We start from the raw sequence: 144,179 nt of genomic DNA on the forward strand, positions 1-144,179 counted from the left end.
TGAGATTCCGTTAGCTGGGGAAAGAAGTCATACTGCAGACGCTTATTTAACCGGGAAAGCAGAAGGACTGGATGATGGTGACATAGCAGGCCAAGCAATAGCAACCAAAACAGTCCAAGGTGATGAGAGAACTTATTTAACTGGAGAAGAGCTCAAGAGAAATGTAGAATTTTGTGAGGCAGTAGATTGCAATCCGCACGATCCCGCGGTTGATATGGAACCAGCTGTTTATGACATACATGTTGTCGATGATAAAGTAGACATTCTGAAGGAGGAGAATACAAAAGAAAGTAAATTACCATCTGGTTCCGCTTTAAATCACAAAACTTTGCTATATGACTCGAGGAGGAGTTTTTCTGCAGTCGGTACTGAAATGTTGGAGATTGGTGCTGAAATCAAATGCCTTAGAGAAAGGCTGCAAATCGTACGAGGAGAAAAAGTGAAGCTGAGTTTCTCATCGGATCAGAGGAAAAGGATAGATACCCATTTGAAACTCATCGAGGAGCTGGTGAACCAACTTCGAGAATTTCAGCAGCTAAAGGAGCCCGTTCGGCAGACTTCTTTACCTCCTTTACCTTCACCTTTCAAGGTGTGTCACTAGTCGATTTTTCTGCCTTTAATTTTATAAACCTGCATGCTTGTTTATCTAGCTTCATGCTGTTATTTTTCTGCAAATGTCCATTTTCGGGTACTTTAAAGGATGAATGAGGTGAATGTCCACTGCGTTTACGTAGTGTGCACATGAAGCAAACCCGTAATGTGCCCCACAAATTGCATAATACTGCTGTATGCGTGTTATTACTTCCTTAGTAAGCAATCTTCGAAGGTGCTTTCTTGAGCCGAAGTAAAAAAGATACTCATGATTCCATATAGAGACTTCTCCCTTAGTTGCCGGTTAATCATGCCGATCTTGTTAACAGTTAAGGTGCCTATACACCATTCCTTAGAGCTTTCAGTACTGCTTTTTGGATGTGTCATTTTAGGGTCATCATCCATACCATAGGAAACTTCTTTTGCAAGTAATTTAACATCCTATGCATCAAAATAGCTTGAAAGTCGTCTAAATCATGTGTCGTCTAAATCATGTGCCGATTTTTCCATTTAAAAGCTGTTGGAATGGTAATCCCTCCATTAATGTTTCCTTTTTCCCTTCCATGAATTTTGTGATGACTACAGTCACGTATCCGTTCTCGACATCTCGTCCGTTAATGTTTCTTTCATGTTAACTGAAAAAGCGATAATCCCTCCATTTTCAGGTAAACTCCAACCGGAGACGCTGCCGGAGCGTATCGGATGGAATCGAAGATAGTGCGTAAGCAATGTAAGCAATGTACAGAATAAGCTATGGAATCGGCTGTTTCTTAGGTTTTCTTTTTTTCAGATAAGAAGTTGATAAAATATCTGTGAAGTCCATAAATACATAAATATTTAAGTTTAATTGTTAATGTGTTTATATTTTTTTCGTTAAATTTATTATTGTGATATTTTGAAAAAAAAAAACTCATTTAGTAGTCCTATAACTAGAAAAATAATGTTATAATGGATCTGCATTTAACAAAATAGTTTCTAAGAGTGTAACAATTAGACCTAAATTTAGAAATTTAAAAAGTAGAGAGACTAAATCTTAGAAAAAAAAAGTACAAGGATTAAATTTCAAATTTACAAAGAGTAGAGAGACTTATATCATATTTGAACCAAAATAAAAATATACTTATAGTGATATTTGTCATTTTTAAAAATAATAAGTTGTTAAATCTTTTATTGGTTGAGCCAGTGTTTAGTTAACTCGTAATATTAACTCAATGTTAAGCGTTGATATGTAATTTTTTATATAACTGTTGCGACATAAAAATTTCACTTTGGTCGCTAGTTGAGGCGATTATTTGAAAATTTGAAAACGGGATTTTGGTTCTAAAGAGAAAGGGAGTCGCCACCGATCTCTTTTCTAAGTGTGATCGGACACCTAATAAATTCTCTTTTTTCTTTTGAAAGAAAATTTATTTTTGAACAAAAATGAAGGCCGAATTTGGGGCTACGTGAAAATCCAGAGAAAAATAGGGTTCAGGGGTCAGTTACGCACGAGGAAGGTATTAGCACCATCGCGACGCCCAAAATTGGTATCTTGTTAAACACGCGTTGTCTTAATTCTCAAAAATACAAGTTTAATTTAATATTTAATCGCTAACCGATTGAAATATGAGAATCTGAAATTTTTTGTTTTTTTAGAAGGACGTCTCGTTTTCAACACGAGCCAATGATATTCACCCAACATAGCGATGAAATCAGCGACTTAGTGTTGAAATCGGTACGTTACCTTATTTATTGAAATTAATTGAAAACATAAAATGATAATATCATTTGCAATAGGAGTTTGTAAATAATGCAAACGATGATACAATTAATGAAAAACTATTAAAATACAATATTAGAATAAAAATAACAATAACATTCACAATAAAGAAAATAAAAATAAAGAATATTCTAATAATATAATAAAAGAAATAATATATTCGTAATAATAGTAGAAAATACTAATATGAACATGAAAAATACACGTGTGTATATATATGTTAATAATGATGATAATGATAATATGAAAAATGTAACAATAGTAATGATATTAATACCTAAATATAAACATAGATGTAGTACCTAAAATATAATAATAATGAAAATATAAATAGATAAGAAATATAATAGAGGAGTAATAAGAAAATAAACATAGATGAAAATATAATAGTCATAATACAATAGTAATAGTAATTGTAATAATAATAATAATAATAATAATAATAATAAAACATAATAGTAATAATAATGATAATAAATATTAGCGGTAAAAATGATAAAAATAATAATGATAATAATAATATATAAAATAATAATAATAGTAAAAAAGATAATAAGAATATGATAAAAATAATGATGATAATAATATATAAAATAATAAGAATAGTAAAAAAGATAATAAGAATAGTAACAATAATAATGGTAATAACGATAATAAATAATAGGAGTAAATAATAAAAATAATAATAGTAATAATGAGAAGATTAATAATAGTAATAATAATGATAATAGTAATAGAAAATAAAAAAATAAAAAAATATAATAATAGCAATAGCAATAAAAATAAAAATAATAGTAATAATAAGGGTAATAGTAATAATAACAATAATGTAAATAATAATATACATATGAATAATAATAATAATAAAGTAATTATAATTAATAGTAATAATAAACAACAGAAAATAATAATAAAAATAATTAATTTGAAAGTAAAACAGCAAAATAACACAAAAAGGACTAAATCAAACTTAAAGTGAAATTTTGGGGCGAAATCAAAATGAAAAAGGAGAGGGAGGACCAGATTGTAACGCACGCACAACGTGGAGGGACGAAAAAAGAAAATATCCCCGCCCCTTTAAGTGCAGCGTTTTGCGCGAGACTTGGCAGCGAATCGATTTCTTCTTCCATTGCTATCTGTTTTTGATTTGTTTTTGTATTTGAACACCTATTGTTTGTATTAATAGTTCTCTCTTTTTTTCAAAAAAAAAACCCTCTTTACATTCAGTTTTAGTATGGCTTTTATAGCCATTTTACAATGCCCTAATCCTATTACTTGCGTGTTTGCTTGATTTTGTAGGTTAGTTGATGGCAGTGGAGCAGGTGTGGTGGCAAACGGTGGACGTGACAGGCATGGGGCGATGGGACAGGGGCAGAGGCGGTGGCAGCTTAGGATTTTTTTTTTGTTTTGTTTGCTGATAACTGTATTGGGCTAGGTTTAGGTTGAAATTGGGTTTGGGTTAGTGGTTAGGTGAGCTGAAATTTTAGGCTTCGAGTTTTAATGGGCCTTTGTATTGGGTTTTCATGTAATGGGTTAAATGAGTGTAAATTGTGTGTGGTTTTATGCATATGAGGTCAAAATTGGCCTATAACAATAACAATTTTAAGCTTCGACTTATTAGATTTTCATATTATCTTAATTGTGAATAATATTTAAAAAATTTTACATCATCACTTTAATAGGCAGCTAAAAATGTTATTAATTTAAACATTATAAAGTTGATAAATTAATTCATACCAAACTATAATTTTAAGTATTTGACAAAAAATACTAATAACAACAATATATAAACATAGTACAAATGGTCAAATTTTGCTGCTAGTTCATGTGTTATGAGTAACTTGTAGATCTAATCTGTAACACCGTATCTCCAACTCGATCGTCCGGTCCCAGCTATAGGATGACATATTCATTGTCAGAGCAACTACGATCAAATATAATTAATTTATACCATTATACGGTTAAATTGAACAATAGATGAATATGATACAATATAAAATCATTTTAAAGTTAAATATTTTCGAGCAATATAATTAATTTATACCATTATACAATCATTTTAGCAATATTATTATTGAACTTTATTGTTAACTCAATATCGAATTAGGACCAAATTGTAAATATTTTAAAATATCAAGTTGACTTGCAACTTTAGGAGTTCCTCATCGCGATACAACATCCTGATCTTGTCATGGTGTGACCCCTGTTTTACAACAAAGCCCAATTTGATACCTATTCTACTAATTAACACAATTCAAACATACTTAATACCAAATATCAAAACCATTGGTGCTATTTCCAACATACAATTTCAACCTATCTTACCATATATGTAATATCCTGATTTTGGACCTAGTCGGAATAGTGGTTTCGTGACCACAAAATCTGAGATAGAAATAATGATTTTATGATTATTTTGAGGTCTATGATATGATTGCATGATTGTGTGAAAATTTCGTCAAGAAATTTTATGCATAAAGTGCTTAAATTGAAATTAGGGACTAAATCGAATAATTTGTAAAACTTGCATTCTAGAAGTTTCTAATATGAAATTGTTTTGAAATATTACTTAGGAGGTCTTAAATAGAAATTTTACCAATTTCTAAGTCTATGGACAAAAATTGGACATGGATGAAATTTTTGGAAAGTTTAGTAGTAAGGGCATTTTGGTCATTTAGGGGTAAAATGAATTAAAATACAAAATTAAAAGCCAATTTTGCTCATCTTCAACCCCATGGCCGAATATAGCAAGGAGAAACCATGGCTAGGGTTTTTCAAGCTTCCAAGCTCGATTGTAAGTCCGTTCTAGCCTCGTTTTTAATGATTTTTACGTTTTTAGAATCTCGGTAGCTCGATTAAGCTTATGCTAGCAATAATTCAACCTAGGGTTCATATTTGGAAAAATACCCATAGGTGAAATTTGTGTATTTTGGTGTTTTATGTTAGAATATGAGGTTTTAAATTATGTTAGACAACTTGTACTACTCGGTTTTAAGTGAAAACTAGCAAAAGGGCTTAATCAGTAAAAATACCTAATAGTCATAAGTACATGTTAGAGTGAGAATTTTGTAACACCCCTTAACCCCGAACCGTCACCGGAACAGAATTACGAGGCATCACCGGACGTATCGAACGATTTACAACAATTCTTAAATAAATAACCAATATATTAAAATAATTCATAAAATTTATTAGTTTGTTTACCAAATGACTTCATTTTTTTTTATAAAAATTTCGGCAGCATTTCTGCTTATTTTTACATAAAACCCCCTGTAAATTAAAACCATATAGTTCCCAAATATCACCAATTCAACCAATTCATTTCACATTCACATTTTCTATTCTAAATACTTCTAATCAAACTCAATCTACACAATATCAATTTAAAATTTAACAATGTACTAATTAGATAAAATAGATAGACTTCTTTCATTAAAATCCATAAACTTTTAATACTAACATTTTTAACCATTATATAATAAAACATAATAACCTTTATACACAATCTATGTACATGCCACCTTTACCAAAGGAAAAATACATCACCAAGTTTTGCTGAAGCCGGGATTAATCTGGATGCTGAACCGGGACCTTTGACTTCTATTGACCTGCGCACGGAAACAACCGTACGCTGAGTAATTCATACTCAGTGGTATTACCATAATTCAAATTATAACAATAATGTACATGTAATGCATAAATCGTATATACAATTTAAATTAAATATTTCAACAATAGCAATTCATCAACCAATATCGTATATCCACAATTTGAGTTTGAATAATTCACGAACCTTAGGTTCATTTCTCAATCTCATTTCACATTTCAATTCACAATTCAACTTTTTCATATCATTTCAATAGCTCGTTTGACCAACTCGTTCGGTTTATCATTTCATCATTTACCCTATTAACAAAACTTGGACTTTGGCGGATACACGGATCCAACCAAACACACCAGAATGGCACCCAGTGCCTCATCGGATAGTTCGAAGCAATAGTTGACACCCAGTGTCTCATCGGCAAAGCCGAAGAAAGTTGGTACCCAGTACCTCATCGAATCTATCCGAAGAAATATAATGACACCCAGTGTCTCATCGACTCGAGGTCGAAGTATCCCTGAACTCTTCCAATCCTATGGCATGCCAACTATATCCGACTCAGCCCGACTAGTTAATAGGGTATTTAAATCACATATATTCTCAATTCAATTACAATTTTTCACATTTTCAATTCAATCATTTTTCCACCTTTCAATCAATAATTATTTCACAACTTCACACATTTTCACAACTCAATACATTTCCATACAATTTAATACCATTCACAATTCGATTCAAATTCATTTCCCGCTTTCAATCAACAAACAATTCAAATATTATTTCATATCAACTATTCAATTTAATTCCCACTCATAATAATAATAATAATAATACTAATAATAATACTAATACTAATATTAATACTTACCTCACATTTCATTTACTAGACACATAAATTAAAATTTAACATTTAAAAATAAATAATTTGAATTATAGTAATACAAACCGTTATTCTCCCGTTTTAGTCCTCGATAACTTTCTCCTTTCCTTTTGACGCCGATGCCTCGGGTTCTTTGTTAGCTACGAAAATAATAATTTGTAATATTAATTACAACACTAATTATAATAAATAATTGAATTTCTATTCAATTTCTTCCTAATTCTCAATTTAATCCTAACTAAATTCACTTACTTTCCTAATTCAATTCACACTCTATTTCTATTCAAATTTCATCCAAACTAAAATTTAACTATCAAAATTTCAGCATATTTTGCTAATTTCGAATTTCCCTCAATTTAATCCCTAAAACATAAAACTTATAGTTTCTTTTACAATTTAATCCCTTTTTCAATTCTAACTTAAAATTCCTTCAAGTTAATCCCTAATTCATCTCTTTTGTTCAACATAAACTATACTTGAAAACCTATGAACTTACAAAATATCAACTTAATTCCATCAAAACTTTGTTTTAAAGCTTTTAGAACATTAGAATTAAGAGAAAAGGGCTAATTTGACTTACCAATTTAAATTTCAAGCTTCAAAAACCCTATTTTCCCTTTTTTCTTCTTTTTCTTCTTTCTCCCCTGTTTCTCCCCTGTTTCGTCTCTTCTATTCTGTTTCTTTCCTTTCTTTTGCTTTGTTTTTATTTCTTTTTATTTCATTTACTTTATATTATATTAATTAATTATAAGTATTACAAATGTATGTATTTTATTAGTACTCTTGCATTAATTCATCACCATACACTTGTCTCAATCTAACTAATTTATCAATAAAAATCTCATAATATTATTATTTAATTAACAATTATCTTTTACTTAATTTTCAAGTAAATAAATAAATGTAATACACTTGTATTTTATTTTTACCACACACTTGGCAAAATCATAATTTATTATTACCCAAAAATCTTATACTAATTATTTAATTATTAAATATCTTTTAATTTAATAATAACTAATAACTAATAATAAATAATAAATATCTTATACTAATTAATAAGCAAATTAAATCTATAAACTACAAATATATACATACTTTAATTACACATGTATTACTTTATCATGTCTTTATTTTAATTTATTTAATAATAATAGTAATAATATATTTAATATTTTATAATTAATTGTCATAAAAATCTAAGATTTTTATGCACATTTGCCGCCTCATGTAATAAAATAGGCTTAATTACCTATTTGGTCCCTTATGATTTCTTTTAATCTATAATTATGCTTTCACTCTTTATTCAATTTAATCCTTTTTACTAATTACTCATAATTAAACTAAATTCACCTATATAAAACTTAATTAAACACACAACTAGTCTCGTAAATATTTCTAATAATTATTTTCGGACTCAATTTACTAGGACGGAGGCCCAATATTATACTTTTCCGATGCCCATGAATTTTGGGTCATTACAAATTTGATGTTTCCATAGAAGGTAAAAATGATCAGCATGTCATAAAACATAAGAAAATAGGCTGAAGTTTAATTTACGAGCTTTGGGGCAAAAGTGTAAATATGCAAAAGTTTAAGGGTAAAACTGTAATTTTTCCAAAATATGATTTTGGGTCAATTTGAATAATGTGAGTCCTAATTAGACTATATTTCAAATGATAGAGCAAGGAAAACTGAAATTCGGGCTAAAATGGGGAAAATGCCAAGTTGTGGACGAAATGGTAAAAGTAGCCATTTTCGCATACGAGGTAAGTTCATGTGTAAATAATGTAGCATAATTGTTATTTTTAAGTTATTGATGTTAATTATATGATACGCTGATTTTTAATCGTGAAATATTATGCTTTGTGGTTAATGTTGAGTAATATGCAAATTATGTTCGGTAACTCCTCAAGCTCGACTCCGGCGACGGTTTCGGGCGTGGGGGTGTTACAATATATATGTATACATTACTTAAACATACATGCCTAACTTAAGCACTTATGCCATTCACCATTCATTTACCAAGTTGGCATATGTATATATATACACATTCACATTTAAGTCTCAAATACGACAATACAATTCACCAAGGAACCAAATTACCAAATTCACATATGCAAACCAATCATTTGGCCATTTCCATGTTACCATTTCAAGCTTCAAATATAAACACGATCACTTATTATGTCAAAATCGACTCAACCTAAGTACATGTCATAAATTTAACAAAATGAAACTATATAAACATTGTTGAGTCGGGGATCTCCTCTTAGATCCTTGAACCACCTTTAGGAACCTCGAAATGTGCCTATACTTGTGCACGAGAAAACAAACCATATGTTAAGCGATAATGCTCAATGGTAATTTCCATAATTCAAGTCAATGCAATATAAACTTATATCAAATTCTATTTTCAACTAATTCATATACCATTATTGAAAATTCTTATTCAACACATCAACCATTACATGCAATGCCATTTATATCTTATGATCAAACCATACATAGTTCAATTAACCAATCTAATGAGCATATCATATTAACATGCTAGTGTTAATGTTTACAACCATATTCAATTTAAGATATTTGAGCATAACAATATATATATATATCATTTCCAAATCGAATTGATTGATTCATCAAATTCCATTTCGGCTCTCCAGGCTCGTATAATGATTAGCATGATCTTTCACATGCTATTGATATTCATATATCGAAATTCACATTTGAATCATCAAATCATGATATCAATCCCATTCATATGTTATTTAATTTATTCACATTTTATAACTATATTAACCTGACTCGGAATCAAGATGGATACATGGATTAACCAACCTCTATCCCCATCTAACATCGTAGTGCATCATCGAATAAACCGAAGGACATACACTAGTACACATAGTTCATCATTGGACAAGTTGAAGCAATTGTACTGGCAAACGAGCTGCATCATCTGACGAACCGAAGCAAATGTACCGGTACATAAGTGCATAACTGAATAAACCAAAGCAAATATATTGACACATAAGTGTATCATCAGCTAAACCGAAGTAAATATACTAGTACATAAGTGCATCATCGGTTAAACCAAAGCAAATATACTGGCACATAAGTGCATTATCGATTAAACCGAAGTATAAACCTATACACAATCTAATCCTATAGCATGCCAACTATATCCAACTCTGCCCGAACAATTAATAGGGTAACCAATTTTAGTTCGATTCACATTCTATCATTCTCAATTCATTATAAATTCACCATTTCAGCACATCATATAACATTTTTCAACTCAATTTCATACCAATTATTACATATCAATTAAATCATCTTACTTTATAATTTATTCACTTTAGTCCTCTTTCTTGATATACCATATAAATCACCACAACTTAGTTCATACAACCAGTATATAATTACCTCATTATTAAATCTTACAATTTAACATGGATATGTAATAATTAGATTCATCCCAAATAATAGAAATACAAATTAAAAGCTTACGTCATTCGTCGTCAACTTTTGCTTTTCCTTACCCTCTTGACTACTCAACCTTATTTTTAATTGAATTTGATAGTTGAATATCCAAAGGTTTTCAAGCTTTCTTCCTTTTTTTTTTCCTTTGATTTTCACGGGTTAAAGATGAAAAATGATAACATTTCTCTTTCTTTCCATTATGTTTATTATTTATACCTAAATTACCATATTTTAACCTTAATTAATTAACATAATTCTTTAATTAGTTTAAGTTAATGCAATCCACCATAAAATCTCACTATGTATATTTTAATTTAATTTAATTATTTATTTATTATTTTAATTCTTTGGATAGTCTCCATCTAAGTACTCAAGCTTTTTCTTAATTAAAAATCTATAATGATTAAAATTTTACAATTTAGTTCCTAGACCTTAATTAACCACAATTTCGGCTAAATTACTTAATTGAATTTCAAATCATTTATACACTAACTCCATAAATATCTCTATTTAATATTTACTGGCTCGGTTTACAAAAACAAAGGCTCAAAACCATAATTTCCAATACCACTGAATTCTAGGTCGTTAAAATCTTTGTACTTTAATTTGATTAATTTTTTATAATTTAATTTGATTAATTTTAATCCTTGAATTGGTTAGTTTCAATGCTTGTACTTTACAAATCCAAAGTTTCATCCCCAACTAAACTCATTTGATCAAAATTTTGCTATTAGTCTTTGTACTTTGCGAAAATTATAAATTTAGTCATTATACTTTAATTTGGTAAATTTTAATTCCTATACTTTTCAAATTTTGAAATTTTAGTCTTAACCCAAACAATAGCAGTTAAATTTATTTAGTTAAAATCAATTACTAGTCGTGTACTGCACGTATAGTTTTAGATTCAACCAGTATTTTCCAATTAGATCTTTCCAAGTCTCTATACTTTTCAAAATTTGAAATTTCAGTCTAGACACACATGACAGTTGTTAATCCATTAACTAGATTTCTACTAAGTAATATGTGGAAATAACAAGTTAACATAGTATTACAAATATGATAATATATTTATTGTATCAAATTTTGAAAATAGTAGAACTTAATAAATTTAGCAGTTATCATGGTGAGCATTGAAATTTTAAAATTTGAAAAATACAAAGACTAAAAATGACCAATTTAAAGTATAGGGACTAAATCTATAACTTTCTTAAAGTATAGGAACTAATAGTAAAATTTAATGATTTTATTATAAGTGTTGTAGTATGCATAAAATTATTAATTTAATCCAAAACAAATTGGTTTTTTTTTAAATAGAATTTTATGCTCTACTGAGAAGCTTTGCATTCCAGTGAAACAGACTTTCACAATTTTACCCTTTATTTTACTTTTCCTTTCACAAATATGGTTTTAAAAAGATTAAAGATAGTTTAAAAAAAACTTATAAATTATTATTAAATGAAATAAATCTATAAAAAATTATTTTATATAATATTATTATAAAATTAATACGAATCATTACAAATAAATATACATATAAAATAAAAATATTCTTCATTAATAAAATTATTATTTAAAACAAATATATTTTTAATTAATTATTATTTTTATAATATCAAATAAATCTGAATTTTCATTATATAAACTGAATTTTCATTAATATCCTTAATAGTTTGGCTTATTTCATTATATACAATTATTTAATCTAATAAAACTATAATTTGTTGTAATTTTCATAAATTAATACTTGTATTAAGTACAATTTTCAATCTACGATTCTTAATAGTAATTTTTCATTCTTACTTCATTGCTATAAATGCGTTTGAATTTAAATACATATCTCATCAATAATTTTTTTTGAACAATTTCATTATAAAAACTAATCATATCTGTTTTTTTTTTACAAAATATTTAGAACTACCCATAGTCCCTCTCCGGCCCATAAATAGGATAATGTGCTTCAGCACACTCGAACACACGTTCTCTTGTATTGATAACAATATCCATGTCAATTGAGATAAGATTGTTATATTAAATCTCATCACTACAATAACTAATTTAACTGGCACTACTACTTTTAATTTCACTGAAATTAATCTTACCGCCCTTCCAAAGAGAGCCTTAATTCCTATAGTTTTTCAAAAATTTGAAATTCCAATCTTAACATAGAAGATGATCATTAAATCCATTAATTGACTTTTTTTGTAAGTAATATATTAAAAATAAAAAACTAATATGATAATATACATTTGATAGTGTATTTTTCGTATAAAATTTTAGAGATAACAAAACTGAATAAATTTAACTTGGATTAAATCTTGGAAATTAAGAACCCCATGCAATGGTCTGATGATCAGAATGTTAACCGTCCCAGGTGTAGCCTGGATTCGAATCGCGCTATTCGTGTTTATTGTATGGGATTTACCCTATTCTTATATTTCAAAAAAAATAGTGGAAATTGAAATTAATAGAATTTAAGCCAATGAAATCAACACCTACATTGTGATCAAAATTGTAATTTCAAAATCGAAAAAAATATAGAAATACATGAAATTTCAAAATTCCGTAGTGGTTAAAGGGTCACAGCCGGGTCCGGGGAGCCCATTTGAGTAGTTGGGTTGGGCCTGATTTCAAGTACAGATCCAGAACAAAATTTTCGGGTTCGAGTCCATAAAATATTTTTAAAACGGAAACTTAAAAAATGAAAAACATATTTGCCACCTAGCTCCACCGCCGCCACCACCGTCATCCTTCCCTCGCGCCGCCCCCCAAACCTTAATAATCAAAATTTAAAGCCCCCAATTCAAAAAGACCACTTTGAATTTTGAACCTCCAAGGCCTAAACTATGTCTTATGATCCATCGCCGGCGGCTAAGAAACCCCAACCACTTCCTTGGACTCACCCAGAGACTCTCAACCTAATCCAAGCCTACCAAGAAAAATGGTACTCTCTCCAGCGCGGCCAACTCAAAGCCAACCAATGGGAGGAGGTAGCCGTAACCGTCGCCACTCGTTGCGGCCTCTTCGATGATTCCGCCGCCAAAACCGCCCTCCAGTGCCGTCACAAGATGGAGAAACTCCGCCGTCGCTACCGCTCCGAACGCCAAAACCTCGGCTCTGCTTCCCCTTGGCCTTACTACGACGCCATGGAATCTCTGGAGCAAGGGCCTTTGCCTATCTCGGCTCGACCATTGGCTTCCATTGTTCCAAACGGACATGAAGCTGGGAACTACTACCATAACGACGACGAAAACAACCCAATCGAGGAAGAAGAAGAAGATGACGAAGAACATGAAGGAGGAAACCGGTTCAGCAAAAGCCGCAGCATCAATTACATATTGCGGCGGCCGAGTGTTGTGAACCGGTTTTCTGGGCTAATGAAGAAAAGGGTTAGAACAGAAGAGGAAGGGGATGGTGATGGTGACGCAGCAATAACGGGAAAGGGGGAAGAAGACAAAGGGGTGGAACTAGCAATGGAAATTAGGAGATTTGCAGAAAGGGTTATGAGGTTAGAAAGGAAAAAAATGGAGATAATGCATGAAACTGAAAGGTTGAGAATGGAAATGGAAAACAAAAGGATTGAGATGATATTGGACTCGGAGAAGAAAATTGTGGATGCCATATCAACCAGTTTGGGGTCAAAAACAAAGGAGTGAAGGTAGAGCAAGATTTGGGTTCTTCAAGAAACTTTCTTCTATTGGAGCTTTAGGTTGTATAGACTAAATAGTGATGGAACTGAACATAATTTTTGAGCTGCAATTGTTGAGATTTTGCATTTCTGCTCTCTCTGGTGCCTAACTCTTTTGAACAGTATTTCTAATCTGATCACATGATTAAGCTTTGAAACTGTTTTTATCTAGCAATTGTTCTAGTGGGTTTTTTTCTTCTATCTTTGGCTTTCATTGATGAATAATGAGCTTAAGGTCATCCACAGTATGTCTAGGTTTCTCAATGTACTTTTTTTTGTCGAAACCATAGAGTCCACTGTGAATGATTAATTCCCTTGTCTTAGATGCTTTCTAAAAAAAGTAAACGATTGGCTATTAAATATACTCTATTTTCATGGGTAAAGATTAAATGTCTGGCTTCATTATTAAATGACGGGTAAGGATTGAAATCCAGTTCTCATTATTAAAGGATAAGGGTGAATAATCATCACATTATATCTCATAGTTCAATTTTTCAATGCATGTATATATATTTCAAGAATCTTTGAATGATCATATTCTCAGACGAACATCTCTCTCCGCGAGATACTTAAACTTACTAGGAACTAGGAATTTTTCTATGTATTTACACTTTTAACTTGAAACCTGAAGGTCACTATTTATATAATGCCCAGAAATTCTTTGAAACATATTACTGCTTGGAGGTTTCTAACAAACTACAGTATACGTTTGATCCTTAGGTGCTAATTTGAAGCACTGGTTAATTTTATATCGGTAGAATCTGAAAATGTATAACAAGTATGGTCTTTGTGTACTTCAAACACTTGGATGGCTAATGTATGGAGAATATTGTAGGAAAAATGAGGGAAGGAATATACTAGAGTTGATAACTCAAAAGTTATGCATATAATAAAATTGATAACTCAAAAAGTTATGCATCTGATTGTTTATTGCAGTTTAGTTCAAATTAGATAAAAATTACAAAAGGGCCAAGCAAAGAGCTTTCCGTACCGCATTTCAGGTCTCTTAAAAATTTTGGATATAGTTTTTTTTCCAGTCAAAAAAGGGAAGAGACACTCATTGCAGATGCCAATGAACTAACCAAATAGAACTAAATTCTCAAGTTTCATAAGCAAGAAACATAAGGGCTTATGGTAGACCCAGAAGGAATAGGGAATGGAAAGGGTATGCACCAATTAAAGGATTTTTGTATTATGAGAATCTGATGACTGTTTACAAATTACAAATAAATGCTTGGGTGGGAATGGCCATGGCCATGGCTATGGCAGTGACGGCTGCTGGTCGTTCTAATAGCAGTGACCAGTTTCTACACCACAACAAACCTTAATATTCACAAAATTCCCCAAAGGCTTTTTGCCCATAACAATGATTGCTAGATACCCACTAGACCTCAAAGGGTAATAAATACATGCACTGACCTACTGGGCCAAAAAGAAAGAAGCCATGGAAAAGGGAGATGTGACCTATGTACAAATGCCACTATATCTGTCTCCACTTCCCTATAAGTGGTTATATACATGATGCCCTAAAAAACAAAAAGTAGAAACCCCAAAAAATGTCCAATACTTTCCGTGTATTTCTAACCTGCAAATAGCAGCAACCTCTTTCCACATTGCAATGCCAATATGATATTACCAGCTTCATCTGCGTTAAAACCACAGCCTGATTAGTCTCCACTCTCCATTCAAGTTTAATAAAATTTAAATACCAAAGAAATAAACAAAAAGGAAAAGAAAAAGACAACAAATTTATACAAATCATATAGTATACATGGATAAGCACCCACAGACAGCTAGAGTTAAAAAATAGCTATCCATAAATAATTGTCAGAAGTTTTAACAAACCAATAATGCAACAAAGTGGCAGAGAGCGGATATAATTCATCTCATTCCAATATTACAACATGATAATAATTCTAAATGTTCTAATGCTTCCTAGTAAGCGAACCTAACATATAACACCATATCAAACCTGCCTAAATCCGTAAAAGTTATTACCTGTACACTGCTGTTACATGGGCAAACAAACTCAATCATGCCAGGACCCATTGCTGTTGGAACTGCTCCAACCACTAATTGCTTCATTCCAGCTTAGAATTAGAAGGCCTGTGATACAAGCTGCCCTGTACTGCTTGTAGATGCAGAGTTTGCTGTTGCGACTGCTGTTGCAATGGCTGCTGTTGTGGCAGCAAACTATGCTGATTTTGTAACTGCTGGTAAGGCTGTTGAGATGGTGGCGATGTGGAAGATTGTTGTATCTGTGGCTGTTGTGGCCACTGTGACCCATCAGTACTCCCATTAGAGGGTAGACTACCTGATAATTGTCTCTTCCCTAACCCTTGGCTGACAGAAGGTAGCAAATCACTACGAGCAGAATTTGGATGAGGAGGGCTCACCATGGGTCCCACTTGAGTGGCCACATTTGGCAAACCCAGATCACACACTGATTCTGATGGTTTCCCCTGATGGCCAACAGAAGGAGAAACAACCGATACATTGTCAGCTGAATCAATAGCAGCCTGAGGCATTGCCATGCTTGTGGCTGTACCCATAAGTGAAGCATTACTCATGGGCTGTTGGTCAGCTTGGGCGGGCTCAGCTTGAGATTTGCTGGAAGGATCAGAATTCACTTGCTGATTCTGCTGAATCATCCTTTTAACAGTAGGCTGACTTTGATTAACCTGCTTTTTATGTGATTGTGACTGTAGCTGCAAGTGCTGGCGGTTTAGACCCATAGCCGCTGGCAGGACGGACTGATGCACAGCTGATTGTGTATGAACAGAAGGCGCTGTGGAAACCTGAACTTGAGAACTATTATCAGAATGTGCAGCCATCTGCTGGAGATGCTTTGTAGAAGGGGGTGCTGCCCCAGAAAGTAGCTTTTTCTGTGGCTGGGAATGATTCATGGACTGAGAAGAAACTGGAGGCTTAGATGGTTGGACAGGGCTCATAACAGACCCAGAATACAGGCCCTGACGTTGCATTAAGTGCATCATCTGCTCTCCTTTCTCAGCAGCTTGGTTGCTAGTGGCCATGCTAAGGCCATTCAGAGGAGAAGGATCAACAGAAAGGTTCTGATGCACCTGCATGTTCCCCCTCCCTGCTCCCTTCAAAAGTTTAGCTTGCTGCTGAGATTGTGTTTGTTGCCGTTGCTGAGGGTGGTACCTACCAGATTGTTGAAACTGCTGTTGTTGAAGCTGCCGCTGTTGTTGCTGGCCTATCTGATTGTTCAACCCACTAGCACCAGGTCGGGAACTCCTACCAAGCCCACGAGGCACCAAGTGGTTTTTTTGTTGCTGATGTAATGACATAGGAGTTATTGGCGTAGATGGCGTTAGAGGGGAAAGCGATAATGCCTGAGTTGAAGCTGGAGATTGAATCTGGGAACTACTCTGAAGAGAAGATACGGGAAGTTGAGTCTGAGGTCGGACATGTGGCTTCAAAGTATTAGATACAGCAAACTTTTGATGTTGCCGATGCATATGAGACTGCTGCTGCTGCTGCTGCTGCTGCTGCCTCTGCCTTTCTTTAGCAAGGCGCATGGCATATGCTTGCTGCTGTGACCCATTAGAACCCTGAAGAGAGTTGTTCAGCCCCTGGGACTTCTGGGGATGACCTGGATATGACTGAACAGGCGGTGGGGTTGATTGATTAGGGTAAGCAGAAGTCAACCCATTGAAAGCAGCAATTCCCCGGCTGTTCTCTTGAACGTGCAGTTGGTGCTCAGGTACCACCATTTGCCTCTGGTTCTCTGGACTGTGACCAGGCTATCAAACAAAAAGGAAAATCATCTTAGTTTGAAAGTCTGTTCTAGATCACCATAACGAGCAAAAATTAGAGTACCATTATCATTGATTATCCAGAAGTTCAATGTAATTTTTAAATAAACAAACATAAAAATGCTATATCAAACACATTTCAGTTCCTAGAGGAATACTCATCAAAATAAACACAACAAAGCGAGATTTACCAACTAGCTTTAAGGCATTGAGTTCAACAAACCCCCATTATCAAGCCTAAATTAAATTCCTCAATTGGAAGTCGTTACACATAAAGAAAGGAATTATCCAGATCTGCTTGCTACACAGAACCATAGGTAAAGGAAAATTTTGATGGAATTTTTTGCAGCAAGCAATCCTCTGAAAAGCCATACATATCTAGAACTGAAGTCCCCATTCTAGATTTAGATGGGTGCAGCAAGAGCTCAAGGGAAGGGGTTGATTGCAGTCAGTCTAAGATTAGCATGGAGTGCCTATCTTTGGATTGAGAGAATAGGAGAATTCATGGCAGCAAAACTAATTCTAATTCAGCACTTGTTAATTGAATTAAGGTTGTTGGATACAACATTCAAGGATTAAGGCGTACTGCAGATTGGCTGGCAAAATGCTTATTTTAACTGCTCTTCTTTTTTTCTTTTTTTGGCTGGTTTTAAAGTTGTAATACTGCAATATCCAGATTGTTCACTTTGTAGTAGATTGCTACTTATTTGGATGAATACAAATCACTGGGGGAAATATTAACTGATTTCTTCGTATATAACAATTATCGTTAATATGGGACAAAAGAACCCCAAACTGCAATAGCATGTTGAAGAACAGACTTGATCATACTGCTCCTTGAAAAGTAAATAACTTACTTGCATCATGTGAATGGTATCCCGAGGTCTCAATGTAGAGTTTCCTTGACCAGAACCTGGTCCAGAGTGCATATTTCCAGGGCTAGGCATTCCCACCAAATTAGAGGAGAGCATGCTGCCAGAATTTAGCATTGTTGATGATACCATTCCTTGAAAGCCTGGCCTTGACATTGGCATGTCTCTATTTATTCCACACATCATTCCCACACCATTTCCACCAGCCAGCATACGAACCCCACGATCTGACCCAGAAACAGCCCCAGGGAGAGTCAAGTTGGACTGCTGAACATTCCTGCCAGATAAGACTGGATTATGTTGTTGCACTCTATGCTGCTCATCAGCTGGCAAAGATGTTCTTGGAACACCAAATCTACCATCCCTGAGAGCAAGTATGACCACAATTTGTGCCATTGGTATATAATATATATTAAAAAACATGAATGAGGAGAAACTTCTGAACTAACTAAAAGTAGCCTTTGTTGTTTAATATATTTCTAAAAAACCATTGTAAATACTTCTGTATTATATGAATAAATTATCTAATTTATAAGAAGTTTGATTTTCATTAAAATACTTTTGTTAAATAGATTTATTAATAAAATCTATCCAAATTATGAGTAAGAAATTTAATTTAATTACTTAAGTAATAAATTTAAAAAATTAAAAATTATTGAATTGCTTTATCTTCAAGATTCTAAAATAAGAGGGTTAAAGTTCACATTAATTTTTGTTTATTTGTATAGAATTTAATTTACATTAACATTAAAACAAAAGACTTTATATTAATTAATATCAATATAATTTGCACATGGAACATCCATATGCTAAGGCAAATTTCAACTCTGTTTATTTATTTGTATAATGCTCAACTTATTCAAAAATAAATAAAATAGCAGATATTCACATGCAATGCATGTTAGAACAGATACTAATAATAGCATGTGATACTATGCACACAGAGAATGCAAGCTACAAATTAGCTTAATACCTCACAGAAGCATCGAGTGTAACAGAGGGTGATGATAAATTACTGCCAAGAACTGCATTAGAAGACCCCTGCAGCGACGAATTTGCTCCAGATGCAGGAAGCCTTGGTCCCACAGCTCCTTGATTCGATATTGCTAAACTACTAGCCTGATATCCTAGGGGAAGAACGTCTTTGCTTGATGCAGGGGCATCACAAAAATCAAGAGGCCTTTATCCAAATGATAGGAAATTATATTACAGTCCATTACAATCAAAATAAAACATAATACGAAGAACAATGAAAAACTAGAAAACATGAATGAATTAACAAGTTAAAACTTTAATAAAAATGGAAGCAGCAAAGCTTACGTTAGAACCCCTCCATTTAGGTTATTTGGGCAGACTTGTGAAAGAGACATAACATGAGAATTGTGGACCGGCACTATCTGCTTCAAATCCTGGTTATCATGCTTTACAATACACAAGAAGACAGAAGGGACAATTGAGAAAAGGCCGGAAGAACCAAAGTGAAGAAAAGGAGGAGAATTTAGGATGCTTTCAAGTATTAAGACTAGGTTTTCATCATATTTTTGCCACACCACTGAATGCTAACACCAGAGTTGTAAAGGGCTACAGGTGAACTTGAAATGCTAGGGCCCCTATATTGTCCAAGGAGCAAGGTGCAAAAAGAGCACTTACCTAAGTGGAATAAAGGCATATATATATATCAAAGAAATTTTATGAATTAATGCGTGAAATAACATGTATATCAAAAAACAAATATGAATTCATGTCATAAGCTAGACTTTAATTGATGTAGTTCATTTAATAACTCAATTGATTGTGTTAAGTCTAATCCATTCTCTAATAAAACTAATAAACTACAAGGGGAAAATGCTTCACTTATAAACTAAAACAAGAGAAGTTTAACAAGGTATATCTAGCATATTTTAATCAAGTCCCATGCACCTTAAGAAATTGAACTAACAGTGCATAAAAGTCTTCTTTAAATGCCCATAGTCAGATGTTGCATCAAACTCGTATAAAAAACTAAAAACTTGATTGCATTGAAGATGCCAAAAGGACTATCTTCAACTAGGTTAAACTAGTGGCTTATTCTTAAAACTACAAACATGCCATGACCTCTAGAGATAAAATAAATGCACTCTAAACTTCACTTATACCTGACTCCACCGGTAGTGCTGTTTCTTGCCAATAAGTATAATTTTTTCAAAATGAGACTTAAGAGTCTCCTCTTCTACTGGCCCTTGCAGACGTTGAAACAACTGTCTAGCACTTCCCTGCATGAAATACGGCAGTAGAAGCCAACCATAGAAGACAAAATTAGCTTCATGGAAAATATCCACCTTCAGTATATTAACAAAAATATGAATCTACTAGCTTTTGAGAAGAGAAGGGACCTTTGGAATGCCAGGTAATGTGGATGGACATGACTGAGAAGACATTAAATCATCAGCACTGTCAGCTCCATCTCCACTCCTATCCATTAAAATCTTGTAGCGTTCCTTACATTCTTTAGGCTTGTGAAATATGCACTTGACACATCGAGAAGTTAAAGAAATTATAGACATTTATAAGAACAAGTAGCAGTTTTAGAGCAATGGACGCATCATTGGTGATAATTTAGAGTTATTCTAGACATATTAAAAGGAAGCCATACATGACCTAATATGTTTGTATAGACATTTTACTCATGCACTAACCTTAAGTTGAAGGGTACCGTTGATGGCATCACTTACAAGATCCCAATTTGGACCCATGTCATGTACAAGGACAACAAGTGCCTGAGCATAAATACAGTAACATCTCATGGACATAGTTCAAATGCGAACAGGAATTGAAGATAATTTCACAAAAAAAGATAACAAAAGTTAACCTGATCTTCAAGTAATGACCATGGAGTACTAGAACCAGGCTGAGCAGCAGACATCTGGAGGAAGTTTACATTGTTTTAACAATTACACTGGAGCTAAGACGAACTCTGAAGCACATTATCAATCAGACAATCAACAAACAGGTAAAAGGAAAAAATACCTTAGGTGTTTTGGATTTTCTACTCTTGTCAGAACCATGAATTAATCTGATGATTTTGCTGGAGTTGGACATGTTACTCATCTGGGACCCTACTGGTGAAGGGATTGATCCATTTGAAGTGATGTCAAAAGTGTTATCTAGCTGTTGCTTCATTATCTTCAGCTTCTTGGCATTATGTTGCCCAAATAAACCTAATAAAAAGATAATTGACAGGATGAGGGTGAAGAACATGACATAAAATAGATATACCCAACCACGTAACCCGTGATTAAATCAAATATGATAAAAAAGCTTTACCGCTGGTTCCATTAGAATCAAAATGAGAACTCTCAGGTCTCTTTTTGGAATAATTCCCCTGCAAAATAAATGGAATCATCATAAAATAAAGTTCATCACAACTATCATGGGGAGCAGGAAGTCAACTTGATCCACCTACTACTTGATCTCATAAAATTTTGAAAATACTAAAATGACCTCAAAGCTTTAAAAGTTTCCTTAATCAAGAAACTGGACAAATCTGACTGAGGATATTCAGAAATCAACTTAAGAACCTATAATACCTTTGAAAATGAATCTCAAGCTAGGTAAAGTTACACAATTAAATTAACATAAACAAGGACCAAAAATGGTAATTAGACATCCAAGAAGAAAAAATTAAATTAAATTTCTTAATGATAAAATGACTGTACTGTTCCATTAAAGAGGAAGAAAACGATAAAGCAAAAGATCATTTACATCAAGCAACAGAGCTGAAGATGACAAATTACCAGTTCATTATGAGTAGATTCAAGTTGCCAACCCTCATCATATGCAGAACCCTACCAGAAACACGATTCATGACCTTAGAAACTAAGGCAAATAATGGAACTATACCATTCCATTATAAAAGAAAACCCAGTGTCAGTAAAACAGAAGAATCCCTACGTACAAGATTCTTGGTTTTTTTCTTCTTTTTAGCTTTTGTCGGTGGTTCTGCACGGTCATATTGTAGCTGCCTTTCAAAGTTCCCAACTGATTCAACCTCCGTGCTTTTCTCGATCTGGAATCCTCCATTCAAAGTACTCTGATCATCCTGAAAAGAATTATTATCTCCACTAGAAGCATCTGTTTTTGTTGGAGCTTGTAAACCCCCAGCAGCAGCTGCACAGCTAAAAGGACTTAAAACCCTCTGCCTGGGACCAGTGCGAACACGTTTCGATGGAATTGGACCAACATTTAGACCACTGGCAGGCCTTTTACCCATTAAGGTTGATTGTTGAGCACAGTTTCCATAAGGCAAATTGGAACCCATTTCATATGATCTTGCAGGAGGATATGATTTCATAATTTTCATTGTCCGCTTCTTCTGGTTTAGTTTTGACGATTTGCTACCTTGAAGGGCTCCAGGCAAATAATACATACTTGTTTCTCCTTCATCCTCATCATACACAAAGTTGCCATATGGAAACTCTGAATTTGAAGAAGTGGTAAGGAACATATAACTATTGAATAACAAAGATAATCAAAACAAAAAAGTGTCATGATTACCGGCTCCAGCATCATAAACAGATGTTTCAACCACCTCTTGCACGTTACTCTCAATTTTCTGGGGGAAAAATTAAAAAATAAGCAAGATTTCGGATGAATCATACAAGTCCAGCAATTTTTCTTCAGATTACTGTAAAAATATAGGGGGGACAAAAGAAAAAAGACAATGTATAAACTCATTAAAGAACCTACATTTACCTCAGCCTGTACCAAATAAAATTCAATAGATCTTCGGTAGGTTTCCATAGCACCTGAAGGAACTGCATAGATGAGGCTTTCCTGGAAATAAAGAACATAAAAAGTTTGAGCATAGGATGTACAAAGAATTTCCGCAAGATAAGAACTCCAGAGTCCAGAATGAGCATGCATGTTTAACAGATACAACTGGTTAAAACAGATGGATCAAAAAGCTATTTTCAAAAGCCAACAATAATGTGCTAATAAAACTGAAAATCTAAGAAAAAATAAGTCATACTTCAGTTAGGTGTTCATCCCAAGAGCTGTCCATAATGCTTGAGTCAAATATCCTGTCAGAAGTTGCTGCTGTATCAGCTTGACGTGATCGAACAGAGGAACTGCTATATTTTAAAAATCTAAGAGCATATGCCTGAATAGCAAGTTCATTGTCATTTCCAGGGTGCTGCTGCTGCTCCTTATTTGTATCCTTCTCCATAACATGTTGCACAAAAAGATGAGACATAAAGTAGAGTATTTCAAAGACCTGATACAACTAGAACATGAATATAAAATATTCAGCAATTTTGCAAGACAAAGTTACTGAAGACGAGGAAAACAAGACCAAACAGATCTATAGCTATCAATCAATTCCAAATACTTAATTGGATTTTCTTGATCTGAATTCCAAAGACCATATGCATTTAGATTTAAACTTTACATATGCATTTAGATTTAAATTTTAACTTATAATCCAGACCCTAGGAACTCAATCATCAAATAATCCAACCAACCCCAGAAAGCTAACACACTAAAAGAAAAATACGGAGACCACATTTCATATAAACTAAAATTAAAATCCAAAAAGGTTTTAATTAGAAAAAGACTAAAATCCATATAAATACCAAAGTTCTCAGTAACCACTTCTCTACATTTTTAAAGCAAGCCAGTTCTCCCATATCAAGTTTCCTACATAGCAACTAAGATAAACCATGTACCAAAGAACAGAACATATTAGTGGATAATCAATGTGCAAAAAATAAAAAAACAGTAACTGAATTTGAATATTTGAAAGAAACTACCACCAAGCTTTAATAAGAAAATTAAACATAAAAAATTATAATCATTAATGTCATCACATAGAAAGACATGCATAAATTGATTAACCTTAAAGACCAATAGAAGTCCATCAACATAATCAATACCATATCAAGTTCTGCATTGTTGTTCTTAAGAACTTCATCAGCCTGTGACCCCACTAGATCATAGCCACAGTTTTTTGGACCAAGACTTGCATCCCTACTATTTAGAAGCACCTGTGCTGAATGCCAAAAGTCCATGACAGCATTAGCTAGGATTAAAGCTACTTTTCTGAGTTTCGAATACTGATTCTTTTCTTCAAGTTGCAATCGCAAAGTAAAAGTAACACGTCTACATATTTGAGCAGCAGCAGTCATCTTCCAAAGACGCTCCTATAAGCACACAAAATTAATAAATAAATAAGAAAAACTCCAAGAAAATTTGCCAATTTTGTTATCTAGTCAACTTCAAATAGAAGCCCACTGATCAAGTAAAGCTAACAATAAAAAAAACTCTAGATAATAAAGGGAAAATAAAAGATCCCATAAGCTAAATCTAATCTATATTTTATAATAAATAGTACCTGAGCGAAATCATTTGCCAACCATGCCATTTCCTCAAGAACAAAGTCCCAGTGAGATTTTTGGCAGTTCTCCACAGATAAGCTAGCAACAGATAACTCTGCAATTCTTTTCCGCTTAGCCTGTTTACCATAATGCCAGACCATTTAAGATTTTAAAATACAAAATAAAATACATCTCAGTTAAGAAATCAGCAATAACTATGCATATATCCAGGAAAAGATACACCACCTCTATAATCCGTGCCTCTTCCATAATGGAATCTTCATGTGCCTTGTCCACCACTTTCACATGATTGTCCAAACTAGCTTGAGTGTCAGGAATAGCAATAGAGGTTATTCCTAACAAAGTTGTGCCAGGAATCTCACAAATAGTGTTGTCCATTTTACCTTGAGGCAAACTAGACGAAAAGTTTTCCTTGTAGGAATTAGAATTATCACCTGGCACAGTACTAACTTCCCTTTCAGCTTCTGATACAGCATGACTACTTCGTTGTGCCTCATCGTTGGATAGACAGCTCACCTCATTTTGCAATTCAGATCTAATTTCTTCCACCACTTTGACAGTAGAATCATTCAGAGAGTCATTTTGAATCACAGGTCTATAAGTATCAAGAACAACAGCACCATTATCAACAGCCTTAATCTCACTGTTTTGTTTTGCCATTTCACCAACAGCTAAGTTTAGTGACTCCTCTTTTTCTGATGTTTTCTCCACGAGCTTTCCATTAGAATCAACATTTTTTGGATTTATACATACATCTTTATCATTATTTACATCTAATCTTAAACTGTTTTGAGTGCAAGAGGACTCTGAATCTAATCCCTTCATCCCTATTGCCACACTGCTATTTTGCCCTTCAATTGGTTTTTTCTCATCTCTTTTGGCATCACCAAACCCATTTAGCTGGTTATAATCAGTTCCATTTTCAGCTTTTGTTGCACCTGTTGCAGGTGATTCTTCAAGACCAGTTGAAACTCCCTGCTCCTTCCCTGCAACAAGATAAGACTCTGCAGGAACCAATTTAACTGGAGATTTATCAGCCTCAACTTGAGCAGTTTCCTTATGCAGGTCATCGATCAAGCTTTTAGAAAATGTGACGTCAACCTTGCTTTCGGATATATCACCTTTTGATTGATCAGTTGTTTCTTCTGTAGCCTGACCACCATCAAACGCCATGTTGAACTGATTATCAGAAGTTATCATTTTTGAAGCCAAATCACCATCTGAAGTTGTCAATTTTGTGGCATCGACACAGTGTATGTTCTTTCCCTTTTGGTTATTTGTTTCAGAAGTCAAAGCCTTCACATCCTTCGATGCTACATGAGCAGGTAAACAAGGGCCATGACCACCTCGACCCTGAACAATATCTTTTGGACTAGATCGTGCTCCATCTCGATTTATTTTGGACCTGTTCCTTCGAGCATATGGGCGAAAAATAGCAGAATCTTCTGATTCCTTGGTATTTTGAGCTCCATCCATTCGAGAAGATTGCTCTGATGGAACAACAGTATTCCACTTACGAGATTTCATAGACTTCCTTTCACCTTCAGGCAACTCATTTTCACCAGAAAATAGTAAGAGACTGTCAGCACTACTGGGTTCACAAACTGCAGGAATCCCTGGTCTTCCACTACTCTCTACGGAATCACCATGAGGTGAGGCAGTGGGTGCAAAACTACCTTTTGCATCACTGCAACAATAGCGGACAGGGAAGCATCAGCTAGTTGCTGCAATACAATTCAGAATCATAGTATTGTAACACACAACAGTAAAAAGAACAAACCTGGTAACCAAATGTTCTGCTTGCTGATCAGTGAGAGAAGTAGACTGGACACTAACTGAAGCTGCATTGCCAAATTTGAAATCCAACGGATTGCCACCCTGACATCAACGTGTTTTATGGTGAAATTAATCTATAAGAAACTAGAATAACAAGAGAAGATAAAAGTGCATACTTTCTCAAGAAACTCTAGTTCCCTTCTCCTTTCCTCACGAACAACAAACTCCTGCCTGTTATATAGACAAATGTAAAAGATGATAGAAAATAAGTAGAGCTTGTATTTAGGGATGTGAACCAAGTGCATAATTTTAGAATGATAAAATAGTAAATAAAAGTGGAATGTAAGCATCACCTAAGCTCTGCTTGAGCCTTCTCAATAGCTGCTCTACGCAGAGAGGTCTTGACACCAATGTCAACTCCGCTGTCAACAACCCCTCCCATAGAATCAACCTCAGCATTTAATAACAATGCAGATCCCAAGCTGCATCCATGCATCCCTCCCTATAAATCTACAGGCTGGCCCCTCCCATTGATGCAAAAAAGAAGGTATTGGTAAACACCTACAATAGATATCTGGAAAAAGTATCAGAATCAACCAGACTACTAGAGTAAATAGAAACTAATACAAACAAAAAATTGAAAAGCAGCAAACTACTACGATAACTATCTCCCCTTCATTTCAATGCAAAAACCTTTGTAACTACATTAAAAATGATTTTATTATTCAATTAAGGTTTGAGCTTGTATCAGTTCAGGATCACGCAAGCTGATCACAAACAGATATCATCAAACTCACTCAAGATAATCCAAAAAATAGGGAGTTTTCTGGAAGCTCAAATATATGCAAAATCAACACCAAAAGAACAAGGTAGAAACTCCGAACAAATGGATGATAATACATGAAACAGAAGAACTATACATGAGTCTATACATTGTTTACCATAAAAAGGATCACTGTAGAAAGATTTTTCCTGGAAACGAACAAAATGCATGATACAAAGACTTGAACTGGATTAAGACCTACTAATATTATTCCAAACAAGCAACTTTCTGCCAAACTTAGGGTGCGATTGTTTCACTTATTTGTTTTCCAGAAAATAATTTCATCATTTTCCGACATTTGGTTGAGGAAATTAAGTTTGGTCAACACAAAACATTTTACAAGTCAACTAAAAAGAAAAGATAGCGTTTTTCCATAAAATGTCTTACGACTTTAAAATCCGGAAGACATTTTACGCAACTCAATCTCCTTTCTCTCTTTGACTCTCCCTTTCTCGTTTTCTTCTTCTTCGGTCCTCTCTTTGAGAAAAAAAACTCTAGAGGTTTTTAGAGAAATAATCGACAATGATGAGAAATTAACCAAAATGCAGGACCGATGAATTCCTTTCATATATATTAGAGAAAAAAAGAGATAGGAACAAAAGAACCATGGAGAGGCGAAAGGAGTGATGGGGGAAGGCCGAATTTGGGCCGTTGATTTCTCTGATAATTCCACTGCTTCATTGCATGACATCCCCAATCCTTTTGGTTTCACTCATCCTTCTACCAATCAGGTTCCCTTTCTTCTTCTATTTCTTATAATAAATAAATAAATTCACTTTCAATTTTGTTATTACATTAGGGCTTCAGCTTCGCATTTGTATTTTTTTCAAGAGAATTTAGTTCTAAGTCAGCAATAGAAGGATGCTGAAGCCAATTGGAAAACACAGGTACCTCTTTTCTTTTTTTCTCTATAGTTACTTTTTTGATACATTTACATTTGACTCTCACACACCCTTATAACTTACTTAATAACATAGGAAAGTAAGGATATGCTTTAAATTGATTTAATTTTGGATTTAAAATTTTGAAGTTATCAGCTTTGTAAGGATATAAATGCTTGAGATGAAAACTTGGGATTACTTTCTAATCAATTCAACTGCAGCACTACAATGACAAATCATTAGTAAAAATGTAATGAATCTATATGTATATCTATTCATCAAAGGATTGAATTTCAACATCTGAGTTGGAGTTTAGAGAAAAAGTAAAGGGGAAAGGGAAGGGGAAGAAGATATGTCTTTCCATGGTGCATGGTTGAGGCCTACTGATTGATTGTTGCATCATATTAACATAGTATTTGATTGCAAAATTGAAGTATATCATTGAAGTTTTTGCTGGTTTAGGTGTTCATTTAGGGTAGAGTTCCATTTTGTCACTTAAGGATGTCTTGAAGGGTTGGGAAGCGTAAGCTAAGCTATGATTATTGGTTTTTCTCTTATGTTGTATTGTTAGCTCAGGCATGTATTTACCATTTACCCTTTGCTTTTTGTTCTTCTTTTTTTTTTTTTTTTTTGTGCTCATAAAAGTAGGGAAACAATCATAAGAGGAAACATGCAAGAGTGCTAATTGTATGGGATAAAGGAGAGTTCTTGGCTAGTAAAAGTAGGACTAACAAGAATTTTGTGGTGGTTGAGGTAGAGTAAAAAAAACTTTGATGCTGCTATATGTAATGTGTAAGACACACAAGCAACCTGCTGCTCCTAAAATTCCACTAAAGGCTAGATTGTCTTTTAGTCAAATGTTATGGTTGTGCAATTTCTATTTCTAGGTTGGTTCATCAAAATATTTTGAGCCTTATATATATATTGGCATGTTTTTTAGCCTTATAAAGACAATAAAACATATCTTCTTGGACCTAATTGTCATGTTCTATCTTTTGTAGGTTACTAGTGTTCAAGAAATGCTTTCTCCAGAAGCATACATTTTTCTCTATGCTAGACGGAGTATAGTTTTCAATTGCAATAGAATTGTTGTCTTGTAAACAAGCGCTCTGATGTGGAGAGTATTTTCCTGTGTGCAATTGAAGCAGTTATTGCTAAATTCAAAGATCCAAACGTTGTGTATTTGGTTAGAGCATCAAATAGAGCTTCTTTAGATGTAGGTGAACCTGTCATTCTTCACATTTCAAAATTGGATAAAAGAAATAGAAATTGGAATTGGACAGCCATAACGTTTATAAAAAAAACTAAAACATTGTAATATATATACACAAAAACATTACAAAATGTAATTTTATAGCAGTAAAATAAACTCAATAAAAAAAACAAAAGATAAAAAGTCAAGAAAATATCTAACGTGTGTTTGTTTCACTGAAAACAACTTTTACAAAATGTTTTCAGGAAATTTGCCAAACATGTAAAATATTTTACCCAGAATCATCCAAACACCAGAAAATATTAGCTTTTTCAGAAAATCAAGTCATTTTCTAGAGATCAATTTCCAGAAGCTATTTTCAGCGAAACAAATGCATCCTAAGATTCTTAAAACCTTTTTATTCTTTCTTTTTCTGCAGAAGGGGAAAAAGGTGTAACAAAATATATAACACATTGATTGCATATTGCTCTTCATTAATTTCCCACTCCTGTACATAGTTTCACAGCAACTGAATATAACCAAATTCTCTCAAAATCAATTAAAGTTCACTCAACGCCTTACATACATGAAAATTTGAAAAATAAATTAAACTTGCTTGGGGAGAGAGTTGCCACTAAATTTTTGGCAGTTAAAAAGCCCAAAAAAGGAATATATACCTGCTACTAACTAGAACACCAAAATCAAAGCTGAATTATAGTAATGATTCTATCACAGACGCACAATAAGCATATGCGTACACAATTATACATAGAAGCAAATGATTGCACGTAAAGAGCTTAGCACAAGAGTTCTCTTCAAATTCCAGGAAAATAGCCACTATAGGTTGAAAAATAGAAACTGAACAACACAATGTAGAGCCTGATGAGCTTCCCGGGAATTTTAACTTAGAATTAGTGTATATATGCACATGAGAAGACCACTTACCGCGTAAATTCACTAGCATCCAATCGAAATGCGTATAGAATACCAAAAAGGAAACAAACGGAAACCCTAAACGTATTAAATTACGGACACTGCCCTAATTTGAAACATTATAAAATTCTAGGGTTTAGAAAACAAAAATTTAGCGCGAAAATAACCTGAATTTGGATACCGAGTCGAACAATTGGCAGCTAGGGCAAAGCACCGGGGAACACCTGAAACGTTCCCGCTCTTTTTTAGCACTCTCGTTACCTCTTTATCTCTCTTCTAGGGTTTTGAAGCTTCGGACCCTCCTTCAACGTCGTTGCCCTCACTCAAAACGACATGAACTAACCCTAAAATACAACAGCTCCCTGCAAATGCCAGCCATGAGCACGTTGTCGAGTCTCTCTCTATCAAGTCCTTTGTGTAAATTTATGCATTTCGCTCTTAAGAAAAAAAAAATGGCGACGATTTTTTAATTATTTTTGAGTTTTGTTCGGCCTGGCTGCTTTGAGAATTACTGAGCGACTCTTCTCTCAGTGATCAATGGGCTTGTCTTTTACATTAGGAAGACGACGATGATAAAAGGCCTTCTTTTTATTTTTCTGGTCCATTTGAGATTTTTAGTAATTTTGATAAATATGCATTTCCCATCTACGATCTAATAATTGGATATAATGGTAACTCATGTTACATCTTAAATAAAAAGTTTGAACTTTAAAAATAATATTATAAAAAGTAGTCATAATCCTAAATATAAACAGTAAATTAGAGATGTATTAAGAAAACACATAAACTTGAACTATTAATTTTTGTTAATTTGTTGTATATAAATTGTTGAACGATGACATTATTGGGAGGGACAGTTATAAATCCTTAAAAAGTTCGAACCTACATTGTAAAAATAGGTAGTCACGAACCCCATATATGAACAGTAAATTAGAGATGTATTAGTAAACACATAAACTTAAACTATTGATTTTTGTTAATTTGTTGTATATAAATTGTTAAACGATGACATTAGTAGGAGGAACAATTATAAATCTCAAATTTAGACCGTAAAACAGATATATATTAGTAAAATCATAAACTTAAACTATTAATTTTTATTAATTTATTATATATAAATTGTTAACATTTTTTTATAATTTCGTCCATTTAAATTGTTAACTCTTAATTTTCAAACTAAATGGAAAATTAAATCTATTAAATATAAACTATAGGAATTATTTTGAAGTTGCTAAGAATATTATAATTCATTTCTTGTATTGATCTACATTATTGTACTATAATAAAATAAGCCAAACTAACATGAAAATGGGAACTTTTTTTTTATTATTTAAAGTTTGACAATACCAACCCATTATTGGATATTCTATCAATACCTACCTCTCCAACCAAAAGCATGGATATATTGCTATACACCTAAATTGTCACATGATACATGCCATTAATTTTAATGATGGCTTAAAAATTATGATTATTTGGTTAATTGAGTTTTATCTCAGTTAGTATTAATATTGTTGTTATTACAGGAAGATGTAGGTTTGAGTGCACTAAAATGCATTATCTTCTTATTTAAGGATTGGGGAGGGACTACTGATAATTCTAGACATTTTATCATAAAACATTGATTAGGAATCATTATGCTACACTAATATGAAAGGAGTAAATAAAAAAATATGATTATTTTGCACATTTTTTTCATGTAATTTTGTGGTTAAGTCATTTTAAATCTTAGATTATTGTGAGATTACAATCCTATCATATTTTAATTATGTATTTTTTTATATTTTTTTTCAATTTTGAGTTATTATGTTTCATATTATTAATATTTTGTTATAATTATTTATTTTAGATTCTAATTTGTGTATTTATATTATTTGTGTTGTTGCATAAGAAGAGCAAGCTAGCGGTCTTGGCACCCTAAAATAGCAGATTTATCATTTTGTTGTTTTAAATTTTTATAAAATTACATATTAATTATAATAAAATTGTATTTTAATTTTTCAATAATTTATAATTTATCTCTAGCTCCCACCATAACTAGGAGAAATAGAAGAATAAAAGGGAAGAACTAGAAATTTGTTGCGAATTGCTTCGATATTGTTACATTTCTATTTATTTTTTTCTTTTAACAAATTCAATTATTTTCAAGGATGAAACCCAAAAAGTCTTTTTAATATTGTGAAGACTTTCTAAGTAGAATTCGTTCACACAAATTTCGAGTCATAAATTATATTTAAGTAACATATTTTTACTAATTATTTTAAATAAATTTAGATATGAGTTTTATTAATTTTGATATTTAATTATAAGTATAATAATTGTCCAATGATTTAGAGAATAAGTTAAATCGTAAGTCATATGAAAGACTAGGCACAGGAGCCCGAGTTGATGTACCGGAACTTTTAGAATTCAAGATATATATTTAAAAGATGAATTGGGATTAGATTTACTTTAAGGACTATGTGGAAGCTTCAAGCTTTATTTTTATTTTTTATTCTATCCTTTCATTTATTTTTAGGATTTTATTTTTACTAAAAAGGAGAGATAGGCTTTTTTGTTTTGAGTAGACTTACATAGTTTAAACTGTTAATTTAAGTCATGTCCTTGTAGTTGGTAAGGAGGGTTTTTTACTATAATAATATTAAAAAAACGAAAATAAGTTGTCTTCAAGATAATTTATCAAAATGGTATACTTCAAGTGATGGAGGGTGGTGTATAGGCGGCGCCATCCTAAATTTTCTAATAAACATAGTGAAAAAAATATAAAATAATGGGTAGAAAACAGTGAAAAAATAATAAAATAATGGGTCGAGGGCATCTCATAGGCGGCACCGGTTGTGGGATAGCCATAGGCGACACCAACGGTGGGCCTGTCAGAGGCGGCACCAGTGGTGCCTTTCTGACAGGCGTCACCCCTCCAGTATATCTCCACCCTGCTCCCCCCATTCGGCTCCTACCAGATTGGAAAAAAAAAATTACAGAAGAAGATAGGGAGAATAGAAGAGAATAAAGAAAGAAAGGAGAAGAAAAAAAAGAAAAGGTAATTTTTTTTATTGTTATTTTTTAAATAGAATAGATTATGATAAGAAAATTTATTTTGTTAGTATTCTATTGTTTGTTTAGTGTTATTTTTATGTTTTGTTTTAAAAGTTATTTTGTTTATTGTGATATGTTAGTAAGTTTTGTGTTTAGATTAATTATGTGTTTATTGTAAATGTTATGTTTTAAATTTTTTAAATATATTTGAAAGTTTTTATGTTAGTAAAATTATTATAAAGTAATTGTTAATTAGTGATAACAACTGAAAATATTTTTGTTATACATATTGTTAGAAATGATAACATATTTGGTATTGACTGATGAGATAATAACTTTAGCACAAAGAGAGAAAGTTGATAAGATGATGAGAGAAGTGCAAGATTACAGAATGAAACCAGAAGAAGACATTGTTCAACACCTTATTACCGTAAATCGAAAGATGCAAAAAGTGTTGTGGAAGGGTTATGAAATGATTAGAAACAATAAATTGCAATACTTAACCTTTAGAGGGACATTAATAGAACGGGAGCATCAAATCATTTTAGACGAACTTTGTAATACATCGATACCACGAACCTATTGGAATCTAGTTATAAACTTCGCGAAGTTTATAATCTCTTATGGAGCAAGCAAAATAGCGAGACAAAGTATCGGTTCACAAAAGTTAACTAGGAAGTAAAATGTGTTTGACAAACCATGGATGGATAAATTAGTTGTTAGAAAACTACCTAGAGAACTTGTATATTCAATGCCCGTTATAAAGATTGAAGAGCCAGAAGATCCTGAGGAATTTCCAAATTGGATTGTAGAAGATGAATATGAATAGAATCAACAATTTCTAAATTGGATTGTAGAGAATTTCCCAGATGAAGACACGGGATCAAAGATGGAAGAAAATGTAGAGCTGAATTTAAGTGGTTAAATGTAAAGATAAATGTTGTTCATGTACAAAATGAGAACTGAAAAAGTATGGGCTTATGAATAAAAAAATTGCATATTGATTAATTAATTTTGTATTTAAGTAATTTATTTGTTGTTCAAAATTGTTTTGAGAAATTTTGTTTATTAACAGATTGAGTATTGAAGATGGATAATCAGTTTTTCGTATGCGTTTATTTCGATGGAATCATCTTTGACAACAACCATTGGATGCATATTTGAATGTCGGCAACAAATAGCAATGAGATTTAATAGAAATGTCTCGTTGGATGATATGAAAGGAAGGATTAATGCAAAAATTGTTAGACGTTGCGAGAGAAGGATCTCGAAACTTTTCTACAAGTTTCCAGTTTCGACAGATCCCATCAAATTCACCGAAATGGAACTTGTAGACAACGAAGATGTGGAAACAATGATAGCTCTTTACTGTGGGAATGGGAGTGACAAAAAATGCACTAATTCATTTATTTGCAGAGTTAGCCGGTATGGAGCAAAATGAAGATCTCACTATATATGATGAAGAACATGGAGCTCAAGAACCGTACGTAGTGGCTCCAATATCGTACGTTGATAGTGAATTGACTATACGTGGGATCGGTATCAATCTTAATGTTACACCCTATATTGATGTGGTTGGTGATGATGGATACGATAGTGGTGATCATTGTAATCAAGAAGTTGATATTGATAGTGATAGTGATCCCAATGTGGACGATGTCCCCGATGATATTAACGATGAAGACATGAATGACAACAAAAATATTAACAACAAAAACATTAACGCGTATTCGGTGGGGAACCAGATGCGACGTATTATGATACACAATAATCCTGGGCCACACATGTCACTCATAGACCCCGACGCAGCGCATATAGTTGAGTTCCCGGAGTACCTTGAAATACTTCTTGCTTACCAGCTGGCCGTAAATTCCGAGCATGAGGAGTTGTTGGTAGGCCAGAGATTCGAAAGTAAAAAAGAGTGCGTATTTGCTATTAAGCGGTGTAGTATGAATATATCAGTGGATTACAAAGTTGCAGTGTCTAAACCGACATTATATATTAGAGATGTTGGAAGTCGGCAGAAGGCTACAATTGGCGGGTACGAGATGCATTTATTCAAAAATCGCAGATGTGGGAGATACGCAAATTTGTTGGGCCTCACACATGCACATCAACACGTATGACAGAAGACCATGGAAAACTTGATTCCAAAACTATCTGTACATTTATCATGCCAATGGTGAAGGACATGCTGACCATTAAAGTTTTGGTACTGATTGTCGAAATGCAGGTATGATTTCAGTATCGAGTATCATATCAAAAAGCGTGAATAACTAAACAGATGACAATAGAGCAATTGTATGGGGATTTTGATGCGTCGTATAACGAGCTACAATGATGGATAGCCGCTATGCGGTGGGGACTGTCATTGAGTTATAGACACGACCTTATTACGGCCCGGATGAGCAATTACAGCCAGAAAAATAATTTTTCATCAGATGTTCTGGACGTTTGATCCATGTGTGTGCGCATTTCCCCACTGCAAGCCGTTTGTGCAAGTAGATGAGACCTGGCTATATAGAAAATATATACAGATCTTACTTATTGCGGTTGCTCAAGATGGTATCAGGAACGTGCTATCGAAAGCATTTGCCATCATAGATAAGGAGAACATAGAATCGTGGGAATTCTTCCTTACAAACCTACGGAGGTATGTTATTAGCAACGATAATATTTACATCATCTCCGATAGAGGGAAAGGATTAATTGCTGCCATTAAGTGTTCTGGTGTACCATGGAGATCTATTTACTGTATCCGGTACATCGCGGCTAACTTTTATCGAGATTATAAGAATACAGACTGGAAAAGACAAGTTGTGAAAATGGGTAAATGATTACTTTATCTTTTCAACATATGTTTTAATGCTTTAGGGCAATACTGTAACTTATCTTTCCTTAATACATATACAGCGCACGAGCTAGAGCCATATATTTTCCGCCAAAGAATGACTCGACTTGAGAGTGACATGGAGGGTCAAATGAACATATCTTTCCGACAGTGGTTGGGTATTATGGAGCCGTGGAAATGGGCTCAAAGTTTTGACGATGGCTTTCGTTATGGTCAAATTACCACAAACTTAGTGGAGGGGGTCAACACTGTGTTGTTAAAAACACGACATCTTCTAATTTCATATGTCTTTTTGGCTATATTCTACAGGTTGGTTACCTTGATGCCAAGAATGGGTCTCATGACTCCATGAAACATTTCGTGTTACGGAGACGATCAGTCGTCAACCCGATATACCATCTAGGTCCTATGGAGTTGATCTCCGAAACAGACGGTGTAATTGCAGGAGGTTCCAAACATTTCATTATCCATGTGCACATGTCGTGGCAGCGTGTGCTAAGGTGAACCTTAATGTTGAATAATTTGTCGATGATTTGTACACACTCAAGCACACATTACGTGTCTGGGAAAATGAGTTCCCCGTCCTGCCTGACTTGTCTACGTGGGAGGTGCCTCCGATGACTTTCGAGCTTGTCCCAGACAGAGGGCTACACAGGAATCCAAGAGGTCGTCCGCAATCATCCAGAATCCGTAATGAGATAGACATTAGGGAAAAATCCGACGGTAAGCGTTATGGATTATGCAAGTTAGCTGGTCATAATCGGAGTAAATGCCCGCAGCGAAACTATCATGTTGGACAATCGTCACGATCGGGTAGGAATTGAGCCTATGTTGTAATGTATTTAATTTATATAAAAAAATTATATTGCAAAGTTTGTTCTAATTAGATTAATGTTGTAATGTATTTAATTTATATTACAATACTAAGTTTGTTAATTTTTAGTGTTTTAATATTCAAAATGTCCAAATTAATCTAATTTACGTTATGGTCAAAATTTGTTACAATTTTCAAAGTTCCAATTAATCTAATTAAATATATACAAAAAAATACAAACTTTTTAATATCAAAACCCAAGAAACCCCTAAAATTGATGGTTTGATGGTATGGTCCTAGGGGTATACTTATGCGGAGGTCGACGTTCACGTTATGGGTGATCACGACGACCAACATCCTCTTCAGTCGCAGGTGAGGGTGTCTGATACATAGAAGAAAAATCATATGGCTCGAATGGCATCAATGAACTTGAGCCGGGAGGAGTGTCATGTTGCAGTGGATATAACCCAGGACGAGTGGAGTTCTGCAGTGGATATGAGCCGGGGATGGTACTGTACTACGGTGGATACAAGCTGAGAGAAATGCTGTACTGCGGTGGCTACGACCCAAAAATATCAAAATCGTAATGGTATTCGCCCCTGACGAGCCCGAGAAATAGTCATTGCCCGTATCAGCCGAATGTGAATGCGATCGCTTGGACTCAGCCTCCGGTTGTGGCTCGGGCTAGAGATCTGGCTATGGATCGGGCTCTATATCGGCCACTGGCTTGTATACCCCAGGTCGCTACACGTGCAGGAGGACTACAGTCGATTGGCCACCAAGTAAATATGGCTTTCCCATACTAGAGTACAATTGTATGTACTCTAACGATGATTGCAAATCGGAAGACATATCCATCTGAGGTCTTCGACCCATCCGATTATCCCACACTGCAATATATCTCCGGTGCACAACCCCCCAATGCATTCCATGTTTCCCTCTCTTGTTGATACCGTGAACCTTCCCTACCTCCATTAGCGGATCCGGGATATATTGGATGCAACCAAACTATTGTAGTACTCGATCCCCGTGGTACCACTCGACTACATTGAAACTGATAATTGGTGTGTTAGTGTACCACAATTGAAAATGAATGTAGACAGACGAATGTATAATAGCCGCAATTTCTGGTCTACGATATAGTATCCAAATAAACTGCACGATTAATACCATGGTTAAAATTTAACGTGGTTTGAGTATGATAAATAAAGTAATTACATGTCACGAATATTGGAATAGCTTACCCCATCGTCGGTATGTTGTTCAATCATCAAACGATATATCGGGACAGTGTACGACCTCCCGATACCTGGATAAATACTCTATCTATAAAAACAAATTTCAAATAAATATAGTATCTTTAGAATAGTATCATTATAAAGAAACTGTCAATTGATAACAAGTTAAATTTTATCACCTGTTAACTAGTGGATATACGTATGGTTGGTGACTAACTGATGCCAAGAATGGCATCCGATAAAGAGCCCATGACTGCAACAATACAATGCATCCGCCTATGTCTACTGCATGAGGTTTTGTCGTCCAAAAAAGCTCACGATACAATATAGCCAGAATTGCGGAGCCCCAACTATACGAGCGAACATTATGCAAATCAACTAATAGAGGTAAATACTGGAGATAAACCCTGTTGTTGTTCATATCGGGCATCAATACACCCCCTATAATATGCATAATGTACGCTTGAGTTGCACACATCAACTCTTCTTCAATGGCATTAACTGATAAATGCTCAAAATTGGCTTTCAGCCATTTAAATTTCAAACCTGAAAATTTGGACTCATCATCGCCGGACGAGGCTCTTAATAGGCTATAACAAAGTATAGCCGGCTCAGTTATCGCACTTACGCCCGTTACGGCACTCCCATAGATTGGGAGTCCAAGTTGCAATGCAACATCCTCCAGAGCGACAGTGCACTCCCCACACAGCAAATGAAAAGTGTGGGTCTCCAGGCGCCAACGCTCGACCAATGCGGATATTAAATCGTATCGCAAATCAAATGTTCGGATAAATGTTGCTGACCTGAACCCAGCTAGCTCCAAGAAGGACATTAGTCGTGCATCCAGGGAATATCCTAAACCATTCACACGACCCCTTAATACGCGGTACGAGCCTTGACAATGTTAAATTGCAAAAAATAGTTATAATAACATAATTTATTTCCGTAAATTACGTAGATCTTTTTTTAATGGAACCCGTGAGTAACAAATAACAATATATTACCATATTATTAACTGTGTTAGCTACGTGAGGATCTTTCTTAATCAATGAAACCATTGCGATGCCTACAATTTTAAAATAAATTTCAGTTATTAATTTCAATGTTTGATGGATTTTAAATATTTATCAAAATAACTAAATTTTATATATTGCTTTTAATTACAAAAAAATACCAAACAGTTTTTTCAACCGCATATTTTTTGCCATACTACATTAAAAAAATAAATATATTCAATTACAAATATATTTATTGTTTTTTTAAAATGATAATAAGTAAAATATTTTGGTTTAAATTATAATATATATAATATACCCGACATGTAGTTCAATATATTTTGGTATTTATTTTATTTTCTGATTTTATTTTTTAAAATATACTATTTTTATATTATTTTTTATATTATTTTAGTGCATAATTTTTCAAATGTATTATTTTAGTATTTTTTATATTAATTTAGTAAAAAACTCTGATTTTGGCCCTTTTTTATTATTTATTTTATTTTTGGATTTTATTTATTAAAATATACTATTTTCGTATTTTATTTTTATATTATTTTAGTATATAATGTTTCAAATGTATTATTTTAGTGTTTTTTATATTAATTTAGTAAAAAACTCTGGTTTTGGCCCTTTTTTCTTATTTTATTTTTTAAAATAAATTATTTTGGTATTTTATTTTTATATTATTTTAGTAAAAAACCCGCCAACACCACTTTCCCCAAAAAAAAGTTATTATTTTCGTGTTTTATTTCTATCCGTATTTTATTTTTTCATTAATATATTCTTTTAATATTTTTTATACTATTTTTACAAAAAAAAATCTTATCACATAAAAAATAAAAAAAAATAATCAAAATATAACATGCCAAATAAATTTCATAAAAAAATATATCTAATTAACCTAAAACACATTTAACAAATAAATTACATAAAATAATAACAAAACATTTTTTGTAGATAACATACATAGGCTTTTTTACTTCAATAAAAATTAAAAATAAATTATGAATATATATAAAAAATAAAATAAATACAAACATAGGCTTTTTTACTTCAATATAAATTATGAATATATATAAAAAAATAAAATAAATACAAACATACCTTAATATCTCTTTTTAACTAAATTATACCTTGCAAAAAAATAAATTTAAAAATTAAATTAAAATCAAACAACAATAATAATAATAACAACTAAAATAAATAATTTATTTCCTTAAATTAACAACTAAAAATTATTTCCTTAAATAAATTAATTACTCAATTTATAAAAAAAATTACATTTTTTTCCTTCTTTTTCCTTCCCTCCCTCTTCTCCTCCTTCTCTTTTTCTTTTTCTTTTTTCTTCCCTCACCAATGCCGCCTCCTCCTTCTTCTTCTTCTTCTCTTCTCCTTCCCCCTTTCTTCTCTTTCAATCACGCACCAGCAGAAACAAATTGGGGACCACTATAAGGTCCCCAAACACATAAAAAAACAAAACATGGTAGCATTGAAACATCCCATCGGTGCAGGGTGCCGCATTTGACAGCCCAACCATTGGTGCCGCCTATGGCAGTCCCATAACCGGTGCCGCCTATGAGATGCCCTCGACTCATTATTTTATTATTATTTTCACTGTTTTCGACCCATTATTTTATAATTTTTTTCACTATGTTTGTCAGAAATTCAGGGTGCTGCCGCCTATGCACCACCCTCCATCACTTGAAGTATACCATTTTGGTAAATTATCTTGAAGGCAGCCTATTTTCGTTTTTTTTAATATTATTATAGTAAAAAACCCTCGTAAGGATGTTGAGGAATTATATCGTGGAAGCTAAAGTTAATTTCAAGATTATTTGCTTAGTAAAGATTAATTGTCGGGTTGTTCCTGCAATTAATTTTCATACGGAAGGGTTCATGGTTTAAAGATCACTATAATAGACTTATTAATTAAAGGAGAAAATCTATTCATTGGGATCAGTTCGAGAATGGAGTCAATGTCACGTCTGAGGCTAGACTTTTCATTTTGTTGGTTTATTCATATTTAGTTTTGATTTTATTTTTATTATTTACTTATATATAGATTTAATGTTCCTTTGTTTAGGATTAACTCTACATGTGTAGAATTTATTTTTGGTGGATTCGGTAACCATCATAAATTAACTTAAAAATTTTAGAATCAAGTTTTATTTATCAACTTTGAAAACAGTTACAATATTTGGATTTCTTTATTACAAAGAAAACTCTTTTGATTCTTCTCTCTGGTTTGACTTCTCTCCAGGGTTCATTTAAACTTAATATTGGAAGTATGCAGGTTGTTTCAGGTGTTGTGTTGGCTTGCTCTTGAAACGAGTTTGGATTTTATTTTTTCAGTTGAATTGGATGGAAAGACGATTTTTCTTCTGAATGGATATTCTGTTTGTTAGAATTTTTTCAAGTTCTTTAGTTTCTTCGTAGACTTTTCCAAATAACTTTTGGACTTATAAACTTATGAATGTATAGATTAACTTGAAGGTGGTTCCATTTTATAGTGTCAATTACTTAAATAAAAATATTTCTTTTACTTCTTCATTTGAATTTTCTACGCTTATTATTTAGTATTTATCTTTTATTAATTTAATTAATTAAAGATAAAATAGTCATTTAATATTATCACTTAATTTTTTTAATTAATTGATAATATATATATTATTTATATCTTAGTTAATTTAAATTCATAAGAGAAAATAATCATGACACAATATATGATATTACCATTTTAATCCACAGTAATCTCAACTTAACCTTCGGTAATTTTAATTTAGCACATGATGCTTTATAATTTATTTGAAAATTTCTTCATCTATAACGTCTTTTAAGAATACACTGTCATGAGGCTAGATATTTAGTCTGGGAAACACGCAGCCTTAGGCAATTTTTTGGGTTCAAATCCTACCTAAATCAATGTTGCAATTTTTTGGGTTCAAATCCTACCTAAATCAACTTACTCTCAAAAATTGAGAATTCTAGCAAAAATTCTCTAAGGCATCGAAGCAAAAACGAAAGCAAATTCAAAACGGAAGCGAAAGAGTAAGGAATGAATAGAAAAGCTAAAGAGAATTGTTGCACACCAAGTGTTTGAGTAAATACTCTCTGTGTAACTCAAGAATGGAATGATTATAAATGAGGGGAAGGCCTCTATTATAGTTGAGCTCTCTCAAAACCAACGGTACAGATCAAATTATAACAATGGCTAAGATTAGTTCCTATAAAAAAAGAAAGTCCTAAGGGATTCCAATTCTATACATGTTTATCATTTAGGATTTTACAATAATTACCCTGGTAAAATATAATGTTTACAATTTAGCCAAATTCAAGTAGATGGGTCTTGAATATCTTTCAAGCAGTGGACCAGTCCTGTTGGGTCGAATGACCCCCAATAAACAAGAGGGAACATTAGAGTGTACTTTGGTCTCGAGTTTTTTTGTGCGGCCTATGACACTAGATCAACACTGTAGACACTCAATTTTGCCCGGGCCCAGAAATAAGTCCAAAAACAAAAATAATAAACCCAAAAATAAAAACGAAGTCCAAGTTCAGCCCAGAATTACAAATATAATTTGGCCCGATCGGAATGGCCCATTACTTGAAAAGATTTAAGGTCCATCTACAAGCTTGACTCATATGGAAATATAATCTTTAATGATATGCAATATTAGATATGATACAATCTTAGATATGATTGCAATCTTAGATATGATATGCAATCTTAAAATATATGATTTTGTAATCTTAGAGATTTAATTTGTAGATACCTTTTAATCTTAACTGTTGATGTAATTGATCTGTACCGTTGGATTTGAGGAGGTTCAACTATAAATTGAGGCCTCTCCCTTCATTGTAAACACACTGGAGTTTTGAGAAATAATAAAATTTTTTGAGAGCTTTAACTCAAATTTCTCTCCCTCTTACGTTCTTATTTTCTACGGTTTGTTCTTATTTTATTCTTTGTTCATCTTCGTTTTTAAACCCTTTTTATTTTGATTTAATCCATGTTTCCCTGATTTTTTTTATATTTTTTAATTTTTAATAATTTTAGTATCATATCAAACTCTTTCATTTTTTAATATTTTTTTTAGTATTACTCTTAGTAAATTGTTTTTTAAATTTTACTAAAATCATTATTTTAAAAAATATATATTTCATTTAATTGTCATATTTTATCCAAAAGTTTTTCTAAAATGAGGCAATATTTTTTGTATTTAGGAATTCCAGAAATAGTGCCCTAACATGCTGGGTTGCGATTTTTCGTTTGTCTAAATGCCTAAAGTATCCTTCTAAATAGATTTTGTAAATCACGAGATGATTTCAGTTACGAGAGTTTAAGAATATCGTGTCCTATCATGCTGGATGTGATGTTTGTATTCTTTCGGAGCTAAGGAATCTCGATTTTTCAACTTAAATAATTTCGGTTTTAAAAAAGGGATCCTATTTTTAAATCTTTTCAAATTTTTGACATTAAAACAGAAAACTATTCAATTTGGTACCAATTTTGGGCGTTGCGAGGGTGCTAATCCTTCCTCGTACGTAACCGACTCTCGTGCTAATCCAATCACACCTAAAAAGGTTGGTGGCGACTCTCGTTTTTGTTTTTCAAAAGTCGATCCCCATTTTTCAAACATCCCTTTAAAAAATGGTTTCGACAAACACCTTAGTGACTACTTTATTTCTCCGCTTAATCATCCTTCCCCAAAATAGTAAGATGTTCTTTGGCATGGTTCCATCAAATCCTAGCATTAGCAATTCAGCTTGCCAACATGCTATCTTCAATTAAGAAACATGAAATTTTGAATGAATCTTAGAACTAGGTTGTAATTGTAATATATAGGCTAAATAAGGCCAATAGGTCGTTTTTTAAATTAATTATGCCTTTAGGCCATTTTTAAATTTGATTAAGGAAATAGGTCGATTTTATGAGAGAGAAATGGAAAGTGCGTCTAGCTAAGGGAGCTTTCTGCACAAGTGTCAAGAAACTGCACCTAGCTAGACGCGCTTTCCCTCAATGTTCAAAAAGCAATGGCCGCACCAATGGTTAAAAAAAAATTTAAGTTCCAATGGTAAGTTTTTTTACCTTATAAATGCCCCCCAAATTTTTATTTTTTTCATTCACATCCATCTTTCAACTCTCTCATTTTGATTGTATTCGATATTTTCATTTTAAAATAATATTTTATTAATTATCTCATATTGTATTTGTTTAAAATCAATTTTTCACGAATGACCGCATCTCTAATCCGCTTCGACGACAAGCATATTTTTGCCGCCCAAGTAGTAATGGTAAAACAAAAATTTAAATTTCGTTAATTTTAATAATGTTAAATTTATTTTTTAACTTATATTAGTTTTTATTGTGTAATTAGGCGAATGATCGTGTTCTAGAGGGTTCATTCATAATATGGGAAAGGCTGCGATCCCTAAAATTCGTAGCCACTTGCAAGTGACTGGATTCTTACATGTGTCTCGCATGTCCGGGGGTTGCAAACTCGATTTAGCACTAATTAGTGCATTGGTGGAAAGATGGAGGCTTGAACCACACACTTTCCACATTCTATGTAACGAGTGTATAATCACACTCGAGGATGTAGCACTACAACTCAGTCTACCAGTAGATGGACCAATCATCATGGGATCAGCGATCGTTCCAGGTAAAGTGGACCTCTATACAACACTGTTTGGGAAGGTCCTGGACAAGTTCAAAGGTGGTCGGATATCGATGAACTGGTTGAAGGATAATTTCGATGAGCTCCCTGAAGACTGAATGGAGGAGGTCATAGAATAATATGCCCGAGCATACATCATGAGGTTAATCGGAAGCATTTTAATGCTTGAAAAATCTCGAAATTTGGTGCACGTAAGGTGGCTACTACATCTAATGGATTTCAATAAGTGCGGAAAACTAAGTTGGAGATCTTTCGTATTGTCCACATTATACTGAGAGATAGTCACGGTATCGAGTGCAGCATCAATCGGTGGTTGCCTACTCCTGTTGCAGTCATGGGCCCGGTGGCAATTACTGTTTCTACGTCTTAAGGTGATCGATCCATACATGTTCCCGTTGGCGATGAAAAAAATATCATTTATTAACAAATATCTAGTATGTATAGTAATTTTTTTTATTATACGTTTCAACTAACATATCGCTTGTACAGGTGGAACTATGAGCCGAACTATGTGGGATTGCTTGAGGAGCTAAAATATATTAAACTATTGTTAGATCAACACTCAGAAGCTGAGGTTAGTTACTTATTCTTTCGAACCTATATTAATTACGTAATGATTTTCGAACCTATATTAATTACGTAATGATTCGTAAAAAAATTCATACATAACGATATTTACAATTTTTTTCCAGTTTTATTTGGATGTTGTACGCAGACAATGATTCCATATATTATATCCCGCCGAAAGTGTTGGACAATCAATAGATGTGGGACACCAATGTATCATTGGTAGTATACATGATGGTGGAAATGCACAAACTGGATCGGGTGTTGTGGCAGTTCACGTGGAGGTAATGAATTTCGCCACCACCGCAAGACCTGAATTTTGCACTAAGACAAAGAGACAACGTTGACCCCCATAGTAGATTAGGAGGGGATGAGATCGCATGACGGGTTCATTATCTACTCCGATAAAAGATACGCCGCCTATGGCTATGCAATATCCAGGTCAGTTCGCTCCACTTATTCTTGTTCAATTAAGTAACCCTATGTTTTTTTTCACAAGCAACACTGCACTATGAACCATTATCACACGTGGTCGGTTCTTCTTTTCTCGCAGATATATATTTCGTGGCACCAACGTCCCCTGCATAGTACACCGTCGTACAGATGTCGATGCTAAACCCCATGTCGAGATAGACATCGACGTATGAACCATTATCGATGACGTTATTGATGCAGACGTCCATGCAATAATCGATGACGATGTCGATGCTCGATGCCTTTCCGACATGTCTAGGATTTGGGGCACCTTATGGTTATACGCCTATAGTGACCCAAATATCGTGCGCATCACTATTTTACAGGGGTGGCTCATCGTTCTAACCACTGAACGTAGGAGTGGCGGATACATGATGGCAGGTGAGGACGATGCAACAATCAACTACAGAGAAAGATGATGACGCTGCAAATCCCAAAAAAACGATTGCCCAAGGGGTCATGCTAGATACATATTCAGGTGATGATGATAACGATGAGGAACTCTACAGGCTTGCACCTACGGTTGTACGACTGGTTGTATGTAGAAATCCTCCATACAACTGTCGTCCACCGCCTTGTGGTACACATTCTCCTTGATGACACGATTGAATGTATTTTTTCTTATAAATATTGTGATGTAAATATAGATATGTCATGAATAAAAAATTGAGGTTATCTATTTAAACAATACATTTGTCTTTATTGCTATCTATCATGAGTTATGCGTAAGTTAACAATAAATAACAAACTGAACCAATGGAAATATGCAAAACATGCTAACGAATATGAAATTTGGTAGAAAGTAATGTTATTGACGCTGAGGCCCCAACGTATCCCTGTACAAAGAACATATTGACTTCATATGCCCTGAGTTTCTACAATATCCGCATAATTTTTGTTAACAGTTTCTCTTCTGAATATCCACATTGTTCCTTATCCGGGTGGAATTCGGGCGACCTTTCGGGATGCGACGTAGGTCCTTGTTTGGTACCAACTCGAATGGTGCCCCGGACACAAGCGGCTACGTATTCTCATCTGAGACAAATAGGAATTCATGACTCCACACATTGTGAATGTGTTGCAGTCGTAGATGTCGTTGACATAAAGAGCATACTCAATCCGTATGTTCCCACATGCGGTAATTGCATGTGCGCATGAGAATCTAAGTACTTGGAATTTCCCACAATCGTAGGTTCTTTCCGTTAGGTTCACACGATATGATGCACTTAACATTTCCTAGTCGGACCTAACACGCTCCGTGACTCGAAAATCAAGGTTTCGATGCGAATGGCACATTATATACATAGTGTTCGCTCTTGCTGTACTTTGTTAAATCTTTTTCATCACGTCATCACAGAATGTACCACCGCCCGCTATCTCTCCAGCATACGCCAACTACCACTTAAGAAACAAGATGGTCAGTCAAAAGTATGCCTCTTTGACAACTGATGTTATCGACAAATGACACGCCTTATTTAGTATGAAATTGATGAACTCGACCAAGTTTAACGTCATGTGCCCGTACCGTAGACCCATGTCGTACAACCGCGTCCACTCTTCAAACGATATATTCGACACATACGCCACACCTTAAGCATTAACGGTGCTTAAGTTGTTCAACATTTCATTGAATCGATGTTGGACGAGCTCGTAACCTATCGAAAAATAACTACCGATTAGTGGAATTGTAATGGCGTAAATTCAATGTTATCGGAACAGTGGTTTCGTAACCACAAATCCTATTTAAAGAGAAATTTATTTCAATATTTTTGCTTGAAAATTTATATGATAGGAAAATCGTATGAAAATATTGATAGGAAAATTTTATCGATTTAGTGATTAGTTAGAAAAAGAAATTATTGAAGAATTTGGGTAAAATAAGGTATCGGGACCTCTATCTCGTAAAACTGAGTCGAAAATAATTTTATAAATATTTATGAGATGTTATTAATGTGGTATTAAAATTTCGTTAGGAAATTTTAATGTTTGGGTAGTCAATTAAATGAAAAGGACTAAATTGTAATAGGTGTAAAAGTTGCTAGAGTGATTAAATAGCTTAAGAGTCTAATGAGAAAGGATTTAAAAGGCAATTAGACCCAAAAGTTATTTGGGCTGGACGGCAAGGGTATGAAATCAGCAGAAAAATTGATAAATTAAGGGTAAAATTGGAATATTGCAAAATTAACTAAATAAAACTAGGACTAAATAGGAAATATCTAGATTTCTCTTCATTTCTCTTCAATTCCAGCAGCTAAAAATGCCATAGGAGGGTTCTCTAAGCTGGTATTTCATAATTTTTGCACCAAGTGAGTTAATCCTTGCCTTTTTCTTGTAGTTTTTGTGTTTCTAAGACTTTTACAACTAGATCCTACTATTAAATTCATTAGTTTTTGATTTCATGGATGAAATTTAAAGTCACCATGGTTGAGTGCTGTAAGTTTATAATGAAATAGAACGAAATTAAAGCTTTAATTTGTTTATGAGATGATTTTATTAGGCAATTTCAATGGAAATTGATTTTTAGGACCTAATTGTGAAAATGTTTGGAATTAAAGTCTATTGCTGAAATTATGATTCCTAAAGGTTGTAAACTAGTTTAAGGTGATAGAATAAAATGTTAATTGAGAAAAATCAGCTCAATTGAGAGGCTAATTGAGTAGGGACGAAATTATCATTTATTAAAAGCTTAGGGGAAAAATGGTAATAAACAGCTTGCACTAAAACAGTTTGGACAGCAGCAGTAGACTAATTTTGAAAAATCACCAAAAATTGTAGGAATCGAATTAGAAGATGAACAAAATATGGAATTAAATATTATTGAGTCTAGTTTCTCATAGAAGAAATAGTGTAAGCAATGGATTTGTAAATTTTGAGATATAATGAATTTTGTGAGACAAGGTCAGAATGAATTCGGGTTCCCCTGTTCTGTCTTTGAAAAATCATAAAAAATTTAAGAAAAACAAATATGGGCTTAAATTTATATTTCTAGAATCCTTGATGAGTCTATTTTTAATAGAAATAAACGAGAACATTATTTGAATTCTATATGAAGAGATAATTAATTTTTAGTGAAGAAGGGTCAGAACTGTCGACAGCAGAATAGGGGTGACTTTAAAGAATAAACTGTACTTATTGGCTAAACCAAAAATTCTGAAAATTTTATGGTAAAATTATATATGAGTCTAGTTTCAGTAAAAATTAACGGATCTTAATTTGGAGTTCCGTAGCTCAAGTTATAAATAATTTAGTGACTATAACTCAAGTAGACAGCTTTGAATGAACTATAAATAATAGTTGAATTATAGAGAATGTTGCATATGAACATGAAATGTATTAAATTGATAATTAAATTTATTTATTTAGATCCAGAAGATTCAAATACGAAGCTAGATCGAGGAAAGGAAAAAGTTCGGGATTAGTAGATTTTTACTGTTTACAAACAAGTATCAAGGTAAGTTCATGTAACTTGAATTATATTCTTAAATGCTTGAAATGCATGTTTTTGATATGAATATGATTTGAATGTTCATTGTATGAAAATTTATGAAACATTGATATATTTGATAAAATGGGAAGAAATCCCGTTTGAATGAAAGGAAAATTCGAAGGATTTCTGAAAAGGAATTGACGGTAAAAAGGATCTAGCCCGGATGGGTGATCCTATCCTGATATAGTCCTCCCGAAGAATATGTGTAAAATGGATTGAGCCCGGACGGGTAATCCGAATTAGGGTCTGAATTTAGCCTGGACTGGTAATTCAGATCCAAGCTCATTAGAGTAATTGTCGTTGCAGGGGATTTAGCCTGGACTGGTAATCCCGGCAATACTCTATGAGTTTATATTGCAGGGGATTTAGCCTGGACTGGTAATCCCGCTGCAAGGTTGAGGTTCGCGGGAGTGTGCTCTCTGAAATGGAAATGTGTGCACATGAATATGAATTGACGGACCCGGAATTGTACACTAAAAGTGTACCTCTGAAAATCCATCGAAAATTCCAAGAAATTCAACGGGATAATATGGAAAAATAACAAGGAAATGGAAATCATAGTATATATTATTGGTACATGGAAATTATTGTACTAACTTGAATGTTGAGTTTGTGCATATTAGGGTAATAATGCATGAATGGATATATGAATGTTTATTATATTGTATTGAAAATATTAGGTAAGTATAATTCTTGTTACATGAGCTTACTAAGCACAAAGTGCTTACCCCGTTTCCTTTTTCCCTGTTTTGTAGTGTTAAGAGCTCGGAGGTCGGATTTGGTCGGAGACACATCACACTGTCAACCTCAGGATTTCGGTATATAAAGAAACTTTATTTTGGAAATCAATGGCATGTATAAGCTAACAAAGTAAATGTTAACGTGAAATAAATGTAAAGTTAGCCATTAGTATGGTTAACAAACCTGGTTATAGATATGTGATGACGTTATCTTATATAAATGCATGAATCTATCATGAAAATATGTTGAATTGAAAAAAAAAATTAATTCGTAAACTCCGGTAATGCCTCGTACCCTATTCCGGCAATGAATACGGGTAGGGGTATTACAGGAATGAAATAACCTAGTATGAATATTCAATGTGTAGTGAATACATAGTTTGAACTACAAACTCATGTCGATGACTAGATCTCGCTCAGTTGCTAATGGATATTTTTTTATGGTAGTTGGATCCCATATGTCGTATGCAGTATCGATAATGAGTATGATCCCAAAGGGATCCGTGATAATCAATCACCAATAGTATTCCAGGTCCCCTGTCTATTATGACATATATGTCGGGCTACGGGAAAACGCGGTGGTGCAACCTGTTCAGGAAGAAATCCCAGTTATCTGTCGTTTCTCCGAGAGTTATTGTGAACATTATAGGCAGAATCTTCTGATTACCATCCTAAGCAACCCCAAGCAACAAACACTACTGATAGCTTTCGTACAGCTAGGTGCCGTCAATTTGGACCACAGGTTTGCAATGTTGAAATGCCTTTATGCATTTCTCAAGGTCTAAAAGAACTAGTGGAATACTTTTTTTCCCAGGGACCAACTAATCGTTGTAGTACGACACGTTTTTTAGACCGGTTACTGAACCTGGTATGTACTGATCCAGTAACTGACACCATTGTCATATATAGTTATACGAACCCTCCCACCCGTGATTATTCACAGGTCTTATTCACAGTCTGAAGGTAGTTCTTATCATCCGGACTTGGGGGTCAATGATTCTTTTCTGAGCTTGTCAGGCTATGCGTATCAATCGGAGATTCTCGGATCTAGTTCACATCAGCTGGATTCGAGATCATCCATAATGTTTGATACCTTCAGCTCATTATCACCCCTGTACTTAACCCATTATGGGCAAATATTTGGGACATACGATTTCTCGAGTATGTTTGACATATCTCAAGGTTCGCTGATGGGTGTTGTGAACGATATTTCAGGTGAGGGTAACAATGACCACCACAAATACCTTAACGTTAACGCCAAGCACCACAAAGTTTTACTCCTAGGATGGCACCATCAAATCATCAATTTTAGGGGTTTAACATTATATTTACTGCATTTTCAAGTTTGTATTAATTTAATTATAGTAAAATTTGGGCTTTTTTACTTATTTTTCAAGTTTATATCTATCATAAATATAGATATGATTTTCTGAAAACAATATATATGCCAAAATATAAATATAAAAATTCCATCACAATCATAATTTTTTTTTTACAAACGTGAAGATGAAGTACATTAATTCATAATTCTTTGGACAGGTAACTTTCTATTTAATTCGTCCAACTCTTCTATGTACTCCAGGATAAATCGAACTGTTTGTTCACCTGTACGTTGTTTCCCCTCATGCAAATAGATATTTCTACCCGTCGGTTCATATCCCCCAAAATTTTAAACAAATTTTTAATTCTTTTACCTATATAAATATCTATCAATAAAATAAATAAAATTACTATATATACATGAAATTAAAATTTGCATAATACGAATTATTTAAATAAATAAAAATTCCATCATATTTTATAATTTAATTTTATATTCATAATTTTATCTCTAATATTAATATTAATCTTCTACAACTTTTATGCATATAATATATTTGTAGCATATAATATATTTTTAAAGTATGACAAATATATTATATTTCAAACAGGGGCGAAGCCAAGGGGCTGGTGTGGGCCCCGACTCTCTTAAAATGTAAAATTATTTTTAGGCCTTTAAATTTTTTTTAAAAATTTTAAATTAGTAAATGTAAAATTACATTTTGGTCTCCCCTAAAATTATAAAAATTTGATTTAATCATTTACAAATTATAAATGTATAAACTATAAAAAATTAAAATTTCATCCGGCCCACTAAAAATTTTTTCTGGCTTCGCCCCTGATTTCAAATAATTTTATACGTATATTAAACCCGTACATATATTATAGCAAGATTCTTAAATATTTTTAAAAATTTCGAGTTCATGATGAATTTAAACGGTGACAAGTGGCATGCCTTATTGTTAGAAACATGTACATTAAAAAATATTTAAGAAAATTCATGTCAAATTTTAAATAAATCCTTTTAAATGTATGCTATTTACTGAATTTATGGAAACCTTTTGGGAATATATTTTTTGAAACAATTTATATGTAGATTGACTTTTATTTTTAATGAAATTATTTTATTTAGTAAAATAAAACAGCTTAAGATAACAATTAAACAAATTTTAATTAAATAATTTTACTTTTAAAACAAAATTAATCTTTATATACTCGTATTAGAAAATAAAAATTAATTTATTATTTTTGAACATCAGAGAGTTTCCTCTCAATTAGAAAATAATATGTTAGTTATTATAATATTTAGAGCTATTTACTGGTCGGGTCGGTCCATGCAAAGTATTTAGATCAATTTTTTAAGTTTGGATTTGACCTGGCTTGGCAAATAGGTTTAATTTTTTGCCAAATTCAAACTCAATTTAAGAAAGGTAAATGCAGATTCAACCCAGCCTACCCATGTTTGATTTTATTAGATTAATTTTTGTTTAAAATTATATTTTTAAAACATAATACACCAAATAAACTTAAAAATGCTAAAATAAAAGTTTTATGACACATTAAACATTATTTTATATTAAAAACACTACCATAACTATTGTCGAAACCATTTTTTTGAAAAACGGGGATCGACTTTAAAATGAAATATGGAGTCGCCACCGATCCTTTTTGTTTAGGTGTGATCGGATCACCTTGTAAAACATTTTGTTTTATTAAAACATCGATTTTGGCCTACGAAAATAAAAAAAACGAGTTCGGGAGTCTGTTACATACGAGAAAGGATTAGCACCCTCGCAACGCCTAAAATTGGTACCTAATTGATTAATTTATATCCCAATGTCGAAAATTTGGAAAGATTTTAAAATATAATTTCTTTTAAAAGCATTTGAAGAACTTGAATTGAATGCTAAGATTCTCTTGTCAAGGAAATAAAAATATCATATCCAGCACATTAGGATACGACATTTTGAACCCTCGGAATCAAGATCATCCTTTGATTTTGGAAACTCATGCGTTGAAAACTCAAAAGGTGTCTTTGGCCATTTGGTCAAACGAAAAATTGCAACCCAACACGTTAGGGCACGACTTCTCGAATTCCCAAACACGAAGTATTACTTTGTTTTGAAAGGTTTTAAATAGGAGCAATTATAAAAACGATGAAATACAATTATTCAGTTTGTTTGAAGTAAAGAAAATGAAATGAACAGTTTTAAGCAAATAAGTTAACAATCTCAATCATAATTCAATACACGGAACTAAAACAAAGCGACAATTATGGAAACATACATGATTAAAATATTATACAAACTATTGACAATAATATAAAGATACAAATATGCAAATCAAAACATACGCAATGATAATGCACTATTCAACATTTCTAAATAAGATTAACGAAATAATGAAAAATCGATTTAAAAAATGAAACAAAAACTTTAAACGGTAATAAACAAATGTTAAAACAGATAAACTTGAAATCGGCAATAAAAACAATTCAGAAATAAATTATATGTATATAAACAAATAATGCATGCAAAAATTTGAAATAGATTATAAAAATAAATAAAAATAAATAACACATAGAATATAAAATTTAACATATAAATGAATTTCAAAATAAGTATTATAAGATTAGCGCTAAACAAAACAATTTACAAATAAAATAATAATGTACATAGAATAACTAATTTTAATATAAACTATATATATAATAACATGTAAAGGTAATTAAATTAAATATTACACAACATTTTAACCATATGATATAAAAGAATATTTTAAAATAATAACTATATAATTAAACGGTAAAGAAACAAATGAAAGTAAAAAAAAAAATTAAAACAAGGCACAACCATTAAAATATTTCAAAATATATATTTAAATAATTAAAAAAAAGAATGTAAATAAATTAAAAACTAAAGAATTATACCTATTGAAATAAAACTTGATTGAAATAGATCCCAACTAAAAGGGATAATTTATAAAAAAAAAAAAAACAAACTATTAAATCAGAATCGTGAGCAGAATTAAAATGCGCACAAATATTCGAGGATTAACAAAACATTGCGTTTAGGCGAGGATTAAAATGAATACTGAAATAAATTGCAATGCACAAATTAAAATCAAAGGAAACTTGATTGTGAACTGATTTAAAAACGGAAGGACCGCGCGCGAAATTATCCCGATTAGCAGAACTACGCGAATCCTGATGCTTGTGGGTCGAGTCGAGCGGATCTGGCGCCTAAACGACGCCGTTTGGCGTTCAAAATTAAGGCACAAAAACGGTGTCATTTCGTAAGTGATATAACTATAATTCTTCTTACAAAATTCATTTGTTTTTTTTTTTCTAAAAAACAGAATGCTCCCTTCCTTTTGCTAAGGATTCGACCTAGCCTGGCGCCGCACCTGTGGGTCATCGGTGCCTTACACCTCCACCTTGGCCGACGGTTCATGGAGCGAAGTCAGGTAAGCCTTTCTCTTTCGGTTTTATTCAAAATCGATTTGTCAAAAACATGAAAGAAGAAAAAGAAATAAAGGAAACATGAATGAAGAGAAATTTTGAGAAAAAGAGTGAAAAACAACCTTTTAATCCTTGGATCCGACTTTTTGATTACTATTGATTGTTTTTCCGTATCCAGTATGCTATTGTATTCGTAAAAAAAGGATAAAAAAGATCTCTTTTACATTCGATTCCCTTTGGTCTTATAGTCGAGAGAAAAAGGAACAAAAAACAAAAAAATAAAACTTATTTGCCGTGCTGTCCCTCCTTTTGTGTTTGCTTGCAGGTACATGTGCGGGCATACCACTAACGTGGCATGGTGGAGCGGCGCACGACGCGGGGCGTGTGAAGGTTGTTCGGCAGCTGAGGGCTACGGCGCGAAGGAACTCTAGGATTCCTGAAAGAGTTTTGATTTTGGGCCGTTTGGGCCTGGTTTATCCTATCTAGGTATTGGGCCCTGTTGTAAATGGGTATTCGGGTTTGGGCCTATTGTAATTGGGTGTGGTATTTGGGTTTTGATTGGCTGTAAATGAACTTTATATTTTGGACTATCGTTTATTGGGCCCCGGGCTAAAATTGGGCCCTACAACTATAATGCATATTTTATTATATTAAAAACCACAAATAAATATAATAAATATTTTTATTGTATTAAATATAATTTTTAAAATTTTATACTTTGGGTTCGATTATTTATTGGATCAATTTTTTTAAGTTTTGGATAATCGATTTAATTGTTATTGGATTAATAATTTAATATATATAATTATTTAACATATATAATTAATATAATATTTTTTATAACATAATATATTCGGGCTAGGTTTGGGTCAAAAAAATCTTACCCAATGCTCGGCTCATATAAAAAATGGTCCCAAATTTTACAAAAAAATTATTTTTTAGATTTTGTATTTTATTCAAACCCTTTTATTTTTTAGGTAAATTTTCAAATTTATACCGATGACCCGATCCAAAAGCAATTCTAGTAAAATCCTATATTGTTTTAAACTCAGTAATATATTTCCATACATCAAAAGAGTGGGAGACCTGTGGAAAAGCACAATAATTAACTGTTGGCTTTCAATTTAGCTCTTTCACTTTCAACATATAATTTAAGTTGTGTGCAATTTTTCTTCTTAGTTCTTATTCCAATGTTGTATCTATTCTAAAATTAACAATATTCAAAAATGCTTATAAAGGGATTATTACTATCATTTGTTATAAATCCATATTATTCATATTAAATTATTTTTTATTATTTAATTTAATTTAATATTTCCTATAATTTTTTTTAAGAAAATTTTCTTGACAACTTTTCAATTCTCTATCGGCTTTTTTATAAAAATAACTCAAATTTTTTATTAATTACAAAATAATCCACTTTTTTATTATGTACGCAGATGACTTGAAATGAATAGTAAAAGTGAGCAGAGCCAAAATGAATAGCGTGACTCACTTACCACGTCAGCCAATCATTGGCTGTTAAAATTAAAAAAAAATAATTTTTTAGATGGAGCCAATCTATTTGATGTCAACTATATAAATATCACCTCCAATACCAATATTTTCGTGTATTTCATGAGGCATAAAATAAATTTTATGGAGAAGTCAATCCAATAATGATGGAGTCAAATAGATTGATGTCACTACTTTTATTGTATTAGACTTTTTTTTAAAACCCAAATTATATTTTTATTTGGTGGTGCAATAGAGAATGGCGTGACAACCATGCTGCTAGCATATTTTTTTTTAGTTTTTTTTAAATTATATTTTAATAGAAAAATGAATTTTTTTTATGATGTTATGGAAATGAAATTTGTAATTATGCTTGATACTTTGAAAATGAAATTATTTTCTTTAAGTTTAATTCAAAGCTATTAGTATTTAATTTTAGCTAAAGTCTTTAGTGTTAAGTTTTAATTTAAAATTAACTTACATTTTTAAATAAATATAAACGTATATATAACTTTTAATACTTTAAAATGATATTATAAGTTATAAAAAAAGTTCATTTTTTCTATTAAAAATATTTTTAAAAAAATTCAAAAAAAATGTTAACAATATGGTGGTCACGTCATTTTCTTTGGCACCACCAAATAAAAATATAATTTGAGTTTTAAAACAATAAAAATCACTTAAAAAAATTTGACATAACAAAAGTGGGGACACCAATAATTTGGCTCTACCATTATTCTACCATTGGTCACGCCAAATAGATTGGCTTTTCCACAAAGTTTATTTTATGCCTTACGAAATACACGAAAATATTGGTATTGGAGGTCATATTTATACAGATGACGCCAAGTAGATTGGCTCCATCCAAATTGATTTTTTAATTCTAGTAACCAATGATTAGTTGGCGTGACAAGTGGGGAACACCAATCTCTTTGGCACCATCCACTTTCACTATTCATTTCAAGTCATTTGCGTACACAATAAAAAGAATGAACATTTTTATATTTAATAAAAAATTTTGAGTTATTTTTTTAAAACAGCTCTTCTTTGTTACCAAAATATGAAATACTACATACCAAGACTTTGATCGGATTTAAAAAATGAATAAAAGCTTAGAAGAAAGTATAATAAATGAAAATAAATGAAAATGACAAAAGGAAATAAAATCTTTAAAAAAGCCCCAAATTTTTGTTAAACCAATTTTTTAAAAATATTTATCATTGTTATAAAATAAAGAGAGATGTGGAGAATGAAGAATAAGGAAAATATGAAAGCAATAGAAAATATATTTTATTCATCAAAATGGGTGATTACAATGCTTCATTAGGGTCTCTATTTATAGGCATAAGAAGTATAAAAGAACTAAAGATCTAATTCTAATAACTATTACAATTTAAAATACATTAAAATTTTATCTTAATCATGATGGACATCCACTTGATAAAATATTCATAACACTCCCCATTAGATATCTATTGATAGATAATGTGTCTTGTTAAAACCTTATTAGTAAAAACCAAATAGGATAAAAACTTAACGAAGGAAAAATAGTACATAATTTATAATACGCATAATATGCTGCCTCTTTAAAAACCTCACCAGGAAAACCCAATGGGATAAAACCTCAATTAATGAAAAAAGAGTACAACACGTATTTACTCCCCCTCATGAAAACATCATATATTTTCTCATATTCTAAGTATTCAATCTTGAATACTAGTTTTTCAAATGACTATTTGAATGTATTTGCTAAGCATTTTATATTACTATTCTTTTAAAAGTCACGAGTGATAGAATTTTTGGGGAAATATATTTTGATCTCTTCAGGAGATTCAACAATAATCATAACAAAATTTAATCATGATTCTTTTATAAAAACACAAATAGGTATTTTGGATCATTTTATGATCCTCATTCAACTATTATTCACTAAGTCAAATTTACCACATATGTTCAAATTATTTCAATTCATATAAATAAACAATTTCTCGGGAATTTCAATATGCTTCTAACATTCTAAATCATTCAAGGATTTTAATATAAACTTTAATATATAGTGATTCATAAAACGTTATAACAATAACCATTAGACGCAAGTTAAATCTTTTATGAATTGTCAATTTAATAATATATCTAAAGGTTATTGCATCCACCACAAAAAAACATTATATCTTTTCATAAACAATACCAGTACTTAGCGAAAAAAATTTGTATTTTTATTTCGCTTTTGCAAAACTACTTCATTTGCACCCTCATTGGCTTTATACCTTTAGATATTTGGACTACTGGTCCAAAAACTCCACGAATTTAATTGTATTTGAGTTGCGTCTTTCTATTTTGATCAATTTATTCCATATCTATATTTCTCAATAGATTTATTCAAGATCCTCCTTTTATTTCAGTATTTCAATAATAATATTGCATGCCAAATCATTGTCGATCACTTTAATTATTTGGTTCCACATTTTCTCGAATTACATAACTTATCGAGATATCTTATTTTCATTATTTTAAAATTCAGTTTCAAGTACTTGAATTTCTTCTAAAGTTTTACTTATTAGTTATATATTGGGTCTCTTCTGGAGCATCCGCCTCCACTATATGACTTTTTAGAAGAATTTTCATCTTTAGATCAGATCAATCTATTATTTATTCTAACTAATTGTCCTACTGAGATTTTGATTCAAATTAAAATATTAGATGATATATAACACTTGGTTATTCTCATTAAGTTTGTAAGTACACGTGACATTTAACTTGTAATGAGTTATCCTTAATGAACTTCTGGTTCAAATTACTCTCCTTCTAACTCATTACAAGTTATTATTTCTCTCCCCCTAATATCAAGAAAACTGACAACTCATGTCATAACTAAATATCGAATTAATAACTCAGAAATATTATAATGAGACTTATATAAATATACATTCCCAATCTCTTATTATAACTCATCTTTGTGCGTTATGGTGAAGCAGTTAGAACATATATCGCACATCCAAAAATTGTAAGATGGAAAATATTTGGCTCTTGACCAAAAATCAATTGTAATGGGGAGTATTTATAATTTATTGGCTTGATGCGACAACATATAAATCAATACAATCTCATGCTGAAATAGAAAGTTTTGTTCTATTAAGTAATGATTTAGCTATTAGTTGGAGGCATTTGATCAACAATTTAGCTAACTCATTTTTTGTGTGAACACGAGCTACAAGATGTTCAACTTTTATCCCAATTGACATGTAATAATCATTAAAAGTAAGATGAATTCTTTTAATTGCATAACCTGAAGTTAATAATTTAAACAAGCAATCTCGTAAACGACAGGTTGTGAGTTGATAACGCACGTGATTATGTTGTAGATACATCTACCAAAATCATATAATATCAAAACCATCCACATGATGGATGAATGGGCCCATATTCATTTAAAAAATACAAGACATTAAATCTCAACTTTAGCTAGTAAATTTCTAAAAATTAATTTTCATTAAAAACAAGCAACAAATGAGAATTCTTTAAATTAAAGAATCTTCTTGTTCTTTAATGAATGCCCATATGAATTCTCAATTAATTTTCGCATTCTATAAAATCCAGGATGGTCTAACTGGTCACGCCAAGTAATAAACATATTTGTATTAGTAAACATCTGGTTTACTTTAACATGTGTTTCAATTGTACTAAATTATAACAGATTGATAATTTTATTATCATTCCTTTTAATGTGTATCCACATATAAGAAATATTGTAACATTTACTATTGAAAATGTCTAAATCAATGTGAATTCTATAATGCCACCAAGTCAATAAATATAATTTCCAAATAATTATATGCAATATTCGCTTTAGAGAATATGTCAAAATCTTCAAATGCCCAAAAATCTATTAATAGCAAACTTTGAGAGCGGATCTTATTTTCCATGTGTATAACGGGTACATAACCAATGACTTTTCATACATAAGTTTTCTCCCTTGCAAGTTCTCATTATTAATATTTTACCACGTAATTTTAATTGAGAACTTATTCTGAATACTGTAGAGTTATACTCATAGTTTTTTTAAAAAAACTTGCAACTTTAAGTGCATCCAACCATAATAACCTTTAGATAGAATGGTCATATTCTATTGCTCATGAGTTGATATTTCACAATCAAATATTTTGCTTTCAACCCTTTAATAGGGATGATGAATGAAAGAATATCACTAAGATTGTAAATTAATAACCCAATCCCCTTTTTTTATTCATATGAAATATAATATTTTTCTCATTCACAATCTCAATATGAGATCCATTACAAATAACTTTTAAAAGTAATGTATTAACCATCACAAATTTTGTTCTTTTTAGATAGTGATTTATTAGCTCTTCTGGAGCTTTCGACTAATTTTGTACGATCAAATATTGGAATAATATTTGTTTGTTTTAGTACCAAATACTTTCTATCTATAATGATAGAATTTATTACTACATTCTCATATTCTTCCTCACAGAATATTAACAGAAACAAAATATTTAGGCATAAGTTATCTTTACCCTTTAAGAGTTATCTTGAGAACTTTCATTGTTCTCTTATTTATTACTATGTTTCCACTTTTAGTGGTCCATGATTATATCTTTTATTTTCTTTATGTTTACATTCACTTCGGGGAATGTAACAAATTTAGTAGGACAGACTTATAAATGTCCCAATAGATCCTTTTATTTCATAATCACCATCGCAAACATGCGCGAGATTTCAAATCAAAATCTATCTATGCATGTTGTCATGATTAGTTTCCAATTATAATAAATATGATATAATAAATAAAATATAGTTAAATATACCTGAAAATCTTTAACATCATCGTCGTCACCATGATCCATTATGAGATTGAATCTTTCAACATCCTGAATGTGAAGTTGTAAGGGTAAAAGTTTAAGATGAAAGAGGAACTGGATTTGGGAGACGACTTCAAAAGATTTTAAAAGAAAAAAAAATAAAGATTCATCTTGTTGATAATGTGTTATACAATAAAGAGAGATGGGGAGAATAAAGAACAAAAAAAATGAAAGCAATAGATAATGTACTTTATTGATCAAAATGGGTGATTACAATGCTTCATCAGAGTCCCTATTTATAGGCATAATAAGTATAAAAGAAATAGAGATCTAATTCAAATAACTATTAGAATTTAAAGTACATTAAAACATTATCGTAATCATGATGGACATCCACTTAATAATATATTCATAACAATCCGAATACTTTTTAGTTATACCACATTAGAAGTGTTTGTAGGCCGGGTTGAGTTCATGCAAAGTATCTAGATCAATATTTTAAGTTTGGGTTCAATTGACCCAAAACTAAACTTACTTTTTATCCAAACCGGTCCAATTTAAGAAAGATAAACTCAAGATTGACCCGACCCACCTATATTTGATTTTTTAAAATTAATTTTGATTTAAGAATAAATTTTTTTAAAATATAATATACTAAATGCACTAAAAAATACTAAAATAAAAGCATTCTAACACATTAAAATACATTAAAAATATTTATATTAAGAACACTACCATAAATGTAATAAATATTTTATTATATTAAAAAACACGAATAAATATAATAAATATTTCATTGTATTAAATATAATTTTTAAAATTTTATATTTTTGATTGAGTTATTTAGTTAGATAATTTTTTTTAAAGTTTTGAGTAATGTATTTAAGTGTTATTGGGTTAATGATCTGATATAAATATATATAATTATTTTTTACATACTTTTTTTCTAACACAAAATATTCGGGTCGAATGAGACTGGAATTGAGTCAAAAAATTCTTCCCAAAACTCGACTTATATAAAAAATAAATCTTTAATTTTACTCAAATTTATTTTTTGACCCTCGTATTTTTCAAGTGGACATATTTATACGGCGTTGGAATATGAAATAGTACAATTTTTCTAGAACCAAAGTTTGACCAAATAATAAAAAAGGGGTAAGAATGTAAAGTGGAACGTAAAAAAAAAAGGTTTAAAGGTTGTTTTCAAGCCAAATGGAAAAAAAATTAAAGAAAATAAATAAATATGGTAATTGAAAGGATGGATGGAAGGGAAAATTCCAAAATAAACCCCTCCATGTTTCTAACATTTCATGTATAGTGCTCCTTTTTTTAATTATTTAATTAGTCCTCATTTTTAAATTCTCTTCAAATCATTAGAAATTCAAATATAATATTAAATTTATTTTTATTAGGAGTTTTAAAAATTATTTTCAAATATAATTCACTATAATATTAAAAATATTAATATTTAAAAATAATTTAGCTACTATGAAATTCCTATGTCTAAATACTTCATCTATAATCTATAACTCATATATATAAGCATGCGTTTGAAAAAAAATTTGAACAGATAAAAATACCCTTTATTTGCTACTATATTATTAAACTGATATTTAAAAATTCTGATTTTTTTAATTTTATAAGTAATTTTTTTTATTTTTATATTTATTAATGTAATATAATAAATTTATAACTTAAATAGAATTTTAAGTATATAAATATCGATTGATTTTATGTTTTATTTATCACTTAATTAGTGTTGGAATTATATAACAATTAAAATTTAAGTTCAGATCTATAAATAACTTCCATTAGTAGCATCTAAAAAATCATCGATAAAAAGTATGACATTTGTTAGCACTAATAAGTTAAAAGTATCTCAAAAGGAAATATTCGAACGACAATGGCACCAAAGAGCACTAGAGAGATGTAAGACATGATATAATATTATGGTTTTTTTTTTGTAAGTTGTTAAAAGTATTTTAATAGGGCCCAAGTCATTTTTTTTAAAGGGGCCGAAATTAAATTATATTTTTTACGACAGTAAAAATGTCATTTTTAAATAATTAAATAAAAAATTTATCTTTTTTAGGGGCCAAAGTGCAATTTTACCTTTATTAATTTAAAATTTTAAAAATTTTAAAGGACCAAACTGAAAATTTTCCATTTAAGGAGGGGCCAGGGTCCCTATCAGCCCCCCTAAATTCGCCCTTGTATCTCAAAAAGATTTATTTATCACTCGATTAGTATTAGAGTTATATAATAATTAAAATTTAAGTTTAAATCTATAAATAACATCCGTTAATAGCATCTAAAAAATCATAATGAAATTTGTTAGTATTAATAAGTCAAAAGTATCTCAAAAAAATATTCGAACGACAATGGCATCAGAAAGTACCAAATAGATATGTAAGACATAATATAGTATTATGCTAGTTTTTTTTTATACATTTTTTTTAATAATTGAGGTGAGAAATGGGGTTGCTTGAAATTGAACCTAAGCTCTCGTGCCTACAACATAATACTCTTTTCATTGACCAATAATTATTTTTTAATCATTGTTATTAAATGTGTTTATTATTTTAATGTAAATATCTTTCCTATTTAATTAATTTAATGTAAATATCTTTCGAACTTATCATGAATCATTATTATAACTCATTCATGTTATTTTACCTTATTTATTTTATTTTAATATTATATTTACTGTCTAATATAATCCTAAATGTTTATATTATTTTCATCTTCTTTTATTTATATTATTTTAAATATTACTTACATTAAATATATTATATATTAAATGACTTTAAGTAAACCTTATTAAATTTTTTTTTATTAATATAACATAAATTAACATTGTTTTATACCTTTCTTATTAGTATAAGTTTTTTGAATTATATTTATATGTTAATTGATTTTTCAAAATATTTATTAGTTTATTTTTTTAATTTATCAATTTTATGATGCAATTTTTTTAAAAAATCATATTAAAATAAATAATAATATATTTTAATTGATAGGTACAGTTAAACTCATTCTTCGTATAAGATATGAAATTAATTTAATATATTGTAAACTCCTCACAATTCAATTTTTATTTTTTTAATAACGAATAATTTGACCATGATAGTTTTTAGATAATATATAAATATATAAATATAATATATTAGATTAGATTATAAAAAAAGTATTATTTATAAAATTATATATATGAAATCTAAAGTTACTAATTATGTAATTAACTAATAAAAATGGTTATCTAGAACTAAAGTAATATAATTTTTGTAAACTCTATGTGATAGCCTGATGGTCAAAGATGTTACTGCCCCAAGTGTAGTTTGGGTTCGAGTTGTGCTAGTTGGATTAGTTGTTTGGGTTTTGTCATGTTATTGTGATTCATAAAAAAAAGTAATAAAATTAATTCAAAATAAAATTTATTTATTTTATTATTATATAATTTTATTTAATAAAATTAATTTGTTTTATTTTATTTATAAATACAATAAATTTAAAAAATGTTTAAAAATGAAAAATCTAATAACATAATAAACAATAAAAATTATATCGATCCGTTGATAATTTTTTCTTCAAATTCTTACTTATTTATATTATAGATTTAAAGATAAAAGAAACATGCAAAGAATATATAAAAACAACTTCATAGTTGAAATTGAACAATTTGTTTAATAAAGTAGAATCATTTCTGGTAGAAAAAAACAATATTAAGCGATTACAATAAAAATAAATCAAACCTGTGTAAATGCATCGTTATTAGAAAGCAAAGCTTCTTGTACTAGAGATGAGGGTTCTTTAAACAACATCAAAATCGATGGACCTCTATTCACGCACTTAACTATTCAATTAATAACCGCATTCTGAATTCTTGGTACATGGTAAATTCTAATCTTCCAATCTTGTTTGAACAAACTACTGATTAATCGTATTTCAATCAAACTACCATTAACAATGCCATCCTTTAATAAGACTCCACTAAAGAGCAATGTAGAAGTTTATATATGCACATATACATATATGTATATGTGTTGGGCCAACACAATTACCATTCAACATGGTCAAGTGATATCAATAGATTAAAAAGATGGAAATGGAGACTTTCATTGAGTGAGGTTGTTGAATTGGATGGCCCAACTTCTAATCATTTCTCACATTGAATTTTGTCTATATTTATGCTTTTATATATTCACCTCATAATTTTATAAAATAGAATAAAGAAAATAAAACTATTTAATTTCCTTTTAAATAAAAAATTAATAATTTTGGATAAATTATTAAAATAGTCACTTTTGTTTGTCACATGTTACATTTTAGTTACTTATGTCTGAAATGTTAAATTTTAGTCACCTACGTTATCGTTTTGTAACATTTTAGTCACTGAGCATTAATTGTCATTAATGGTATAATGGTAAGTTGACCTGGCAGGTTAAATTATCATTTCAAACAAAAATTTTAGGTTAAATTATACAGTTGATCCCTATAGTCTTTTTTTTTTATTTTGAGTAATTTAATTTAATTTTTTTACATTAAAAGAGATGGAGAAGAGAGAAAAATAGAGAGAAAAGCATAAGAGAATAGAAAATAAAGAAAAAAAAGGTTAAAGGAACAGAAAAGAAAAAATCAAATTACTTAAAACGAAAAAAATATGGGAATCAATTGTATAATTTAACCTAAATTTTTTGTTTGAAATGATGATTTAACATGCCACGCCAGCTTATCGTTACACCGTTAATGGAATTAACGACTCAGTGACTAAAATGTTATAACACGTTAACTTAAGTAACTAAAATATAACATTTCAAATATAAGTAACTAAAATATAATCTGAGAGAGATTGACTATTTTAATAGTTTATTGACAAAAACATAAACTAATAAAAAAAATCAACCTCAAATTAGAAATTAGAAATTAGAAATTAGAAATTAGAAATTTTAAATAAAAAATAAGATTTAACTTTATTATTATAAAAATTGAACCTCAAATTGTCATAACCATAAACTAATATATTTTAAAAATTTAATAAAAATTAACCAAAGAAAGGAAAACGGCCACCTAAAATATTGATATAACATATAAACAAAGGAATTGGAAATAAAATAGCATAGTGTTCCAAACAAAAGGCCAAGCAAAAAACTTTGTAAAATACTAAAATTGTTGAAAGTGTGGTTGGTGAGTGATACAACCATCTCACCCTCACTCCTTCACCAACCCCCACAGATCCCATCAAAATTTCTTTCCATTGATGGCTCACATTTGACCTTACCAACCAAACCTACTCTTCTTTGGTTTCCCTTTATTTTTATTTGTTTGGTATTTTTAGGTTCAACCCCAGCACACAGAGTTTGTGGTTGGTTAGTGGCAACCACAAGACAACAATATTAAGTTTTGGGTTCAGTTTGATCAGCTATTCTGTGCTGCCCTTCTTCTTCTTCTTCAAACAAGCAGAAAAACAAGAGGAAAAAAATGGGTGGAGAAAGAAAGGTCTACACTTTGGCTGAGGTTTCTCAACACAACCATGCTAAAGACTGTTGGCTTGTCATTGAGGGCAAGGTGCAATTTCTTCTATTTTGTAGAAATATCATGGATAAGTATAACCCCAATCTTGGATTGTGTTTTTTTTCTTCTTCTTTGGGGTTGCCTAAAAATGGTTTCTTTTGTTTGTATTTTGTTTTTATTTTGAGAGTTCTTGGATCTGGCTAAGGGTGGGGTTTTTTTTTTAATAGGTGATTTTGTTGTTTGTTTGAAATTTATTTGGTTCTGATTATAAGAATATTCTGAATCCTAGTGGATGGATCTCTAGAAGCTTATAACACTTGAGACTCCATCTTTGTTCTTTCCTATATATAGGAAACTGCATATTGGTGGATTATTAGTCAGATTCAGAACTATCATCTTTAGTATAACTGGCAATCTTTTGCTTAGATCTTACAGTGTCATTGAATCCTTTTTGATTGCCAGAGCTGCATGCAAGAATAGGTCCTCTGCTATTCAAGTCCTTGAATGTGGTTAATTATTAGCTTAAACCCGAAATTGCTTAATTTTCACTTTTAATCATTTAATTTTACTCTGAATTGCACTATTTTTCTTTTTGATGAATTCTGCATGATGGATTTTGCACAATGCAGTCTATTGGTAGTTGGTAAAAGGTTTCATTGAGAGAGATCGGCCATTGTGTGCGTTTCCCCCAATTTGCAGAGTGCTTGCTGGTCCTTTCGGTTTGCTTAGTTATTAGCTTAGTCTAGAATGGTGGTTTTGGTCATTAATATGCCGCATCGCAGCCATTAGATTTAGTTTTGCCCTTAAATGCAATACTTTTAATGAAATCTTTATGACGGTCCTTGGACGATGTATTTCTCGTGGTGGACGGTAATAACTTTCATTAAGAGGTATCGGCTTTTGCGTATAATCCCACAATTTGCAGAGTACTTGTTCATCATTGGCACGCAAGAGTGTTTCATTGTTGATTTACTTCTTATACCAGTTCTTTTGGGAGTTATAAATGCCTACTGTGATATATGTTGCTGGCTTCTTTTCATTGATGATTAAATTGGGGAAATAACATATTCACGGCATTAGTAGATGTGTTTTGGATGAGAATGACTCGAGTATTTGTATGTATCTCTCCATTTAGTACTAACATTACCTATATAACTCTCCTAAATCTAATAAACGTAACTAGAAAGGTCATGAAAATGTGGTTAGGATTTCTTTTCCTTGATTTCAAGGGGCTGTTAGCAACAAACTTTTACGGGGTTGAACGTGAAGTCTGTTTGAACATGTGGTAACATGAAGCACGGTTCAGCATCAGATATCAATCTCACTGTTAGTTTCATTGCTAAATTCTATGCTAGAGCTAACTGTTGACGTTTATTTGCTTTGAGCATCTCGCTTTACATTGCATTTTGATTTCCTAAAAATTTCAAGCAGGTATTTGATGTGACTAAATTCTTGGAGGACCACCCTGGTGGTGATGATGTCTTGCTGTCTTCCACAGGTATGAAAAATATTGACAAATATTCTACTTATATTTTGTATAACCCAATGCTGTTTGGAGATGACCTTGGTTTGATGTATATGGTTGGCAGGGAAGGATGCAACTGATGATTTTGAAGATGTTGGTCATAGTAGCAGTGCTCGAGCAATGATGGATGAGTTTTATGTGGGTGACATCGATACATCGACCATTCCCTCTAAGAGGAAGTACACTCCTCCAAAGCAGCCTCACTATGAACAAGACAAGACCTCAGAATTTGTCATAAAGCTTCTCCAATTCCTTGTTCCTCTGCTAATCTTGGGATTGGCCTTCGGTATCCGCTCCTATACCAAAACACCAGCTTCATCTTAAGCATTGAGACTCCCAAGAGATAATTTGAGCAATCTTCACAATAAGATTATGCTAGTTTAAATTTCTTTGGAATTTTCACATACTGCAGGTTGGTAAATGGTTGGATATTTTTATTCAAACATTTGCTCCAATGCAGTTGAAAAAACTCAGATTCGCCTCCGATTGTGATAATTTGATAATTGTCTTTCCCAGTTTTCACCATGTGTTTGTTCAATGCTCCCTTTCATTTGATAAAAAAACTTGTTCATTTACTCATGCATGTGGTTCTTCTATGGATGTTCTTGTTATGATTTCTTCCTTAAAAGCCTAGGAACCCTAGCTTTTAAAATCTGCTAGTTCCACCATGTATTACAAAACTATAATTTCTGCCATTGATATGAGCTTTAGAATGCAGAAAGGAACTTAAGGGCTCATTGTAGAAAAAAAACAACGAAGTTGCTGAAAACTACTAGCATTGACAATGACTTTGGAAATATAACTAATAAAAGTATTGGCAATCTTTTTCTTCTTTTTAACCATTACACATATGGAGTGAAGAGGGTGACACAATATTCCAATCCTGATTAATGATGTCAGTGAATGGATGAATGCAATTTTAGGTACCTACTCAATGCTTGCACATGTTCTCTCAATCACCTTCGAATCTGCTCTGTAGGATTGCCTGGAGGGAGAACTTGATCCTCTCAAAGAACTATGTCTGAAGAAGCGTAGTTTAGCAATTTTCTTCGAGAAGGAACTCATAAATTTATGAGAATGAGACTTTGCCATATCTCTCTTCATACAAACATGTTCTTTCTCTAGATCATTTAGTCTCATCCGAAGACGAGCGAGCTCAAGTTTTAGCTCTCGGTTTTCTCGTCTCAAAGACGCATAGTTGTCTCTAGGAGACATGGCAGCACTGAGTCCACCACTGCTGGTCTGCCATGATTGGTGATGCACCAGCTTGTGGTTGCCATCGGTGTGAGAACAACAGAAAGCATTTCGTAGCCTTAACTGCTCGAAATAAAGGACTTGGACTACCGATTGGAGGGGGAGCCGTTCATTTAGTGCAGCATGTGCACCAGCCTCTTGTGAGAGCTTTTGGAAATCAATCAATTTGCATAGTTTCTTCTTGTCTGCATCCAGTATACCCTTATGAGTCTGAACATGCATTCATTACACAGTTAGACGGTTATAGATGCATGGATAACGAATAAAAAATATCAGCATACATACTTTCAGGTATATATCTATGGCTCGATATAAGCCATCATGGATGGTACGAGAATGTGCAGGTAAAGCCTCTGCAATTGCCATAAACTTTGAAAGCTTGAGGTTTACATCAAGAGCAATTTCTGCAAGATAGTCATCCACTAATTTCGAAACTTTGAGTAGTGCACTTTGGGATGGTGAATGAGGACTATCAGATGCAAAAATGGATACATCATCCATATCATATTCATCATCATCTTGCTGAGAAAAATTTACTACGATTCTATAAACCGTATCCACATCGAATAAGGTCTCACATCCATGTCGAAAAGACGGGATCAAAAGGTCATCAAGAGTTGCAATATCTAACTGGGATCCAATCCTACGCTCTAGATCAAGCCTACCAGCAATAGTGCAATCAAGCATCACTGCATTTCTAAGAAGTTCAAAAAGGAAACTTATAGGAACAGCAAGTCTCTCAACAGGTAAAAGGCTAATGATTGTCTCAACCACCAATTTTTGGTGTCCAGTTGATACCAAATCAACTTTCTTTGTCAGCACCTTTTGTGCATAATTCACAAGGGATGCTCCGATACTCTCAGGACGAACACCACGACATTTCATGGCAGTGATGACCCTTTGATACAAATCGATCCGAATAACTGAAAGATCTTCTATCCACCAATCCCCTTCACATTTGGCTTGCCTGATTGTATGAAGTCTACCTGAACTGCTGTACTCTAACCGGGAGAAGCTCAACGCAATTTGCTCGGCACAAGCCTTTGAGGCTACTGCATCTATGCAACGGCTAACTATATTCAACTCATTTGCATGAGGAAGTAGATTTTCACATTGTTGTAAAACTTCAACACACATCTCAAGGTTCTTATAAACAATGCTTTCAAGATATTGTTCAGCATGTAAGTGAAGATTATCCTTTGAAAACTCTTCTGTCATTTCGAGGTTATCCGAAACACAACAGAGCTGAGCCACATTTAAGGATGTAATCTCAAAGTTAATGCCATAACAGAATTTTGCTGCCAACTCAAATGACTCGGCACCACCAGGTAGATTCATAAGCTCCACCCTTGAGATATCTGAGTCCCTATGTTCCGCAACTAGCTTCCGGATTCGCCCACTTCGAGAGACAAGAGGAAACTGCATATAACAATTATGATTATAAGCATTAGAACATCCTAATATTAATCTGCACACGGAAAAAAACAAGCTATTTTACTTTAATGACAACTATAATCTAAGGTTATCATATAGAAGGACATATCAGGCAAAGGGATAAACATCTTATTTACAACTATTGCTTTCATTCTTATATTGGTTTCACAAATATTTACAACTAAGCCATGAAATGCTTACCAAGCAAGTCCTTTTTCAGCTATTTGCATACAAATTTCATTAAACAACCAAGAAAAATATTAAAGATCAAAAGAAGGCTAAGTACATTTGAAGACATTTATATTGTTCCTAATGCTTTAGTTACAACTATGGGAACAATTAAAGTGCTTAGCCGATTATAAAATCCATTAAACTGAACCAAAATTATATGAAAAAAATTCAGAAGAACCAAATTACCTTGTGCAGAGCAAATGTCCCTCCATTTACTTCTATTGTGATATCACTTGGAACATCCCTAAAAATCCTACAATAACAGAAGGATCACTTTGAATATTCAAGTGAAAAGATTAAAAGAACCTCCCCCCACCCCACAAAAAAAAAAAAAGAGACTCTGAAAGATACCTTAAAGAAAATAATGAACAAACATAGCTAGAAGATAAAATAATATAGTAATTCTCGACATAAAAAGGAGCAAAGCAAGATTTTGAGTTGCTGAGCATAGAACTTCAACCAAAAGGTGTGATATGGGAATTGGGATACAATTTTTGAGTAAATATCACACTTCTAAATGCAGAAAAACAATGGACAAAAACTACAAACTCAATAACTCAATGCATCAATCAGAAAACAATTAAAAGAGAAAAACGATGTTCATAAAATAGCAACAAAATTGGAACTTGAAGCAAATGATAACTTATAGCATATGCAGAATTTTTTTTCTTTGCATCACTAAGCAAGAATAACACTGGCAAAGCTGTAGGAACACATTAAAGAAACTATGCCTGGTATACACTGCTAGAATACAACTCTCCTACCATTCATTGCAACTTTGCCTGGAACTCTTTACCAAAGACAGCTGTTGCTGTTGCTTGTCCATTGACAGAGAGAGCCAGTAAACTCAGGAGAAAAAAAAAAAGAACAAAAGAGAAGAGAAGAGAAAAGTGTGGGGTTTCAGTGAGAGAGACAAAGACAAAGTCCTGCTTGAAGATGTATTTGGTTGCTTAACTTCTTTGCCCATTTTTGTCAAACTGCTGATCTGCAAAAGTTCAAACCATGGATTTGCTATTGTCCAAATCACCGGCCCTTCTTTGGTGGGTCATCCTTCAACACCTCCCTGTTCCTTTCTTCCTATGATTTTAACATTTTTGGACTGTTTAAATCCACTAGTATTAGTATTATTACCCTTCTCTTGATGTTTTTTCCTCTTTTTTTATGGCTTTGGTTTAATTATGTAAAACTAATGCAGACATATATAAAGGTTTTCCTATTAACACACATTATGTCTTATTTGGGCTTGAAAAGTCAATGTCTCTCACTGGAAAATAGGAACAAAGAGAAGAGAAAAAAAGAGGGAACAAAAGGAGCTGTAACCTGTGGACATTTTCTTACATGCTTTTGATCTTTGCTTTACTTTCCTGTTTCTCATCAAAAGCATCAAAAACAGCTAAACACCTCCCTCCCCATTTTTTCTTTTTCTTTCTTGCCTTTGCCAATTTCCCATCTTCTATTTTAGTTATAATTTATGTTTTTGAATATTAACTTTGCCATCTAGTAAGTTAATTTCAGTCTTAACAATGGGTTTGGAGATTGGCATGAAAAGGAATGGATTAAAAGACTAGAAGATTTTTTTTCAGGAAAGTGAGGTTTGAACTAGAGGTGTTGATGGGCTGGGTTACCCTGCCCGGCCCGAAGGTTCGCTCGAAATGTGGAAGAGTTTGAGTAAAAATATAGGCCCGAAAAATGAGTTTGGACAAAAAAATAAGTCCAATTTAAAAAATGAGCCGGGCCTCAGGTAATGTATTTTTAGCCCGGGCCCAGCCCGACCCTGCCCGAATTCACTAAAAGATAAAAAAATCTGCATTTTTTTTAAATTTTTGAATGTTATTTTCTTATTATTTTCTCCCTATTTTGCTACCATTTTACTATTATGTTACTACTATTTTATTGTTATTATTTAGATATTGTATAAAACTTATTTTATTGTTAATTTTATTATTATTTTAAAGGCATTTATTAAATTTTTTATTATTTTAGAGGTATTTGCTCGTTAAGTTGTATCTATCTTAGTATTATTTAAGTCTACATATTTTTTAAAATTTATTTTCAATGTGTTGGAAAATATTTATTTTATATTTTTAATGTATTATATATATTTAAAAATAATATAAAAAATTAATATGGCCAGGCCGGACCGGGCCTGGGTTTTAGTATTTTTATCTGGGTCAAGCTTGGGTAAAATTTTAATCCCATTTTTTAGGCTTGGCCCGAGCCCAATAAATAGGCATGATTTTTTAGTTAAACCCCACTCGAACCCGACCCAGCTTGGCCCGTGAACACCTCTAGTTTGAACTTATGTATTTAGGACAAGGTTTAGATTTGCAATAGTAAAGAGCAATTTGGAAATGTCCAGCCAATAATTAATCTAGCTTTTTATTACTGTACTATTTCACAATTGATTGATAGTTGATAGTTAATTATTGATTACAGTGATTAGTTTGATCAACTAATTCTATTAACTGATTTTATTAATTGTTTATTTAGAAGTATTTGTTAAAACTTAACTAATAACTGATATGTGTAAAATGACAAATAAAGAAATTACATATTTTATTATTAAATATTTATTTGTTTATAAACTTTAGTATTGAAATTATTGAAATAAAACATTATTATCAAAGAATTAAAACATCCATTATAAAAATTAATTACTAAATATTTAAAAAAAATTAAATAAATAAATTTCTTAAGTTTCTTATTCGCAAATATTAACCTTATGAAAATTGATAAATATTAATAGTGTATCAATATAATTGTAAACTATATTTTTAGTGATAATTATGTCACGTTCTTAGTATGTAAATTAGTGATAATTATGTTACGTTCTAAATAAATTTATCAAGTAGCATATTTCAATTAATATAAAATTATATAATAAATCATTTTACACAAGTAAATTGAAAACAAATTAAGAGTACATAAATATTCAAAGATGAATGGGCTCGATTGAAAACTTCTCGTGGCAATGTTGATTTTTGTAGATTCACGTTGGAGTTTTTTTTTTGTAAATTCACGGTGGAAATTTTTTTTTTGAGATTTATTTTGGATTTTAGAAATAAAAGTGAAAATGAGAGAATGAAAGCTATTAATATATTGGCACTCCTATTAGGTTTGAAAACATGTTATAAAAGAAGCAATTTTTGAGTAAACATCATCAAATATATTATTTCATATATTTCATTCCCAATGAGCTGTTGAAAAAAGTTGTCCATCCCAACGTTTTTTGTTTTGGAGATTTATGTCAATTATAAACCTCCATTCACCAAACATTACAATAGGAGAGTTTGACTATTTAATTCTTTATTTTGCGCCCAAATCAATTAAAAAAGTCCAAAACTCTGTTTACCAAACACCCACTATATTTTCTTTAAAATATAATTTTTTTAAAATTTTTAAATTAAAATTAAATTAAAAAACTCAATTTTAATTTCTTACCCAATTTATTTTTAAAAACATTTTTATTTTATATAGTTATAATTAAATTTAAAAATTTTGGAAAAGGACAAGAAAAGCTTCAATTCTTAAAATCTTTATTCAAAAGTGGATGTTTAGATGTATAAATTAAATGTATAGAATGAGATAAATAATTGACTTTTGGAGGGATGAAATCAAAACACAATCCTCACCACAAATTGATGTGACTTTTCATCCAAAATGTATCCATCAAAAAGCTAATTCCATGATTGTTGCTTTTGATATTTTTATTATATTAGACAGTGACCATACCAATTCAATAACATCTTTTTGTTATTTAACTACCTAAATGAATTCTTATTTATTTGTGTTTATTAAAAATATTAAATTTGTGTTTGTGTTTGTTTATTTAAATTTATGTATATTTATATTTATTTGTTTAAGTTAAATGAATATGTTTAGTGAATATGCATATGAATATATAATTGAATATATTCACAAATAATGTTCATAAATAACAAATAAACAATAAATATGTTTGGGAGGTGGTGATTCCTAATTTAATAAAAAAAATATGTTCTTTTCAGTGAGTCTAAATATATGGTTAACTAAGAACTTGTTATCTCAAGAGGAGTTGATAGTGAAGGAGGAAAATTGACCGACTTTGTTTGCAATATTGTGTTGGCTATTATGGAAATGCTGAAATAATTTTATTTTCAATAATAGCCATAATAATGTTGATGTTGTTACAAGTATAGGTTTAGCTTGAACTACGAGCTTTGTAAACTCAAAACCATGTTAGCTACATCGCATTCAAAAGGTGTTGGGTGACCATTGGAGGCCACCGGAGAAAGGGTAGGTTTAGTTGAATACAAACGGTGCATTGTTCGGAAGCAAGAATATTGCTGTGATTGGAGGAGTGTTTAGAGATCATGATGCCAATTGGACGTGTGGATTTACTATGCGGATTGGGAAAGATTCAATTTTCAAAACTGAGGTAAGAGCTATATTAGAATGCCTCAATTTAGCATGGGCATTTGGTTTTAGGTAATTGGAATTGGAGTGTGATAATGCTTTAGTTGTGGAAGCTATCTTAGCTAGTGGTGCGGGTATTAGTATGTTATTAGAGTTGCGTTTGATTAATCAACTTTTATGCCGGAATTGGATAGCTAAATTGGGAAATGGGAACTATGATGAGATGCATGTATTTGGAGAAGCCCCAATCTTATTACGGGAGCTTCTTAAGATTGATCTTAATCCTATGTAGGGATGTCAATTAGGAAGGGTGGGTGCGGGGGGGGGGGGTGATCCCCCCGTACCTATCCCCGTCTCGCGACTCATTGCGGGTACAAAACCTAAAACCATCCCCGCCCAACCATCTACATGGGTCCCCAAACCCACCTAATTCTTGCTATACCCACTCTGCGACCCACTTTATATAATATATTTATAAGTATCAATTAAATAAATATAAACCAATTTTTTTATGAAAAAAGAATGGAATACTTGTCCTCCGGACTCCTACCACATATGTGACATTATTTCAACTGTCACCATTTTAAAAAAATAAGTCATCGCTACCCTTTAGTTGGTAAATAAAATATAACTTCAACACGAGTTTAAAAAATTCAGAAAATAGAGTCCTTACATAATATCTAAATACAAATAATGTCTCAAATACATCATAAATGTCTTCAAATGTAATAGAAGTGCAAAAATTCCAAAAATCAATCAATACATATCACTCCCGTTGCTTCTGTATCACCTTTATCTTCTAATTCTTCTATCAATTGTAAGCATTGTATCTCTTTACTTCATTTGAACCTGCATATGTAAGCTTCTTTATAAGTAACTTGCACATCTATTTGACAAATAAATTCAATGTAAAAAAATGATATGTTACTATTTTATAAATAAATTCAAAAAAAAACCATAATCTACCTTTAAAATCAGCTCAAATCCAATTTTGAGCATACATAAAAGCTTCAACAGTTTCTGGTAAAAGTCAGCTACGATAAGGATCAAGTACTCGACTATTAGTGTTGAAAGCAGGTTCCAAAGGGACTATAGAAATAGAAATGCTTAAAACATCCCTAGCTATTTGTTGAAGAATGAGATATGTGCTTCCATTTGTCTTCCACCAGGTGAGGATATCAAAATCATCACAAAGTTGTAAGTTAGAAGCTTCCAAGTATTTTTCCAAATTTGATTTTTCATAACTTTTGACTTTTATCTTGCTCCATAAGGAAATTCTTGCATATATGCATCTCTAATGTTACCAATATCACTAGGTGCTCGAGAACTAGTAGCTTGAATCCTACTATTCTTAAACCCATATTCATCCATCAACTGGAGAAGAAAAATACTAATTCTACTAACCTTACTCTTAGTTTCATCATGATCAAATATTTTAAAAAAAAAGTGGATAATGGCCATTTTGCATCTTGGATCAAGTATTGTCGCCACACCTGTTAGACCATTAACACCAATTCAGTACTTGTATTTTCTAGCATTACTTGTGCCATTTTCCTTATATAATCATAAGGAGATGAAAGCCAATTAGATATAGCAAGACTAAGAGTACAAATTTTGGGAAAATAAATATTGGCAGTAAGAAATCTTGAAGCAGAGAAATAAAGGGTAATAGTACTAAACACTTCCAAATTTTCACATATTTTCTCTACTTTTTCCCAATCTTCACTGTTTGGTGGATTCTTATAAAGATTATCTCGGCTATTCAAAATAACAAACATTTCCTTATACTTCATAGCAACTGTAAGCAGTTCAAAAGTACAATTCCACCGAGTCTTGCAATCAAGTACCAATTTTTTTTTGGTATTTAGGAACTAATTACCTAGCTACTTGTTCAAACTTTTGAATCCTTTTATCAGAAGCAACTTAAAACACAACACTATCCCTAATTATTTCGACACCATCAGCTACAACAACATTTAACCCATTTTAAATAATTAGATTTAATATATGAGCACAACAACACATACGAAAAACTGATCGTGCAGAAGAAGGGAACCATAAGGAAACTCTCCATACAAAATATCCATCATTGCATCATTAGTCGTACAATTGTCCACAGTGATAGCAGACAATTTAAGATCGATATTCCAAGATTGAATGCATTCTTTCATAGTGTCAGCAAGTACCTCAATGGTATGAGGGGTTGGGACATAACAAAACCTACCGTATGCAAAGGTTACTAAACCAGCTAAAAAAGATCCATCCCTAAAAGATTTAAAAGAATGTAATACCTTATCATTCGATTTTGTAGTCTCTAAGCATTATCAATAAAATGTGCAGTGACAGCCATATAACCTTTTATTTGGTTATTTGCACTCCACATGTTAGTAGTTAAGGCAATCCAACTCTTTTCTTTTCTCAACAATATACTGGTATTCTCCTTTTCAGAAACATATCTTTGTATGATGTCTTTCTTAGTTGTATTGCTACTCAGTACTTTGAACCCCAGTTAAAGTGCCTTAGAATACTTTCTAAAACCATAGTGCTTAACCATGCTAGTGAAGTACACATTCAAAATAATCATTTCTGTAAAGTCTCTTTTATCCCATCCTCTTGGTGAAACTCATATGGTGCCAAGGTTAATGTGTCACTTTTGTTAGTAGGATTAGCCTTTACATCAAACAATCTAGTTTGTCGTATATCTTGACATATTCTTTTTGGACAATTTTTTAGATGATTTTTGTTGGAACAATGGCAGCAATACAAGCTAACACAAAAGCAAAAACAAGAAAGAACTAAAAGCAAAACTCAAGAGAGAAACTTGAACAAGTTGATAACCTGATGATAATCATTTTCATTGATTAATAATTCAAAATATATGAGTTACAAACATGTTTGACAGTTACCTAATAATTGTAACTGCTCCCACTAATACAAAAAAAATATAATCTTTGAATTACAAGCAAAAGCAAGCTAACATTTCAGCTATTACATCAAGTACAAATCAAAATTCTAATCGTACTAACTTTTGAACAAGATTACAAGATAACTAAACAAGGTTACATAGGAATGAAATGATCAAAAAGAAACTAAACTAGTTGCTGCTTTTGATTCTGCTCCATTACTGGTCTACTTGAAGGGTTGCTGTTGTTTCTGCTGCTGGTCACATGTTGCATTGCAGGCCAATGCTTAACACTCCTCCTTGGACTGTATGCAACATACACCAATCTTGCTTCTTAAGTCCTCGAACCTAGTTGTACCAAGTGGCTTAGTCAATATGTCAGCCAATTGGTCTTGTGAGCTGCAATAAACAAGGCTGATTTCTCCAGATTGTTCAGTCTCTCTAACAAAATGAAATTTGATTTTAAAATGTTTAGTCTTGCCATGGAAGACTAGATTTTTAGCTATGGCAACTGCTGATTGATTGTCAACCATAATTTCAGTAGCTCCACTTTATTCTTCATTCAAATCAAACAACAACTTTCTGAGCCAAATGACTTGATTCACTGCTGATGCTGCTGCAATGTACTCTGCTTCAGCTATAGATTGAGCAACTATTTGTTGCTTCGTTGAGCTCCAGCAAAAAGACTCCTGAACCAAAGGTGAAAAAGTAACCCGATGTGCTTTTCATGTCATCTGCAGACCCAACCCAGTCACTGTCTGAATATCCAACAAGTCTAAGTTTATTTTCCTTCTTGAACATGACTCAAAGCTTTAAAGTTCCTTTAACATACCTGAGTACCCTCTTTGCTGCTTTGAAATGTGTTGTATCACAACAATGCATGAATTTTGACATCAGACTAACAGCATGCATGAGGTCAGGTCTAGTTGCTGTTAAGTAAAGCAAACAACCAACTAAACTTCTGTACTTCTTCTCATCAACTTTTACTTGATTCTCAAACCTAGTCAGCTTTTCTCCTTAAGCCAATGGTGTGCTCACTGGTTTGCAATTACTCATGCAAAATTTGTCTAGGATCTTCAAGGTAAAAACTTGCTGACTAATGAAAATTCCATGATCAGACTGATTCACTTTCATGCCAATGAAGTATGTCATGATTCCCGAGTCTGTCATATCAAACAAGTTCAACATTTGTTCTTTGAATTCACTGATCAGTTCTTCTTTGCTTCCAGTCACAAGTAAATCATCTACATAGAGTGATACAATCAATAAAGTTTCACCTTCTGATCTCTTCACATAGAGTGTAGCTTCACTAACACTCTTTTCAAATCCGAGCTTAGATAGGTAAGTGTCTGTCCTGTCATACCAGGCTCTTGGTGCCTATTTCAGGCCATATAAGACCTTCTTCAGCCTATAAACCTTGTCCTCTTGTCCTAGGACCTTGAAACCTTCTGGTTGCTAGATGAAAATCTCCTCCTTGAGAAAGCTATTAAGAAATGCTGACTTAACATCTAGCTGGTGAACCTTCCAATATTTTTGTGCAGCTAAGGCGAACAGAAGCTTGATTGTGTCAAGCCTTGCTATCGGAGTAGAAGTTTCCATGAAATCTATGCCATACTGCTGGCTATACCCTTTCACCATAAGCCTTGCCTTGTGCTTGTTTAATGAGCCATTAGCATTAAACTTAGCTCTAAAAACCCACTTGACACCTATGACTTTCTTCTGATCTGGTTTATCAGCCAAATCCCATGTTTCATTCTTATAAATCATGTCAAGCTCAGCTTCCATAGCCTTATTCCAGCATCTGTCCCTTGCAGGTTCTTCATAGCTTGAAGGCTCAATTATTACTGCATTGCATCTATGGTAGATGTCAGTAATGGTTCTGGTTCCTCTCACAGGAGGATCATCAAAGTCTGTATTTTTTGGTTCATTCTCAGCTGACTCTAGACTGATGTCAAGCTGATCTTCATCAAACTGGCTTATGTCTGAACCATCCCAACTCCAAACCTTTTCTTCATCAAATTTGATATCCCTACTCACCAAAATCTTCCTTGTTGAAGGATCATATACTCTGTAACCCTTCTTGGTACTGCTGTAGCCAACAAATATGCTAAGAGCAGACCTTCTCTTAAGCTTGGTTTTTCTTTTTGCTGGAATGAGAACATAACACACACATCCAAATACTTTTAGATGAGAAATAGATGGTTTGACTCCATACCATCCTTCAAAAGGTGTTTTGTCCTTTACAGCTCGAGTTGGAAGCTTGTTCAGTAGGTAAACTGAGGTATTGATAGCCTCTGCCCAAAATTTACTTGGAAGTTTGCTTTGAAATAGCAAACATCTGGCCATATCCATAACTGTCCTATTTTTTCTTTCACAAACTCCATTTTGTTGTGGAGTATAAACTGTGGTTAACTGATGGTGGATCCCTGCTTGCTCACAAAACTTTTGAAACCTCTCAGACAAGTATTCAGTCCCATTGTCAGTTCTCAAGGCTTTGATCTTACAGCCTGACTGGTTCTCGACTAATGCCTTGAAACTACTAAAGGCATCAAACACCTCAGACTTCTGTTTCAAGAAGTAAGCCCAGCAAAATCAGGTCAGATCATCTATAAACAGCACAAAATACTTACTGTCATTCAAAGAAGATGACTTCATTGGTCCACAGACATCTGAGTGCACTAGCTCAAGTCTTTCTCGAGCTCTTCATGACTGGTTCACTGGAAAAGGCAATCTGGCTTGTTTACCAAGCTGGCAAACTTCACACATAGTATCTTTTACTTCAACTCTTGACATATCATCCACCATATTCATTTTGTGCATCAGATCAAGTGATCTATAATTGACATGGCCTAGTTTCCTATGCCAAAGACCAGTATTATCAACAAGTCCAGTGTAGGCCTTCTTTTCAAGTTGATTCATGTTAAGCATGAAACACTTATCAGTCATTGTTATTGAGATCAACTCCTGACCATATGTTTCCTTAATAATACATGCACCATTCTCAAAGATCAGTGAATACCCTTTCTCTACTAGTTGTCCAACACTAAGGAGATTCTGATCTATATCAAGCACATAAAGCACATCAGAAATTACTTTGTTACCTGAACAAGTGTTGATCAACACATTACCCTTGCCTTTGGCTTTAATCAAATCTCCATTGCCAACTCTGATTTTTGAGACATAGCTTCTGTCTAAGTCTCTGAACAGACTCTCATCAGTAGCTGTATGGTGAGTACAACTACTATCCACCAACCAATCACTTCTGACTTTGCTTGAGGATGCAAAGCAGGAGGTTGTGAACACATGTTCCTCCTAAGCTTGAAGGTCCTCAGCAGCTTGAGTTTGGATCTGCTGCTGTGCTGGTGCCTTCCCTTTGTTCTTACACACTTTTTCAATATGGCTAAACTACTTACAGCTCCTGCATTGGATGTCTGGCCTGTACCAGTAGTATTTCTCCAAATGTGTGGTCTTGTTGCAGTGGACACATGGTGGAAACCTCCTCTTGCTTGAATCTCTCCTTGGCTTATCCCTCTTATCAAGCCAAGGCTTCTTTCTTTTTTGACTTGAACCTGAACCATATTTGGCCTTTGCTTGGAAGGCTCCTTCAGGATGTTCTTCCTACCTGTTGGCCCTTCTTTACTCTAATGCATAAAGGGAGTTCACCAACTCAGACAAAAAAATGGTTGTCAAGTCTCTTAAATCCTCGAGTGATGAGATTTTAGACTCAAATCTCTCAGGGGGTGTGGTGATAACCTTTTCAACAACCCTGCTATCACTGAAATCTTCACCAAGTAGCCTTATGCTATTGACAGTGGTCATTATCCTGTTTGAATATTGCTTGATACTCTCTGATTCTTTCATCTTTAGGTTCTCAAAATCTCTCCTCAAGTTAATCACTTGTTGCTGCCTTGTCTTATCTGAACCTATAAACTCCTCCTTCAGCCTTTCCTATACTTTCTTAGATGTGCTGCAGGCCATGATTCGAGTAAAGATTACATCTGTCACTCCATTCTGTAGACAAGCCAAGGCTTTATGCTTCTTGGTGCTCTCCTCAGCATGCTGTCTCATTTGAGCAATCGTGGGATTGGCCCTCAATGGAGGTTGTTCAACATCATTCTCAACTACACTCCACAAGTCTTGAGCTTGAAGATATGTCTTCATCTTGACTACCCAAATGTGGTAGTTTTCACCAGCAAACACTGGAGGTGGTGTGAAGCTCATCTTGCTGAAACAAACTCAACAGCTTCGATTTCTTCCTCTCAAGCTTATATTTTCTCAACAAAGCAACCAACAAATAGAGGCCCTCAAAGACTTAGGCTCTGATTACCATTTTTTGGAATAATGGTAGCAATACAAGCTAACACAAAAGCAAAAATAAGAAGGAACTAAAAGCAAAACTCAAGAGAGAAACTTGAACAAGTTGATAACCTGATGATAATCTTTTTCATTGATTAAAAATTTAAAATATATGAGTTACAAACATGTTTGACAGTTACCTAATAATTGTAACTGCTCCCACTAATACAAAACAAATATAATCTTTGAATTACAAGCAAAAGCAAGCTGACATTTCAACTATTACATCAAGTACAAATCAAAATTCTAATCCTACTAACTTCTGAACAAGATTACAAGATAACTAGACAAGGTTACATAGGAATGAAATGATCAAAAAGAAATTAAACTAGTTGCTGCTTTCGGTTTTGCTCTATTACTGGTCTGCTTGGAGGGCTGCTGTTGTTTCTGCCGCTGGGCACATATTGCATTGCACGCCAATACTTAACAATCTTTCAAGTGTGTTGTTCCAACTCTTCTTCCACTAGCAAGAAGCTTGGAACAGTGGTTGCACTCGGCTTTTATGGCATCACCAACTCGCTTTCTTGTGAAATTAGTCCAAACTGATGATGTATGTCTACTAGTTAAAGGTAGAATAGAAGGATCCTCTAAACCACTATCTACTGGGCTTTCGTCATCATCCAATGAAATCGGAGTACAACTCGCCGAAGTCAATGGTTTTGAGGGGGTGAGAGTATTAGCATCTGGATCGGCCATTTCCCTGAAACATTTGGAAAGCCATAATAGTATATTGTCAACTAAACTAGAGTGCTAGCAACAAAAGGCTTAGGATTCATTCTAGCATGAGTGTTGCCATTCTCAAGTTCAAGGTCACTAAATAGAGCATATATTCACTCATTCTAGTTAATATTCTACTTCAAATTTAATGGAAAGAAAATTACCCAAAAGCCTAAAACGATATCTAATTTTTTTCTTCCACTAATCTTTATATATTTGGTGAGAACTCTGATACCTTTTTTTGTGGGAAATAATCAGATAAAATAAATCTGGTTAAAAGTCTAATTTTGTTTATCTAATAAATCAATGTGTTTATGTGACATCAAACAAAACATGAACAAAACATTATTCAATTGACCAAAACAAAACAAGAACTAACATAACAACAACAAAACAAAACAAAAAATCACTTAATTGAACAAAAAAATAATGTAACGACTCCACATAGCAATTCAAAACTAATGTAATCATTCACCTTATAAAATATATAAAATAACAAAAAAGAAAAAGAGAACTAATGTAATAACTCATTCTTTTTTAGAACATTATCTAGTCAGTAGGTAATGGTAATCCCATAAGGTGTTGGAAGGATAATTGGATCCTTGAAGTTGGACCTTTGATAAATCATATTATGTAATGAAATAACCTCAATGAAGATTGTCTCCTCTAGGATATGGTAACTGAGGAAAGCTTGTGGAACCTGGATTTATTCAGGGTTTGGCTGCCGAATGAGATTAAAACCTGTATTATTAGCATTTTTCCCCCGCACCCTTGCATTGGGTTGGATAAAGTCACTTGGATGGGAACTTTAACAGGATCTTTCACTATTAAGAGTGCTTATAAGCAGATTAAAGGAAACTTGTGGAATTTGAGAGATGAAATTTAGAATATAATGTGGAAGTATCAAGGGCTGCAAAGGGTTTGAATGTTTATTTGGTTAACGTTTACTCGTGCAAGTGGAGAGGCTTAAGCACGGTTTAACAAATGATGATCATTGCATGATTTGTGGAACAGTTTCGAGGATACCATCCATGCCATCGGAGATTGTAGGGCAGCAAAAAAGGTCTGGTCGCTTATTGTTCCAACAGATAAGCAAGATTGGTTTTTTTCTTGGACTCTGCAGGAGTGGCTTATGTCTTATTTGCAAAATAACCAAAAATTCGAAACCAATGAGGTAGTTTGGTCAACTTTGTTCGGACTTATCATGTGGCGCATTTGTAAGAATAGTAATATTATTATTTTTCAGGGAGTGCCATAGAACATTGAAGAGGTCATCAACGTTTCGTACAATTGGACAAAACAATATGTTTCCATGCCCAGAGGAAATTCTAATGTGAAACAAAAAGAGCAGAGACTATCTTGATAGACAGTTGGATGAAACTAAGAACTGATGGTTCTGTCAAAACAAATTCAAGCCATGATGCTGCAAGATGGATTTTGAAAGACAACCGCGGAGAATGGATCATTGGGTTTTATCGGCAGCTAGGGAAATATTCAATACTTGATGCTGAATTATGTGGTACCTTGGATGACTTATCACTGATGCAGAGAAAACAAGGCATTGAAGTGTTGATATGAACTAATAGCTTGGAGGCTATTGAAGCAATCCAACTTCCAGAATCAATTCCCTCAAGGTCAACTATAGTCAGTCACATTCACCATCTTTGGGAACTTGAATACATCCCTAAAGAAGAAATCGCTAAAGCAGATTGAATAGCTAAAATAACCTTTAATAGGGAACAAGGGTTAGATGTGTTTACAAATAATCCCTTTAATATAACTTTAACTAGTTATATCTTTTTTTTTCTGTCACAAAAAAGAAAAAAAAAGGATAAAACAAATATAAACAAATCTTTCATTTTTAATCTCGTTAATTATTTTCTTTTTTGAAAGAAATATAATTAATTCTTATAATTACGAAAATTTGGGCTATTTACCAAAGTAACGAATCATTCACACGAAGCAAACAAGCTAACTGCACAACTGTTCTCACCCAAAGGCAAACAAGCTACTCACTCTCACATAGCAAAATTATGAAGAGAATGCAAAATAAATACACCCATTTCATATTCAGATATCCAAGAAAGAAAATAAAATTCACACACTTAGAGGACTGGAAGCAAAATATGCTTTTGCTCCACAATCCAATTCACACGTATTTGGATTTTTATCACACACACACACACATATATATATATTTGTATGATTGATTTAATTATTTCCATAGCTTTACAGAGCTATCATGACTTGCCGAAGCAACCATTCCTGTGACAGGCGACTGTGCCAATGCTGAAATTATATTCTCGTGAGCTGAAATTGTCATGCTTTTATTCTCAGCCATGTTCCACAGCTCCAATGACTGCATGCACCAGCACCCCCATCGTAAAAACAAACACAATTACATTTATTAGCTGCAAATGTTGCAAGAATTTCTCTATGCACATGAAAGCAACATCGTGTTTTTGCCCACGCAACTAAGAGGTGCGGTTGCTTTGGGGTAAATATTGGATATCTATATACGGTATATATGATCAGATTTTCTTTAAGTATTTTTTATATATTTGGAGGATCATACCCCATACCTATGCATGGTCAAATGTGTTGGACCATATAAATACAATAAATACTAATTTTACATCCTAAAATATCTAGATGTAGCTATGTTGATTTGAATTATAAAAAATAAACACTAGTTTTTCATCCTAAAATATAGGGAGGTAATGTTTGATTTGAACCAAGGCATCCCGTAAATAAAACTCTGTAAATGGAAAAATAAACCATAAATAGAGAACAAAGACTTACTGAAATTCCTCCGATCACCAAAAGAGTGGAATAATTTGGATGAAAGACACACGAGTGGAACTGGTTCCCACCAGAACCGAGTTCTTGAATGCACTCCCCTGTCACCAATGACCATATTTTTACCAAGTTGTGACTGACAGATGCCAAATACTCTCCGTTTGCATCCCAGCATATATAGTTCACAATTTCTGAATGCCCCTGTTAGAAAAGGGAAAGAGGAAAAAAGACATGCATTAGCTACTATTAATTACGATGAAACCTTTGCTTTAGTCTTCAATATGGCATAAATATTTCAAGAATGGAAGATCTGGTGACAATAATACACAAGCCATACCTGAAATGTTAATGTTTGTCTATCAGTTTCTACATCAAAGATGGACACTACTTTATCTGATGCTGCTGCCAGAAAATGTCCAATTCTTGGTTGGAACCTTACTTGGGCCATACCTCCCTGCATCAGGAATAAACGGTAAATGCCGGAAAAAAAACAAACTAAATCTATAAATGTAATGCACCATAACTGTCAGAAATCTTGAAGAGGTTAGACAGGAAAAGAAGAGTCGCCAACCTTGGATATCCGGGTGCATGAGAATGTATTAAGATTAAAATAGCGAATTTCATTGTCATTATCACAAAAGCAGAACAAGTCCGTCTTTTTGGGGTGGAAATCAAGGGACATCACAGGTGAAGGATGGCTATTGTATGCTTTCACGCAATAGCCTGGCTGTAACAATGAACTTAGCTTGTTAACCACAGTAGCATAGAAATATTTATCATGCATGCTTCCTAAATGTCTACAATACCAGAAAACTGTCAGCAAAGAGAGTATAGAATAGCTAAAGTCATAACCAGAGATATCCGCAAAACTTTTACAAAGATCCAAGTTGTAAGAAGAAGAAGATGATTACATTGGCTGCATCCCATAACCGCACAGATTTATCAAAAGAAGCTGTTGCCAACTGAGATGAATTTGGTCTAAAACGAACGTCTGTAATAACCAATTTGTGTTCTTCTGGAGTACTCTCTGTTTTCAGGTTATCCATATTCCAAAGAACCACCTAATGAAAGAAATGCAAGCCACTATGTCATCTTTCTGAAAAGAAATTATGCTGTAAACCTTGGTTTCCTATACATAGTAAAATAATTAACCAGATAGAAGTCATTGCCAGGCCAACTTAAAAGGACTCTACAAGAACAATAAAGGTTCTATCACTCAACTCTATTTTCAAGTAACATTCTGTTTATGAAATTTTTTTGTCACAACGGCTAATCATGTATTTTCAATCTCTTTCCCTAGGAACCTTAAAATTGTTTCAATTTAAACCTGCCTGAACATGATCAAATCTGTTTCCACTGTTTTCGCATTGACTGAATTTCCAAACAATATATAGAGGAGAAAGGTGTAATTCTGATTCGTTTTTCACTTGAAGGAAGTTAAATTTATAAAATTTAATGCCATGGGGAAGGAATTGGAAAGATGGAATGATGTAAATAAATACCTTCTTGTCATGCCCAGCACTAGCCAGCACCTTCCCATCAGAAGAAAAATGACAGCAAGTAACTTCGCTATTTCTTGTCTGTATACAACCAACCTCAGCAAAAGTGAAGCCTGGAATAGACAAATTGAAGTCAGCATGTTTTTTTTTAGAAAAAAAAAGCATCAAAAGGTAAAGGTAAAAGATATATTACGGTTACCTTTAGCAGACGCCTTTGGGTGCTCAGGAGGACACTGTTTAATGGTACCATAAATGTCCCTTGAGTCACTTTCATGTGAAAGTAGTGACTCCATATTTTCATCCAGAGGATCAAACCTATCCATGTCTTCCTGCACAAAGTAATGATGCTATTAGAATTTAGAAGTAGTTTCAGCATTTTTTAACTTGAACGCTAAAGGAGAGATTTAAAAAATACATATTGACACAACTATTAGCTCAACCTAACAAACAAGTCTATCACTTGTATCCTTTCACTAGCCAACAAGATTCTGATGTCTGAGCTGAAAGATAAAATAATCACTCGGAGTTAGGTTAAATGATATATCATATATGGCTAGAATAAATATAAATAATATCCTAGGTGAAGCATGCTTATGCTTTTGTGTGTAATGAAACTAGAGTGGGTTTGTAGTATGCTTGAGTTTGAAAGCTATTTTGAAGTCTGAAAATGGCGTACCAACAGATTGGAAGATGATGTAAGACCCGCAGTTGCATCTGCACCATACATCATGCTTTTAGAAACACTATTAACATGCTGCAAACTGGTTGCAGAAGTTATTGCATCACCAGGTGTGTGAGTTGACGGTGGTGAACTTGGTGAAGGGCCAACTGTGTTTCCTGTGCCAGTACTGTTAGCTGCTCCAGAAGCAGAGTGTTGTTTCCTTTTTCTGTTATTCTGCAATGTAATGAACAGTTACAGAATGTGAATTAGTTCAAACAGAAGTGGAAATTTCTAAGAAAATTCCATTTATAAAATCGTATTTTAATTTGGAGTAATAATGTAGTTGGTAAAAGAATATTTTTCTTGTAAAGTAGCTCACAGTTCAGCTCATGAATGAGATCCTTCAATTAATTCTCATTGAAGTACAACCTGTTGCAGTTGCTGTGATGGCTGCTGCTGCTGCTGTTGCAATTGGTCCTGTTGTTGTGAGGAAGAATGTGACAGTTGACCCATCTTCATCTGTTAAGCACCCGCACGATTACTTAGACACAAAGCATTTGCAAATAGTACATATTAACAGATATGGAACACCACTGAACATCAAATAAAAAGCAAAGCCAGCAAAGAGGGTTATAAAAGTCAATGTAACCCGATAAAAGCAGCATCTACTAAAAGCACATCATTGTATCCCAAGTTACAGCTGCTGCCCTCGCAAAGAACTTAAAGGTATGGAACATGCATGTGGTCCTTATTACATCTTTATTAATTAAAGGCATAATGACTGATTTGGCCCTTCAATTTTACAAAAAAAATCATTTTAGCCTCCATTTAACTTTTCATCTTTTTTGGCCTTTAAACTTGTGTTTTTGTCAAATCACCCCCCAAGTGGATGGAAAAGTTAACATTTTTTAACTTAGTTGATGTGGCATACTCGTGGATGACACATCAACATTTAAATGACTTCTAAAAATTTTAAGAATAAAAAATATTTTTAAAAATTAAAATCATTAAATTTATTAAAAAAGTATAAAAATATAAAAAATATTTTTAAATTTTAAAAAATTAATTAAATGATGTTGTGTCATCTACACGACATTCTACATGTATGCCATATCAGTAAAGTTAACAAATATTAACTTTTCTCTCCATTTTGGGTGATTTGACAACAAATGCAAGTTCAAGAGCTAGGGAAAAATTAGATGGAGGGCTAAAATGATTTTTTTGCAAAGTTGGAGAGCCAAAAAAGCCATTATGCCTTAATTAAAAAAAGAAATCCTTCAAATAATATGAGATAGCTTCGCTATTTCTAGAAATTATATTCTGTTTAGTAGTTATGTTTTTGTGAATACAAATAAGAAAGAAAATGTAAAGTGATAGAAATATAAAAGATCTAACCTTTGGAGAACTTGATGGCACCGGGGAGCATATGGATCCGTTGTTGCTAATAGACTGACCAACTTTTGCATTCACGAAGGTTGTTGAGTTTCCAAGGTTGCCTTGTAACTGAGCTTGTGCCAAAACGTGCTGTTGTTGTGACGTCAAAACGAATTGATTTTGAGTCTGCAGATTGGGTTTTTGCATCTGCACGCCCAAACTTGGCCGTAACTGATCTATGCCCCGTGCGGAAAAATCCAACATCTTGATTCGCATTTAAACCCCCCCCCCCCAAAAAAAAAAAAAGAGCAGGGACAGGAAAAGGTGAGTGAAAGTGTGAAACTTACAGTCAGAGGCCAACCCCTTAATGGAAGACCAGGTACACCCTGATTTAATACTGAGGGCACAAATTTGAGATAAATAGGTCAAAATAAGGAAAAAGTGGTATAAAACGCTCAAGAAAATCAAAACTTTAAGTACTACTAAAAAGGTATTGCTTCAATGTCCATGCAGAGTATCTCAGCTTTATATAAATACTAGACACATATTCTGTGTCAAATTTGCAGCAATTTTCACTGTTATCTTAATCTTATTAACTAAAGTTTCTTGAATACCCGATAGCGATTGTAGAATCTTCATCACAGGCTGAGCTATACTAGCCTTCATATTATATAGATATATAGCTTCCCAACACTCAATGCCAGCGTTACTGGTCTAACATTTGTGATTGCAATTACTGTCCTTTTCCAGATTAAATAATTAATGTAATACTTAATAAATTCCAAGAGAATAAAACTTTACCCAAATTTGCTGCTTGTAAAAAAATTTAACATCTAACTGATATGTACCATGCAATGAACACTAGTAAAACGTACTATCAGAATACATGTGATTAATGTAGATGTAATATATTGCCAAAATTGTTTCAGTGGGAAAGTTGGGCATAATTACCAGCACCACCTAGTCCTGATTTAGGCTGTAAAATTGCCTGACCATAGATGGATGAGGGATCCATAGGTAAACTTTTCGGGTTTCCACCCAAACTAACTTCAGTTTTGATATCCTAGAAGTAGAAATACATAAATTGTGCAATTCAATATAGAGGAAGAAATCAGAAAAAAAGAAGCAAGGGAAGTAAAAGATAAGACAGATAACATTAAATTGCAAAGCAGAGATTATTTGAGCAATACGGTTGTCAATGGCGTTCGTGACTGGATTTGTTGCAAAGCAGCTGACATATTTCCAGGACTACCTTGCAAAAGCTGGCTGAGTAAACAAAATAAGGAGGAAAAAGAATGAGAGACTCAGTCCTTTAGAGCATTAAGAAAACTAGGAAACAAAGTGCACATAAGGATTAATTGATCATACACTTGATTATTGGTCTGCGTTTTCAGAAGAGCCATCCGATTGGCATCAATCAGTGCTGATGATGTCTCTGAATCCGCAGAATGAGGGTGTTTCACACGTTCTTCATACATTTTCATGGCCAACACACTAGCTGATGGCTGTCCAATCATTCCTTCAGAGTTAATCGTATTTACAGAACCACCAAGAGCAGGATGACTGGGATCCCTTCGTTGCAACTGCGCATTTCGGTGCTGCATTAGTTGCAACTGCTGCATTTGTAATTGCTGTTGTTCCCTTGCTTTAAGTTGCTGAGACTGTTTTTCCAGATCACAAACACATGACATTATGTCTAAAAGAAATTGAGCAGCGAGTTAATGAGCAGAATATTTTATATAACAAAACAGAGGCACCTCTATATAAGCTGCAGCAGCCTCAGAATGTTTCTCGTTTGTCCTAGCAATAAATATGTCCCAGAAGACAGACCACCACTCGAACAGAAACCCTCCAGGAGCATCGATTGCTGCAGAAACAATTAACAGACAAGATAAAAGGAAAATTGATTTAGACAATTCAACAAGGTAAAGTAGCACCAAAAATACTGAGACAACTACCATAGTCAAAATGGCTCGATAAGGTACACTCATCGAAGTACGCAAAGAATCAGAACCATCGAACAATTCAGGCAATTTGGCTTAGAGCTTGCTAATTTGCTATATTATAATAACTGAAGTTGCTTGCAAATATTACCTACTGGATCTGTGGCAACCTTTCCTTCAGTCATAAAAGCTTTTGCAGAAGCATGCAACTTCCTTTTCAACAAGTAATCATGAATATAAACATCAAGCCTGTAGCGTAAAAAAAGAAAGATACTTGAAGCTACTGAAAAACAGTAAACAAGTTCAAAATCAAACAAGCTAATAATCAACAACAGCTGCAACAACAAACTTAGCAATCACTCTTACATCTTGTCAGCTTCCCAATTACTCTGCGCCATTCTCTTTTCCTGTAAAAAGGAGAAAAAAATGAACTCCACTCCAGGACTTTAGATCTTTACTTAAAACACATCTTCTATTAGAAAAAGCAAGTAAATATTAAAAAAAGAATTTAAAAATAGAAGAGAATTCAACTTCTTTCAGCGTGAGTTCACTAAAACTGAGTTTTACATTCTCCGCTCGGTAACGACCAAAAAGCCTCAAAACTTGTTTTTAATTTTTTTTCTCAGATTTCTCAGCTACCAAGCAAATCAACACTCGAAATTCAACAATGTAATTCATAATTAATCCAAGAAATAATTACCGGTGAACTGGATCAATGCTCAAACAACCTTTCAACAAGATCTTCACTTCACAAACTCTAATTCAATCTAAACAATTTAAAGAAGAAAACTCAAATTCAGCAAAAATAGTTAAGATCTTTCTCTCCTAACACTGACTGAATTTGCGGAGCTTAAAGCAATCAGAAACTGTAACCACAGATACATATACAATTATGGAGAATTTATAATTCTCTGAAGTATTTCAGCTAAAGAAAAAATTTTATTTCTTAAGAAAACTGTGAATGATTCTTTTGAGTGTAACTGAAGTAGAACAGCTCGAACTTTAACAGTAGAGAATTTGTTTTTGCAGAATCGGGAAACATATAGATATTTAGTTGAAAAAAGGGGAAAAAAAGGCTTATTCTGAAGAAACCAAGGCTGCGGTTTGTATTTAGATTCTGTTTCATTTTTATATAGTTTTTGGTTTGGAATTTGGTTCGGAACGGAAAGTAACCGAGCTTTAGTTGGTTCGTGTGGGCCGAGGCGGTCCCGGTGGGGTTGATGCGTGTGTTATTTATCGAGCAAGTTTGGTGGTGAGAATAGGGGGTTTATGGTACACGCTCGAATTAGGGGAACGATGTGGAATTGAGTACGGGGGAAAGGTGTTGGATGTTTAAAGTGTGGCATTGAGGGTGTAAATTTTGGATGGTTTGAAGGGTATTTCTGTCATAAGAGTGAAAGTCACTTAGTGCTGACTAAAGAAGTGTTGTCGCTTTGTCGGTGTTGTTAGTTACTCGACCAACACAGTTCATGTTTTCTTTCATTATTTTCTTTGGTTAAATTCCATAGTGAGTCACCAAACTTTGAAAATTTTAAAATTTTTATGGGTAAACTATCCGGTTGGGTCATCCAAATTTTAGAGCGTTTTCAGTTTAGTCACCCAACCTTTAAATCTCTTACTATTAAGGGTGAGCGTTTGATCGAATTGAGACGAATCGAGTGAAAAAATTTCAAGTTAATTGAATTTATGAGTCATATTTTATCATCCTAATTCAATTTGATTTTTTTTCGAATCAAGTCAAATGAAATGAAATTTGAGTCGAGTCCAATCGAGAAGAATTATTCGAGTTAAATTTTAAAAATTAAACATGTCAAATAAAAATATTATTACAATATAACTAATTTTATGTTAGAGCGCATAAATTTGAAATCATTTATATTTGAAAAATTTTCAAAGCAGAACAATAAAAAAGATACATGAGTATGATAAATTTGAATTATTAATTAGGTTCTAAAATTATTATTTTAGAAAAGTTTTAAAGTTTTAACTTTATAATATATATTTTTAGAATTTTTTTTATAATTTTTGGATATTGTAATCCTTGCTCTTTCTGTTGTTGAAACCTTTGTTTACATACCCTTGTTTTACCCTCGTTTTACTTTGTTAATTGTTGTGATAGGAATTTTTGGTTTAGTGAGATGGCCGCTGATAAGTTTGTTAGTTTTTTACTGGTGTTATTTTTCTTTTCATGAAGGATAAGTTTTCTGTTGAGTTGTTTGTTGGTGTTGATTTTGATGGTCCTAGCGTTTATGTTGGGTGAAGTTTATGCGACTGACATCTCTAAGGTGATTAAGGACCCTTAGGAATTGCTGCTTTAATTGGGGGTAAGTAATCAAACATTTGTAAATGGCTAATTTTAAGGACCAATGTTGAATGTTTAGTATGTGTGTGTGGCGAATATTGTGTTGGATTTTTCATATAATGTTGCTAATTAACTCGATTTAATTTCTGTTTTAGGGTCTGGAAATGTGTCATAACGTCATATTCATAAATGATCAGGAGTGTAATGGAAAACTTGAAAAACAATGAACGACACGATACTGAAAAGCCTACTATCGATGTCACATGGCTGTGTGCCAGACCATGTGTGTCACATAGTTTGGGTTAATTGTGTTGTGTGGGTTATACGCGCATGTCTAAGATCGTGTGGGCCACACGACTACATGTTTTACTTGCTTTTCATTCTGATTCAGTATATGCATGCCATCTCACATTGCATGGGGTTTCGAATAATATAGAAATGAGGAAGTTCTGGCAATTTAATGATCTGCACTATCTGGTGGTTTATCCATATTTCTGTTTGGTAGCTTGTCTGCAATTATGGTGGCTCGGTTACATATGTTTGTTCTGGCAGCTTGGCTGCAATATAGTGGCTTGTCCACATATATTTGATTTGGCAGTTTTAACTGTAATCTTTGATGGCATTGACCACAATTATTCTGTTGTTGTGATTGGATGGACAAGTTTTGGGGAACTCTATTTGGTGTGAAATGGAGTTGGGCAGGATGTTTTCTGAAAAACCTGCGTTATGTTTTCTGAAAAGTACTGCATTGGCATAAGCATGCATTCTTAGTTTTGTTCAATTGATCTATATGAGATTCTCTGCTATTTTGTGATTTGATTATTGTGCTATTTATGTTCTTGGTTTGAGTTTGTTACACACTAAGCTTTATAGCTCACCCCTTTGTTTTATCTCTGACTTTTCAGGTAACCTTTGAGTTTAGGATCGGACGACGTGCGAGAGCTTGGATTGTTTTTCTCTGTTAATTAAATATGGTGATTTACATTAGTAATATTTCTGGACTTTTGGGACTGTAATATGTTTTTGGGCTTTGTTTTGGTTTTTGTTTTGTTCGTTGATATTTGATATTTTCGAACGTAAAATTGTAAAATCACACAAGATAACAAATTGGATTCCGATTTTCAAAACTAAAACTCTGAAAATTTTCCACTGCAATTAAGTGATCTCTTAAGTGTTTTCCTGTAAATAAATAGCTTTTAACGAATGTTTGCCTAGAATTAGTTTGCCAAAATTAATACTTTCAAAATACACGATTTTGAATTCAAATTCTAGGCTTGAAATAGGTGTTTTCGGATTAAAGTTTTCCAAAATGTATGTGAGAGTTTTGCCAAATTTTGTGCTTTTGAAACACACACTAAGTTTGATTTAATCAAAAGTTCTTTAATGAGCTGATGTAATCTCTCCAGACTCAGCCATAACGTCTAGACTGAGTTTGGAGTGTTACATTTAGTGGTATCAAAGTCAGGTTGCAAAACTAGGGCTGTGGTTTTTGGGTTTAAAATTCTATGCATAATGTGTTTTGAAATTTTTGACTTCTAAAAGTATTTTTGGAAAACTTATGTGGGCAAATTTGTACAAAAATTTAGGTAAGATTCTGGAAAAGTGAATCCGAACCTCCAACGCCAATATAAGTAAGTATGTGTACTTTAGCTCTTTACTTTAGTTACTTCTATTTTAGTGCTTCAGTAAAACTTTTGGATTTAGAGTCTTTAAAATAAGACATCTCTACCTCAAGTATATTTGCTAAACTGTAGGCTTAGTGTTTAAAGATAACCTAAGCTAAACTTTAGACTTTTGAATTGTAGATAAGTTAAATGTATTCGCGCGATATATGTAACATAGTATATGATGATGCGGCGAATTTTCGACAAAAATAGTCTAAATCCCTAATTTTCAACTAAAATTGTCTAAATCCCTATTTTGTTTTAAATTTGACATGTTCCTTGATTTTTCCCATATAAACCATTAGATAAACTTATTATGATGAATATTCTCGTTGTCAACACATAAAACGTTTGGAGATTTTTTTTAAATATAGTATATTGATAGGTGGATAAATTTATTTCTTTTTTTGAAAAATATAGGCTAGAATTTATTAATAAATAAAACAAAGCCCAAGACCAATTCATTAGGCAATACAACAGTTACAAATATGAAATAATTATCAAGCCAAAATGAACTATCATGCTCTAGAAGCATCTAAGGCATCCAACCAGACCTCAACTGACTATAGTTCCTGAAAAAATCTTAAATTTTCTTCCTTCTTCAATTTCATTGCCTTCTCCGATGCCTCCTTCCACCTCTAACCTTTCCACCAGAAGCAGCTTAATCCGATGTTCTCACTCACCTTCGATCATTTTCCAACACCAACACAACATATTTAGGCACTTCATTCTACAGTTAAAGTTGTTCTCCTTTCTTCAACCTTTCTGTTGCTAAAGAATGGGATACCCTATTAGCCATTCTTGGAGTATGTTTAAACCAACAACTTTGAAAACCCATTCTCAATTGTTAGGCATCCTTGATGTAGGCACTGATTTCCAATCATTCCACCTCAGTACTTTGAATTTTCTTAACCACTGATAGTCCATCACCTTTTGTAACACCCCACACCCGGCCTAAACGTTATGGCCAGATCATGAGGTATTACCCTTCACATTTGAAAACCCAAATCAAAATCTAACTTTGGAAATCATGTGATTTGAAAAATATTAATTTTAGAAAATCTCATATTTGAAAACACTTGTTTTATAGTAAAATTACTTAATCACTACTTAGTATAGCAATGGAAATTTTCAGAGTTCTAATTTTGAAAATTGACTTCTAATTTGATAATTCATACGATTTTGCAGTTTACGTTAAAAATACCAAAATTCGGCAAAATAAACAAAAACCATAAAGCAAAATCCAAAAACAGATTTACAGTCCAAAAAGTCCAGAATAGTTTAAAAACGTGCACCATCATATTTAATTAATTGAGAAACCAATCTGAGCTCCTGCACGTAGTTCGGTCCTAAGTTTGCTGATTACCTAAGAAGTCAGAAAAATTGGGTAAACTTACAAGCTCAGTGTGTAACTTAGCCTATACAAACAGAACAGATAGCAAATTCATATAAAGATTAGAAATCAAACATAATACACAACATGGCATACTATACGATGTAACATGATAATCAGATTAGATACGGATGACATGACATATCATGTGATACAATATTTATTACAAAATAGATACAAATCCTACCCCATCCGCTACACACCAACTCTGTCCATCCCTATACACCAAATAGGGTAACAAATACTCATCCAACCCTACACCTATAAGTGAGTGTATGTCACTTTTTAGAATAGTGCAGTCAAGCTGCTAAAAATAATGCAGTAATCTGCCAGAACCAGATAATGTGGTCAAGTCATCAGAGTTGCAGTCAAGCTGTCAAAACATATATGTGGTTACTGAGGCTTTTGCTTCTATTTAATACATAATGACTGAAGCTAACTTTGGTTGGGTAATCCGATCATTTCATTGATGGTTGGCAAGTATGATGGTCTTAATGATGATCCTGCACGTATTTCGTGTCTATCTCACTGGTGGTTTTAAAAAACCTCGCTAACTAACTTAGGTTACAGGCGTGGTTCTAGCTGCGTTGACTGCATCTTTTGGTATAATAGGTTATTCCTTACCTCGGGACCAAATTGGCTATTAGGAAGTCAATATCGTAAGATGCATTCCGAAAGCTGTTCCGGTAATAGGATAGCCTTTGGTAGAGTTATTATGTGGAAGTGCTAGTGTGGGACAATCCACTTTGACCCGTTTTTATAGTTTACACATTTTTGTATTACCCCTTCTTACTGTTGTATTTATGTTAATACATTTCCTAATGATACGTAAGCAAGGCATTTCTGGTCCTTTATAGAGAATATAGACCATAGCTATATTGTAACCAATATCTTATTAATTGGGGGAGGAACAATAGTATTTCATTACTACAATTATGGATTATTAAAAAAAAGACATGTATTTGGATATTTCCTTTCAACTACAATAATATTCTATTATTTATTTGATATGACATGAAAAGTTGAAGGGAATTCCCTGAAGAGAAAATGGATTATTGGAGTGTGCGACTTGAACTATTGATTGAGCCATGCATAAATATGCCTTTATCTGCTACATTGGAATTCACAACCAAATGTGTCTTTGTTTCAACCGCTATGTAAGCCCCATACAATGGATAGGCTGGTTCGCTTGAAGAGAATCTTTTCTATGATTAGACTTGACGATGTTGTGTATAAATAGGGATCCAAAAGATCCAGTAGAATAGGTGATTTTGCATAATCAAAATTAGATTTTAGTTTTTTTTTTACTTTCTTATCTTAATAGTATGAAAATGCATTCATTTCTTCTGCAACGACCTGATTTAATTATACTATCGGAGTGAAATAAGGGATCTAAAGAAGAGCAAAGGCTAGACTATATTAGTAACAACTAAATCCTTTGTATGTAAAAAATCTCGATATATTTTTGGGATAAAGGTGAATCGCAAGGCCTGAGACGACCAATAAAGCACTTGATCATGATCAACTTTGTACGTCTACTTGAGTATTGAGTATTTACCTGTAAAAATAAAATTCCTTGGAATATATAATTGCAACTTCGTAAAATGGAATCGAGTAACTTTTTTTCTTACATATGGAACCATTCATATATGTGGGCATAACTTATTGATTTATTTTAAACATATAGAATATAGATTTATTTTATAGGTATTTATTTGTATCCATTTGATTCGATTGACTTTTGATTGAGTTGGATGATAAAATTTATCATGTCCGGTTCCTTTGGAAGATGGGTCTAGAAAAATTCACCTATCCTAATAACAAAAAAATCTAACTTGAACGATCTTGTATTAAGAGCTAAATTTGCTAAAGGTATGGGTCATAATTATTATGGGGAATCAACATGGCCTAATGATCTTTTATATATTTTTCCAGTAGTAATTCTCGATACTATTGCTTGTAACATGGGCTTAGCGGTTCTAGTACATTCAATGATTATTGAACCCGTGGATCCATTTGCAACTCCTTTGGAAATATTACCTAAATGATATTTCTTTCTAGTATTTCAAATAATTCGTACAGTACCTAACAAGTTATTGGGTGTTTTTTTAATGGTTTTAGTACCCGCGAGATTATTAACAATACCATTTTTGGAAAATGTTAATAAATTCCCAAATCCATTTTGTCGTCCAGTAGTGACAATCGTTTTTTTGATTGGTACTGCAGTAGCCCTTTGGTTGGTATAGGAGCAACATTACCAATTGATAAATCCTTAACTTTAGGTCTTTTTTAAATGAATCAATTAAAAAATATCATGATGTGCGTATCTAGGGAGGTTAAATCACTAGATAAGACAGATCATTAAATAGTCAACACTTCATCTGTCACATAATTATCTCATCCTAATGCATATGCAATGATAACATAACCAGATGTTAAAATGCACACAGATCAGACATGCTTACATATTGGAAACATGCTAATGACATTCTTAGAATTTTCATATCAGATACAAAATTACTACAATTAACATGCTTTTAGAAATTACTCGTACAAAGAAAAAACCACAAATTTATATACCAGAAACATGAATATCACTTAAAAAATTCTATAATATTACTAACCTCAAAATGCACTTCAATATACGACCTTAACTAAATTTTATAAAAAATGGGCTCACACGCCCGTATGACCAATATAGTCTGGCATACGGTCGTGTGGTTCACACGACCATGTGGCTTACACGGTCTGCCACATGACTTGTCACATAGCCATGTGGCTCACACGGTATGTCATATGGCCATGTGGCAGTGACAGTGAGGTTTTTGGCTTCGCATCATTTGCTATTTTTTAGGACAGAAGGTATACACCTAGTCTTTTTTTATGTCAACACAATAGTCATAATTCCAGCACCTAAAACAACATTCAGAATGAACTATTTAGCAAATGTCACACTAATTCCAACCACTAAATTGGACATAACGTTAAACATTTGGATTGTTTTTTTTAACACCAAGATTCAGCTTTAACAAAGCACCGAACACTCACCCCAACGGAAGAAATTCCTAGCGCTTTCAATTTTTTAGAAGATTAGTAGCTTCAATTCTTTACCTAAATCACAGATTTCCAACCATTAAAACTATTATTACCAAAAATAAGAATTCATATCCAGGCATGTGAAAAATAAATCCTTTATAGAATACGAATCTTAAACCAACACCCTTACCACACACGGCCAGCAATCAAGATTGAAAAAGATGTTGGCGTAAAATAACTCAACAGCAAAATAAATGAAAAAAAGTAAAGAAACGACAAGAGAGCAGAATAATAAATGATATTAGAATAGTGGCAAATAGGGTCTTCAAAAAGAATGAATGGGGATTGGTTATGGAAAAGATGTGGAATAGAACAAAAAAAAGAGAGGAAAAGGTGACAGAAACTTACTATAACCAAAAAAGAAAACAGGAGATGGAGAAGTGGACAGAGAGGGGTGGTAGAAAGTGTCGAGATTTTAGGAATATTTTCCTATATTTTTTTTCAAAACAAAATAAAATAATATCCAAGTTAGATTTTATTATATTTGATTTGTTACTATCTTATTAGGCTGCTAAGAGTTTACTTCTCACCCAAATTCCTCTATTATGGGTGGCACAGTGTGTTAGATCAGAAAGATCAACTCGAGATCATTGATAGGGAGGTTGAATTGGCCTTTGAGAAATTGTGGTGGAAGCAATGAAAAATATACAACCAAGAACACAATGATTTATAGTGGTTCGACCCCAATTGCCTACTCTACTACCTTAGCTTACCACAACTAAGGATTTCTCAAATTCACTAATTTGGCAACCTTTGAGGACAATGTTTAACCTTACAATCTCTCTTAAGATGTATGCCCCAAAATCTTAATATACAAATCCCTTAAGTTTTCTACCCAAACTTTAAGGATTAACCCTCTCTTAAAGAGAAACAAACATGCAAGCAAAGAAATAATCCTTACAAGATCAGGATATGTGCCAATGAAGTACAAAACAAAGAAGAACACTTGAGCTAAATGAATACAATGAAAGCTTATAAGTATTTACAAGAAAATGTATGAAAGAATTAAGCTCTAGGTTGTTTTGATTGATCTTCAAGCTTTTCACATTGCTCTTGTTATTGTTAAATCTTTGGAATATGGTATTTATACCTTCTGATTCATTTCCAACCATTGTGGTTATTGTAGAAGTGAATGTAGCCATTGAGGATGAAATACTAGGTCATTAACTTCACCTACAGCAACGAGTGTCGATAACAACTTAAAGGGTATCGATATTTTTTGTAATTAATGCTGATTTCAGTGACCGTTGGAGCAGGAATATCGATACCTTAGGAAATATATCGATACCTTAAGAAAAGGATTGATACTAGATTGATACCTACCAAGGTTTGAAAATGGCAAAATATTAATTTGGTATCGATTATCAAAGGGGTATTGATATCTTGTAAAATATCGATACTTAGACAAAAAGTATCGATACTTTTTGTCCTAGAGCAATTCTAACTAGTTTGAAAATAGTTAAAACATATTTGAAAATATTTGACTCAATTAAAACCATTTCAACTTGATTTTATGAAATTGCTCAACTTTGCTTTTATTCAAAAACATTTTACACAGTGTAACACAATGTATGAGAATCAAAATATGTCCACTTTGCACACACAAGATTCAAACACGAGACCTCTAAGTAAGTTGAAGCCTTATCACTGAACCAACGGGCTCATTCTTATTAACAAACAGTCAAAATTAAAAGATAAGTCAATGTTTTAATTTAAGGGTTGGGATAAAATAACAAAAACTCAAGGAAAGGGGTTTGAACATAGGACTTCAGGCACACAATCCAAAACACTTAACCACTAAAACAGATCAATTTACTATGTATGATTCCTACAACATTTATTCAAAAATAGGATGTGACCACTCTTGGTTCACTAACCTGGTTTTTGGGATGTGACACATTCTACCTCCACCACCGATAAACCTATACAAAAACCTATTTGAGCTGCTTGAATGCATGCAAGAGCTTCCACCGTAAACGTCAAAGGTATGTTGTTGTTCATCACTGTTTTAGACCTTAGAACCCCTCCATTCAAATCTCTTATCACAATTCCTGAGCAGGATCTACTTTCTTGTTTGTTGAACGCAGTGTCAAAGTTAATTTTGAAGGTTCGACCACTTCGGCAGCCTCTACCTCCCAGTTTTCAATCTCCTAACAGGTATCTTCTTCCCTATTTTATACAGTTCCCGCATGTAATTCATAATAAAATTTGCTATTACTAACCCCATTTTTCGTTGTCACTGTAACATCTCAAACATCATGGGATTAGAATTCATAAAAAAAAAGAAGCCTTAGTTTAGGTGGTAGAGAGCTTAGGCAGTCGTATAGAGAACCCAGGTTCAAATCCCACTATTTGTATTTTTCCTCTTTTATTTTTCAGCAACTATGGATGAAAACCAAATTAGTATAAGTAACAAATATAGTAGAAAATGACCGATAATGAACTTGTTGGTTTAATGATAAGGCTTCAGCATTTTCCCCTTGCACCAAGGTTTAAATCATGCTAATTCCCTTTCTCTTTTATTAAATTTTGGCAGATTGGGTAATTTACCAAATCAACCCTTTAAAATTTTTCTGAACCTTACCATTTGGTCCCTATCCTAATCATAATAGGATTTTGATTATCTTTTTCAACCTTATCTAGAATTTCTTTTATCTCTTCTTTAAATACATCTTTTATATTTTATTTTGCCACTTTTTCCTTTTCATAAAATATCATATGCTTTTGCTGGAAATTTTTTGTTAAAATTCCAAACCCAATTTCCACCCCGTTTAATCTATTCTTCGTATTGTTTTAGTGTAACACTATCAAAATTTGTTTCTAACATGCCAAAGTCGATTTTGACATTCTATCAAATCGATTTTGAATCTTTTACAAAACTGAACTAGCCCAGACCATATGAGCGTGTGGGCTACCCTTATGGACTTCACGATCTGAGTCATCCCATATGATCATGTGCCCCTATTTCTTAAATTTTATAGTTTTGCCCATAATTTTATGTTTTGTGCAAATTAGTCCCTAAATGGTTCTCGAACTACTTTTTATGCAATATTTTATGCAATTAAGTATCTAATAGTATGAATTATGCTAGAATTCATTATTAGATTGACTAATATCATATTATATTTATATGTATTTGCAGGATTTGTGAACAATAATTATGCATTTTGTATCGATATTTGTGATTGAACATATAAAATGCCTCATATCGTTGAACCAATCATAGAAAACATGACTTCAATTACTAAGGGTAATTCATCACAAGTATATTATTCGTTAAAGGCATATTAAATGCTACTGTATTGATCTGTTATGTGCATATTTATTGCTACCATTTGAAATTGTTATGAGCATACCATAATGCATTGTATGGGGTGGGACGTTATGAGTGGAAGAAGTATCTGATAGTTTATCTGCAAAATAAAGATGGTTGTACAAGTCACAACCCATGCAATAGTTTTTATCTGCAAACCGTTGTGTACCCACAACCATAACAGATCCTATTTACGATGATACTTTCTGTGTATCCATAGCAAAAAGCAAATTCCATATGCAGGATTTTGTTGTGTATTCATAGTCATGTGACGACTCTCATCTGCAATATTGTTATGTTGATCGCAACTTATGGTAGTTTTCATATGCGAACCAGTAATGGTTTAACCACAAAGTCGGTGTGTTGGTAGATTGAGTTCTGAGAAACTCCTAATGTAGTGTGTTGCAGTGGGGTAGGATCTTTCTGATAAACCAAAATTGTATTGCATCAATAAAAAAATGTTCATACAAAACTGTGATTTCTTATATGATACATATATATAAATATGTTCATTGTTGAGTGATTTGAAATATTGATATGTGTGAAAATACCATGTAAAATTATTCGATGAACAGTAGTTCCGTATGATTAATCATTACATTGATTATTCTTGTGCTGAGTTAATCTGAAGTAACGATATTCTGAATTATTATTAAATTATGATTATTCTGAATTCTGATAAATTTATAATTAAGTATTTACGTGAAAAATCGTTAATTTGAAGTGTTTTGTGATTGTGTTTATTATCGGAATTGGTAAAGTGCTTTGTCTACTGTTTTGTTTTGGCTTCTTTGTGATGGAACTCATACTGAGCTTTCATAGCTCATTGCCCTTATTTTCTTTCTTTTTAGATAGCCCACAAGGTTAGGATGCAGACTCGACATTCATAGGGCTCGGCTCGAAATATTGATTTCTATATAAAAGTATTTTAGACTGATTATTTTATAATTCTGGTTGTTTAAAACTATATTATTAATATTGTGGCATGGAGCTTAGTTTACAGTATTTACTTAGGCATGCATGACATTTAAATTATTTAGTTTACGGTATTTACTTAGGCATGCATGACATTTAAATTATATAGGATATAAGAATATGAATTTTTTTATTTAATTATGCATGAAACATAGTTTTCATTGAAATTACGTTAATATCACTTTTCCACTGCTAAATTATAAATGTGTTTTGTTAAGAAAGTTATTCGGACTTTCAACTATGTCTTCAGTAGTAAACAACATTATAAAGAAAATGTTAAGCATTGTTCTTTTAACTATTGAGTTTTTTCTGAAAGGTGTCTAAACTTCCTTCTAAAATAAACAATTGTTTTTAGTTAATAGTTTTTAAAACTCCAATGATTTTGCTAGGCCATTTTGGTGGTCAATGTAATCTCTTGAATTCGGGTCTAATATCTAGGCTAGTTTGGGGAGGTTACAGTCCCTCATGCACTAACTTATTCCTTTTTGTCTATATTGCCCATAACACACAACAACAAAAATCAGCATTGATTGGTAGAGTTTTGTTCGAAAACCTAGGCAAGCCATTCCATACACTTCGAGTCTATCGTCAATTGTGGCCAAGCGATTTTTTATTTTTTCATATCTCCTTTGTTACAGGGCAATCGTGAAATACATGCTATCTAGTCTCTGATTCCTAGGCACATCTACGGCATATTTTTGTTCCAGCTAATCTCTTGTAATATAGATTGCTTAGGGTAGGTAAATAATTCATGAAAATTCTCTAGACTGTAATCTTTAGTTTAAGGGGCAAATTTAGGCCCCACAATTTCTTGTAAAAACCATATATGGATTCTGGTTGTAATTAGTAATAATAAGGACCGTAATACCTTGTAAGAAGAGCTTGTACCCACTTCTTACAAAATATTCTCCCGATGCCTCTTCTTGCCACACCATATAATCATTATGTGGAAACCTTACTAATGGAATACACATAATTATGTTAGCATCGTTTTCACCGAATGTATTATTCACTATTTTTGCTCTCTATTTTTTGGTATTAGAATCAATCAAATTCGCCACCACCCTAATGCCTAAATTACCAATACCATTTTGTATCTTGTAGTCTAACACTCCCTGCACCCATGTTGTAATGGCCCATACCCGTATCCCATACCGTGACGGAATACGAGGCGTTACTTAACTTGAAACTCAAGCTTTCATTCATTCTGAGTTACCGAAACTCTATTCAATTTTTAAAACTTATCAACATATTCTGAATATGGGCTTATGAGGCCCAAAACACACATCGTAAATCATTCGGGACCATTTCGGGCTCTTTTTCCAACTATAGAAAAATGTCACTTAACATAGGTGTAAGAGCCCAAATTTGACCGGGCTAAAAGCAGAATATGAATAAATAAATATTTATTTAAAATGTCCATTAAAGTCTATTTACAAATAAACAGGCCTCAAAGCCTGGTGAGGCCAAAGCCCGTTACAGTTGTAACCCAATCAGACCTAAACTACCCAGCAAACCCACAAACACCCGTGACCCAATTAAACTAGCTAGCCCAAATTCAAAAAGCCCAATTGGCCCAGCTTGTTACACCAAGGCAGGAAACCCTAGGGTTTCTGCCTTTCTCCTCGTGCCGCAAGCAGAAGCTTCCAGAAGAAATTTCAACGGATGCGTCTGCTCGTCTCTCACGACGTTTCAGTAACCCTCCATCAGCGCCGTGATCAGTGCACGCGTCTACACCAGCATGGTCACTGCCGGATCCCTCGCTCGATTGCCTGCAAGAAAAGGAAACAAACAGCAAATACGCGAAAAAGCAGAGTAGAAAATGGCAAGGAAATCACAGCACATCAGTCAAAGATACAATAGACAAGAAATCAGATATTTCTTTCCTTATGTAACAAATCAGTAGGCTATAAAAAAGCCTTTGTAACTCTTGTAACGGGGAGGCAGATACAGAAATAAAAAAAAAAGGATACAAACAGTTTCAAAGGTGATTCTTGTTTTTATATTTTTGTCTTTCATTTCTCTATTTTCAGTATAGAAGCATATGAATATATATATAAATATGTACACAAAAATAACTTAAAAATAAAAAGAAAAGGGTTACCTGACGGATGGCACGAAAAAGGAGAGGTTTTTCGAACCCTGGCTACTGTATACGGTGGTACTACGGCGGCGTGTGGGCGCGTGGGCGCGTGGGCGAAGTGCGACCAACGGAGGCCAAAGCCCAGAGCTCCTTTCCTTTCTCTTTCTTTCAGAGAGATTTTTTTAGTTTTTTTTTAAAACGGGCTTCAAATAAACTAAAGGCTGAGGAATTGGCTTTTATAGCTTAGACAAAACGGCATCGTTTTGTGATCCCAAGGATCCGCGCGTTGACCCGACTGCCCGGGTAGGATCCGCGCTTTTTTGTAAAATGGGTTAATTTCCCAATCGGCCCTTCTACCCCTTTTGTGTTTACGATTAAACTCTTTTCTTATTTATGATTCGGCCCTATTATTTATTTTAGTTTTAATTTGGTCCTGACAGTAGTTAAATTTTATTCTGGGAAACGTCGCCGTTTTGGGAATAGGGCAATTTGCCCAGTGAGTCCCTCTAATTTTGCGCGCGTTTTAAATAAGTCCTTAATTCAGTTTTATTCCTTTCAAAATTTGCCCCATAATTTTGTTAAACTTTAAATTTAGTCCTATATTTATTATATTATTCTATATATATATTATTTGTTTTATTTTAATTTTACTTTCATATTATATATTATAAAATTATTTTATTATAAGTATTATTTTTAATATTATTAGTACTTATTATGTACTATTTTTCTTAAATATTATTTTACATCTCTTTTATATATTATTATATTTTCACATATATTATATTTATTAATTATTTATATATATTGTTTTATGTGTTACTTTATATTATATCTATTATTTTTCTTATATGTTTATATTACATTTTATTATATAATCTTTATTATGTTTCATTTTTATATTACTTTTTTTATATAAATGTTATGTATATCATGTATCGCAAATTATATTTTTATATTATATATATTATTTTAAAAATGTAAATTATTATTATTAAATCATATTTTTAACTCACATTATATACACATTTCATTTTTTTATTTATTTACTATACATATATTATTTCATTTTAAACTAATATTGTTATATTATGAAATCTCTTACATACTTTCAAACCAATATATATTATTATATAATTATTATTCTTTTATTCTTGTTACTATGTTATTATATTATATATTAAATACTATTGATATGAATGTCTTGTTTTTAATTGTATGTATATTTTGTTAGCAATCAATTATTTTTTTATTAGTTCTTCTATATGTTTGGTATTGTATGTATCATGTATGTGTTAAATTTTTTATTATAATTATATATATTGACATTACATTTATTCTATTTGTATATCATGCATTATTTGATTATGTTTGATTTTATATCACGCATCATTTAAATATTATTTCATATGTTTATATATCTTGTTTATTCGTTCTCAATACATGCTATATATCTTTGTATGCATATTATTAATATTTGCTATTTTATATGTATGAATCTAATGCACGTTCTTTATATCATTGCCATCATTTTGTTTAAATGCACGTTTTATTTACCAACTGCGATAATATGTTACTATGTATGATTTATAATGCAATACAATTCCCTACGCATCATCCTTAAAAAGACAAGGCTCCAAAATTTTCAAAAAAAATATAAAGGCAATGCTTGGTGTTTGGAAATTTCGAAAAAGTAGTGCCCTAACTTATTGGGTTGCGACTTTTCTCGTTAAGTTCGAATAGTCAAGTACCCTTCTAAGTTTTTAAAGGTTTTCAAAACGTAAGCGACTGTCTTGGAACTGCAAAGCGATATGTCCTAACTTACTGGATGTAGCATTTTGTCGTTTCGAGATAGGGATTTCTAAAAAGGCTAACTTAGTGTCAATACTTTGATACAAGTGAACCCAAATTTTCAAAAATCAAAATATTTTAAAGAGGATTACATCTTAAAATCTTTAAAATTTTCGACATTAAAGACATTTGATAATCAATTAGGTACCAATTTTTAGGCGTTACGAGGGTGCTAATCCTTCCTTGTATGTAATCGACTCCCAAACCCGTTCTTTTATTTCGTGGACCAAAACTAATGATTTTAAAACAAAATGTTTTAAAGGTGATCCAATCACACCTAAAAATATTAGTGGCGACTCCCGTTTTTGTTTTTTTTAAATCGATTCCCATTTTCCAAAACTCGATTTGAAAATGGTTTCGACAGCTTGGCGACTTCACTGGGGACGTTTAAGAGAGTCAAGCCGTGTAATTGATTATCTCTTGTCTTAATGTCGAAAATTTAAAAAATTTAAGATTTAATCATCTTTGTATTACATGTGTTTGTATTATTGCATGTGTTGCTATATTCTAATACGCATTGCATTTGCATGACCGTTGTGGTCACACCCTTAAGTGGGAGTGAGAAGCTACGCCTTCGTGAGGTTTTCGCCTCCGTGCAGGATAGTGGATCATTTTCGGGATACATCCGTACCTATGGTTTCGTGAGATTCTCATCTCCGTGTAGCCATAGGGAAATGTATCCCCCTGAACTGAACTCAATTCAAATGAGCCTATAATGGGTGAGGATCGAATAATCTGCTGGTTCAGGTACCTCAAACTTTAGAACCAACCTCATATAAAAAAAACCGCAAGAGCCCAACTTAGTTAGAGTTAAACTTTAGATATTACCCTTATAAACTATTGTTGAGATTTATTGATATCATGTGATATTGACTATTTCTTTTCTTTTGTTTGCATGACATTTTGCATTTACAAAGGTATCGATTCACGGTTAGTTTCTAAGTTAGAGAGTTTTATTATGGAGAACGGACTTCTTGATGGAGTGGAAGGCAACGCCAACGTCCATAGATGGTCTGAGCAAACTCAGTTAGAAAAGGGAGATAGTATAGCTGCGGGATATAAGTCGTAGCTGTCAGGATATACTCGCATCAATGTCACGGAGAATAATCTCCAAGAGCTTAAGGAGATTTGGGATCAATTGGGCAACGAGACTAAACAGTTATTCTACGGTAATTACAGAGATTTACCTTACTTGCTCGATGTTCAAATAGATGAGCACTTGTTCCGAGCCCTCGCTTAGTTTTGAAATCCAGCGTACAGTTGCTTTACTTTTGGGGAGGTAGACTTGGTACCTACCGTAGAGGAATACACTGCCTTGTTACGTTGTCCCAGGTTCCAGGTTGATAGAATCTATTCTCGAGCTGTTAATGTCCCTACCTTTTGGAAGAAATTGATGACTATTACCGGGATGAGTGAGCAATGGATTACTGCCAGAATTAAAGAGAAGGGCGAGTGCAAGTGCATTTCATGGGATGCTTTGAAGGGTCTGATTTTGACACACCCTGATGAAGCAAAGAGGGTAGATATTTTTGCCTTAAGTTTGTACGGATTGATGGTGTTCCCTAGAGTTTTGGGATATGTGGATGAGGCAACCACGGATCCTTTCCATAGACTCAGTAAGAGGGTCACCTCTATCCCTGCAATTTTGGCAGAGACATTCAGGTCCTTAGGCACATGTAGGAAAGCTGGTGCAGGCAGGTTTGTTGGTTGTGCACAATTGTTTCTAGCTTGGTTCTATAGTCATTTTTTGTTGATAGATAAGGTCGTTTGTCAGGTTTTCTTCGAGGATTACTCACCGCTGAAGGACATAGTCGCTTCAATTAGGAGAGTTGATGTTCCAGAGGAGAATTGGATTGCACTACTTCAAAATCTTCAGTCGAAAGATGTTGAGTGAAGAGCTCCGTGGATGATTCCTGGTGAGATTTTTTACCGTTGTGACAGTTTCGATTGGGTCCCTTAATTGGGAATTTGGGGTGCCATTGGTTATGCCCCCTTGCTCGTGTTAAGGCAATTGGGTTTGAGGCAGTTCGTGCCAGCAACTCATGGGCTAACTCAAAGTGAGTTCGCATATAGAGGAGCCGATTACAAAAAAATGGTCGGTGAGATCTCTAGCGTTTGGAACAAGACGTGTCGGTTGAAAAGAGTAGCTATTGGCCCTGCTACGACTCCAGAATATGTTGAATGGAGAGGTAGAAGGATCAATGATAATATTCCTGAGCCAAATATGGAAGGATCTCGACCGATGGAGGAATATCTGCAAGTGATGCCCTCGGAGTTAGAAATTATGAAGCAAGAATTTGAGAGGAAAAATTTGGAGCTTGAGAAAAGGATAGAAAAGCTTGAAGAAGAAAAGATGTACTTGAGTTTAGATATCGATGTCCAGAAGATGGAGGTCGAAAAAGAAAGAAAGGAAAAGAGGAAGATTGAAGAGGATAGAGATGACTTGAAGGAACACTACAAAAAGGCACAGGTATCCTTGAGAAGAGCGAAAATTGGAGGGTCTTCAGATCAGTTGCAGAAAGAGGTCCAAGAAGGAAAGGCCAGAGTTGAGTACTGGAAGAAGAAGTTTTAGGAGATGCAATCGCAGAATTTGGCATTAGAAGAAGAGAATAAAGGGTTGAAGTCTAAAATAACTGAGCTTGGAAGATCCCTTCGTTGGCATCGCAACCATGATTCTACGGTCGAGTTAAAAGATCTAAAGAGTAAAGTTGAAGATTTGGAAGCAGCATTGCAGGAAGGTAAACTTCAGATCGAGCAACTCGAGACGCAAGGAGATTATCTAAAGGGAGAGCTTCATCAGTCTAGAGGGCAGATTAGAGAAAGGGATCATGTCATAGGAGAAGCCATAGCTCAGATTCAAGAGGTTGCTGAATATGTGCAAGACTTGGCAGTACGAGCCGATGTATTGAGTATGATGTTTGGGTCGTCGTCAGACATAGGAAGAGAGTTAGCTCTTTTATTAGATAGAGTTGAAACTTTGGGCATTAGGGTGAAAGCGTACTTGTAATCCATTTATATGTAAATATATTCTTTTTCTAAATAAAGTTTTCTAAATGAGATTGAATCGAGATTGATGCCTTTGTTGCATTCATATATTTGCATTACATCATATCATATGCATTCGAGGTTATAGAAAGGCCCTAATTAGTTAAAGTTTCTTCAAAAAGGTAGAAAAGAAAAATTGGAAATCATACATCCTTACGGCACTCGCACTAAAACTAAGAACATGGATCAAAGGTTTGAGTAGTTGCAAAAGGATATGCAAGACCAGTTGGCTAAAATGCAGAATGAGATGAGGGAGCAAATGATGGAAGCTCAAAGGAATATAATGGCCGAAATGGCTCAGTTACTGAGGGCCACTGATAAAGGAAAGGCTCCTATGGCCATCACTGACGAGGAAAATGAGGGTCCTCCTCCAGGTTTTACACCGCCGCATGTATCATTGCCAACTGAGGCACCTCCTAGAAGGCCATCTACTACTGTGAGGCCTCAGCATGGGCCAATTGATGCTGGTGTCCATGTGAATTTTCCGGTTGGTTCAGGGCTTAATATGGGTGACAATCTTACTAATCCTCTTGTTTCCGATCTAGATATGGTGGAAAAGGAGGATTTGAAGGCCGAAGCTGCAAGGCAATTGGATGAATGCTGCAGATGGTTAGAAGAAAAGTTCAAGGCTTTGGAAGGCACTGGCAATAATCATGGAGTTGATGCCAAGGACTTAAGTCTGGTCCCAAACCTAGTGTTACCTCATAAATTCAAAATGCCAGAATTTGAAAAGTACAATGGCACTACTTGCCCAGAGGCCTATATCACAATGTTTTGCAGAAGGATGACGGGGTATGTAAACAATGATCAGCTGTTGATCCATTGTTTTCAAGATAATTTGATAGGAGCGGCAGCCAGATGGTATAATCAGTTGAACCGAGCTAGAATAAGTTCAAGGAGGGATCTTGCACAAGCCTTCATGCAACAGTACAATCATGTAACAGATATGACCCCTGACAGGATTACCCTGCAAAACATGGAGAAGAAGCCTAATGAGAATTTTAGGCAATATGCACAGAGGTGGAGAGAGGTAGCGATGCAGGTTCAACTACCACTGTTAGAGAAAGAGACCACTATGTTATTTATTAATACTCTAAAAGCCCCATTTATTACTCATATGATTCGAAGCACTACTAAAAGTTTTGCGGACATAGTTATGGCAGGAGAAATGATAGAGAATGCCATAAGAGGAGGAAGAATTGAGGGGGAAGTAGTCAAAAGATCAGCCCCAAGAAGAAAAGACAATTAGGTAAACAATACAAGTGGTTTTAATTCAAAAGCAGTCACAGTTAGCCAGCCCAAAATAGCCACAGTTGGGCAACAAGACTCTCAAAAGTAGGAATCCAACACTAGGCATGAGAGGATGCAATTTACACCTATACCTGTGACGTATAGGGAGCTCTATCAAAATCTATATGATGCGCATGCTATAGCCCCTTTCCATTTAAAACCATTACAACCTCCGTATCCTAAATGGTATGATGCAAATGCCAGATGTGAGTATCATGCTGGAATATCGGGGCACTCAATCGAGAATTGTACTGGATTCAAGAAAGCTGTAGAGAGGTTGATCAAGAATGGGGTTTTGAAATTTAAGAGTACCCCAAGTACTGAGAATCCTTTGCCGAACCATGATAATCAAGGAGTAAATGTCATTGGTGAAGCCGGTGAAAAAAGGGAAAAGGAAAATGTTGATGAGATAAGGATGCCTATGAGGGTAATCTGGGAGGAGATGATGAAGAGAGGTATGTTGACCTCTAAAAATATGAAAGAAAGAACGTGGGACTACGGTGAGTTCCGTGAAGATTGCGAGGAATTCAAGGCCTTGGTGCAAGGCTTCATAGACAACAAAGAGCTACAGGTTTATGAAGGTAGTTCTAGTGAAAAGCAAGTATGTGTGCTGGAAAATGAACAGCAAAGAACCAGCAAACCAAGGATCATTATCTCCTTGCTAGGGAATAATAAAATAGGGACACCAGCAGCGCCCAAGGTTATTATCCATACACCTACTCCTTTCCCTTACAAGGATAGCAAGAAAGTACCATGGAGTTATGACTGTAGCGTGACGGTGCCGGGAGAAGGAAACATAGCCAGCGCATCTAAAGATGTACGATAGGAAGGTTCCCATATGCGGAGTGGGAAGCGTTATGATATGGGGGACGTCAGAGTGGAGCCCACAAAACCCAAGAATGTTGAAATTAAGAAAAAGAGTGAAGTACCTGTTAACGAGCTAGTGAGGGAGGAGGAAGCTAAGGAATTTCTAAAATTCCTTAAGCATAGTGAGTACAGTGTGGTCGAGCAGTTGCGTAAGCAACCAGCACGCATATCGGTTTTAACCTTACTGTTTAGCTCTGAAGTGCATCGAGAAGTGTTGTTGAAGGTACTCAACAAGACATATGTCACTCATGATATATCAGTCAATAAGTTGGACCGGTTGATAAATAACATCAATGCTAATAATTTCATCTACTTCAATGATAAAATGAAATTCCACCTGGAGGCATAGGGTCAACTAAGGCTTTGCACATCACCACTCGTTGCAAAGGATACACTCTTCCAAGTGTACTCGTTGATAATGGGTCCGCTTTGAACGTCCTTCCATTATCCACATTGAACAGATTACCCATCGACAGTTCGCACATGAAGACATGTCATAATGTGGTAAGAGCCTTTGGCGGAATTGAAAGGAAATTAATGGGACGAATTGACATCCCTCTGGAGATTGGACCAAATACATATGAAGTTGACTTCCTGGTAATGGATATCAAGCCCTCCTATAATTGTTTGTCGGGGAGGCCATGGATACACTCAGCAGGAGCGGTGCCTTCTTCACTGTACCAAAAATTAAAGTTGGTGACAAATGGACGCTTGATAACCATCAATGCAGAGGAGGACATCATAGCAGCTGTCACCAGTAAAGCCCCTTATGTGGAGACAAATGAGGAGGCTATCGAGTGTTCTTTTCGTTCCTTAGAAATTGTTAATGCTACCTTCATTTCGGAGGGAAGCAAGGTGTCGGTTCCTAGAATATCTAGAGCAACAAGGATGGCATTGCGAATAATGATGGGGAAAGGAGCACTGCCAGGAAAAGGATTAGGAAAACAATTGCAATGAGGGATTCAAGTCCCAAAATTGATGGAGAAGAAGGATCGCTTTGGTTTGGGTTTTAAGCCAGACCATAAACAAAAGAGACAGGATATGGAAAAGCGTCAAGCAAGAAGGAATGCGTGTTTGAACGGATGAGAAGTAGAGTGGGAACTGATGATATTCCCACCTATATCCAAAACCTTTAAGTCAGGAGGGTTGCTAGTAGAAGAGAGTCATCAAATCAATGTTGTACATAGTGAGTGGTTTGGACAGGAAAACCTCGAGGGTATTCGCCCTTACGAACCGGGGAGCTCTCAAAACAATTGGACTGCGGAGGATCTTCCTGTAGTCTTTAGAAATTTTTCAGAGTAATGCTCGAAACATGTTTATTACTCTAGGGCCTAGGAGAAGTAAGATTACATTTGTGAAAATAGGCTTATGTTCATCTATTATTATTCAAATAAAACATAACTTTTACCAATTTAAAAGAGTATTGCCTCATTTTTATCAACCAATATTTTTTTAAATTCTAACAACTCTTATTCTTTTATTTATAGCACATAAACGATCATTCTTAAATTCATTCATTCTTTGTATATTCTTTCATACCCCTCATAGGTCTCTAGATATCAATGATATGAGCGCTAATACTGCCGCTCCTGATTTCTCTTGTGAGCAAGACATGTGTTTGGAGGAGCCTCAGGATTTTGAAGATGTTCAAGATTGTGACGTATCTCTCGATCTATTGAGAATGGTAAAACAGGAGGAAAAACAAATCATGCCACATGAAAAAGAGGCAATAGAGAATATAGCTCTAGAGGAAGGGAATAAGGTGAAAATTAGAACACTGATCGCTAATGACACAAGGCGTAGCTTGATTGAGTTGCTTCAGGAATTCAAGGATATCTTTGCATGGTCTTATCAGGATATGCCCGGATTGAGTACTGACATTGTAGTACATCGTCTTCCGATAAGACAAGAATGTAGACCGGTCCAACAGAAGTTGCGAAGGATGCGGGCAGACATTGTCCTGAAAATAAAAGATGAGGTCAAGAAGCAGTTTGATGCAGGATTTTTGCAGGAAGTAAAGTACTCTGAATGGGTAGCTAATATTGTACCTGTCCCTAAGAAAGACTGGAAGGTACGAATATGCGTTGATTACAGAGATCAAAACAAAGCAAGCCAAAAGGATAATTTTCCTCTGCCACACATCGACACTTTAGTAGACAACACAGCGGGATATTCGTTGTTCTCCTTCATGGACGGCTTTTCGGGATACAATCAGATAAAGATGCATCCAGAAGATATGGATAAAACTACTTTCATAACATTGTGGAGGCACCTTTTGTTATAAAGTGATGCCGTTTGGGTTGAAGAACGCAGGGGCAACATACCAACGAGCCATGGTAAACTTGTTTGACGACATGATGCATAAGGATATTGAGGTATACGTTGATGATATGATCGCCAAGTCGCGAACAGAAAAAGAACACATTGAGGTCTTGAGAATATTGTTCTTAAGGTTGAGAAAATTTCAGTTGAAGCTCAATCCAGCAAAGTGCACCTTTGGAGCCAGATCGGGGAAGTTATTAGGCTTCATAGTCAGTGAAAAGGGAATTGAAGTTGACTCAGACAAAGTCAGAGCCATACGAGAGTTGCCTCCATCACGTACTCAAAAAGAAGTTTGAGGATTCTTAGGAAGGTTGAATTACATTGCTCGGTTCATTTCACAATTGACTGAGAAATGTGATCCTATCTTTCGTTTCCTCAGAAAACACAATCAAGGTGCTTGGGATGAAGAATGCCAGAATGCTTTTGAGAAAGTCAAGCAGTATTTGTTGAATGCTCCAGTGTTATCTCCGCCTAGTCCAGATAAACCGTTAATACTATACTTGTCAGTGTTCAGCAATTCTATGGGATGTGTGCTTGGTCAGCATGACGAGTCAGCAAAAAGGGAAAAGCCAATTTATTATCTCAGTAAGAAATTCACTGACTGTGAAATAAGATATTCACCAATTGAAAAGTTGTGCTGTGCATTGATTTGGACCACACGGAGATTAAGACAATATATGCTATACCATACTACTTGGCTCATCTCAAAATTAGATCCATTAAAATACATAATGGAATCAACGGCTCTAAATGGAAGAATGACGATATGGAAAATTTTGCTTTCAGAGTTCGATATAGTCTATGTAAGTCAGAAGGCTATCAAAGGAAGTGCGGTGGCAGACTTTTTGGCCAGTAGAGCTCTGGAGGATTACGAGCCATTGAATTTTGATTTTCCAAATAAGGAGTTAATGTGTATAGCAGCAACTGAAGATTCTCCATGGAAGTTAAATTTTGATGGGGCTTCTAATGCAGTCGGAAATGGAATTGGGGCAGTCTTGGTATCCCCGAATGGTGACCATTACCCGTTCACGTGCAAGTTGGATTTCGACTGTACGAATAATATGGCTGAATACGAAGCATGCATCATGGGGCTCCAAGCAGCCATAGAAAGAGGCATAAAAACCCTAGAAGTATATGGAGATTCTGCGTTGGTAATCTATCAGCTAAGAGGTGAGTGGGAGACAATAAACCCTAAATTGATCAATTATCGAATGGTAGTTTTGGGGTTACTAAGAGAGTTCGATGACATCACCTTCAACTATCACCCACGAGATGAGAAGCAGATGGCAGATGCTTTAGCAACCTTGGCTTTAATGATTAAGGCAAACAAAGAGGAAGAGATGAGACCAATTCAAATGAGTGTCTATGAATTTTCAGCTAGCTGTTGTAACCTTGAAGAGGACGAAAAGGATGACAATCCTTGGTATCAGGATATATTGCGATATATAAGAGATCGTAAATATCCAGCACAGGCATCCGAAAATGACAAACGAACCCTGAGAAGATTAGCTTGTGACTATGTTTTGGACAGGGATGTTCTGTACAAGAGAAGGAAAGGCCAAGTACTTTTGAGATGTGTCGATGCTGTGGAAGCCAAGCTAATTATAGAAGAGGTTCATGAAGGTGTATGTGGTACGTATGCAAATGGGTTCACGATGGAAAGACAAATCATGAGGTTTGGCTATTACTGGGCCACTATGGAAGGAGACTGTATCAACTATGCCAAAAAATGCCATAAGTGTCAGATTTATGGGGACAAAATTCATATACCACCCTCACCTTTACATGTCATGACGTCTCCATGGCCATTTTCTATGTGGGGCATGGATGTCATCTGGCCAATATCGCCTAAAGCTTCGAATGGACATCGGTTTATTTTCGTAGCGATTGACTACTTTACAAAATGGGTAGAGGCTGCTTCTTACGCAAATGTTACTAAGTCAACTGTAAGTTGATTTTTGAAGAAGGAAATCATTTGTCGATATGGAATGCCTGAGAGGATCATATCCGACAATGCATTGAATTTGAACAACAAAACGATAGCAGAGGTTTGCGACCAGTTCAAAATCAAGCATCACAACTATTCACCCTATCGTCCAAAGATGAATGGGGCAGTGGAGGCTGCCAATAAGAACATTAAGAAAATAGTGGGAAAGATGACTGAGACTTATAGGGATTGGCATGAAAAGCTACCGTTTGCACTCTTGGCTTATCGAACATCTGTTAGAACTTTTACTGGGGCAACTCCGTTCTCGTTAGTTTACGGGATGGAAGCAGTTTTACCTATTGAAGTGGAAATACCTTCTCTCTGAATTTTAACAGAGATAAGGTTAGATGAAGCTGAATGGGTTCAGTCTCGATATGACCAGCTAAACCTGATTGAGGAAAAGAGGCTGAAGGCTATCCGACATGGTCAGATGTACCAGAAGCGTATGATACGAGCTTATGATAAAAAGGTTTGTCCAAGGGAATTCCATAAGGGGGACCTTGTGCTAAAGAAAATCCTTCCCATTCAGAAGGACTTTAGAGGAAAATGGATACCAAATTGGGAGGGGCCATACGTCGTGAAGAAGGCTTTTTCTGGTGGTGCATTGATTTTGACAGAAATGGATGGAATGAGCTTCCCCAATTTGGTGAACTCAGACTCAGTCAAAAAGTACTTTGTCTAAAAGAGAAAAGAATCCAAGGTGAAAACCCGCAAAGGGTGCCTTGAATTTTGAAAAAAAAATAAAAAAAATGGAGAGGCCAAGGTGAAAACCCACAAAGGGCACCTTGTGACCAAAGGGATTTTGAGTTGAAAACCCGAAAGGGCAGCTCAAATTTTGAAGGGCACATAGCAACCTTGCTATATTTGACTTGACAGAAAGTGAGGCACAGTGTACATTGGGGCATCAACAAAGTACTTTGGATCTTTTAAACACATGTCGAACTCAAGAAAGGCTTCGGGGAACTAATGTATAGATGCTCAAGCGGCGATATTTAGAGCATCTGATTTTTATCCTGTTTGCTATCTTTAGATTCTATTTCTTCTTAAAGATATGCTATCAGACTTATTTCCTTTGTACTGTTAACAATTTGAATCCAATTATTCTTAAAGATGTACTCATCTCCCGATATTTTTAAAGTATGTTGCATTGAAATAATGATAGATGAACTAAAATATTTTCACAAATGAAGTTTTGCACATTACTTTGGAATTTCTAGATAATACAAGAAACTAAAACAAGACAATTGTTCGAGAAATTCACGTAAGTAAAGGATGAAGGAACTCGAGGGATTTCTTTCTTCCAGTCCAAAAAGAAATGGATGATTCAATTCTTACAGACATCCTCAGTAGATCATAGCATTGGAGGAAGGCCTACAAGCTGAGTAAGAATAAAATTTTGAGAAAGACAAATGAAGGAATGAATGATGACACCTGAGATAGGGGTCATATTCACAACACTTTGCATCATAACATGTTAAGGACATTCGACTCATTTCAATCATAGCATACTTAGGCATAGGCACTTACTCATCTTACAGGTCATGTCCTCTAGGGGACAATGAAGATCAAAGATTTCAACATGGCATCCCTGTGCTTATGGGAAATAAATTGAAGACAGCAGATCTAGACTTCAGACATTTATGCTGAAACAGATCCAAGATGATTTGGTATTCTTGTGTTTACAAGAAACGAATCGAGGACATAGCAGATTTGACTCTCAGACGTTCTCAAATATAGCAGATCTAACCTTCAGATATTTATACTGAAGCAGATTCAAGATGATTTGGTATTCTTGTGTTTATAAGGAACAAATCGAGGACATAGCAGATTTGACTCTCAGACGTTCTCAAATATAGCAAATCTAACCTTCAGATATTTATACTGAAGCAGATCCAAGATGATTTGGTATTCTTGTGTTTACAAGAAACAAATCGAGGACATAGTAGATTTAACTCTCAAACGTTCTCAAATATAGCAGATCTAACCTTCAGATGTTTATACTGAAGCAGATCCAAGATGATTTGGTATTCTTGTGTTCACAAGGAACAAATCGAGGACATTGCAGATATGACTCTCAAATGTTCTCAAACAGACTCAAGACAGTTTGGCATCCTTGTGCTTACAAGGAACAAATCAAGGACATTGCAGATATGACTCTCAAATGTTCTCAAACAGACTCAAGATGGTTTAAACATCCTTGTGCTTACAAGGAACAAGTCGAGGACCTTGTAGATATGACTCTCAAATGATCTCAAACAGACTCAAGATGATTTGACATCCTTACAAATCGAAGAAGCAAATTCAGTGTCTCTATGTTCGATGGAAAGCAGATTGAAGATCATAGAACCGGTCAAATTTGGGTCTTTCTATGAGTCTTTGCTCAATTCCTATTACATAGCAATGAGCAAAGAGGGGCAGCTGTAAGAGCCTAAATTTGACCGGGCTGAAAGCAGAATATGAATAAATAAATATTTATTTAAAATGTCCATTAAAGTCTATTTACAAATAAACAGGCCTCAAAGCCTGGTGAGCCCAAAGCTCTACACTTGTAACCCAATCAGACCTAAACTACCCAGCAGACCCACAAACACCCGTGACCCAATTAAACTAGCTAGCCCAAATTCAAAAAGCCCAATTGGCCCAGCTTGTTACACTAAGGCAGGAAACCCTAGGGTTTCTACCTTTCTCCTCGCGCCGCAAGCAAAAGCTTCCAGAAGCAATTTCAATGGATGCGTCTGCTCGTCTCTCACGACGTTTCAGTAACCCTCCATCAGTGACATGATCAGTGCGCGCGTCTACACCAGCATGGTCACTGCCGGATCCCTCGCTCGATTGCCTGCAAGAAAAGGAAACAAACAGCAGATACGCGAAAAAACAGAGTAGAAAATGGCAAGGAAATCACAGCACATCAGTCAAAAATACAATAGACAAGAAATCAGAGATTTCTTTCCTTATGTAACAAATCAGTAGGCTATAAAAAAGCCTTTGTAACCCTTGTAACGGGGAGGCAGATACAGAAATAAAAAAAAGGATACAAACAGTTTCAAAGGTGATTCTTGTTTTTATATTTTTGTCTTTCATTTCTCTATTTTCAGTATAGAAGCATATGAATATTTATATATATATGTACACAAAAATAACTTAAAAATAAAAAGAAAAGGGTTACCTGACGGATGGCACGAAAAAGGAGAGGTTTTTCAAACCCTGGCTACCGTATACGATGGTCCTAGGGCGGCGCGTGGACGCGTGGGCGAAGTGTGACCAACGGAGGCCAAAACCCAGAGCTCCCTTCCTCTCTCTTTCTTTCAGAGAGATTTTTTTAGTTTTTTTTTAAACGGGCTTCAAATGAACTAAAGGCTGAGGAATTGGCTTTTATAGCCTAGACAAAACGGCATCGTTTTGTGATCCCAAGGATCCGCACGTTGACCCGACTGCCCGGGTAGGATCCGCGCTTTTTTGCAAAATGGGTTAATTTCCCAATCGGTCCTTCTACCCCTTTTGTGTTTACGATTAAACTCTTTTTTTATTTATGATTCGGCCCTATTATTTATTTTAGTTTTAATTTGGTCCTGACAGTAGTTAAATTTTATTCTGGGAAACGTCGCCGTTTTGGGAATAGGACAATTTGCCCAGTGAGTCCCTCTAATTTTGCGCGCGTTTTAAATAAGTCCTTAATTCAATTTTATTCCTTTCAAAATTTGCCCCATAATTTTGTTAAACTTTAAATTTAGTCCTATATTTATTATATTATTCTATATATATATATTATTTGTTTTATTTTAATTTTACTTTCATATTATATATTATAAAATTATTTTATTATAAGTATTATTTTAATATTATTAATACTTATTATGTATTATTTTTCTTAAATATTATTTACATCTCTTTTATATATTATTATATTTTCACATATATTATATTTATTAATTATTTATATATATATTGTTTTATGTGTTACTTTATATTATATCTATTATTTTCTTATATGTTTATATTACATTTTATTATATAATCTTTATTATGTTTCATTTTATATTACTATTTTTATATAAATGTTATGTATATCATGTATCGCAAATTATATTTTTATATTATATATATTATTTTAAAAATGTAAATTATTATTATTAAATCATATTTTTAACTCACATTATATACACATTTCATTTTTTATTTATTTACTATACATATATTATTTCATTTTAAACTAATATTGTTATATTATGAAATCTCTTACATACTTTCAAACCAATATATATTATTATATAATTATTATTCTTTTATTCTTGTTACTATGTTATTATATTATATATTAAATACTATTGATATGAAATGTCTTGTTTTTAATTGTATGTATATTTTGTTAGCAATCAATCATTTTTTTATTAGTTCTTCTATATGTTTGGTATTGTATGTATCATGTATGTGTTAAATTTTTTATTATAATTATATGCATATTGACATTACATTTATTCTATTTGTATATCATGCATTATTTGATTATGTTTGATTTTATATCACGCATCATTTAAATATTATTTCATATGTTTATATATCTTGTTTATTCGTTCTCAATACATGCTATATATCTTTGTATGCATATTATTAATATTTGCTATTTTATATGTATGAATCTAATGCAAGTTCTTTATATCATTGCCATCATTTTGTTTAAATGCACGTTTTATTTACCAACTGCAATAATATGTTACTATGTATGATTTATAATGCAATACAATTCCCTACGCATCATCTTTAAAAAGACATGGCTCCAAAATTTTCAAAAAAAATATAAAGGCAATGCTTGGTGTTTGGAAATTTCGAAAAAGTAGTGCCCTAACTTATTGGGTTGCGACTTTTCTCGTTAAGTTCGAATAGTCAAGTACCCTTCTAAGTTTTTAAAGGTTTTCAAAACGTAAGCGACTGTCTTGGAACTGCAAAGCGATATGTCCTAACTTACTGGATGTAGCATTTTGTCGTTTCGAAATAGGAATTTCTAAAAAGGCTAACTTAGTGTCAATACTTTGATACAAGTGAACCCAAATTTTCAAAAATCAAAATATTTTAAAGAGGATTACATCTTAAAATCTTTAAAATTTTTGACATTAAAGACATTTGATAATCAATTAGGTACCAATTTTTGGGCGTTACGAGGGTGCTAATCCTTCATTGTACGTAATCGACTCCCGAACCCGTTCTTTTATTTCGTGGACCAAAACTAATGATTTTAAAACAAAATGTTTTAAAGGTGATCCAATCACACCTAAAAAGATTGGTGGCGACTCCCGTTTTCGTTTTTTTAAAATCGATTCCCATTTTCCAAAACTCGATTTGAAAATGGTTTCGACAACAGGGACGCACGACTGTGTGGAAGGGCAACAAGCCTGTGTGACTATTTTGACATGGTCGTGCTGATGGCCGGTGTGACTCACACAGCCTAAGCACTCTAGGACATGCTCGTGTCCAACACTCGTGTAGAATTAATTTCTAATTCACACCTACAGGGGTTTTCATACAACTAGACGCACGCCCGTGTCATTGGCCCGTGTCCCTCATACAGCCACGACACACCCGTGTCCTAGCCCGTGTGCAAAAACATAGACATTCTATTTCTGACATTAGCATGCTCATGATGTCACACGGCTAAGGCACACACCCGTGTGCTAGGCCGTGCCCTCCACATTGCTGAGACACACGACCGTGTCTCTGCCCGTGTGTTTATTACCATGCATATTGACTTGAAATTTTTACGTGCAGGAGACACACGGCAGGACCACACACCTATGTGCCTACCCGTGTAGACAATATAAGGCTATTTACCAAGCCTCATTGCCCCCCCTTACATACCTAGTTTCATACACATACCAACCAATACCAACACAAGCACAATTCATATAACCAATTCAACCACAATAGGTATTCATTTAACCATGGTAATGCATCTTTTATAAATTCAAAATGAATATTAACTATCATTCAAAGCTTAATACAAATTAAAGGGTTTCCAATCCAAGTCGACACATTTGGCTAATTCTCAAAGACACAAAATAATAAATTCTAAGTCATATACATGCCATATTCAAAAATATAAATCCAACTATACCGAATGCTTCGGTTGATAGTCTGATCGATATCTTTAACTTCTGGAATCTTCGAGCTAGTTAGGCGGTACTGTAAGGAAATGAAAAGGAAAGGGAGTAAGCATAAAGCTTAGTAAGTTGTATATAAATAAGTATACAACAACAATTTATCCATAAGCAACATGCTCATAACACCAAAGTAGGCATAAATGTAACTTACTCAATACCATCCATACAAGTCACCTATTATATATACTGATCTCATATCTCATACGTACCAATTAGGTACTTGTACCATTCACCACACGGTTATACTTTCCTCATTAGCTTAATAACATAACGTTCACCGTTGAACCATTTAGAACACTACCGGATATTCATTAAGCCTCAAATGTGGGTAAGGTGTCGATGCCATGTCCTAGGCATGGTCTTACACTGGCTCATATCTCAAGTCGGTGCCATGTCCCAGACATGGTCTTACACTGACTATCATCTCGTAGTCAATGCATGTCCTAGGCATGTCTTACACTGGCTTATGTCTCGAGACCGATGCATGTTCCAGACTTGTCTTACAGTAGCTCTCGTCTCAATGCCGATGCCATGTCCCAGAAATGGTGTTACACTGGCTCTCATAATGTGGCTGATGCATGTCTCAGACATGTCTTACACTAGCCCACAAACAAATGACCCAAACGTCATAGCATGAATATCCGATTTACTTCTTAAGGTTACAACGGAATTTCCACTATCTCAATTATCATTATACATTCTCAATTTCACAACCAAAAATTCATGATATATTAACTCAATACAATTCAATACATACATTAACAATGTAGTTGTATTATTTACATGCAACTTACCTCGAATTACAAAATGTGGCGACTGGTCGATTAAGTCGATTTGCTTGGCTTTCCTCCAATCTAGGCTCGAATTCGGTATTTCTTGATCTATAATAGCAAAATGCACTCATTTATTCATGAAATAAATTTAAGCAATTAAAAATTCACATCTTCAATAAAATGACCATTTTGCCCCTAGACTTTGGCATAATGACCATTTTACCCCTATGCTCGAAAATCGATTTTTATCGAATTTCTTCGCATCTTAAGCCTAGTTGAACTCTTTTTACTCTTATAGCAACCCCAAATTCTATCTATTTCACACATTTATCATTTATTTTACAATTTGTGCAAAATAGTCCCTTTAGGTGTTTTCATGGTGACACCTTTCACAAAAGTTGTCTATTACACAACTAAGACTCATATTCTTCCATAAAATTTCAGAAAACACCCTAAATGCTCTCATGGAAAAACCCTAGACCTTCAACTATTTTGCAAGATATACCCCTCATTTGAAAGCTTATGCTACAAGAGTCTCAAAAATACAAAAATCATTAACAAAGGGTATGGAAATCACTTACTTGTGAGTACTTCAAGTTGCTGAAAATTTTAAGTTCTCAAACCCTTAATTTTTGCTGAAAATTCGATAGAGAAGAAGATGGGAAAAAAAGATGATATCTTTTCCCTTTATTTTATTTTTAATCTAGTTAAAATTAGTCACTAACTCACCTAATTTTGACAATTTTGTCTCTTCATTGACTCTATAGCCTGCTATGCCTTCATCCAAGGGTCTATTTGCCTTTTAAAGACCCCAAATTTGGTTCTCTATCTATTTAACACCTTTAGCTATCAATTTAAGACTTTTGCACTTTATGCGATTTAGTCTTTTTTCATAATTGGGCTCATAAACGCTAAAATTAATCCAACAAATTTTTCATGCCCTATAATAACCATGATATGACTCTATTTTGATAATAAAATAATTTTTCTAACTTCAGATTTGTTGTCCCGAGACCACTATTCCGACTAGCCCCAAAATCGGGCTGCTGCACATGTAGCCTCCATCACTGGGATTTGCGTCCCTATCCTAACCCGCCAGCACAGTTCGGCTTGTAAAAGACCATTGCAGCTCACACACTTTTCCGAGTATAGGAAGGTATATTTCCTAATCATGCTTTTGAAAAATCAGTATCATGGTAGTATTTAACTTTCAGCGTACGAGCTAGCCAATAGTTCTGGTAATTAATTAACCGCCAACCCTGTTTTGCAAGTTATTTTTGGTTTTGAGTGTGTTAGCTAGATCTGTTTTTCTAGAACTTTCTTTTGTTATACATGTCAAGACCACATTAATGATTTGATATGTTGAGATGATAAAGACTCTTAATATTTAGCCATTTAGCCTTTAAATTGCTTACCCACTTTATTACCCACTAGTAAATCCATTTGAGCTAATCCATTTTTGTTCACTTATTACCCACTCATTTTAACCCTTAAAACCTTGTTAATCTTGGAATTGCCCTTTTCTTTCCTTCTTTTAGTTGAGATTGGATTTTGGTAAGTTGTCTAACCATATTCGATCATTCATATTGTTGAATTTGTTTTTAAAAAAATATAGAAAAACTCTGGGCTATCTTGCTCAATTGTGAGATCCCTCTTCATGTTATAGTCCCACTATCTTGCTTGTTTGTTGAATGTAATCATAACTATTATATCTTTAAAAAGACTCACTCCAATTGTTTGTTTATTATTCATATAAATTCTTTGCAATACAAAATCATATTATTTTGGTTTGGTAACTCATCAATTCAACTCTCAACTGTAAAAATTAAATATTAAAAATTAAAAAAAATATATTTTAAAAATAAGATAAAAATGAACCAAAATATAAATCAAATTTTAAAAAAAAATTAAAAAAAGAAAAGAAAAGAAAATACCTAATTTTTAACTGATTTTTTTTCAATTTCTCATACTAGTGATTCAAACCAATTTAGACTATTTTGAGTTAGATGTAACCAATTAGACTTTAATTCTTAACTTTATATTTATCTGTTCAATTGAATTACTTAATTTTGTAGAAATTTTCATATGATAAAAAAAATATTTACTCAAAATTTAATAATAATTTTTTTAAAAATAAATAATATTTATATAAAAAATATTAAAAGAATAATTATCACAATACTGTAAACAAAGTAAATAATATTAGTTTGGTAGAGAAATTAAACCAAAAAGGATTTGATTCTACATAGAATAATCATAAGAAAAAATCATAAAAAAAAAACAGAATAGTTATGCTTTTGTTTATTAAAGATGTCACCTCAAGTTTACACTCAAACTTTAAATTTTAGAAATTAGGGTGAAAGTGAAAAATAAAAAATCGACAGAATCTGCTTATTCTCTAATTTTTAATTTTTTTAAATAAAAACAACTTACCCAAAATCATATAGTTTCTAATATGATGAATATGTTCGTCCTCAACACATAAAAGTTTTAAATTTTTTTTATATATAGTGTATTAATAAGTGGGTAAATATGTTTTAATATATATATATATATATATATATAAAATTCATGTTTGATTTCCCTGGTTTGATTCATTGGTGTACTAGTGTATAACTAAATTTAAGTATTAAATAATTATATTATGCTAGAATCTGTCATATTTACTAAAAAAAAATGTAGTTACTTAAATTATAGGGAGTAGAAAAGGATTTGTGTTTAAGTTTAATTTCAAATTTAATCTTAAAATTTAATAAAATAATAAAAATATAATTTATAGAAAAAATTAAAATGTGAACATTATCACAAATGTTGAAGTTGGTTGATTGTGTTACTGCATATTAATGTATAACTATAAATTTGAAGATTAAACGATTATATTATACAATGCGATTCGTTTTCTTGTTGAATATGTTGAATTAAACATATTAATAAAATTTTTTAAAATATAATAATTAAATTTTAAAATTTTAAAAATATATATTTACAAGATAAAATAAAAATGAACTAAAATATAACTCAAAAATTCAAAAAGAAAAATAAAACAAAATGCCAGATTTTTTACTTTTTCTTTTTTCAATTTCCCTTCTCACTTGTGCAAACCAATTTAGGCTATTTCTATTTACATGGAATTAGTTAGACCTCGATTGTTAATTTTATTTGTTCAATTGATTTGTTTTATCCAATTTTGATAACATTATATTATAGTAGAAATTTTGATATGATAAAAATATATTTATTTAAAATTGAATAATAGATTTTTTTTTAATAAATAGTGTTTATACAAAAAAATATTAAAAGATATAATTACCACATTACTATAAATAAAGTAGATAACTTTAGTTTGGTATTAGATGAAAAACATTCGACTTTGCGCCTAAAAATCAGTAGAAAAAATCATAGAAAAATAGAATAATTATGTTGTTGTTTATTTAAGATGTTACCTCGAGTTTAAACTCGAGCTTGAAATTTTAAAAATTAGAGTGAAAGTGAGAATTAAAATTTTGACAAAAATAGACTTATTTCTTTAATTTTTTACAATAATAGTCTAAATTCTTAATTTTGTTTTAAATTTGACACATGTCTCTAATTTTCTCCATTTAAACTATTAAATAAATTTATTTTAATTTATATTTTTAAAAATTTTCAGTAAAAACAACCCACCTAAACTCATTATAATTTCCAATATGATGAATATGCTTGTAGTCAACACATGAAGCTTTTAAGGTTTTTATATATATATATATATAGTGTACTGATAGGTGGGGTAAATTTATTTTAATATATATTTTTAAAATTCATGTTTGATTTCATTGGTCTGGTTGATTGGTGTATCAGTGTATAATTAAATTTAAATATTAAATAATTATATTATGCTAGAATCTTTCATATGATAGGGAAAATATTTACTCAAACAAGTAGTTACTTGAATTATAGGGGTAGAAAAAGAATTGTGTTCAAGTTTAATTTTAGATTTAATCTTAAAAATTAATAAAAAGATCATTTTTATATATATATATAAAAGGGTGATTATCACAAATGTTAAAGTTCATTGGTTGTGTTACTGTGTATTAATATATAAATTTGAAGATTAAATAATTATACTATACAATTTAATTTTATCTAATTTTTTGTTGAACCTGTTAAACCGTACAGTTTAATTATTTAAAATTTTAAGATATAGTAATTAGATATTAAAAATTTAAAATATATATTTACCAGAAAAATAAGATAAAAATAACAAAAGATAAGATAAAAATAACCAAAATATAACTCAAAATTTTAAAAATAAAACAAAATATTTGTATTTTAACTGATTTTTTTTTTCAATTTCCTTTTTTACTTGTTTAAATCAATTTAGGCTATTTAAAGTTACATGAATTAGTTGAAATTCGATTCAATTGATTTTGATCGATTCTTATAATATTATATTATAGTAAATATTATAGGAAAAATTTTCATATGTTAAATAGATATTTATTCAAAATTGAATAATAGATTTTTTTAAAAAAATGAATAGTGTTTATATAAAAAATATTTTAAAAAATAATTACAAAAATACTGTAGATAAAGCAGATAACTTTAGTTTGTTAAAGGAATTAAATAAAAAAGATTTGATTCTCCCCTAAAAATAGGTAGAAAAAAATCATAGAAAAACAGAATAGTTATACCCTTTTCTTTATTTAAGATGTCACCTCAAGTTTAAACTTAAGCTTGAAAATTTAGAAATTAGAGTGAAAGTGAGAATTAAGAAAAATGAACAACAATTCAGCAAAGAGCCCTATGATCGTCTCGTTCGGCGAGATGCTAATAGACTTCGTTCCTGATGTTGCCGGCGTTTCCTTGGCTGAATCCTACGCTTTCATCAAAGCTCCCGGCGGCGCACCTGCTAACGTTGCATGTGCCATCGCTAAGCTCGGAGGCAACGCTGCCTTCATTGGCAAAGTAGGAGACGATGAGTTCGGTCACATGTTGGCGAATCTGTTGAAGAAGAGCGGAGTGAACAGCGACGGGATCTGCTTCGACAAAGATGCGAGGACTGCGTTGGCATTCGTTACGCTGAAGGCGGATGGGCAAAGGGAGTTCATGTTTTATCGATCCCCTAGTGCGGATATGTTGTTGAAAGAATCGGAGTTGAAATTGGATCTCATTAAGCAAGCCAAGATATTCCATTATGGATCCATAAGTTTGATCTCGGAACCCTGCAAATCAGCTCACATGGCCGCCATGAAAGCGGCTAAACAGGCTGGGGTTTTGCTTTCTTATGACCCTAATGTTCGCTTGCCTTTGTGGCCTTGCCCTGAGGCTGCTAGGGATGGGATTAAGAGCATATGGGATCAAGCTGATTTTGTCAAGGTAATATTGTTTTCTTTTTATTATATATTAGTTCCGTATGGCGATGGTAAGACTCGAAAACTTATTCTTGTATTAAAAGCTGTTCATTTTTATTGTTAAAAATCGAAGCTATAGTGACTTTCTAGTACATGGTAGTCTATGCATTTTTGCCAACAAACTTATGGTATCGTTTGATTTCAGGTTAGTGATGATGAGGTGGAATTTCTAACCAAAGGAGACCCTAAAAAGGATGATGTTGTCATGTCTTTATGGAATGACAACTTCAAGTTGCTTATTGTCACTGATGGACCAGAAGGTTGCAGATACTTCACTAAGGTATAATATTTTAAGTACAAGGACTAAGTTCAAACTTTTTCCAAAAGTACAGGGACTGGTAACAAATTTGAAACCTTCAAAATGCAATTTATGAATGTTTGTGGAAAATGAATGCAGAAATTCAAAGGAAAGGTGAACGGCTACAAAGTGAAAACCATCGACACCACCGGAGCCGGCGACGCTTTTGTCGGTGCATTTCTACAAGCTGTAGCCAAAGATCCAAATCTCTTCAACGTATAAATAGATCTTATAATCCCAATATTTTCTATTTCAAGATTTAGGGTTTCTTTTCTGAATATAATCTAATTTATGAAAACAGGATGAAAATAAGCTGAAGGAGGCACTGGTGTTTGCAAATGCATGTGGAGCAATTTCTACAACTCAAAAAGGAGCTATCCCATCCCTTCCTGACAAGGCTCAAGCTGAAAAACTCATCAAAGAAGCCAAATGATTTTCTTTCCTTTTTTTTTTCTAGAAATAATTAAATCTTTTTAGTTTTTTTTTTTTTTTTTTGCGTTAGAAGGTGTTGGATGGGTCACACCGCCCATCGAAAGGGGACCTTAGCTAGCTAGCTAGGTAGCTTCGGTGATAAATAAGATGTCTTGATACATTTGTTCAAGTTACTATTCTGATTTTATTTTTCTATCTTCTATATGTTTAATTTTTGTCAAATTAAGGTTTTCGTACGTAATAGATGAAAATAATTTTGATAGAAACAATTCTATGGTAATTGGGTTTATGAATTATCTCCACCAAATAATCTCAACAGCAACGTACATTAGTGAAGGTTACCCGACGCAAATCGTTTACCCGTAACTATTTAATATCCTTACAAAAAATTAATCACATTGCTTGTGAAGTATGTGTTCGTGTATGCCCTATAGATCTACCCATTGTTTTGTATATTTTGTGGCAACTGCGTTGAGTATTATCCAACAAATTGTTTATTAATGACTGAAGAATATAAACTTTCTACTTATGACAGTCACGAGTTAAATTATAATCAAATTGTTTTGGGCGATATACCAAGGCCAGTAATTGACAATGAAGATCAGAATAATTTAGACTAAAAATTCAGAAGATAATATATAATGAAATTAAAAATCTATTCATCTATAACCATCTATATCCCCACATAGGGGAGCCACCTCGAATTGTCAAGGGTGTATTTGATATAAAGTTAAAACTTACTATAACTTCTTATATCATATTGAAAAAAAGCCTTTCTCCGCTGAGGCTTTTGCTGTCATTGACTCTGCTTTTTGAGAGATCATAATCTTTGAGAGCGATTGTTATGCTCTAATGATTAAATTAAACGATAAATTGTTAAGAAGGTCTATGAACTTTGCTCCTATTTTGATTTGGTTCTTTTAGTAATGTTCGTAGGTTAGCCAATGGAGTAGTTCATAGACTTGCCTATTGGTCTCTTAATGAGAATATTTCTTGTTAATTGATGTATTTGAAAGTCATTCATCGAGTGTTGAGTGATACTATTGCTTGTTAATTGATGTTTATTTTTTGTTTTAAAAATTTATTTTTATGTAACGTCAACCATTGTTAAAACACGTCATTTCATTAATAATAAAAATAATGTACAAAGATTAAAATGTTACTTTTCAAACGTACAGAGATTAAAATTTTCATTTTAATAGTAGAATGATTGAAAGAAGTTTTTAATATAATATAGGGACTTATAGTAAACATTAACCGTTTGAGAAATCATAAAATCTTACAAGTAGGGAGAGATCCACCAGTATGAACCGTAACTTTTTATACAATTAATTATTTAACAATCCAACTGTCATATTTCATTCATGTAGATCATGGATATCAAATTTGACATAAATTAAATTTTTATAACCATTCATTTCAACCATTAAATATATTAATATATACAATATTTTAGATCAATATGATAGAGATATCAGATCGATACGAAAATTATGAAAATGCGATGTAAGTGGATCTCTCTTACAAATACATTAAATTAAGTGTAATTGATGCACTCATGTATTGCTGTAGGGAGTTGGGAATTGGAAAATTTATGTAGATAATTAATTAAGATTAGTGGTGAGTGTTCAATCGAATCGAATCGAATGAAAATTTTCGAGGCAATTAAGTTCACGAATCCTATTTTATAATCCTAACTCGATTATAAATTTTCTCGAATCGTGTCAAATGAGATGGAATTCAAATTGAATCGAAAATATTTGTTCGAGTTAAATTTAAAAAATGATTTTGGGCTCTCGTAGCCACGTCCATCCACCATAATCAAATTTGTTATTAACTTTCATCCCCTCATAATTTATTTATTAATCTTTTATATACGGGTTAGCTTTTTTGCTTGCTTCAATTATCTTTTGATTCTTCTCACCATGTATTTTGAAATTAAAAAATATTTATTAAATGTAAAAAAAAGAGATTTTTTAATAAAATTTATTTTAAAGATAAAATGTGAAATTGATACCAATAAAAAATTTTAACACAAATATTTTATGGAATCATCAATAATTCAATTTTAACAAAAAATGATAAAAATTTAACATGATTAAACAATTCAATAATATAAATAGTAGACATAAATTCGAAAAGAGAAATTTTTTGGGGTTTTGGAGAAAGTAAGTATTTTGGGGGAAAGCAAAAGGAAAATTTTTGTGAGGTTTGGGGAAGTAAAAAGAAAAAGGTTTCGAGGGTTTGAGGAGAAAAGAAGTAAAAGGGTTTAGTATTTGGTTTATTCAAGTTATTCGAATTCAAAAAGTCAACTCGATTTGAACTCGAAATTCAAAAAAGAATTCGAGTTGATTCGATTCGAATAATTCAAAATTCAAACAATTTTTTAATTTTTTCAAGTCGAATCAAATTTTATCTACAATGACTTTCATTTATATATTATATGCAATTACACTAGTCTTAAACACAAACATATATATTTGTAGAATTATAAAGCAGTATAATTACTACCAATAATTTAGTTTTTTTTTTTACAATTATTTTGTAGGGTTCAAAAATTATTATTGAAGAGGTAATTATAATAGGAAGAAATGGAGAAAAAAAATTGATAATTATATAATATTATATTTATTCACTATTTTACTTCCAAAATTGTTGCATCATATTGTTGAAATGTTTGTTTTTATGTTACTTTGTGTGTTTAGAGTAATGTAAATATATATAATTTTTCACAGGTTAATAATTTATTTTATATAAATGCTGACATATTCATTATTTTTATTTTTATATTATGATGTAATTTACCTAGTTCTTTTTATAATGATACAAATATTTTGCATATTAATATCATATTCATAAATTTATACAAACTTTTACACGATAATAATTTATTTTATAAAGGTTTTTTTATTAGTTCATGTGTTTTAGTTATTTTAGATTTTTTTCATATTTATTTACTTCAACTCTACTATGAATTAATATAATTTTAATATTTAATTTAATAATAATAATAATAATAAATGCTTCTTTCTTTGGGATCGCTTCGTGTTTACCTCAAAAATTTTCAGTAATAATTAATAATTTAAAATGCATAAATGAAACAGGGAGGGGTGGTGGCGCAGTTGGCTAGCGCGTAGGTCTCATAGCTTCCTTGAGTTATCATGAGGTCGAGAGTTCGAGCCTCTCTTACCCCAACTAATTTTTTTAGTTTTTAAATAATGAACGCCCAACCATTTTCATTGCTGAGAGTACATATTGTTGAGAATATGATGCGTACTTGATGTGAACTAGCACTAGATGGCCTCATTATGATTCACAACCAATATATATACGCCCTGTGATCTTTAACAGTTTTTGTTGAATAAAAATGTCCATAGTTTGAAGATTAGCCTTTACATTTACTAGGTATTATGAATCTATTACATCTACACAAATGGAGGTACTCAGCGTCATTATCGTTTAGCAGGCTTGGGATCTGTATCAGCTGCACGGTTGGCCGGACTACAGTAAGATGAGTTTGCAGCACATCGGTAGTTGGGACTGAACCTTCAGACTCAGCACCATTGGTGATTGATGATGTGCTTACCGCGGTTGAGTTCGGAACAAGCCCTTGCGCCGACATTTGTTAAGGGTGTATTTGAAATAAAGTTAAAACTTGCTACAGTTCAATTAGGAATGTTCCTGGGTTAGCCAATGTGAGTAGTTCATTTATCGAGTGCTCAATGAAACCATTGCTTGTTAATTGATGTTTTTTCCTTTGGAGCTTTTGTTTAGGAAAAAACATTTTAATGTGAAGTCGATTATTGTTAAATCACGTCATTCCATTAACAATAAAAATGACGTATAAAGATTAAAATATCAACTTTTCAAACGTACAGAGATTGAAATATTCATTTTAATAGTAGAATGATTAATATAAAATTTTTAATATAATATAGGGACTTCTAGTAATTGAGAAACCATATAATATTATAAGTAGGGGAGGAATTCACTTATACTAGTATAAAACTTAAGTGATTTTATATTCTTCCATAAATTTTTATACGATTAATATTTTAACAATCCAATAGTTATATTTCATGTTCTATTCATATAGATTATGTATATCAAGTCTGAAATAAATTAAAAATTTCAAACTATTAGTTTTATGTAAAAAATTACTAAAGAATATAAAACCATTTAAGTTTTATACCGGTACAAATGAATTTCTCCCACACGTATATTAAATTAAGTGTAATTGAAGAGGTAATTATAATAGGAAGAAATGGAGAAAAATTGATAATTATATAATATTATCTCTATTCACTCTTTTATTTTCAAAATTGTTGCATCATATTGTTCAAATGTTTGTGTTTATGTTACTTTGTGTGTTTAGTGTAATGTAAATTTATATATAATTTTTCATAGGTTAATAATTTATTTTATATAAATGCTGACATATTCATATTCATATTATTTTTATTTTTATATTATGATGTATTTTACCTAGTTTTTTTTTATATTGATACAAATATTTTGCATATTAAAATCATATTCATCAAATTTATATAAACTTTTACACAATAATAATTTATTTTAAAAGACTTTTTTTTAACATTAATTTCATTATAAGTTTTTATCATACATGTTATTTTTTATTTAATACGTAAAACTACTCATAGTCTCTCCCCAACATTTAAATAGGAGGATAATGTACTTTAGCGTACTCGAACCCACATCCTCATGCACTGAAAATAATATTGATGTTAATCGAGTTAAGCGTCAATTGACTCTTTTTTTTAAGTTCATGTGTTTTAATTATTTTAGATTATTTTATATTTATTTATTTAAACCCTACTATAAATTAATATAATTTTAATTTTCGATTGCAAAACGAGGATATAATTTTAATAATAATTTATACAAAATAGAAATTCCTTAAATAATAAATGCTTCTTTCTTTGGGATTGCTTCCGTTATCTCCTGAGCTTGCTGCTTACCTCCAAAATTTTTAACTAATAATTAGTATATTTATACGAAGAAGCGAAACAACATGGGGTGGTGGCGCAGTTGGCTAGCGCGTAGGTCTCATAGCTTCCTTGAGTTATCCTGAGGTCGAGAGTTCGAGCCTCTCTCACCCCAACCAATATTTTTTCATTTTTTAAATAATTTTAAAAATTTGTCATTAAGTCTTTTATTAACTCAAAGTGAATAATTAATGAATTAATTGTTTACAATAAAGAGGCATTTATATAGGCTAGTTAAGTAAATCCAAATAAAACTCTTAAGTATACTGAAACTTTAATTAACCTAAATAAGAAATAGTTTTAAACTAAACTTTGTTGTTAACATAAAACTCCTAAATAACTTAAAATACTTTAAAATTATCCATAATTCTAAATAAATAAATAATAAAACTTAATAAATATAATATTGGACTCATATATAATAATTAAGCCTAAAACTTGAACTCAATATGATTTAAACTCGAATAAAAAGCCCGAAACTCATGATTTCCATAATAATTTCGTCCAAAAATTCTGCTTGCGTAATCTTCACTAACATAGTCATAACTTGAGCTCCTGAACTCGAAATCAAGTGGTTCAAAGTAGACATTAGTTGTCACCTTTTCAAATCATGCAGAGATAATTGCAATGTATGAGGCAAGTCGAGAGTGTGTTTGGCTAAGGTTATTGACCCAACATATCCAGAAAATATGTAATTTTCCTTTAGAGGAAAGGATGCCAACTATTTTATATGAAGATAATGCAACAGGTATAGCTCAATTGAAGGTTGATTACATCAAAAGTGACAAAAAGAAACATATTTCACCAAAATTATTCTTCACTTGTTATCTTGAGAAGAAATGTGATATAGAAGTTCAACAAATTCGTTCTAATGATAATTTAGCAGATCTTTTTACCAAGGCATTGCAAACTTCAACATTTGAAAGACTACTACACAAGATTGGAATGCGTCGACTCAAATATGTAATGTAATGTCGCCATTAATAGCAGTCAAAAACACATTGCACTCTTTTCCTTTAACTAAGGTTTTGTCCCACTAAGTTTTTCCCGGTAAAGGTTTTTAATGAGACAGCTTGTAATAATAGACTATGTACTATTTTTCTTCATTAGGTTTTTATTCCATAGGGTTTTTCCTAATAAGGTTTTTAATGAGACATTTTTTATTGATAAGTATCCAAAGGGGAGTGTTATAAATCCATTGATAAATGGCTGTCCATAACCCTCTTCAAATTTATCATACTGTAACTCCTAAGGAATGAATATCCATAACCCTTAAATCATTTATAGGGTACCATAATGTTGTTCCTTAATGCTTTGTAACTTATGGTACATAAAGCCCTATAAATAGAGGGAATGTACAAGCTTATGGTATTCTAAGTGAAAGTTGAATTATCCTTTCATTTCTTTGTCTTTCCTTCTCTCTTAATTTTTTTTATTCTTCTTTTAATTTTACAATATATATATTAATTATTACAATTTTTAAATTTTAAACTTAATATTATATTAATTTTTATTTATATTTTCATTTGATTTACCGTATATATACACATAATTTTAAATTATGAATATCATAATTTTATTAATATTAACCACTACACAAAATTTTATTTAATTCTTATGATAGTACTAATCATAAACCTAAATTTTAGGAATTAATTTAAAAAATTGAACAAATTTTAAGAATTAAATTCAACAGAAATTAAAAACATATGATAGTAATAATCATCATCCTAAATTTGCAAAATTTTCTTAATTTGACTTAAGTTTGCTAATGAATTGGATGCATTAATTGTTTTAATATTAGTCAACATTATTGTTAGAAGTTTTTAAAAATACATACAGAAAAACCTCTATAAAATAATATTTTTGAGATTCAAAAAAATTATTATTTTATCGAGGTTATTAATTTATTGATAAATGAAAATTTTATTAATTTAGAAAATATTTCTTACTTTATGCATGATTTTTTTATCAAGACCTACAGGTGCAATGAATCAAAGTTAATTGGTTCATGTAACAAAAAAAAAGAGTTAATTAATTGGTCTATGTAACCAAAAAGAAAAAAGAGTTAATGGTTTCAAAATTCAATATATATATTCATTGGATAGATTAAAAATTTTATTATAAATAAACACATCTACATATCAAAATATTGTATTTCATATAATCTTTTTCTCCATGGCTTTTTATTTGAAAGATGTAAAAAAGCCTATATTGACAAATGATATGAGAAAAACATCATGCGAGTACAAAATTGAGCATCCTTCTTCAAGTTAAAAAGATTTGCAACAATGGGTTCAACAAACATTTGATCTCTCTATTAGCCAATCAACAATATCAAATACTTTTAAAAGGTCATCTGAATATTTGTTAAAAGAGATAAATAATAGAAATTCTAAAAGATACAAATCAGCCAAATATCCCGACTTAGAGAAGGTATTGTATGAGTGGTTTCTCTAATATCAAAAGAAAGTAAACATGACTGGAGAAGTGATTCAAACTAAAGCAAAAGAGTTTCTGCAAAAAATATATGGTGATGCAAATTCCGAATTTAACTTTTCAATTTGTTGGCTAGAAAGGTTAAAGGCAAGGCATGAGATTAAGTCTTATAGAAGATTTGGTGAAAGTGGTTCAATTGTTATGGAGAATATTGAAGAAGTTTTACCTCAAATAAGAGCTAAATTGGAAATTTTTAATTGGAAGGATATCTATAATATGGATGAAACAGGCTTATTTTACCGTTTGCAAGCAAATCATTCACTGGCTACAAAGCAATTAGAAGGACGAAAAAATGACAAGGAAAGACTTACTGTTGTGCTTTGTTGCAAAGGGAATGGTTCAGATAAAGTGCCTCTTTGGGTTATTGGTAAGTTTGCTAATCCTAAATGTTTTAAACATGTGAATGTTGACAATCTTAACTGTCATTATCAAGCCAACAAAAAAACATGGATGACTGGATTACTTTTTCAAGATTTTATTTGCTAGTTTGATGCTAAAATGACAGGTAGAAATGTGTTGCTTATAGTAGACAATTGCCCAGCCCATCCTAAGGTTATTGAAGGCTTGAGAAACGTTGAATTTTTTTTTCTCCAAATTCAACATAAAAAATTCAACCATGTGATGTTGGATTTATAAGAGCAGTTAAGATTTATTATTGGCGTCGCTTTTATTCTAGCATCTTAGAAGGTTACGAGAAATGAGAAATAATTTCTGAAAAGATTAATGTATTGGATGCAACCCATTTTATTAATGTTGCTTGGAATATTGATGTGAAGCCTACAACTATTGCAAATTATTTCCGACATTGCAAAATCCAATTCGAGGAGGATATGCCTCTCCAACAAGAAATTTGTGATGTTGAAGGCATTCATAAATTAAAAGAAGTAATTTTTTATTTACACTATAGAAATGTCATGGATGTTGAATGGATTTTGAATTATCCAAGTGAACATGAACCTTTGAAGGAGTCACCTACGAATGAAGAAATTATTCAAGAAGTAATGGATGTGTCAGCTGATGACGAGCAATATCCAGATGATAATAGTATTTTACCATATGTTTCTCCAATATAGGCTTTTCTAGCTATGGAATGTGGATACCTTGAAGAATTATTTAATACAGCACGAGAAGAATATATCAGATTTGGTTTATGCCCTTCTAAAAGTTAAGGATGAAATTGTATTTGATTCACATGCAAAGAAGCAGTTAACTATAAATGCATATTTTAGTAAAGAATAAATTTGAAAAAAATAAGAGTTCCCTAGAAAGCACTTTAGTTTTGTGTATTGCATATAAAATTTTCAGTATATGAAATAAATTATTATTTTATATTTTCATTGGCCTTTAATGATTTTTCTAAAAATTATTATCTTATGTATTTAACGAGATTATTATTTTATCCCCTTGACCCAAGTCAGGACCAAAAAAATTATTATTTAATCGAGATTATTAATTTATCAAATATTCATTTATCGAGATTTTACTATTCTTTATTAATATTATTAAAAAAAAGTTGATACCACAACTTTTATTCCATCATAAATTTATAATTATTTTATGACACTCATGAAAATTGCATCGTTATAGTTATTATTGGAAAAAAAATTCCAATAAAAGGTAATAATTCCAATCATAAATTTATAGTTATTTTATGTTTTAGATTTAATTAGTGTGATACCTTTTTTATTTTAATTATTAATATCATATTGTAATAAATGTACTCTATGTTGATCATTAGAGGTGTTAATGGGTTGGGTCAGGTTCATGCAATTTATCTAGATTGATTTTTTAAGTCTGGGCTTGGCCTGGCCTGAAAGTGTGCCTACTTTTTTGTCAAAGCTCGACTCAATTTAAGAAAAGTAAACCTGAACCCAACTCAGCCTTCTCATATTTGATTTTTTTAAATTATTTTTTATTTAAAAATATTTTAAAAAAAATATAATACACTAAATGCACTAAAATAAAAGTTTTCTCACACATTAAAAATATCTATATTAAAAAAAAACTACCATAAATATGATAAATAATTTATTATATTAAAAACAAAAATAAATATAATAAATAAAATATTAAAAAAAATTAAATTTTATATTTTGAGTTGGGTTATTTAGTTGGTATTTTTTCTTTTAGGTTTTGCATAATGAGTTTAATTGTTGTTGGATTAGTGATTTATAGAAATATAAATATAAATAATTATTATTTAACATATATAATTAATATAATATTTTTATAACATAATATATTTTGGGCAGGGCGGGCGGGCTTGGGCCAAAAAACTCATCCAAGGCTTGGCCCATATAGAAAATGGGCCTTCAATTTTACCTAAGTCAATTTTTCAGACCTTGTATTATGTCCAAACCCTTCCACTTTTTAGACAGGCCTTTGGGCCTAAATGGGTGACTCGGCCATGAATAGATTTAGGGATGAGCGTTTGATTGAATCGAGTGAAATTTTTTTGAGTTGACGAGTCTTATTTTATCATTCTAATTTAATTTAAAATTTTTTCGAATCAAGTCGAGTGAAATAAAAATCAAGTCGAATCGAATCAAGTGAAATTGTTCGAGTTAAATTAGAAAATTAAACATGTCAAATTAAAATTTTGTTACAGTGTAACTAATTACATGTTAGAGTACATAAATTTGAAACCATATATATTTAAAAACTTTTACAAAAGAAAATAAAAAAATACTTTAGTATGATAAACTTAAATCATTAATTAACTTATTCAGCTCCCAAAATTATTATTTTAGAAAAAATTTAAATTTTAAACTTTCTTTATATATTCTTTACAATTTTTTTAAAAAAATTTATAATTTTTTAAAATATAAATTTTGAAAATTTTATAAATATTTTGAATTTTAAAAATTATTTAATTTTTTTGAAATTTATTTTGAATTTATTTTGTAATTTTTGATGAGAGAGACCAATTTATTCATTTTAAAAATTGTCAGGGACCAAAAGGATATTTACACTAATATGTTATTCAAATTATTCAAGTTACTCGAATTGTAAAGTTCAACTCGACTCGAACTCGAAACTCGAATTACTGACTTGAATAATTCGATTAACTTAATTCGATTAACTCGAAATTCAAAATTTTATTTTATTTTATTCGAATTGAATTGAGTTTTGCTCCCCTAAATAAGTATATTCATCATTAAAGATATTTTATATTTATGAGATTGATTTTATTTTAATTTTTACAGTCATATTGTTAGAAACTTTTTTTAGATTTTTATTCAAATAATCTAAAAATAAATCAACATGTTTTTAGAATACAACAATGATTAATTTATTGTATTATTAATTATATTTTTCCCCACATTTAAGTCATATACATTGAATTATTTATATCCTTTTAACTTTTTTATTTATTAAGCACATATTTTATTAAAACTCACCATTTCTTTCCAAATTTTTAATGATTAAAAAATAATTACATACATTATTTGCTAAAACAGAAAAGAAAATTTATTGAAATTGATTCAAATATTGTCTAGCACAGATAGGGTAGTGCAACTGGATTCTGAATTTGGATGGAAATTGGATTGTTGGATATCATCGGTTCTTTGGTAAATGTTCGGTCTTTGATGCGGAATTCTGGGGCATTTTTAAGGGTCTCAAATTTCTTCAACGAAGTGACTATGGTCAAGTTATCATTCAATCTGATAGTTTGGAAGTTGTTAAAACCATCCTTAGAAACTCTTCCACTGCTTCAAATTTCGTTTTGATTAAGCAAATTCATAATATTTTATCTCAAGAAAATTAGTGGTTTCTACGGTATGTCCTAAGGGAATAAAATCAAGTTGCAGATTGCTTAGCTAAACAAGCCTTGATAGAGAAAGACAACTTGCAAGTCCTTGATGTCCCTCCCTTGGCTCGCACCTTCATTGAAATAAACAAGTCTACAAGTGTTTCTTTTGCTCAAATGTCACCATGCAATTAATTTAGCATTATCTTTTTTTCACCAAAAAGAAAGAGGATAGTCTTGTAAATACTGGAAAATTCAACCATACATACCATATTTGCTAAAACAGAAAGGAAAATTTGTTCATTTTGATTTCAGGAAAGTTGGTAGAGAAGCAAATAAGGCGGCTAACTGGTGTGCTCACCTTGCCATGATGATAAGGATGTGCTTTGCTGATAGGGTTAGTGAATCCCATCCTTACTGGTGAAAGTTTTAAGAAGTGATGGCCTTTTTACTCTGCATTGCTGATTATGCGGAGCAGGAAGGCCATCACTTCTTAAAACTTTACTAAATATTTGAGATGAGCTATGTTTGAGTCTCTTGTGTCTGTAGGCTATAGCTTTAGATGAGTTTCTAGTTTTGCTAGTAAGTGCTGTTTTGTAATGATGTGAAGTGTTTTGGGGTTAAATGAATGGTTTCTTTCTGGCCAAAAAAGAAAAGAAATAAATACATTTATTTATTTTTATATTAGATAAATATAATTATTTATGTATACAATATATAAACATAAAATGATATTATGTTAATAATTATGTTAATAATTTACAAGAATTGAATCAAATCAAAATTTCACGTACAAAATTACATAAAATCAAAATTCATGTATACAATTGCACATTAAACCATAGTTTATGTATAGTTTTGTTATATTAAAAAACAAAAAAATATAATAAATATTTTATTTTATTAAATATAATTTTTTAAAATTTTATATTCTGGGTTGAGTTATTTAGTTGAATAAGTTTTTTTTTTAGGTTTTGGGTAATGAATTTAATTACTGAGTTAGTGATTTAATATAAATATGAATGTATATAATTATTATTTAACATATATAATTAATATAATATTTTTATAACATAATTTCTGATTTTGGCTATCAGAAGATGTAATACAGGCTATTAAGGGTATCCCTCCTCCACATCCTTCTGATGACCCAGATAGAATTTCTTGGAGTTACACTTTGTCTGGTTTTTTCTGTTAAATCTGCCTATAAAGCTCTTAAGGAATGAGACTGGAATCTTAGAGATGAGAAATGGAAGAATATTTGGAAGTTTCCTAGCCTTTAACGACTTTGTTTTTTTTTTATTTGGACGATTTTACAGGGAAGAGTTCTTAGTAATGTAGAAAGAGTTAAGAAGGAGGGGTTTTTCGGATGATCCATCTTGTCTTATTTGTGGGTATCACTCGGAAGATATTTTGCATATTCTACGAGATTGTTCGTCTGCTAAGGATGTTTAGACTCAAGTTAATCTAAGTAAGTACA

General features: G+C 32.5%; 8 protein-coding genes, 1 long non-coding RNA gene and 1 other non-coding gene across 24 annotated transcripts in view; 6 read left to right on the forward strand and 4 right to left on the reverse strand.

Annotated features, from left to right (window-relative positions):
* Positions 1-1,453, forward strand: part of LOC121231844 (myosin-binding protein 2) — a 3,245-nt gene extending 1,792 nt beyond the window's left edge. For both annotated transcript variants that reach the window (XM_041116704.1, XM_041116703.1), the window contains exons 3-4: positions 1-589; positions 1,257-1,453. The exon at positions 1-589 is cut by the window's left edge and continues 610 nt beyond it. In XM_041116704.1, coding sequence (XP_040972638.1) covers positions 1-589; positions 1,257-1,316 — 649 coding nt within the window. In that variant the 3' untranslated portion in view covers positions 1,317-1,453. The remainder of the gene's footprint in view (positions 590-1,256) is intronic.
* An 11,301-nt stretch (positions 1,454-12,754) lies between these two features.
* Positions 12,755-14,157, forward strand: LOC107943720 (trihelix transcription factor ASIL1). The gene has a single exon (XM_016877510.2). The coding sequence runs from the start codon at positions 13,158-13,160 to the stop codon at positions 13,965-13,967; it is 810 nt and encodes a 269-aa protein (XP_016732999.1). The 5' UTR covers positions 12,755-13,157; the 3' UTR covers positions 13,968-14,157.
* Positions 14,158-15,167: 1,010 nt separating this feature from the next.
* On the reverse strand, positions 15,168-31,201 carry LOC107943719 (chromatin modification-related protein EAF1 B). 12 transcript variants are annotated; one of them, XM_041116712.1, is made up of 24 exons: positions 30,797-31,182; positions 27,154-27,374; positions 26,977-27,031; positions 26,805-26,902; positions 25,250-26,711; positions 25,021-25,140; positions 24,525-24,829; positions 23,791-23,847; positions 23,659-23,710; positions 23,376-23,462; positions 23,184-23,241; positions 22,585-23,105; positions 22,424-22,474; positions 21,954-22,011; positions 21,657-21,847; positions 21,499-21,552; positions 21,326-21,406; positions 21,023-21,157; positions 20,786-20,902; positions 19,971-20,071; positions 19,624-19,830; positions 18,636-19,014; positions 15,998-17,766; positions 15,168-15,644 (listed from the first exon to the last, which is right to left on the reverse strand). In XM_041116712.1, exons 2-23 carry the CDS (start codon positions 27,294-27,296, stop codon positions 16,081-16,083), a joined length of 6,018 nt encoding a protein of 2,005 aa, XP_040972646.1. In that variant the 5' UTR covers positions 27,297-27,374; positions 30,797-31,182; the 3' UTR covers positions 15,168-15,644; positions 15,998-16,080. The 12 variants fall into 12 exon arrangements, with proteins under 12 accessions (XP_040972646.1, XP_040972647.1, XP_040972643.1 ...); XM_041116713.1 differs by having other exon boundaries at positions 23,382-23,462; positions 30,797-31,181; XM_041116709.1 differs by having other exon boundaries at positions 23,382-23,462; positions 23,659-23,847; positions 24,563-24,829; positions 30,797-31,201.
* Positions 31,202-38,743: 7,542 nt separating this feature from the next.
* Positions 38,744-39,400, reverse strand: LOC107943718 (protein MAIN-LIKE 2-like). Its single transcript, XM_016877503.1, has one exon. It carries the CDS (start codon positions 39,398-39,400, stop codon positions 38,744-38,746), a length of 657 nt encoding a protein of 218 aa, XP_016732992.1.
* Positions 39,401-54,764: 15,364 nt separating this feature from the next.
* On the forward strand, positions 54,765-56,011 carry LOC121231845 (uncharacterized). Its single transcript, XR_005929930.1, has 2 exons — positions 54,765-55,300; positions 55,621-56,011. It is a non-coding gene; the product is annotated as an uncharacterized lncRNA (long non-coding RNA).
* Positions 56,012-66,716: 10,705 nt separating this feature from the next.
* On the forward strand, positions 66,717-69,224 carry LOC107955602 (cytochrome b5). Of its 2 annotated transcripts, none has more exons than XM_041116714.1 (3): positions 66,717-67,174; positions 68,552-68,618; positions 68,710-69,224. In XM_041116714.1, the coding sequence occupies exons 1-3, from the start codon at positions 67,088-67,090 to the stop codon at positions 68,967-68,969; spliced, it is 414 nt and encodes a 137-aa protein (XP_040972648.1). In that variant the 5' UTR covers positions 66,717-67,087; the 3' UTR covers positions 68,970-69,224. The 2 variants fall into 2 exon arrangements, with proteins under 2 accessions (XP_040972648.1, XP_040972649.1); XM_041116715.1 differs by having other exon boundaries at positions 66,753-68,446.
* Positions 69,225-69,321: 97 nt separating this feature from the next.
* On the reverse strand, positions 69,322-72,971 carry LOC107955601 (BTB/POZ domain-containing protein At5g48800). Its single transcript, XM_016891395.2, has 4 exons — positions 72,329-72,971; positions 71,751-71,817; positions 70,185-71,318; positions 69,322-70,109 (listed from the first exon to the last, which is right to left on the reverse strand). Exons 1-4 carry the CDS (start codon positions 72,388-72,390, stop codon positions 69,573-69,575), a joined length of 1,800 nt encoding a protein of 599 aa, XP_016746884.1. The 5' UTR covers positions 72,391-72,971; the 3' UTR covers positions 69,322-69,572.
* Positions 72,972-85,977: 13,006 nt separating this feature from the next.
* On the reverse strand, positions 85,978-93,511 carry LOC107955600 (transcriptional corepressor LEUNIG_HOMOLOG). 2 transcript variants are annotated; one of them, XM_041116717.1, is made up of 18 exons: positions 92,911-93,511; positions 92,577-92,617; positions 92,362-92,459; positions 92,025-92,134; positions 91,636-91,928; positions 91,458-91,533; positions 91,219-91,330; positions 90,615-90,664; positions 90,289-90,474; positions 89,323-89,412; positions 88,909-89,127; positions 88,432-88,561; positions 88,236-88,345; positions 87,645-87,794; positions 87,305-87,460; positions 87,071-87,187; positions 86,737-86,934; positions 85,978-86,293 (listed from the first exon to the last, which is right to left on the reverse strand). In XM_041116717.1, exons 2-18 carry the CDS (start codon positions 92,606-92,608, stop codon positions 86,150-86,152), a joined length of 2,271 nt encoding a protein of 756 aa, XP_040972651.1. In that variant the 5' UTR covers positions 92,609-92,617; positions 92,911-93,511; the 3' UTR covers positions 85,978-86,149. The 2 variants fall into 2 exon arrangements, with proteins under 2 accessions (XP_040972651.1, XP_040972650.1); XM_041116716.1 differs by having other exon boundaries at positions 90,289-90,510.
* Positions 93,512-130,008: 36,497 nt separating this feature from the next.
* Positions 130,009-131,612, forward strand: LOC107925844 (probable fructokinase-5). Its single transcript, XM_016856574.2, has 4 exons — positions 130,009-130,678; positions 130,859-130,993; positions 131,111-131,227; positions 131,313-131,612. The coding sequence occupies exons 1-4, from the start codon at positions 130,079-130,081 to the stop codon at positions 131,442-131,444; spliced, it is 984 nt and encodes a 327-aa protein (XP_016712063.2). The 5' UTR covers positions 130,009-130,078; the 3' UTR covers positions 131,445-131,612.
* A 4,865-nt stretch (positions 131,613-136,477) lies between these two features.
* On the forward strand, positions 136,478-136,564 carry TRNAM-CAU (transfer RNA methionine (anticodon CAU)). Its single transcript is given in 2 exon segments — positions 136,478-136,515; positions 136,529-136,564. It is a non-coding gene; the product is annotated as a tRNA-Met (tRNA).
* Positions 136,565-144,179: the final 7,615 nt, after the last annotated feature.

Source organism: Gossypium hirsutum, chromosome A07 (assembly GCF_007990345.1).
Source record: "Gossypium hirsutum isolate 1008001.06 chromosome A07, Gossypium_hirsutum_v2.1, whole genome shotgun sequence".
Lineage (NCBI taxonomy): Eukaryota > Viridiplantae > Streptophyta > Magnoliopsida > Malvales > Malvaceae > Gossypium > Gossypium hirsutum.

What these genes read in the sequence shown, in the direction of transcription:
- LOC107943720 (XM_016877510.2), top strand. Translation starts at nt 13,158, where the DNA reads ATGTCTTATGATCCATCGCCGGCGGCTAAGAAACCCCAACCACTTCCT.
- LOC107943719 (XM_016877504.2), bottom strand. Translation starts at nt 27,296, where the DNA reads ATGCATGGATGCAGCTTGGGATCTGCATTGTTATTAAATGCTGAGGTT. An exon ending in AATCTACTCATAATGAACTG is followed by an intron (nt 22,012 to 22,423) that starts GTAATTTGTCAT and finishes TTTATTTTGCAG; the next exon opens with GGGAATTATTCCAAAAAGAG. An exon ending in ATACCATTCACATGATGCAA is followed by an intron (nt 17,767 to 18,635) that starts GTAAGTTATTTA and finishes TTTGTTTGATAG; the next exon opens with CCTGGTCACAGTCCAGAGAA.
- LOC107943718 (XM_016877503.1), bottom strand. Translation starts at nt 39,400, where the DNA reads ATGTCCTTCTTGGAGCTAGCTGGGTTCAGGTCAGCAACATTTATCCGA.
- LOC107955602 (XM_041116714.1), top strand. Translation starts at nt 67,088, where the DNA reads ATGGGTGGAGAAAGAAAGGTCTACACTTTGGCTGAGGTTTCTCAACAC. An exon ending in GGCTTGTCATTGAGGGCAAG is followed by an intron (nt 67,175 to 68,551) that starts GTGCAATTTCTT and finishes AATTTCAAGCAG; the next exon opens with GTATTTGATGTGACTAAATT. An exon ending in TGTCTTGCTGTCTTCCACAG is followed by an intron (nt 68,619 to 68,709) that starts GTATGAAAAATA and finishes TATGGTTGGCAG; the next exon opens with GGAAGGATGCAACTGATGAT.
- LOC107955601 (XM_016891395.2), bottom strand. Translation starts at nt 72,390, where the DNA reads ATGGACAAGCAACAGCAACAGCTGTCTTTGGTAAAGAGTTCCAGGCAA. An exon ending in AGGCAAAGTTGCAATGAATG is followed by an intron (nt 71,818 to 72,328) that starts GTAGGAGAGTTG and finishes CTGTTATTGTAG; the next exon opens with GATTTTTAGGGATGTTCCAA. An exon ending in GGACATTTGCTCTGCACAAG is followed by an intron (nt 71,319 to 71,750) that starts GTAATTTGGTTC and finishes TGTTATATGCAG; the next exon opens with TTTCCTCTTGTCTCTCGAAG.
- LOC107955600 (XM_041116716.1), bottom strand. Translation starts at nt 92,608, where the DNA reads ATGGCGCAGAGTAATTGGGAAGCTGACAAGAT. An exon ending in GGTTGCCACAGATCCAGTAG is followed by an intron (nt 92,135 to 92,361) that starts GTAATATTTGCA and finishes TTGTTTCTGCAG; the next exon opens with CAATCGATGCTCCTGGAGGG. An exon ending in CCCAAAGGCGTCTGCTAAAG is followed by an intron (nt 88,346 to 88,431) that starts GTAACCGTAATA and finishes TGTCTATTCCAG; the next exon opens with GCTTCACTTTTGCTGAGGTT.
- LOC107925844 (XM_016856574.2), top strand. Translation starts at nt 130,079, where the DNA reads ATGAACAACAATTCAGCAAAGAGCCCTATGATCGTCTCGTTCGGCGAG. An exon ending in ATCAAGCTGATTTTGTCAAG is followed by an intron (nt 130,679 to 130,858) that starts GTAATATTGTTT and finishes GTTTGATTTCAG; the next exon opens with GTTAGTGATGATGAGGTGGA. An exon ending in AAGATCCAAATCTCTTCAAC is followed by an intron (nt 131,228 to 131,312) that starts GTATAAATAGAT and finishes TTATGAAAACAG; the next exon opens with GATGAAAATAAGCTGAAGGA.